The sequence below is a fragment of the Mytilus trossulus genome, chromosome 2 (genome assembly GCF_036588685.1).
Source record: "Mytilus trossulus isolate FHL-02 chromosome 2, PNRI_Mtr1.1.1.hap1, whole genome shotgun sequence".
Classification (NCBI taxonomy): domain Eukaryota; kingdom Metazoa; phylum Mollusca; class Bivalvia; order Mytilida; family Mytilidae; genus Mytilus; species Mytilus trossulus.
The window spans coordinates 12,643,956-12,788,134 of record NC_086374.1 but is presented as its reverse complement, the minus strand read 5'-3'; the positions used below and the strand labels follow the sequence as shown (position 1 = coordinate 12,788,134).

The window sequence follows — 144,179 nt, the reverse complement described above, 5'->3', positions numbered from 1 at the left end:
TCAAACACATCAAAAGAATGTATAACAACTGTCATATTCCTGATTGGAGTCCAGTATTTTTGTGACTTTATTTTTTGTTGAATTTGCGAGTCGCGTTTTCCAGCATAAATATGAGCACCAACTATGTTTCCCTCCTACCGGACCTTTTCTTATTCAAATGAATCAGAGTACCTTCTGATAGTGTAGTCCTGTCATGTCATGTTGTGTTTTAGTGTTTCATTTAACATCCATTAAAGCGCGAGGTTTGGCTAGCCGCAAAATAGGGTTTAACCCACCATATTTTTTTAATGTCCTGTACAAAGTCAGGAAAATGACAGTTATCATCTTATAGTTCGTTTCTCTTTGTCTTGTATTGTGGTTTTGGTTTTATTTTGCACTTTAGTGTTTCTGTTGTTTCGTTAATTTCCTCTTATAGTCGGTGTTTTCTTCAGTTTTAGTTAGAAATCCGGATTTGTTTTCTCTTGATCGTTTTATCACTTTCGAACAGCGGTATACTACTGTTGTCTCTATTTGGTACAGGCATTATTTATGTTGAAAATGGAAGATTAAACCTGTTTTTAAAGTAAGCTAAACCTCTCTCTTGTATGACATTCACATTAATCTATTATACTGACAATGATGTGTGAACAAAACAAACGGACATAATAGGTAAAAATGTCGAAAATAGGAATATAGTCGTCAATATTGTGTTTTTCAATTTTAATCACTATAAAAATAATATGTTTGAAAGAAGCACAAAAAAGCTCAAAGACAAAGCATACTTGCAAAAACGAAGGACAAGTATACAAAAATTTACAATAGCACAATAACACAATAAGAGGAAGTATAAATTCAAAGCCACGTCATATGTATCAAAGAAACGCAAAAATGTATATAGATAAAGCACATTAGCAAGAATGAAAGACAAGAATACAAAAATTGTAATTGTATATATAAATTGTAGTTCTACCTTCAGCGGGATTTGAACTCATGTAATTGACCAATTTGCACATAGAGACTACACCGTCTGTACTGTTTCCAGCGCTCTAGACAACTCGACCACCTAGACTGAATCGGTGGCTTAATATTACCTTTCCTCGTCAGTTGAATCTTGAGTTGTAACACAGTTGAAGCATGAAGATGGAATTGATTGCCAATTATCTGTCGTATAGGATCGAAAGATGCAGTCACAGAAATAATTATATTAAAAGTACGTTTAAACCAGTAACAACTCCATTGGATCACAAGTGAATGTGAAACATGGCGAAAAACACATATTATATTCATAATTATATATGCAAACATGTAATAGTGTTATCATTTGATTTTAATCTGATGAATTGTTGTTCCTCAACAGGATTAGAACTCACGCCTTTGATTTATAAAATTTATAAATACATATAAAACGTCTAGATATCAGGAAACGGTCATTCTTCAGCTGAGACTTTTTTAATAACTATTAATGTACACAATAAATAATTATATTAACGTCTAAAAGGGTAAAAATATCATCAATGATATAAAAAAAAAAAAAAAAAAAAAAAAAGTAAAAGTTAAATGTTGTTTTCTATAAATATTTCAGATAACAGATATCCTTCATCAGAATAATTTCACTTGTAAATATATAGAGAATTTAATATTAAATGAAGTTATGCCTCCTTAGAGGAATTTTAAAAACAAACTTATCAACGATACCAGGCTTATAACTTCAAATTACGTAGAGATATGATTTGAGAATTTTCCCCTAAAAATTATAGATCGCAGTCAATAAATCTGCTAAGACTCTGCACGAAATTGAATAAGGTAATGCCGATACCACCATGATCTGGAAACCGTCATGGAATGTTTCTGTTGCAGATGACAACTGTTATATCAAAATTTTACTAAGTCGCAATTCCCTATTTGGGAAATAATAAATTATGACCACAGTTTTACTGTTTACGAGCAACACGAAGGAAGCCCCTTTTGGAACAAGAATTACTTTCCTTCCAGAGAACATGATTTTCGTTTGTTTTTTCAATTGGCTTTCATTTTTTTTGTCTTTCTTAGACATGTTTATATGTATCGATTGCTCCCTTTTAACAATGTTCTCTTGCTATCAATATTCATATGACAGCGTGGTGAGTAAAATTATTATCATTTACTAGTACGATAGACAAAATCATCAAAAATGCAATGTTTATTATCCACGTGTATCTATACACTATGCATTGTGTTACAAGCTAGATAAAATCATCGAAAATTTGAATAACTTTGAAGAAAGCAATATGTGTACGACCGGTGTTGCAACAATTGCACAGAAGCAAGTCTTCGAATTTAGAACGGGCGGTGTTGACACGATGTCACAGGAGCAAGTCTTTAAATTGCAATGATGGAAGAACACAACTTTATTCACATAAAATCTTGATTAAAGGGCAATAACTCAACTGCCAATTTTGGTAAGATGACTAAATTATAGATCGTGTTTTGCTGACAGATTTTACATTTAGGATTACTTACTGTATTTTATAATATATTAGTTACAAATTCAATAAAATGGATAAAAATCGGCACTTTAAACTGGTGATTTCGAACATTTTGAGTTGATTGCAAATCTCGATCCTTTTTGCCGTTTCTCTCTTTGCAAAATATTATTCAAAATATGAGTCAATAACCAAAAAATAATAAAAGTTAACTTTTTCTCTATTATGATAGTTTTCAAAATTAAAGGCAACATTAAACATGGAAAAACATGGTTGACCGATATTACAGTTATTTTATTTTTTGTAGATCTTTGATATCTTGCTAACAATTTGTTTGAAAGATTGCTCTGCATCTTTGTTTTAAAGATAAAAGGCAAACACAAAAATGGCAAGATATGCCATCTCGAGGCAGGTACTTCCTCAATGAGTCGAGTGATGATTTTAAAATTTGTCTTGATTGTTGTTTTGAAGCTCAAAGTTGAACTCTATCTCCAACAATATTGACAAAAGGGCAACAGGAAGTTGAGGTTTCAGTGAGAAAAAAGTATTTTGTTTTAAGAAGACTAGAAGGTATAGTTAATGAAGAACACGAGGTAGCTATAATAGACAAACTGGTATTTGAACAAACCAATATTAGCAACAGGGGAAAAGACGTAAAAGTGGAATACAAAGAATTGAAATACTAGGGTATTAATCCTGGAATAAGTCTTAAAAAAAAAATTGCGCAATTTACATAAACTTGAATAAATAAGAGTGAAGTTATCAAAAAACGATTGCAAGAAAGCGAAATGCACAGAAAGAGGTAAACAGTTTACACAGTCTATATTAGTAACCACAATAGGAAAACATTTCTTGACGAGGTTTTGGAAGATGTGTTCTGTAACGAGAAAAAAATATATATTTTACAGGTATGGTTAATAAGCTAGAGGTGTCGACCGGATCCCAATATTTCTGTCCACTCTTTGAATATATGAATACAACTGTGTATGAACAGGAGAGTCAGTCGATTAAAACATTCCAATAAATCCAACACAGAGACATTGAGTTGCATTATCCCTATATAAAATGCAATACCCATGTTTACATGGCTTACCAAAAAATGCTTTCTTGGAACCACCAATTTATTTCTCCAGATTTTTAGATAAATATATATAGAATTACAAGTCAATTGCTAAATATATTTCGGAAACGGACCATACTGAAATGGAATGTGATAGTGTCGTGGAGAGAATGATTCATCATGATATACCTATTTACATTCCACATACTTATGTAGAATCCGTAAAGCCCTCTTAACCTTATTATGTAAAATACTTGTAGCGTTATTACTTTGATGACTATATATCACTGAAATGATACCGTTCAAGTCGTTGGGTGATCCAGTCGTTCTAGTTGTCGTCGCGCTGGGTGATCTTTGTGTGTTAAAATACTAATCTCGGTTTCTTGAATGCACCATTTTTAAAGAAATCAAGCACGACGATGAAGCATACAGTAAGCTTCCCGCATATGCTTAAGGATGTACTTCGGTGAGGTTTTGAAATTTCTTAATTCCTTAATTTTTACCGATCCTCACCTAAGTACATCCTTAGGTATCAAATCCATCAGTGAATGACAGGGTGAACAAACTATAAAGTGATCCTATCGCAACAAAAGTTTTCCAATGGCTAGGAATGAAGACACGTTGTACCCAAAGTGTATAGACATATTGTATACAAATTTGTCCCAACACAAAATTAGATGTTATTAATTAAAAATTCAGAGAAAAGGTTGCTCTATTGACACTAATACTATTTACCTGTTATAACATGAGCACCACAAAGGTGCCACATGTGGAGCGGGTCTGGTTACCCATTCCGGAGCACCTGAGAACACCCCTACTTTTTGTTGGGGTTTGTGTTGCTTATTCTTCAGTTTTCTATGTTGTGCCATGTGTACTATTGTTCGTCTGTTTGTCTTTTCCATTTTTAGCCATGACGTTGTCAGTTTGTTTTCGATTTATGCGTTTGACTTTCCCTCTGGTATTTTAGCCTCTCTTTTGAGTAATGTTGATTAACAAAGTTGAACTGATTAAAATATTCCCTTATCTCTATGTAATGTTATTGCTAGTTTTTTACACAAAGAATATAAGACATCTTAATAATGACTTAGTTTGAGTTCCCGATGCTTTACTTTTTATATGATCCACCAGTTCAATTACCAAAACAGTTATAACTCTAGTTTTGCAATCAACAAAACTGAATAAAAAACATACAAGAATGAATTTATGCCCTTTGTAGAAAAGAATAAACAAGAACACAGACACAGACACAATCAGGATGAGGCAAAAAGGGTAAATCATTATGTTGATACAATTAATGCTCTTGAAATACACGTAGGAGTAATGTGTGCAAAGAAAATAGATTGTGAACCTATTATTGAGAGAAACATGTCATATGATAATGATAAGAGTGATAAGGTTATATAATCACATGCAAATGACAAACTTCAATGAATTAAATATACAAATCATACAGATGTTAAGGTTAAGTCATGCATCCTGTTATCTATTTCCAAGCTACATTGTTGATACATGTCTATGTGGTAACCTCAAGCATTTATTTGTCTTGGTTTCATGTTTAAAAATAATTATTAATTAATGATTCTGAAGTATCATCATCTCAGATGTCGTAAACAAACGAAATAAACAACAGATTACAAACCTAAAACACAACCTATACTACACGACTGCCTTCCAGTCACTAATGACTTAAATTTATAGAAATAAATGACACTTATTTGAAAGCTGTAATTTAAGATTAAAAAGATTATAAGGCTTTCGAATAACACCATCGTAAAGAAAAGGTAAGAAAATTAATCTTGTAAATAATAAACAAAATGTGATCCGATTTTCAATTAAAGATTAATTAAACTAAGAACTAGAAAAAGACTTTTGAATTAATAAATACTTGGTGCCCGTTTATTTAGGGTTAGTACTAGTATCATAAGCATCTTCACGTAAATAGCAATTTCGAGACATCTTTGCACATGCATTCACCGAAAATGTTTACATGAAAAAATTAACATCTAATCTACAAGGAAGTCTCTATGGAAAAATAAATAGAAAATGACATTCAAAAAGAAAATCACGACGACATATAAGTGTTAGGTTTATTTACAAAAAATGTAATAACCAGTGTTGTCATTACAGGTTCAAGCTCGTCTAAATCAAGATGCCTCGCTTTTTTTATTCCCTTTTTTTAAATCTTCTCCTGTAAACACTCAATAGAAAGAAATCTAAATTAATATACATCACTCTTTGTTTGTCTCAATATAGCTTCCGGAATGTTTCAATGCAATCTATAAAAAAAAATTTTATTATAATAGTTGTATACTAGTTAATCTCAACTTAATCCCATTTACATATAATTTCATTCTAATTGTTCTATCGTCTAATGTGCACATAGATATAGGAAGATGTGGTGTGAGTGCCAATGAGACAACTCTCCATCCAAATAACAATTTAAAAATTAAACCATTATAGGTTAAAGTACGGCCTTCAACACGGAGCCTAGGCTCACACCGAACAACAAGCTATAAAGGGCCCCAAAATTACTAGTGTAAAACCATTCAAACGGGAAAACCAACGGTCTAATCTATATAAACAAAACGAGAAACGAGAAACACGTATATATTACATAAACAAACGACAACTACTGTACATCAGATTCCTGACTTAGGACAGGTGCAAACATTTGCAGCGGGATTAAACGTTTTAATGGGCCCAAACCTTCTCCCTTTTTCCGAAACAATAGCATAACATCACAACATATAAAAACATACGATAAAATATCAATTAGCAGACTTAACTCAATCAAAAAACGTATGATTACACAAAGAACGAATAAATTTGATCTGCGATATCTGAATACAAATGCACAGTTAATTAAATATTAAAGACAAACAGTCATGACCAAAAGGCTATCAAACAAATTCAAACACACTGAGAAATATTTAACCAATCAATGTTCACTTTAGAAAAAAACCGTTTTTTTATAATCTTGAAGTTTATACAAATGTTGTAAGAATAAGTGAAAAATTGAAGATATTACAAATAATCAAAGCTGGTATACAGCCAAGATCCATATAACCTATTATTATACTTTACGTTGAATTGCCAGATTTTGATTTGTGTATTCGAGGGAGACAATTTACTCTGTCCTATGGCTCAGCGGGAGATAATTCATTTGAATGTCACCCTCTCGATAGGACCATTCAAGAAAAGATAATTCAAAAGACATACATCGCATTTTCATCAATATTTTAAAATTCAATGCTAAAGTTTTATGTGTTTTCATTGATTGTCACTTATAGGACATTCAGTATAATAAATTAAATAACATATAGCTGAGAGGGTGATAGAGCAGATTATTAACCCTCCAAAATCATTGTAAAACCTTGGCTTCGCCGTCGTTGACAATGTTTTCTCTGGGTAAAAATCTGCTCTATCACCCTCTCAGCTATCTGTTATTAATATAATGACGACAGAAAGGTAGTTAAACTATTTTCAAATTCAAATCGTATTACCTCGATTCTCAAAATATATGTTTCATTGCATTTGGACATTAACCTCACCTCTTCAGCAAATATGTCACGCCTATTTCATATCCATCAATTTATTGGTACATGTCAATCATACCGCAATCCAAGGACACAAAAAAAAGAATTTTAAAGGACAAATTACGGCAAGTGCGTATACAACACGTCAAGCTCTAATAATCAGAGTTTAAAATCGTAAACAGTTGTCTCATTGGCACTCATACCACATCTTTTCATATCTACCAACAGAAACTATGGAAGATCTGCCATCAACACAAAATTCCCAAAATGATAACAAAAACTATAAGATATATATATTGTACTAAATGTAGCATTTAAAGACACGTAATAGCGATGTTCCTAAAATGAGACATGAATATGTAGCGGAGACTACTTGTCTGACTATCTAATCCTCCCCTTTTGTGTTGAATTCGTCATAGACCTGAATCTTCATCAGGGTGTTAAGTTTCCAAACTGCAATGTTGAATTGACCACAAGTGTTCCTGCTATTATCTTTGAAACGGTAAAGACTAAATATATATAGTATTTGTCATCTTTTGAAATTTCTGAGTTTAATAAGGAAAATTTTGGTAATGATAGTATGGTCATTACTGGAATCAATTGGCAAGCAAACAACTAATATCAAATTACAATTGAATTATTTGTTACTTGTTCATTGTAACCTGTATATATAGTTTTAGTTAACAGCAAAGAATACTAACAATAACTAGTTTAAAACAAACACTTTCATCGCAGACATTTTCTAAATGGTTGTGCGTCGAGACTAACTATACAAAACAACAACAAAAAATAAAACCACGACCATCATCTGTCCATTACACATAGCCATTGTTTATACAATTTGTGAATGACTTCAAGATGAGTATGGTACATGTATGTAGATAATTGTGTACATTATTCTAGAGAGCTGCAACTTCAACAGCTCATTAGAGTCTCTTATGTATGCCATGTCAGTATACACTCGATCATAAGACACGTGTCGAGATGACATTATACATAACACAACAATCAAAACTGTTTTGAAAAAAAAACTTCCTTCTGCGTTTGCGATGACAAATAACAGAAATGGAATAGTTATGTAAAACGTTTATGAAATGTGTGAGATTGCAAATCAATCAAATTCATAAAGACGTATATTTTGTTGTGGTTAATTTCAAACATTTCCCGACATATATTGTTCGTGTCATTCACATATTTTTTTGTCAAAGTGTTAATATTTTCAGGATTAACAACTAGTACAACTGTAATAGTCCCATACTTACTAGCGCATGTAAGAGGTAAGTCTGTTGATTAAAGGAATGTTGTCGATATAAGGAAATGTGGTACTATTGACAATGATACAACTATTCATATGGATACCAGAGTGGATGTAACCAACAATAGGTTACCGTGTGTTTTTCAACAATGAGCAATACCATACTGTGTAGTCAGGTTGAAAAGGTTCGGACGACGTGACAAAGTGTAAAACAATTTAGACGAGAAAACCCAATGTCCTGATTCACGAAAAAAGTAACAAACGGTTATAATAATGACTGACATTAACCAAAGACAAAAACTGAGTGACTTGGGACAAAGACATACAAAACGCGGTTGGACCAAACATGTTTTGAATCACTCGATCCTACTGGCAAGCGACAACACAACAGCACAACATAGGAACAATATGTAAATATATGAATATGACTTGGCTCACTAGATCGGCCCGAAGAACAAAAACAAAAATTTATCTAGTTTGCATATAGACCTGAAGGTGTCGAGTGATAGACTATACACTGCGAAAAATATTTCACTTCATGTAGTTTATGGTAAGGCAATACTCAATATAGCACGATACTTGCTTTAGGCCAAATTAAATTATTCTTACAAATTATTCTACGTACATATATCTGCCATGGATAAGTTGTGTTTGTTTTTTTCTGTTTAATAGTGAATTTTTCGAGCTACTGACGGATAACAAATTGCTTTGATAGATAGTTGATTACACTCGTATATTAGCTAGTATTTTCAATTACGCATTCAGCCGTTTACAACAAAAATCGAAAAGCGCCGGCACAGTTTTGGTCGTTGCAAGATCTTATTTTTATTCTATCACTGAAGGCCTTTTCATATGCCAAATAATGGTTCTTATCATATATTCACTTTAAGTATTGATTGTTTATTAAGTATATTTTATTTACATGTAGATACTATTATGGTAAACATATTTAGTTTACGTATATCTTTCAGTGCCTTTTTTTGAAAGATACACATACCGAATTGTAGATAATGCACATTTTGATTTTGATTGATTTTTTTTGTTTGTTCAACGTCCAGTGACCAACTTGTCTTGTATATTCACGACAGACTGTATGTATAATAAACAATGATGCGTATTATTTCTACAGTCATAGGTTCTATTTTAGTTAAATAAAACATCATCATAAAATGGTATTGCATAGATTAAAATGCATGCGTAGTAGTAGTCTATAATATAACGAATTTCTAGGTTTCATAAATCGTTAAATAGACTAAAGATTAATTTTGATTTACAGGTTTTCGTACACGCTGGTATTACAAATCAACATGAGGTTATTATGGATAGCCATAAGTATTCAGTTAGTTATTGCAGACCCCGGTAAGATTATTTATTTTTAATATTGACGGACAAAAACGCAGCACACCCTTGTTGATTAGTTTACACCAAATAATCTTAATATAATATATATGCATGCCTACCATTCTTCTTTCTGCTTAAAAAAAGATATGACTTAAAGACAAACAACAGTATAGACAACACAGCACAGAAAGACTGAGTAACACAAACCCCACCAAAAACCGGGGTGCCCCTGAAAGGAAGGAAATTCTGCTGAACATGTTAAACCCAGGAATGCTTTTCTACCATCATTATATATTCGTGAAATGTTTCTATGAATCAATACCCACACTCAAACCGGTAACACAAATCTTGCTTTTCCATATTGTCGAGACTAAGCAATGAATTTATCTGAATGAGGTCATAAGTATATTTTCGAAAAGTATATATTACGTGATCGGTACGTTGCTGTAAAATTTTACCTTTAGAAACTCCTCTTATTGTCCTTACAACAACGGTACAGACATGATGTGTAGGTGACCTCCCATGACCAGCTCAATATGTAGTGACAACCAAAGCCAATTTGGAATGCGCAACGTCATTTGCGAGACACATTTACGTCTGCAACGTAAACTGCTTACCAATTCGTAGAAACATTCATGCCATAAATGATTCCCTTAAACTAATTTGAAACCAAAATGCCTGCAGAAAACATTTAAAAGCCTACAGTTTAAACCGCATACTGTCAAAACAGACTATAATAGGCGAGACAAAGGACAAATAAGAAGCAAAACTCAAAGGCATGCCAAACAGAATTGATTGACTTTTCTGTCAATCATTTACGCGTTAGTAACAGGCAGTCATTGCTCTCGACACAAAAGGAAAACCAGGGTTTCAGGGCAGACAACATAATTTGAACATTAAAGATGAAGTTATTGATTCGATTTTCGAACTGCAAACTCTTTATAGACAAGGAAGTAATGTATGAAGTTTATTTTCATACATTTGTTTTATAGACATTACATATTTCGAAATGAGAAATCATAGGAATAACCCAGTCCATCAGCATACGTATAATTGGCTGTGTTGTACCTTGTCGTAACATTAGTAATCATATTACTAATTAAGGAAATACATTCATTAAATTATTTGTCAAGATATCTTAGGTTATTTCTGTTTTACACATTATGTAAATTATGAAAACATAATAAACATTACACATATATATAATTGAATAATACTTTTTCCTTATATTACCCTTGCATCATATAGACTAGTAACCGCTTTTACTCCGTCCGTTCTTTACACGAAAAATTTACTTACTTAGTGTGATCCGTAACTTTTACAGATTTCCTTCAACATTATTTAAGGTTTGCACAGTGAGTGCGCATATATTAAATATAATTGAGACAGTTTGATATCTTTCATATACTTATATGGATGGGATTTAGTCTTCTGTTTTTGAATGCCCTCTTTTTATTTAATATAGTATATTTTTAACACTATTTGATATTCAAATACGAAAAAAAAGTAAGAAAAAGTTAGTAAAACAAAACCAAAGGAAATTGGTCTCCTTGATATATATATAAGTATAAAAGTAATTTTCTTTTCTGTTTTCAGGAATTAATGGAGCTCCGTCCTATCCATTTACAGATCCATTATTTTGGAAGTATTACTTCATGTTCACAAATACCGATGCCTTTTCTAACAATCCATTACAGGGTTCTGCAGTAACTGGGGAAAGCGGGTTTAATCAGCAAGCTGAATCAATACCAACACAAATCCCTTTGCATAGTTCTGTGACTGAATCAATTCCAGCAAAAATGCCAATGTATAATTCAGTATCTAAATCAATTCCAGCAAAAATGCCGTTGTATAATTCAGTATCGGAATCAATACCAGCGAAACAGTCATTGTACAATTCTGTACCTGAATCGAACATTGATGTAATACAATTATCAGAAATGAATAATGTACCTTTTGATGCAACCACAAATGTTCTTTCAGCCAATAAAAACAGTTTGACACAAAATAAAGGACAGGAAACAAAACAAGAAAGTATAGGTTTTAAAATGCCTAGTCAAATACTAGGACGCGCACCAACTAGAACAAACTTTAATGCATGGTCTCCGTCACCTTCTTTACCATTGCCAAATAAAGGAATTGTTAGTGATTCACCAAAGCAAAAATTCCTTAATAAATTAAAATTACTTCAATCAATTTATGGCAGCACTGAACAAATATCTCGAAGCCCAAAAGCTATGTCATATCTTTTCAATCGCAAGACCTCCACGGGAGGATCTACTATTGGTGACCTACAAACTACTCAAGGTCTTACAGGTGGTATGGAAGGACTGCCTCTAAATCCTCCTTCATTACCAAAGGGGTTGCAGACGGCAGGAAGTGAAAATGGCGCACCTCAGTCAAACTTGCTACCAATACTAGCATTATCAGGTGGGGGCGAGGGTATAATGAACAATCCTTTAGTATTATCTCAACTAATGCAACCTAATCAGAGTCAGGATAAATTGTTGCAGACCCTGGCCATGACAGGTGGATTAGAAGGCATTAATCCTGCATTACTTTATCATATCACACAACAAAATCAACAACAAGGATCGACAACTGATATTCTTCCTTTGTTAGCTTTATCAGGAGGAGAAAACATGAATCCACTCATGTTACAGCATCTATTATCTAAACAACAACTGCCTACATCACAAAGAACCGGAAGTTCACAAAGTGCAACTGATATTCTTCCTTTGTTAGCTTTATCAGGAGGAGAAAACATGAATCCACTCATGTTACAGCATCTCTTATCTAGACAACAACAGCCTACAGCCTCAGGATCCGGAAGTTCACAAAGTTCAACAGATATTCTTCCTTTACTAGCTTTATCGGGGGGAGAAAATACGAATCCGCTTATGTTACAATATCTCTTATCTAAACAACAACAGCCTACATCACCAGGAACAGGAAGTTCACAAAGTTCAACGGATATTATTCCTTTGTTGGCTTTATCAGGAAGCGAAAACATGAATCCACTTATGTTACAATATCTCCTATCTAAACAACAGCAGCCTTCATCACAAGGAACCGAAAGTTCACAAAGTTCAACGGACATTCTCCCGTTGCTAGCTTTATCGGGAGGAGAAAATATGAATCCATTAATGATACAGCATCTTTTATCTAAACAACAACAGAATACAACACCAGGAACTGGAAGTTTACTGGGTTCGTTTTCACGTCCGAATCCTCCCGATATTACAGCATTATTGTCTTCTTCGGGAGGGGAAAATGAGAACCCTAATTTACTTTCCAATATGTTATTAAGGTCGAATCAAAACCATAATCCATCTAACATGCAAAATATGATGACTTTAACTGGCGGTGAGGAATCTCCGTTGATGCAGAATCCAATGTTAATGCGTTACATGAACCGAGGTGCATCAACCGGTGGACTATCACAAGCAAGCAGTCTAATTCCTCTGTTAATGGGGAATGAGGCACTTAGTGAAAATCCGCAAATGATGATGCAAATTTTGAAAGGTGCTTTAGGTGGCGGGTTAAATCGGACATATTAAGTTTATAGTTCAATGAAGACTTTCGTTTTATTTGATATACTTGTTTTAAGCCGTAAACTCTTCCAAAAAGGTGGTATAAATTTACATATGAAATTTGAATTTTGTCTTCAATTTCTGACCAAAAAGTGAATATTAAGTTTGAAATTTTTCTTTCATTTGGGGTTTCAATTCTGTCAATCGATTATTCGAGGACTCAATCCGCTGATCTTTTTTGTATGAAGTTACATAGAAGAAAAAAACCTATGTGTCCGTGAACAGGAATTTGATGAAAACAAATCTACAAATATTGAAAAAAAGTACTATTTCATGCATTCATTATCACTGAACTAGTATATATTTGTTTAGGGGCCAGCTAAAGGACGCCTCCGGGTGCAGAAATGTCTCGCTACATTGAAGACCTGTTGGTGACCTTCTGTTGTTGTCTTTTCTATGGTCGGGTTGTTGTCTCTTTGACACATTCCCCATTTCAATTCTCAATTTTATATTATGATGTTTATGCAAATAGATAAAGGGTATTTACATGTAGCAAAATGGTCCGTCATTAAACATTAAGGATATCATTTCAATGAAAAGTCAGTCATTGAAATCTCAGACGCCAAGACAATCCTTCTAATCTTCATTACAGTCCTTTAACATGTTACTGTATATCAATTATTTACATTGATGAGTAGTATACATATAACCTAATCAGTTGATAATTTGCAACCTTCAACTCTTGCAAGTTTTGCGGTTTTAAAATGCTGTAAAAAGTAAAATCACAAAAATACTGAACTCAGAGGAAAATCAATTTGGAAAGTCCATAATCACATGGCAAAATCAAAAAATAAAACGCATAAAAAACGAATGGACAAGAACTGTCATATTCCTGACTTGGTACAGGCATTTTCAAATGTAGAAAATGGTGGATTAAACCTGGTTCTATAGCGCTAACCCTCTCACTTTAATAACAGTCTCATCAAATTCCGCTACATTTACATGATGCGTTAAATAAACAGTCACAATTAATAAAATAGTCAATTTTATTTATAATGCTTGAAAATTGATTAAAGTGGTATTTATGGATAGTTACAGATAACTCTTTCAAATCAATGAAATGTTAGTTCTAAACAACAATTATGTAAGCAAGTATAATGTTAATTGTATCTACAAAATTGAACAAGAAATTTCCACTTTCAATTGAAAATAAACTCATCACAGATACCAGGACCAAATTTAGCATATACGGCAGACGCGGTTTCGTCTACAAAAGACTCATCAGTGACGCTCGAATCCAAAGAGTTAAAAAGGCCAAATAAAGTACGACGTTGAAGAGCATTGAGGAATTAGCTTCCTCATGGAAACTACCAGATGGGTAATTTTATAATATGTTGTTCCTAGAGTCATTATCTACAAAAGGGTGTCTCAGATTTTGGATAGAATTGATAGATCAAATTTTACAACCAATCAAAGATTATCTTCTTTAATGTGGTAAGGATGTTGCACTAATTACAGATTTATGAGAGAATGGAATATGATAGCGCTAATATGAGAGAGGCTTTTGTATGTCCTGCTGTGTTGATTAAGGTTTCGTTAACATTTCCCATTTAGTTATAGAGATGATAGAGCTAAATTCATTCAAGTGATTTGACCAAGATTTTGCCATTAATTATATTATGATTGCATAACAAACATGCTAATTTAAAATTTTAATCTTTTATCTATCTATATATATACCTCTTTTATTAATTTATAATGCAGTATTAAGAAAGTAATTAAAGGTTGGAGATTGGAAGTAAAACAATCATTGGATTGTGCTTCCTTAATCAGTTAATATTACAAGATAATGTATATTAAAATGCATTCAGTGAGTTTCATTGTTATGTCGATGTCATTTCTCTTAGGTCCGAGACCACAGTTATTTATTTCGTAGTGCATTTCCTTTAGACCATAAATGAAAATAAAAAAAACACACATGCGTTTTCTGAATGATATTGTTACAGTGTTTTGTACTGCATTTGGTACAAATTATAGAAAACTGCATCAGCTGTAACTCAAAATATGGACAAGTTTATGTTAAGGGGGTCTTGAAATCTCTTGATTGCTTCCGAAATGTTAATTTTTAACATTTTTCTAACTAGACCAAATTACAACTTGACTCACAAATTCATAACCCAAACTTTTTTGTGTAATTTCATCTCATACTTGCAAGGCATAAAACATGAAAAAATAAATTTGCAAGTGGTATAAAAAAAAAATGAAAGTAACAACCTGTCCACACTAGGAACTATATACGTCGACAACGACAATCAAAGGACGATAACTGTGTACTCGGATGTATTGTTTGTCGTCTGAACGAATATTTTTAGTTAGTTCTATGCTATATAAGAAATACAGAAGTCCTGCATTTCCTTTTTTATCGTTGTTCATACCTGCAAAAAAGATGTTGTGTAGTATTTATATAATCGAGGAAAAGTTACATTATTCTTTTCCTCAGCGTCACATGTTCAAGGTTATATATTATATTTAGCACAAGTATTTTCTTATTAGTGTAAACACTTTATAGGCAGTACATTTGATCTCAACGGTAAAATAAAAAAAAATTAAACTTACTACTCCAAAAAGAAAGGCAAAGATATCAAAGGGATATGCAAACTCATTAGTCGAAAACACGATGCCAATGTATTGGCAAGAAAGAAAAAAACACAAAGACAAACAACAGTAAAACAAAAACAAACACAATTGACCCCCCCCCCCTTCAACATTGAAAGAAATTAAAACTGAGCAACACGAAGCCCACCAAATTTGATAAACGATGTTGTGAAACTACTGAAGTGAATTGCATTTGTAAAGTTATAGGGGTACTGTATAGAGGTAGAAAAGTATGAATAAGGTAAATAATTAAGATTTAATTGAGAATGGAAATGGGTAATGTGTCAAACATCCCGAACAAAAAGCAGAAAACATAAGACAGAAAACAGTTGAAGAGCCAGAATGTTGACTATGTTGTATTAATCGTCTCTTTATTTATTTACATCTCACAGAATACAAGACTCAGTAGAATAAATGTTAACCACCAAGCGAGATAAGTGCAATCTAGTAATTAACAACAACAGAAATCTAATTTCACAATATGGACAAGCGCCTTATACCCTCGATTTTAAACTAATTCAACAGAGACGACCAAATATCATTAACACAAAGTATCAACAAATAAATATCTAGAAAATGATACAAACTAACGATTGAGTCATACATATATCGTATCAACATATGTTGGGAGGAATTAAAACAATCTTCAATAGGTAATGCAACATTATCAACCAATTGTTCTGTTTACAAGGTTTGTATTCTAGGAAAAACGCTGTTTGTTGTTTTACAGGTTAAACGGAATACAATTTTATTGAACGTTCTCTTGTTGCCATTGAAATGTTGGGTATGCACTATCTGTTTTAAAGTTAGACACATTTGGTCCCACAAGTATGTATAGAGCATGCAGAATGGTATATCTATGTTGAAGGGAAAAACGCTCTGACTACCATTTATGTCCATTTTGTCTACATGAAGCCAGTTCGGATATATTAGTAAAGTTATCGAATGGTTGAAGATGTCAAAATTGTATTATGCTGGGCATATACGCAAACCTTTTTTCATATTTATAAATTTAAATCGTGCAATTGTAATGCTAATTTTCAGTTGATCTTCAAACGTTGCATTTATTAATCTGGTAAAAAAACACTATTAGATCTGGAGTTCGAGGGAGGGGGGACTAATGGCCTTGTGGTCTTGGTATTGCATAGTATCTGTTATGATACAGTGACCAACAAAACTAACGCTACGTTTCCGAACCGCATTTTTGACAAGATCTGTTTGACTCCGATCTTAATTGAATTGGATTGCTTGTTTTCTGGGAAATACTGCCCCTACCACAAATACACACTGGTCGCTTGGTATATTCTGGTATGTTGAAAGTTAATCATTGGATTCATTTTACTCAAAGGACATTTGTCATATGCAACCACATACAAATCAAGATCAACGGAATCACCCATCGATACGCTACGTACTTTACGTCGCTAAGGAATAGTATGCTCTGTCATTCCTATTTTGTACTGAATAGTATTTACCATATTCTTAATGTACCTTATACAATCTTTATTTTAGCAATGAATTGTCTTTCTTTGCATGATTAAATTGTTTGAAATATTCATCTGAAAAATATCAGACAAGACTGTTTCTTTTTTAATTTATTTATTCACCCACAAAAGGTAGGGATATGAGTTGAATTCTGAAAACACGATATCTTTATCTATAATTTATATATAATATATCAAATATATTAACTATTTTAAGAATTGGTATTTTGGTGGTCTTAAAAATAAACTTCTATAATGGTTTACTTTACACGGACTTAGATGTAGTGTTGGAGTACTATTTCCACATCTTAAAATATTTATTCAAACTTATCTATATTTCTAAACTTTTAAACAAATTAGTATTAATATAACTGATACGAAATTGTCCTTTTTATCTTTTTGTTTTGTAAAAACTGGGTTATATCAAGATTATATGGCATTCCTCTCACATTCCCTTAATTCATATCGGAGTTTCGTTCGAAATTAGCTCGTTTAAGAATATATGTGAACCTTAAGAAATATTACATCAGATTGATAACATATCAACGATGACCGCTTATATTTGACCAAATAAAGAAGAAAGGAATAGAATATAGTCGCAAAAACTTAAAATAAATAATAAACGTACCATTAAAACGTTCCAACCTGTTGCCTTAGTGTGCAACTGTTCTTAGTCATAAATCATTAGTTGTCGTTTGGACTTCTGAACATCTTATTCCTGTATGACTTCGTACAGGTGCTCACAAATGCAGCGGGTTTAAAAGTTTTAATATGTATCATGCTCCACCCCTATCTGATATAATAGTGTAACATCTCAACATAGAAAGCCACACTATATAATATATATATTAAAATAGATTGACTCAATCAAAAGACATATAAACCCAAATAGACAAATACTGAATGAATAAATTAGATTTATGATACGAGGTAAATACAAAATCTATAAAATAAGGGGTAAATAAATATAGAAATGGAAATATCTGGTACTAGTACAATAAGACAACTCTAGAACAAGAGACTAAATGACACAGAAATTAACAATTATAGGCCACTGTACGACCTTGAACAATAAGCAATTTCATACTCATATAGGTAGTTTTGAAATAACCTGTAATGACAAATATAAAACATTTCAAACGAGAAATTAAACAACCTGATTTATGCATAATACAATGAACGTTAAACAAATATGTTACACAGAAACAAACGACAACCACTGAATTACAGGCTTCTAACATGGGATAAGAACTTTCAAAGGGTGCCGGGGTTGAACTAGTTTTAAGGCCCAAAAACCCCGCTTACCTGGAACAGCGGTGTTACAGAACACCATAAAATATAACTATCAAAATCAGTTGAAAAGGTTTGACCCATCACAGCATTATATCAAGTAAAAAGTTCACAAATACTTTTTTTCTATAATAAGCAATAGCTTACAAAGTTGTAATATTGCCGAGCGCCCCGAATTTTTTTCAGAATTTGTTTTAAGTAAGGACAATTAATGTCAATATACGTGAGAACATACTGACTTCTTACCTATTTTTTGGTGATGTAGCATGTACAATTAATTTCAATCGATGTTCGAATCGGCCTTGTGATTTGTAATACGAAAATAAAAAAATGTAAATTGCAAATTTATTGTCCATCGTTGTAAATATGCATTTTTTTCTTATTAACGGCGCAGTGACCCTGCCTTCAATTTTGATAAATTTGAAACAGACGTAAACAATGATTACGGCAATACTTCAGGATATTGCGTACCTTTTTTTTTAGCATTTTATTTATTTCAATGACGATCCGTCATTCACAAAATATAATATTAATAATGTATTTTACAACAAGCTGCCTCGGTCATATATTGTTCATAGTAAAAAAAAAAAAAAAAAAAAAAACATTTCCAAAAAATAAAATTACAAAATTACTTTTCAGCTTTTTTGTGAACACATCATATGAAGTTAATTCTTACTATATAGTTCAAGCATTATATTTAAACTTAAATTACAGTCGTTTGTGTCTTCCTCATGAGCCATACATCATTCAATAGAAAAGCAGATGATATGGGGTAGCAATCTATAACACAAAATCAGTAAATGCACACACCAAAAACACATACAAAGAGCCAAGGAACAACAGCATAGGTTGAGTTGAGGTTCATACTGTAAGCATTGTATCAATTTTCAACTTAACGTTAACAATATTTTCTAAAACAATTATTGTCAACAAACATGAAAACATTCTTTCGTGACCTAATTGGGTCGTGTAACTTAAACATAATTTTTTATCGATATGACATTCGTTGGCTTTGTGATTAGTATTGTTTTTGTAAACACTTAAAACAAAGTGTTGCGTTGTAAGTTGTTTTTTTAAAAGGCGACGTAGTGACCCTGCCTTGCATTTTTAGTAATCTGTCAACAGTAGATCCAGATATTGTTTTAAGAAGATAGAATTTGTACCGTATATTATTATTGAACAAAAAAATAGATGTTTGTTGAACCGAAGGGTTCCTACAATTAATGAAAGCTCATAGTTTTATCTAAGTTCAGATTCATCCAAACGATAACATACCAATTACTTAATACATCTTATTAGTAAAATCACAAAAACACTGAAAAACTCCGAGGAAAATTTAAAACGGAATGTCCATAATCTAATGGCAAAATCTAAATATAAAACACATCAAACGAATGGACAACAACTGTCATATTTCTGACTTGGTACAGACATTTTTTTGTGTAGAAAATGGTGGATTGAACCTTGTTTTACAGCGCTAAACCTCTCACGTGTATGACAGTCGTATTAAATACCATTATATTGACAATGATGCGTGAATAGAGCCTGTACAATATTTTTATTTTTAGCAATAAACAAAATGTCATCAGCATATAAAGTATACTAACTTTTTCACCATCAATGTCTAAATAAAGGCAACAGTAGTATACCGCTGTTCAAAACTTATAAATCCATGGACAAAAAACAAAATCGGGGTAACAAACTAAAACCGAGGAAACGCATTAAATCTAAACCAATATCCAGTGCTTTGATAACATCAATTAAACTATAAATAAACAAGAATGTGTCCAAAGTACACGGATGCCCAACTCGCACGATCATTTTCCATGTTCAGTGGACCGTGAAATTGAGTCCGAAACTTTAATTTGGCATACAAATTAGAAAGTTCATATCACAGGGAACATGTTCTCTAATTTCAAGTTGATTGAACTTCAACTTCATCAAAAACTTCCATGACCAAAAACTTCAACCTGAACTTCGCACTATCATTTTCTATGTTCACTGAACCGTGAAATTGGGGGTCAAAATTTAATTTAGCATTAAAATAAGAAATATCATATCATGGGAAACATGTGTTCTAAGTTTAAAGTTGATTGAACTTCAAATTCATCAAAAACTACCTTGACCAAAACCTTTAACCTGAAGCGGGACGAATGGACGCACGAACGAACGGACACACATCTTAGTTTTAAATCTGATTTAACGCTTACCCAATCTGTCATAATGTAATAAAGTTTAATACAACATTCAACATGTGAATATATAGCTTTCAATGAACATAACGCATGTGTAATAATTCTTTAATCAACCATTTTAGTAAACAATAATTTTTCTTCTAACAGTATAATACGCTTTTTAGAAACCTATGAAGGCTGTGAATGTTGATGATTTTTTTTCAGTTTTCTGGTTTCAATATTGAGGTTAATGTACTTAGATGGTCAGAGGTCATTCTACCTTTACGGAAGCCACTTTGCTCATCATGAAAGATATCTCTTTGTTCTGAACAATACCCTTACCAATCATTAAGTGTACTGCGATATAATGTATTTGCACATGATGCTAAACTTATGTAACATATAGGTTTTAGGTATAAATGCTTTTATGATAGGGACGAAAGATACCAGAGGGACATAAATCAAAAATGAATTGACAACACCATGGCTAAAAGAAAGAAAAAAAAAACAAAACAATAGTACAAATTACACAACTTAGAAAACTAAAGAATAATCAACATGAACACCACCAAAAACTAGGGGTGATCACACTGTCAGGTGCTCCGGAAGGGTAAGCAGATCTTGTTACACATGTGGCCCGTCGTGTTGCTCATGTTATAACAAATCCGGTATATACTCTAATTTGGACGGTCACATTCAAAGGGAAAGAGATTGCTTGTACCAAGTCAGGAAGATGGTCATTGTTATATTATTGTTCGTTTCTCTGTATGTTGCATTTTAACGTTGAGTCGTTTGTGTTTTCTCTTATTTTTGAGATATTGAGATAAGACGTGGCACGGTACTTGTCTATCCCAAATTCATGTATTTGGTTTTCATGTTAATTATATTTGTTATTCTCGTGGTGTTTTGTCTGATGATTGGTCAGTTTCTGTGTGTGTTGAGTTTCGGTGTTGTGTCGTTGTTCTCCTCTTATATTTAATGCGTTTCGCTCGGTTTTGGTTTGTTACCCCGATTTTGTTTTTTGTCCATGGATTTATGAGTTTTGAACAGCGGTATACTACTGTTGCCTTTATTGCAGTTACGATGTAAGGAACATATCCAATATCTTTTGTGAAACGGTTATTCCATCACAGTCAACCAACTCGTGATGGCGTCTGTAAAATTTACGAAGGGATAATTTCACCTTCACTATTTAGAACTCTTGGATTAAAGGCTTCCTTGATAATCAATCTCCGTGTTTTACATTTTATATGTGTCTATATTTATACATATACGTGTACATACGGTGAGACATTTGAAAGTATTTGTCTAGTCTTGTCCCAAAGCACTGACATCTGAGATAATCACAACTTTGGGAACTAACAGACCACCAGGAGAAATAAATATTCGAACGCGCAAAACGTTTAAATGTCTTACATGTACTATTGCATACTGCACTATATACACAGAGGGCACGATGCAGCATACACCAACCCGTAGCTTAAATGAAGCGCGACAAATCGTTACTTCTGTCGCATATTGAATTTTGAAAAAATGAAATATCAATAAAAACATTTTTAAGCGTAAAAAATCTTCCCACTTTTATATGCATATATTGGTACCTATTAAACCGTTTAAACCCGCCGCAATTTTTTGCACGTGTAGCTCAATCAGGAACCTGATGTTCAGTAGTTGTCATGTGTTGATGTGGTTCATAAGTGTTTCTTCTTATATATATATTAGACCGTTTGCTTTTTCAGTTTGAATAATTTATACTTTTTCGGGCCCTTTATAGCTTGCTGTTCGATGTGAAGACCGTAATTTTACCTATAAAGGGTTTATTTTATAAATTGTGACTTGGATGGAGAGCTGTGTCATTTGCACTCATACCACATCTTCTCCTATTTATCGTAAGACAATTCTTACTTTATATTTCTAGCACTTTATTTGAAACTTTCAAATACCATCTCATTAGTCATTCCCAGTGGCCATGCATTTAGACATCATTAGTCTAGTTACAGTTTATACTGTAAATATAGAAATAAGAATATCTGGCACTAGTACGTTTGCCAATAAGACAACTCTAAACAAAAGACTATTTAACACAGAAAACTATATGGGTTTTTTTCGAAATACTTAGAATATTTTTATCCTATCCAGAGATTATCTACGCCGTATTTGGCACAACGTTTTGGAATTTGGGTCTCCAATGCTCTTCAACTTTGTACTATCTGAGCGTCACTGGTGAGTCTTATGTAGACGGAAACGCGTGTCTGTCGTATTAAATTTTAAGCCTGATCATTTGATAATAATTATCTCGTCGGAACATCATTGCAAGAATGAACTTCATATTACCAAAATTTCTAAAAAAAAACTTTATGATAAGAAACAAGCAACCACTAATAAAGTAAGGATACTGCGAAGCGCCCCTTATATTGTTTTTAAAGACGTGGACACAAAATGTGAATAAACATGAGATCATTCTGGCTTCTTGGATTTATTTGGTCATGAAGCATTAACAATTAATTTCAATCGATTTGCGATTCGGCCTTGTGATTAGTAATAAAAACAAATTTTTTTTTTGTAAATACTTAAATTTTATTTTGCGTTGTATATAGGATTGTTTTGAATTGACGGCGTAGTGACCCACCTTGGATTTTTGACGAACTCCACAAAGACGTTAACAACGATTATGGAATTACCTCAGGAAATTGCGTTTCTTCTTTAGCATTTTGTTCATTTCAATAACGATCAGTCAATCATCTTAATATTCTTGTCATAATGTATTATACAAGCTGCCTCAGTCATATAATATGCATAGTAGAAATATCAATAATAACCTATTTCAATTATAGGTTTTCAAGATCAACTTTCCGTTTTTTTTTATATACATCAAATCAAGATAATTCTTATAATCTTGTTCTGGTATTATAATTAAAACGTTCAAATAAAGTCGCATTTTTCTTCTCCACGGGACATAAATTATTCAATAGAAAAACAAAGGAGATGGGGTTTCCATCCATTACAAAATTTAGTAAATGCACAACAAAAAACAAAAGAAACAACGTCATAGGTCGAGTTACGTTCATACTGGTAGCATTAGATCAGGTATCACCTTTACATTACCAATATTTTGTAAGACTTTATTTTCAAAAACAAGCACCAGCTGACAAAGTAAGGATACCGTGAACAGCCTTTTATAATTTTTAGAAACGTTTCTAAGCGAGGACAGTTATTGTCAAAAAACATAATAACATACTTTTTTGACTTTAATAGGTCATGTAGGTTGTACAATAAATTTTATCGATGATATTTTCGTTAGCCTAGTATTACGAAAATTGTTTTTGTTTTTACTTAAAAAATTGTTGCGTTGTAAATTGGCCTTTTTCGAATTGGCGGCGTAGTGACCCTGTCTTGAATTTTGACAAACTCTAAAAAGACGTTAAGAATGATTATGGCAATTCCTCAGGAAATTGCGTTTCTTGTTTAGCATTTTATTCATCTATATTATAATCAGTCATTCATCAAAATATTCTTGTCAAAATGTATTATACAACAAATTTGACAGTATCGGTTAATTTTAAATTCAAATAACTGCCTACACAATGTGGTTTTTCTCAACTATTTACAATTACTTATATAATTATGTCAATTGTTTACTTTTTTATGTTTACAAAAAACCAAATGTTAATTAATTATGTATCATTTTATTTATCAATCGACCAGATTTGTTTTAATAATACCTTCTTGACAAATCTTTTGGGTTGTCATTAACATTTATACTACTATCAAAAACCGCAAAGAAACATAACTCTATTTAAATCATCAATACTGGGTTTTAGTCGTTGTATTCTTTCCTCAAACGAATATTTAGAGAATTGCATAAGTCTTACGTCAATGAAACAGATACATGTAAGCTATTTGCATATACAGCGGTCGATTTTAAAGTGTAAGAGGTTGGATTATAATTCAGTAGAGTTAAAACTTTGAGCATACTCGTTGAATATATAACAAAAAGCAATGATGCCAGGTTTTATCTATTGGCAAGGTTTATATTTATGATTGTTTTATTTCTGAATTGATAACAGATTTGTACTCAGGAGGACGTGTATTTTAACAAACAATCAGATTTCTAGTGAAACATAACCATGCCTTCTTTTTTGCGACTTGCTCCTTTATTCTTATGAGCCGACTTCAAAAAACAACGTCTTAGGAAGAATGAACAGAAGTTAGCATTATCCTTCAACTTCACGTTCCGCTGTATAGATGATGTCCTTTCACTAAATTATTTTAGTGACTTTGTTGAAAAAATATATGATATATAATTGGAATAATGATAAACCAAATACAGTAATGTAAGCCTAATATCTTAACTCTAATACAGCTTTTTTAGCTGTTTACAATAAAACTATTGACCTAAGAGTTAAGAGGGGTGACGTTGAAATCTTCCCTCCGAAAATTCTATCCTCTATTCATCGAATATGATCTACAAATTTTGCTAAGTCTTTTCTATGATGTATTTTGTGTACTGTTGTTTGTCTTTTAGTCATTGTCGTTTTTTTACATACAGTCACCTTTTTGTCGAATTATGAGTTTGAATAATCCTTAGGTGTTATCGCCTCTATTTTGCCTGTCTTTTGATTTTATATAACAATACACGTTTTCCGTCCGAAGAGCTTCTTTCCATTGATCTTCACCAGTATCGATTACAGCCAAAGATATCCAAGAACCGAACTATGCAAACTTATCTCTATATCCTATGATGTGCTCTGGGTTTCGATATTAAAATACTTTTTTGTTCAAATATTATGCTGATGAGATAAAATTTGAAATCATACCTATTGTATTGCTTATAAAGAACTATTGTCACTGATATAGAAATGGGAAAAACGTAATACAAAATCTGACTTGATTATTATATATAGATTAATAATTGTTAAATTAACCAGTTTGTTACGAAGTGTTCTTAATGTCAGTTATTAATTACAGTGTTCAATGTTGAAGGCCATACGATGACCTATATAGTTGTCAATGTCAGTGTTATTTGGTCTGTTGTTGGGAGTTGGCTCATTAACAATCACACCATTTTCTCTTAATGTTATATTCAAGAAGGTTATAAGAATCGCAGTGACGACAAATGAAAATAAAAAAGTTCAGAAGTTATGTTTTAAGCCCATGCCATACGTGAACATTATTTTATATGAGTAAACTATTGAACTTGTTAATAAATTTATGCAAACAAGCAAAATAATTTAATATACTAGACTGAGAATTATTAGTTTTGCAACTATATCAGAGATATATTTCTAAAAAGTTGAATCCATGAAATAAGTGCATGTTTTACAAACGGACAGACGTCATAGCAACGGCTCCCTATTGTGTCTTTGTTTTGTTCACACATTGTGTCAATATAATGGAATTTGATGCGTATGTCATAGAAATGAGAGGTTTAGCGCTATAAAACCAAGTCCAATCCACCATTTTCTACACTTGAAAATACCTTTTCCAAGTCAGGAATATGACAGTTGTTGCCCATTCGTTTGATGTGTGCTATCATTTGATTTTGCCATTTGATGAGGGACTTTCCGTTTTGAATTTTCCTCGCAGTTCAGTGTTTTTTTAATTTTAATTTTTACATAACAACATCGATCATTTATAATAACTAGAATTATTGACATTTATATAATCAAAAGAAAACAACGACACGTGGATATAAACTTTAATTGGAAAATAGCAGCGACTTGATGAATGTATACATGAGCTGCTCATATTGTGACATTTGTAACATTTACTGTTTTTATATTTTGTTTACCTTACTCATTTTTTTCATAACATATCTAGATAGATATGCAAAAAATGATGTTTCAACATATCGTAAGTTATCACCGTGTATCATCGTACAGCGGATATAGGTACTAACCAAGCGGGCATGAGCGATTTTGACCTTACACGGTAACGAAAATCGTTACTTTGTTCGCATAATATCAATGTGTACTTCAATCTAAACATGATTGTTGTTTTAAGAAATGATTTGGTCGTAGGTTGATGATTAGGGATGTCTCATTCTTTTCCAAAAACAAGTACGATTACTAAAAACCTGTGCAAATACTTGTCAAAGAAGTATGCGCTCGTCTCATCAGATATAATTCTATATTCATTGCAATTCTTTGTCTGATAGAAGGCTGTTTCAATAATTGGCATTGCAATCTTTAATACATATGTTATTTTTCGATATTTTGATCCGAAAGAAGCGTTGGGTACGGTGTTTAGATGACCACATGAATCCTTATGTACGGTGCATATTTAAGTTGTTAAATACCCAAACCATTAATTTTCACACTCGTTTATTACCAAAAAAAGTTCAAGGAATGGGTAATCACAGGTAGGTTTATGATTGGTAACTATTACTCTTGCCCTGTATTAGCTTTCTTTCCGATATAACATGTAAATGTCACGACAACTGCATCGAAATCGAAGTTTGTGTTGACATTCACAAGTATTTGCCCATGTACAAGTTAATTGTTCTTATAAGAATATCAAAGTTATTTTTTTATCAATGCGATAAATCGATTCGAAAATTATTTGGGAGCAGAAATTTCAGATGTTGAGAAATGTCAATTGAATAATGATAAAGCAGTACAAAGATTTTCGTTATCGTGTAAGGTCAAATAGATCATGCCCGCTTGGTTAGTACCTATTTCTGCTGTACTGATGATCCATGGTGGTTATGGAAGTGACAAAGAACGTCAATATGTAAGTATTTTGTCGTTTCCACGTAAAGAGCTATTTTACTGAACATTTGATCATATGAAATACTTGTTACTCAGTCCATTCCAAATATCTAAAAACAAATATTGGTTTATCCTTTCTGATCTGAAATAAAAATAGAAACTGGTCAATGAGAAAACTAGCGACCTGATTTATGTACAAAATAATAACGAACAGGAAATATGAGATACGCCAAACAAGGGTAAGCACTATATTGCAAGTTACTAACTTGTCACCCACTTTTGAATAATGTGGTGAGTTAAACATGATTTTTTTTCCATGAAACCCTTGTATTAATCTAGTACAGTGGTGTAGCAGAGCAACATAAGAACAAACTATCAAAATCAGTTTGAAAGGAGGGCTCAACTCATTAGATCTATGCAACGCAACAACAACACACAAAAAAAAACCCAATAAAGATCAAAAGAACTTGCACGTACTGAAAGCTAGATCAAAGCAAATTAAAAAAAAATCATGTATCTAAAACTTCATTTTAAACATTATTCAGTACACATTCAACTTCCGATGGATATTGTGTAAAGACGGTATTTAAAGTAGCAATAGCATGACCTTGTGCAATGCCAAAATAAATGTATCAAGCTATTGTAGTACCGTGAATGTATATATTTATAATACAATGCTATCTAATTAGGTTCTAATTAATTGATAACTAAATCATTATTTTTACCGATTTAACAATATTCAAAGATACAATTATAGTGTTGATTTGCTAAACTTTTACAATACTTTTATATGAAGGATGAAGTCGTATCTAAATTCATGGATTTGATTACCATAATGTTTTCATGAGCCGATTTCAAATCTCTCCAGAAATAATCAGACCAAGTGCTAACCTTTAAATCACCAATTTAGAAAGAAGTGTATCAAAGGAAAATGACAAGTTGGTTTGCAATAAAGAGCCAAAGGCTGTGTTGTAATATTTCATTGCTACCAAGAACTTATTGTAAAAATATGTTTTCATGGAAATCAAGACTAAGAATGAGTTTATACACCAGTTGTGGTTGACATATATACCATTAAAAGATGCATGCGCACGGATGTCTCATACAAAAAATGATGTTAAGAGGAGAGACAGTTCTTCAAACATTCTTTCATGATACTGAATCATAAACAGAAGACAAGATTTGCACTCATGAATGAGTACAAGTACACCAGAACTCATGTGTCAAAGTCAATGACGCAGGAAAACACATAAAGAACGGCAGAAATACCAAAATAATATTACGAACAAACTACAAAGAGGAATACAGTAGATGTGACGGCTTAATTTATTCAACAAAATAATTTACAGAAATGGCGGAACATACAACAAAAAAAGACAAATCTGCTCCACCCACGCACTGCTCAAACATTTCATCGGAGTTCACTATTTTTGTAGGTTTTTTTTAGAATTTTCTCGTCAAGAGTTATTCTGACATTTTGAATTCAATAAAAAATAAATAAACATATTATAAAGAAATATTTAGATTAATATTAACAAAACTGATTATTTGCATAGTTAATACGGCAAGCAGGAAATGCATGATAACCAATTTACATGTATATAGCTGTCAGCTGACGTTACGACTTTATTTGAGATCTTTTATTATAGTAGACATCAGTTTGCTGTACACATTATATATGCACATGTACTTGTGTTATCCATTTTTATTAATGCATGCGTATTTATACACGTAATGTAATATCAACTTCCAATTATCAGTTTTTAATTTTGCTAATTTATTGTTTCCATATTATTGCATGTATATGTTTGAAAGCCAATTAATAAATATATTCACCTTTTTTTCTTCAGATAAAACAATCATATACTTCTTCATAACTTTAACATACATGTATTCATGTATTTGGTAACTATCATATTTGACGGATAAACATGTATTTCAGACATGGTTTATGGCCAATATCCTAATTTATTATAATTTATTACGACTCTTCATATGCTTATTTAATTATTTATCAAAAAAGGTATTTTAGAGTCGGACCATGTATTAGGCACATATCATATATGTATATTCATATAAAAGAACATTTGAACCATGCATAGATAATTTTATACCATGTACATGATGAGTTTATGTATTTTGTAAATAGTGTTTACATTTAAAATCTTTCATGTACTTAGTAAAGGATGAGTTACAAATTGAGACGTTGTTTGTTCAATAGATGTTGCATTTTGATGCAATATATGTCGATAATAGATATAAAAAGATGTGGTATGAGTGGCAATGAGACAACTTTCCATTAGTCACAATTTGTAAAAGGAAACCATTTTAGGTCAAAGAACGGCCTTAAACACGGGGCATTGGTTCACACCAAACATCAAGCTATGACGGCCCCCAAAACATGACCAGTGTAAATCCATTCAAATGGAAAAAGCAACAGTCTAATTTTTATAAAAACCGAGGAACGAGAGCCCCTTATTAACCACATTAACAAACGACAACTACTGAACATCAGATTTCTGACCTAGGACAGGTGCAAATAAATGTAGAGGGTTTACTAATTTTTAATATTTACCAACCTTCACCCTTAAACAACAGTGTAACATCACAACATAGAAAGACATACTTAAAATATTAATTGAAATGGCTTAACTCAATCAAAAGACACATTATTAGTAACACTAGTGAACATACACTGAACGAATAAATTTGGTCTATGATACAATGTAAACACAAAGTCCATAAAATAAGGGTTGATTAAAATGGAGAATGGAAATTTATTTTACAAAATAATTAATTTTGTCGTTCACAGTACGAAGAAGAGAAAGTTTATAGTATTATCAAACGGTTATCAAAGCTGACATATAGACGGGTTCTAACCAAGAATGAGGACATTTTAGAAATCAAAAAAGCATAACAAATAGTATCAACAAGCCAAATTAACAACAAGAAAGTACGATTTCAGAATACTCGCAGTTATTGTCAGCTAGTTAAAAGTCACAAACAATAAATAAAAATAATCTTGCATCAGAGACTAAAATCAACTAAAACACTTCACAGGGATTTAGCATTTTAACATCATGGACAGTCATAAAAGATATTACTTGTTCAATGCCACAAATAAATATATACACAGGCAGAAGAATAGGTAGGAGTTATAGACAAATGGATATTGGTGTATCTCTTAACGTCCCGCTTGAAAAAATACAATTTTAGCAAATAAATCAATAATTGTTCCAATGTAAACTATAGTCAAAGATCTAATTACAACATTGGCAAGAAAAACTTTACCAATAAGTTTGTTTATAGGTTCGATGTATTCATAACAATCATAAAGTCACTTCCGCGCTTTTGGTATTATATTGCCGTAAAAGTTTGGTTATGACATACCGTTTTAATAAGTATTCTACAGGAACAGCCAAATTTACTTTTCAAATGTTTGTATCTATGAAAGAATTCAGTAAAATTTTAAGTCAATTATGGTAACGAAATCGCTGAAATAATAATTAACCAGTGATGTTTTGATTACGTGCGTTTACGTTTGTTGAAATCTTTGACATAACTACACACACGGTCATAACGAACGAGTTTGTGATATATAAAGATCGTATGATTGAGCTAAAGGAACACCGCTGTCTAAAATAGGAAAATTAACATAAGGGACCCATGTATCTGGTCATTACATGTTGGTAGGTAACATACCATGTTTTGGTCAATTGATGTTCATAGTAAATCATGAAGTTGGTCAATATTGTTCGTTTTAAATTGAAATTCAGTTTGATCAGGATTTTGATTTGACCATTTTGACTTTATACATTTTATGTGGACAATACACTTGTTCAAAAGAATATGATTCTTTGATATATACATTCCATTTATGAAGATCATGTACATGTTCAATATGTGTTGCCTATTAATATGCATTTGGTTCATAAAATCCCCAGAGGCAATCAGGTATTGGTCAAAATTTGCATCTTCAGCATGTGATGGCTCGGAGAGTCGGTCACATTCAAAATACCGGTAACGATGATGTTTTTGTTTTGTAACTGAGGGTGTTTAATTTCATAAGTCTAAATGTCTAAAAAAAAATCAACGCATGCTGTGGCAAATATATACCCTAACATTAGAAGCATGACATAGGCTTCTTTTTTTCATGTGGTTCAGAAACGAAATAGTCAGTCTTGTTAGAGAATGGAAACGGAGAATATTTAAACAACCCGACCATTTAGCAGACAACATCCGAAGGCCACCGATGGGTCTTCAATGCAGCGAGAAACTCCCGCATCCGGAGAAGGCCTTTAGTTGGCCCCTAAACTATTATGTTTACAAAGACCTATTGGTGACCTTCTGCGGTTGTCTGTTCTATGGTCCGTCGAGTTGTTGTCTCTTTGATACATTCCCCATTTCCATTCTAAATTTAATTCTAGTTCAGTGATAATTGACGTCATACTTAACTCCTTATTATACACAAGGAACTAAAATTATACAAGACTAACAATGGCCAGAGGATCCTGACTTGGGACAGGTGCAAGTTGCTGCGGGGTTAAACATTTTAGGTCTCAACCCTCCTCTAGCAAATGTAGAAAAACAAACCCACAGCCCAGTAGTCAGCACGTCGATGTTCACATGAATATCAAGTATGTTGTCATTTTTAAAAATTTCCTGTTTGTTTACAAAACTTTAAACCTATCGGAAACTAAGGATTTGGCACAACGTTTTTGTAATTTTGGATCCTCAATTCTCTTCAACTTCGTTCTTGTTTGGCTTGATAAATATTTTGATAAGAGCGTCACTGATGAGTTCTATGTAGACGAAACGCGCGTCTGGCGTACTAAATTATAATCCTGGTACCTTTGATTACAGAACTGGGTCGACGCCACTGCTGGTGGACGTTTTGTCCCCCAAGAGTATCACCAGCCCAGTAAGCAGCACTTCGGTGTTGACATGAATATCAAATGTGTGGTCATTTTTATAAATTTCCTGTGTACAAAACTTTGAATTTATCAAAAAAACTAAGGATTTTCTAATCCCAGGAATATATTACCTTAGCCGTATTTGGCACGAATTCTTAGAATTTTGGATCCTGAATGCTCTTCAACTTCGTTCTTGTTTGGTTTGATAAATATTTGGATATAAGCGTCACTGATGAGTCTTATGTAGACGAAACGCGCATCTGGCGTACTAACTTATAATTGTTTATAAGTTCTGTTACCGTATTTTACGAAACCTCATTAACTCCATTCAATTTCAAATATATTAGATCAAAACAATATAGTTAAAGTTCATTGGATGCTACACTTACGAAATTTGGCTGTGTTGTAGATTGAACTGTTACTTTCAGAGAAGTATCCATATTTCTGTCATTCTTTGGCAATGATATCTTTTCTTGACTCCTAAGTTAACGAAAATTAATCAAAGTGTGGCAGCCGACGATCTCAGTAGATGATTGGCTGTGTTTAAATGCCATAGTTTTTATCAGCTATCTAGATGAATCGAAATATGCAAAATGTGTATGGTTTAGAAATCGGAAACGTGAAAAGGAGATTTTCGATTATCAATAATGAAATTATATATTTGCTATTAATGAGGAAAACACTTTCCTACACAATTACTCGTGATATATCAACAGTTAAAGAGTCGAATTTTCTAGACTCTCTTACTATCCTATTGGAAAAAAAACCGATAATCCACAGGTATCAATGTAAGAATATATATATTTTACAAACGGGAATATTCTATGTATACTTAGTTTGTTCTTGTATGAATTTAAAAAATCGCTTAAAAATAGTTAATACGTTTTCTCACTCATCTCCACTGTTATTTTTGTCTGTACTTGCTGTGTCAGATAAACCTTCTTGTAACCTATGACAGGCATTCCTTGACTAATTGTATATGATACAATGTGATGTTTCATTGCAGTGGGAAAAGACCTTATATTTAGTTAAACATTTTGCGGTATATTAAAGATACAAATATTGTATTGTATTGACTGTATTGTAGTGTGTCTGCTACATACTACACGAAACTATCATTTTGCACATATATATATAACGGAATGGTGCTAAAAAGGAGCAATAATTAATATACACGACGAAAACTGTTAATAAAACAAATTTATGTATTTTCGGATTTGGTTTCCGGATTTGTTTTCTCTCACTCTAGCTTTAGGACTTTCGAACACCGGTATACTACTGTTGCCTTTATTTACCCTAGCTGTATTTGAAAAAAGTTTCGTTTTTTGCAGTCCACAATACTCTTTACATTCGTACTATATTAACTTTTTATATTCTATCATCACTAATGATACACAAAAGGCGCAACTGGCTTTAAAATATTTAATCCTGATATATATGATGAATTCATACTTTCGTGTCAGTACAACGAGAAATGTTGTGACACAAAAAAAAAATTCAAGTATTTGAGGTTTACTTGTCTTATAAGAAGGGTTAATGCTCTCGTCCAGTGATTTATAATCGGTTAGTAGAATTCGTAGTATTCACCGAAAATCTCATATATTATGCAAAAGCTTGGAAAATTACAATATTTAATTGATAGATAATGATAGATTACGCTATGTGTAATAAAAAGTGATTTCATTACAGAAAATGTATAAGACATAGAGTTGGCACAATGCCTGTCGACATAACGTATCTTAAGTTTCATATGCATATATGATATCAACTACTATCTAATGATGTATATCGTGTGTTCATCTCCATATAGATTCTAGTTTCCATGATACATACCTAATGTCATATTTATTTGTATTTATTTTCGGGTTTCGGTTTACTTTTGGTCTCATTTGTTTTATCTGCTCTTCAATGTTTGTTTTTGTCTTTCAAATAGGTATATTAAGTAGTTGTTTATGATCGGTAGCGACTAGGAGGCTTCTGGTTGGCAAACGACAGTATCGTTATCTAATACATTAATTAACAAGATACGTTTATTTTCAAAATAATCTATAGATTCTTCACCGCTTTTTTTCTCGTCTTTACATAGTTTGAGTTAACTGTTGTCTTCATTATGGTTGAGTTCACTCGAACTTCACTTGCTCGGGTTTTACAACTCGTAGTTAACTTGGAAATCTCCAGTTAACCCCTTTTATCCTGATTCCAACCCTCACCGAGTAATGGTTAAACTCGAGTAACCCTTGAATGACGTCAAATCAATCAGATTATTATATTGTATTATGCTTCACCCTAGTGTAACCTAAAGTTGTTCAGGAAAGCAGCTTGAATGCATTCAGGTGATACTATTGAATTTGAAGTCGACTCTAGAGTTTCAAGTGAACTCGGCCTATTAGTTGGACAATAGTGTGTGTATCGTCTATTTAAAAATTAAAACCCTTGTGGTCTTGAACAATGTTTATGTTTCCTGTGATAACGTGACCACACTTTATAATATATACTGACCCGTTGTTAACGTGGAAGTGGTGGGGGGTGGGTCAAACTCAGATCGTTCATACCAAAGAGATTCCTCCTCCGTTCAACACGTGGAATAACAAATTAGACCAACAACTAGTCTAAACAGAGAGTAAAAACCATGTGTCCAAGTATAGTGACATATCTTTCTGTAGACCGTTACCTTGTGAGTCATCATCAAATCGTTCATTTTTTAGATTTTTTAATAATACTCTTTGGTTAACTTGATGAGTACCCAAACGGAACATCACTGCATCTGCATACATGCAGCTTTTGTAATACCATCCTGTCGGACACTAAGCGTACGCATACTTATTAAGTAACTGTTTTACTTTATCTAAAAGTTTATATACGAAGTTGACAGGGAAGTCTTCTTACCAAACTAAATGACAGATGAGACGATTTATAAACTATGCTATTATTTCATTTCCTTCATCGTATTGATCCTTTGGTTTCCTCTTGTTGCGGTTAAATGTGTCCGCTGTTCAATATGTTCATGTTTGCAGTCATATATTAAAAAATTGTGAATAATAAATTTGATTAAACTGTTCATGTGTAGAGATATCGTATTAGACTTCGTTTTTTCTAAATAGTTTATATTATATCTTTGCATTATAATCATTAGTTAAAGGTTTGTTTATGATTATCAACCGTTAGTAGATTTGTTTTTTAAATAAGCCGTTACAGCAAAGACACTTGATGGTGTAAAAACTGTATTTAAAATAAAAAATAAAAAGAGCCGATGATGTAACAGAAATGTAACAGTAACATGAATACCTAGCAGATTATGTCAGGGTGAGCTGGTAATAATATGACGGCTTATCATATGATGCCACAAAGAGCAAACAATATACTGAGTCATTAATGTCATTTGACCACATTGAACGAAAAATACCATAGCTACGGAACCGATTATGTCTCTGAGTGCAAACAATAGCATTACTACTAGGCATAGGATACATCCGTTGATTCGACCTTATAGTAGTAAATCCAGTTAATTGTCCCACTTTATGTTGCTTACGTTGGTGTAAGTTGACGCTGCAAGTACAGGAATAAAGAGTTAAAACATTGCTCTTCGGCGTATTTACACAAACCACTAAGCATAACAAACATTGAACATGAAAACAAGTGTCAAACACATCATCAAACCTTAAAGTTTATCATCCTCAAGCTTGGTATCATAATCAAAACTTCAACACCAAATGCAAAATGACGCTTGACATATCATATTATGAAACAAATGGAATATGTGTCCCTATGAAAGAATTAAGAACATTTTACGTTTAAGTCATAATTTTTTTTGAATTTTAATAGATGAGACCTCATATGTCTATCACATGTCACCTACATATATCAAATTAACTATCATCACTGTTAAGAACAAGAAATATATTTTCATCCTATAAATCAGCATTGTTTAATAGTCAAACGTTGATAGATTATTCATCATTAATTAAAAAAAAATAGTGAAAATTTTAATTATATGCAAAATGAGGTTTCATTTCGTGGTAAATTACCGATCTCAACACACCTTGGTATACGTCAGCCTGTTTTTATATATTTAGGAAATGACCTGAAAGATTATAATTTAAAAAGATTGTTTGTTTATTTTCAATTGACACTTGTTGGACTAGATAAAAGTTGGAACTTAAGTAAGTTAGATTTTCTATTAACTTTAGTATTGAATCTTAAGATTGTTATTTCAAAGAACTATTATAGATTAACTAGTATGATAAACAGATTTGCTTACAAACAATATGCTCATATGATTTTTGTTTTTGGCACCATATTTTAATTTTGTTGTATCATATTATATGTGGTAAATTGGGTTTTGCTTCTATGCATATATATGTAAACAGATTCATCATACATCATTGCGTTTGCTAAATAAGTAAAATCTTCGAATTAAAACAACATATATTAGCGTGTTGTACTTGATTTCATAAATATCTGGGTTGTGATCAAGTACCTTTTTTGTGAATTGGAAGCTGATAAAAAAAGTCATCAAACATATTTTAAGATATGATAGAGATATATATATACTGCGCGTGAGGTCTCTAATTACTCCTAGGAACAAATATTGTTTACAATTTTGATTAAGTATATGTTTTGGATTTAAATTAATATAAACATTTATGATTAAATAGTTTGAACATGTATGTCCTATGTTAATATGCATGTTGTTTTTAACCACCACATCACATGTTGGATAGAATGTCAAGTAACTATGACTTGTCTATACTAAGTTGACTGTCAGGAAGTCAGGAATTTCGTCAAACTTGTCTTTATTTGACTCATTCCGTTACAAAACGTGCGATTCCGAATGTTTAAGCTTCAAAATTTACTGTGTTAAATGCCGAGACAAAATTAAAAGTTGAAATAATCGGTTATTGGTCTGATTGAAGAGAGCAACTTTGTAAAAGCATTACATATAATGTTGTCAGGAATAATAATAATATAACATTGGTGATAATTCTTTAATGTTGATAAATATCAAGGACTGGAAACTTGGAAACGCAAGGATATAATCAAGGTAACAGTTCATTTTTATAATTTGTACTACATGAAGCATATCTTCAGTCATACTTTGTTTTGTAATCACCAAGTGTCTCCAGTATGTTAAATAACAAGACGTTTTAAATTCATAGCAAGAAATTTGATGTGTCTGCATTTCAGTTGACAAAATCATTATATAGTTGGGTTAAAAGATCAAACTTAAAATAGATATGTACACACACTCATACGGAGACTAAACGTTTTGTCTTTTTTATTTGATTCATTCCGCTTTAATGTCTATTTGGGGGTTTTTTTCAGCTAAGAGACAGAAATGTTACATCCATGTCTTGCAATCTTTGTGATACTTGTGAGCTTTGATATCCGACATGAGTGCGTTACGTTTGGAAAATTAAGTGGTAAGTAAATCTAAATTCATCTGTTAACTAATAATTGATTAGGGTTTACAGACAAGGAAATTAATCATCTTCTTGTAATCATTTTTATGTGTTTTATTTTGAAAACTGATTCTGCCGTATATGCTTTACCATAAAACATTTGCTATAATTATTTGTACTGATTTTAGTTTTACAGATAAAATTCATTTGATCTCACTGTATACAAAAATTCGTGCAAAATATTTGTAAAAATATGTCCTTCGCCATGCTTGCACAAATTCAGTTTAACTAGAAATATATTTTTCCGATGGAAAGGTTTTCATTAATTTTCAATTTTTATCATAAATTCGGAAACACATTAATTATAAAAAAAAAACTTTGAGGGGGGGGGGGGTGCTGGAGGGGTTCAATTGTGTGGCGTGGTTTTGTATTTTGTAATTTATTTATTTTTTGGCATATTTTTCCGATTTAAACTTTTGGTTTTTAATTTTTAGTTTAAGGTTGTTGTTGGTTTGTTTTGTCTTTTTGTAATGTTTTTGTCTGTTTTTTGTTTACTTTGTGGTAAATAATTTATAAGCCCAGTTCATTCATGTAAAAATACCGTAGCTAAATTTCTTTACAGTTAACAATCATATACTTTTTCGTTTACTGAATTACTATGTAATATGAAAATGAGGGGATGTGGTATGATCGCCAATGAGACAACTATCTACCAAAGTTTTTAAAAACATGTAAGCAACTATAGCCAACCGTACGTCATCAATGATAGGAAAAACAATTACCGTATAGTCGGCTGTAAAAGGCCCCTGCATGAAATATATGAAAGCAATCAATTGAGAATTGGGAAACATAACGGCTTGTTTATACGATATAAACCTATTCGATTGCTTGTTTAATTGGACCGATTTTGCATGGTTAACAATGAAGTGCATGTATTTTGTAAAGTATTGTAAGGATAGAGAGACAGTATACTTTTTTTTAAATGGAAACAGTCAGTTCGGTAAATATGCACACACTTTAAATCTTCAATATTCTTTCAGGACCGGGTCAGTACTTAAGTTTCAAATACGTGCGCAGAATCAATGATGAGGTTCATAAAGGATTATCTCATTCAAGGTTACAAAAATCTACTCCACGAAATTTACAAAACTCTAATCCACGATATTTTCAAATCTCTACAACTCCTCCTACTCCACGAAATTTACAAAGTGTTACTACAATGAATCCTCGAAGAAACTTTCCTGCTCGAAATAATGGAAATACACGAAATTATGGACATGCACGAAATGATGGAAATGCACGAAATCATGACAATGCACGAAATAATGGAAATGTACGAAATCATGACAATGCACGAAATCATGGAAATGCACAAAATCATGGAAATGTACGAAATCATGGAAATACTCGAAATCATGCAAATGCTCGAAATCATGGAAATGCACGAAAAATGTTTGTGTTTCCAGCGAATCCGACATACACAAAAGAAGTAAAATCATATTACAAAGACCTGATTTACCCGCAGCAAACACATCAGTCAAAACTGCTTGGTATTTTTATACGTCAGAAGAGTGCGTCATTGCCTGGTAAACAAAATGGAAGTTCATCTACAGCAGAATTATTCGGAAGAAGATTTTCGTCTCCTATGTTATTTGTAGGAAAAGACCCCTTTACGGCTATATCAAATGGAGTACCTATTTCCAATCTTCCAGTAGACGAATCTCCTCAAAAGACGAATGAAACTGCTCCGACTAGGGAAGAGATTGAACAAATACTAGAATCGTTTGGGCAGTTAGATTTATTACATCAATTTCCAAAGGTTACAAAACATATGTTTAACATCACAACCAAAGGCCAGTTAGATATGATTGGTAGTCTTGCAAGTCATAATAACTTGAAAATTTTAATTGAGCAACCTGCCAGTTTTGTCATCGTTCTAAGAGCTGAAGGTACACCAAGTCAAATATTGACACTAGAGACCTTAATGACAACCAGCTGGATTTCGGAGGTTGCTGAATCACCGGAGGTAATGGAACAAGCGCTCAACGCAAGTAAAAATCCTGTAATTGCGGAATTTATACAGAAACTATCCACAACCGATTTATTGGAAGAATTCGTTGATTATCCTGTTGCTTTCAAAATGATTACCGATACAGTGCTGACTGATTTTCAAAAAGACGCTATTGTTACTTTGGGATTAGGTGATATGCTACAAGATCTTATTGAATCACCACCAATATTTAATCAAGTTTTAGAATACGTTACAAATGGAAATCGGATACAACTTATCGTTGCTCTATCACATTCTGGCGATATTAATCATTTAGTTGCTAGTCCGCACTTAATGACACTCATTCTAACTAATGCTGTACTGCAACCACAAATAGACGTTCTCGTAACATTATCGAGAGTAGACTTGATACAGGACCTTCTTCTTGTACCGGAAGTTTTAGAGCAAATTTTACAATACAGTAATACTACTGCTAATGGGAAGTTTATTGAAACTTTAGCTCAAACTGGGCAACTAGACCGAGTGTTAACTGACCCAACGCTTTTGTCAGTTGTATTGAAACCGTAACAAGCGTTTTCAGTGGGAAAAAAGATTCAAACTATTACTTTTCATTATTTATGTTAAGAGGTGTGATTGCGATATGCATTACAAGGGTTTCACATTTTACAGTCAAATAAACACACCATTTTGCCTGCGTATTCTATTTATTGATACACAATTTTGTCTGTGTTTGTTTTTCAATATTACATTTGAGTGATTACAATTCGCCTTTTCAGAATAAAGAAAAAGGACTATGGGTAGTCTTATTGGTCGAACTCCAAAATGAAAAAAAACTTTACTTCATTGATTAAATTTCCAATATTTAGATTGTTTTTACCAATTACAACATTTGGGTGTACGCTGTTGAAAAGATTACCCAGAATACATTAGATTCTGCAACTGCAAATTGCTTTCTACGGTTTTTTCTTTCTTCGTTTCTCATATTGTTTTTTTTAATTTACACAAAAAATTGTTTGAACAAGAAATTGTTTTGACGATTGTTTTTAACAAACTTAGTACATAGAAGTGGAAAGCCAGTTGAAAAAAATTAACAAATAACCAGACAAAACATTAAAATATATTACATTTTTTTCCAAATATTTAAACATCGAAATAGAGAATTATAATCTCACTATAATAATAGTTGAAGAAAAGCTTTGTTTCGTTTTTTTTATTGTGTTTTTGTTTTTGTTCCATTTTGTTTCTTGTGTCTATTTATCAAAATATTTTGTTTTTAGTTTTACTTTTGATCTTTTTTTTGTCTACAGTGAGGGAAATGATTTTTTAAAATAAACAAATTCCCTTCATATAGAACTATTTTATCTGCATTTCTTAACAGTCAACAATCATATACCTTTTTGTATACTGACTTTATTTGAAATGTTAACATTCTTGATTTATTTAACACTGGACCAATATTTTTTTGGTAATATGGAGTAGAGTTCTTTTGTAACTAGTGAATGGCATGATATAAATTATCATGTTTTACAATAGGACATGGTAGTTTCGTCAAAATTCTCACAATTTAAATCTTCAATATTCTTTCAGGAGAGGGTCAGTTCTTAAGTTTCAAATATGTTCGCAGCATCAATGAAGAGGTTCCTAAAGGATTATCTCATTCAGAGTTACAATATACTACTCCACGAAATTTACAAAATTTTCATCCGCGAAATTTACATAGTTCTACTACACAGAATTCACAAAACTTTCATCCACGAAATTTACAGCGTTCTACTACACGGAATTTACCAAACTTTCATCCACGAAATTTCCAAAGTTCTTCTACACGGAATTTACCAATTTTTTCTGCACGAAATTTCCAAAGTTCTTCACAGAATTCACAAAACTTTCATGCACGAAATCCACAAAGTTTGATTTCACGGAATTTACGAAACTTTCATCCACGAAATATACAAGGTTCTACTTCACGGAATTTACGAAACTTTCATTCTCGAAACATACAAAGTTCTACTTCACGGAATTTACAAAACTTCCATCCCCGAAATATACCAAGTTCTACTTCACGGTTTTTACAAAACTTTCATCCACGAAAAACGGTTGTGATTCCAGCTCCTCTGACATTCACAAAAGAAGTTGTATCGTATTACAATGACTTGATACATTTAAGACAAGTGTCTCTGTCAAAACTGGGTGGTATTTTTATACGTCGGAGGAGTACGTCATTGCGTTGTAATCATGGACATTCATCTACAGCAGAATTATCCAGAAGAAGCTTTTCATCTGCTTTATTTGTTGGAAATGGCGATTGTTTTTCAAACTAAGAACATAGCAGTGTGAATCAAGCATTCGCTACGAATTAGACACAAAATGTAAATATGATTTTTTTTATACTAAACATTTGAAAAACTCGGAATATAGACATAATATTTTGCTATTTATATAAGTCCTTTGTTTCAATTTTGTCGAATAAGGCTTTTTTTAAAACATAGTGTGAATATTTTACTGTCCTGTCAATAACAAAACCTCAATTAGATCCGTATTCATCCAATTTTTGATATGAGCTTCATTGGAGATAGCTTTGCTTTTGTTCAGCACGTGGTTCGTTTATTTAAAGAAAAGACAATACTGAAGAAAAAAACATGAAAAAAAATCAGGAATAACCGTTTCGTTTACTGATCAGACCGAGGGAAAAATATTCTCATTCAAAATGCAAGCAAAGCTTTTTAAATTTGTACATTTATTAAAAATCATAGATAAACTGAGTGTACTCTAGGATTAATATAGTATGAATCCATCCTTATTTTTTCTGTTGATAAAAAGTCTTGCAGTTATTGTATTTTATTACTTATTGTATGTATTGTGCATATGTATTTCTATATACCTTGTCAAAATGCAAAAGACAAATATATACACAGATAAAACGATGATATATTTTGAATCCTCAATGCTCTTCAACTTTGTACTTGTTTGGCTTTATAAATATTTTGATATGAGCGTCACTGATGAGTCTTATGTAGACGAAAGGCGCGTCTGGCGTACTAAATTATAATTCTGGTACCCTTGATAACTTTATACAAATATTTTAATCTATAACATGAACTCAAACAGATCTAGAAAAAGAAGCATTATGTCATTAAATGTGCTTTTTGTCTACATGCATTTATATCTATTTTTATATTGAGATATATGTCCGTAGCCAGTTTTCGGAGGTAATCTCGATGGATAATTAGATAGTGTCTAGTCTAAACATAAACACAGAAAATGCTTACACATTATCATTATAACTAGTCCATACATTGTAAATTGTTTCTTTTTGGACTTTTTGTAATTTGAATATGCGTTTTAGTATAATTTAAAACATATATGAAAATTTGACAGCATATTCCCCATTAAAAGAATATAACGAGGTTAGTGGTGTACAATTGAAACGTGTTCATTTTAAGAATGTATGTGCTACTCTGATATACTCGATACACTCTTCTATTTTTGTTTATAAAATTTATAGTATTGAAATAATTGAATTCATTGTGTTACAATAACATTTGTTAATTGATTTATTTCATACTTTTATGTATATGTATCTACATAACATGCAATTGTACTTTTTTGTTATTACATGTATGTGGTTTCTGTAAAATTTATTTACTGAATAGCATCGTTTGATAATGTAAAGACTTCAGTCGTCAGCATAAGATTTTAATGTTTTATAATAAACTGTGAATTCGGAACATCATGAAAATAAGTCATAAAAGACAAAATATTACTTGTCTGTCCACCTTATATATGTTGGAGTATTTGCCCCTGGAAAAAATAGGCTTAACACTTTATCAAGAAACATATAGCACCTAAATTGAAAGTATTACATCAAGTCAAATATATTCCGGTTTTATCAGATATTAAAACTGATCTATTACACTCTGAACAGCCTTATGGTAGTAAATGTTAAGTCATGATGGGGAGAAGGATCTTTATGATCCTATTAATTGTCAAAAGTCAATACCTTCTAACACGAAGTGACATTCAAATTAAAACATTAATAACCTGTAATAATTGTCATTGTATTCTAAACGAATATTAAAATGTGATATTTATTGTTATTAAAATAACCTTTGTAACTGTTGAAGAACATGATATATTGCAGCAGAGTTAAAGTTCAAATAGGTTTATGCTGAGTTGAAGTACGACGTCAATTTCTCGTCTTTGCAGGTACTCTCAAAAAATAAATAAATAGATACATGTCATTGAAATTAGATTCTTCCATAATATGTTGCGTCTTGTCAGCAAAGGAGAAAAGAACGTTATTGAGAAAGCTAACAATAACACGTGCAAGACAGCCAAACTTGTTCTCAAAAGGTTAGTTCAAAACAAGTGTTGTATATCATAGTTTTTTACGCTTTATTGGATGTAGTCAAATCTTTAGACAGCATTTTGTTCCAAAATTACAAGTAAAACGTGTCATTTATATCAAAGTAATGAATACTGATATTGTATAGTACTGTCAAAAAAAGAATCAATCTTTTAGTGGTTAAAGGAGGAAGGAACTAAATATAGAAACAAAGGAAACATACCGTTAGCTAATTATCCAATGATTAGGTATGATTTAAATAATTTATTTTAGTTGTATTAAGGTCATTTAAATTTTACTAAAACAAATTATAATTACAAGTACTGAAATTAAGTTGGGTTTCATATATCATATTTATGATATATCCATATAATTTAGGGGATTTGGAATTGAATACTCAAACTGGTAAAAGTATAAAAATGCAAATCCGTTAAAATAAATGAAAAAAGATGCAAGTCTGTCGTATAATCACTATAATTTTTACTTTGCCTCAATCACGTGTTTTGAAACTAATACACATTGCATATTTTCTCCAAACACAAATGAAGCTCAAATTTAAGTGGTAATACATTTACTGTTCTTTCCTTAAAAAATAATATACAAATGATTTTTTTTTGTTTCCTCACTATAACTTTACTTTGCCTCAATCACATGGTATGAAACAAATACATAATGCTTATTACCACCAAAGGCAGATCAAATTCGAATATGAGTGGAGTCACTAATACAGTTTATGTGAATCAAGATCGGATTATATTTTTTTTCATACAAGGTGAATTGGTTCTTATGCATGTATATATAATAGTGTTTAATAAGGTCAACATGATATATGATTGACAGGTCGGCAGGTCGGCATGTCGACAAGTCAGTTAGGTCGATTGTTGTTAGAGCCCAACTATCTAATAAATTTAACGGTACCAATTTTCTTGCACCAGATGCGCATTTCGACAATACATGTCTCTTCAGTGATGCTCGTGGCCAAAATATTTGAAATCCAAAGCTTATATAAAAGATGAAGAGCTATAATCCAAAAGGTCCAAAAAGTATAGCCAAATCCGTGAAAGGAATCTAAATTGTACAATCACAGACCAAATAAGTGGATGCGGCTTTTAAAGCTTTTTAGAATGAGATATTTTATCGACCTACTTACCTGTCGATATAAAGACTTGCTGACTTACTTATCCAATCTTGGAAGACCAATTATGTATATTCTTACCTGTCGACCTGATGGCTTGCCGACCAGTCGATGTTTATCAGGTCTTTGTTTATACCCTCTATTTTTTGGAAAACTGTTTTATATTATAGTTCGTTTCTGTGTGTGCTTCATGTCAGTATTGTGTTTCTGTTGTGTCGTAATTCCCTCGGTTTTATATTGTAACCCGAATTTGGTTTTTTTTTCTCAATCGATTATATGAATTTCGAACAGCGGTATACTACTTTTGCCTTTATCTATTAGTGAGGATACTTAACCGACCTGCTGACTTGTGGCAATTCGAGCTTAAACATTGCTCTGGTATTTTTGTGTACTGTCATATTATTAAGCTTCAAACAAACCAAAAACACTTCAATATGAATAAATTCGTATATGGACTCTAGAATGTTTACAAACAGGGACAACTGTATCACACGGACAAATTCCATTTTATACTCCGGTGTCCAGTTTAGGCAATTTTGTTTTTGAATTAGTATTGGTGTACGTGTATTTGCCATCACAAACCTTTAAAAAAGTTTGATCCTCAACACAGCTGATATCATACCAGAATCTTTATTTGATTGCAACGGCAATAATAGGGTTCTTATTATTCAAATGTGTCAAATCAGGTTATCATATGTAAAATATCTAATAGATATAGGAAGATGTGGTATGAGTGCCAATGAGCCAACTCCCTATCCAAGTAATAATTCGTAAAAGTAAACCATTGTACGTCAAAGTACGGTCTGCAACACGGAGCCCTGGCTAACACCGAACAGCAAGCTATAAATGGCTCCAAAGTTTATAAGATCGAAAAGGAAATGAGGGATTATAATGTGTAATCTTATGGCCATTATTGGTTTACGCAATGTCCAATTTCCAACGCTGATACGCATCAATAATGCAATTTCTAAGTAAAAGTTACGGAGATAAAAAAAAAACTTAAGGAATAAGGAGATAATTAAATGTAACTGGTGAAAAACTAAATTTGAGGTAAAATCCATTTAGATTATCCATCATCTATGCACATGTGTAGATAAAGCTTAATAAAATGTAAGATTTGTAAAATTTACACAGCTGATTTCATAACAGCTTCGCCATCTCATTATCATAAAAATGAACGAACTCTTCCAAAGTGATACAAAAAAGTTGTAATCGTGTTCAAATCTTTAGTTGCGTGTTGTGAATCTTGTGATTAAGAAAAAGAAGATGGGGTTGTGACGTTAACAAACAGAACCTTTTCGTGGTCACCTTTGATACGCCATATCTTGACAATCAATCAAGTTTTGGCTTGGCATGTAAACCTTTTCGAAATCAAATTTACAATAAAACCAGCATGAGCGAAACTTCTATTGAACCAACGAGGCAACTGCCTTGCCAAATGTTTGTAATATGTATTATGTAAGCCATGATACTTAGGGGTGTAGAGTCTATAACCTTAATGCAAGCATTCATCATTGTGTGTATTGATCTTCTTTTACAGTTTTTACACACACCGCCGGGCATCTTGGGTATTACGTTTTACCTTTGTCCATCTGTACGCACGTCTGACGTTTCAAAATTAGTTTCCATTGTTTAACGTAAGTTTGCCTCAACCAATTGTTATGAGTCTTATACAAAATGCTTATAACCACCAAACACAAATTAAGCTCGAATTTGAGTGACGTCACATTAACTGCTCCTGTGTTTTGTCCCTTACTAAATGAATAAATGCAATTTTGTCGTTTCCTCACTGCAACTTTACTTTTCACCAACTTCATAGGCTTAAGAATGAACATTAACGGAATCAAATAAAAAGAAACAAAAACAGGCAAAATAGATAACATTTCTTTTTTTACCAGGTTTAATAGCATCTAACTTAAATATATACAAAATAAAATTAAAGTTTTGGTTTACTTATGAGTCTTTTGTAGACGAAACGCGCGTCTCAATTCTGATATCTATGATGGGTTTAATTACAATCACTGGGACGATGCCACTGCTAATAGAGTTTTAATTTCCTGAAGGTACAACTAGCCCAGTTCTCAGCACTTATGTGAATAATTATCATGGCTATGGTCATAATTATAAATGTAATAACTGTTTACAATTTTTTTTAATTTCTGAAATAAAATGGCATTTTTACCTCAGGAATAGATAACCTTAGCTGTATTTTTGGCAAATCGTTAGGAATTTTGGGTCCTCATTGCTCTTCAAATTCGTACTTTACTTTGCCTTTAACTTTTATATTTAGATTCGAGCGTCACTGAAGAGACTTTTGTAGACTAAACGCGCATCTCAATCCTGGCATTTATGATGAGTTTGTTTACCTAAGACTTATGATAAAATTACAGTGTATAATTGTGTTCGTACATTTTTGTATTTCGAAAGCGAAGTAAATTTTTAGTTTCAGTATGTTATAATACAGAGTTTTCAAGAACCAAAACTTCAATTATAACTTTAACTGTTGACGTTATAAGGGAGATCATTTTGAAAATGAATTGACAAAAAATGGCTTTCAAATGAAGAACATTAATATAAGACTGTTCCTTTACCTTTTTAGTTATTGCAATTTGAATGAGAGAAAAAAGTCACTCTAAGCCGTGAATCAATACATCATATTTCTTCTTTTCTAATCATATATTCAGATTTAGCGAATTATAACATGTAATTCGAAGTTTGCTCTCTTTGTTTTATAGCTAATAATGCATTAGCTATGGAAGCATTTAGAACCGTATGTAGAGTTGTTTAACGTATCCAGTGAAACATACATAGTTTATTTCTATTCAAAGGAGAATGAACAAGTAGCCTGTTTTTTTTAATTATGTTGTTTTTGTTTTTATCAAAACTGTCTTCCTAAACAAACAAAAAAGGTTTCGCGAGCTCACACTTTATAACACAATTTCCGTCGGAGATGCTTTGGGGTTTTTTTTAAGTCAGGAATATGGCCGTTCGTTTTCACTTTTTCCGTTGATTGATAGCGTTTGATTTTATGGACTTTTCCTTTTTTCATCCTCGGAACTCCAAAAATGAAAACAAACCCGCTATGACTTGTTATTTTTTTTAACGTGCTAACTATTTTGTACGTTCGGTCATTTTTCTCTTCATTGTTTGATATTCAACAATTGAGAATTTAAGATTAAAGCATTAAGTTTTTCTTTTTATTGATCATAATTTTAAGGAAAGTTTGATTGCATATAAAATGAAAATTGTTTAATAAATTTACAGAACTAGTCTTTTCTTTTTTGCTTTATTTATATTGTTGATCGACTGCCTCATTTACATAATATCATAACTATCTTGGTTACTTATAGATAATGAGAATTGCTTCCAAGATCGCATTATGTAATGGATTAATTTTATCAATTCTTACCCTTTATTTATCGGTGGAAATTCCGCTCCCATTTGAAAATACTAAACCAAAATAAAACAGGCACGAATAGTTCACGGCTTCATTCCCACATTCACACACACACAAACTACAGACTCTTTATCATGTTTTTAAGAAATCATTTGACATTTCGTTTTTCGAAGATGGACTTATATTAAAACCTATTACCCTTACTTAAACAGTTAAAGCATATTTAAAGAGGCTTTTAGTATGTGGACATGCCCTGCATTTATGTTATTCATCATTTTATGAAGGCGTGTCAAATTGTCACTATTTCAGTTTATTTTTCTATCGGCGTACAGTGATGCTTGAAACAATGTTATTTATAAAAGGACATTGTATCAACATTAAAAAAGTAAAAGTATACCTTATTGCCGAAGTTGTGGATTATTAATTCAAAATAATGTTGATTTCGACAAACGAAATTTATACCCTCGGAGAAAACATAATTATGTTACTACTGAAACTAACTGTACAATAACATTTAAGAAGCGGTTATTGTTTTTGTTTTCACCAGATCATTACTCGATTTGAACACCGAAAATATTAATCAACAGTTTTACAAAAATATATCATAAACTCATATAAAAAAAAATTATTATTTTGATTATGATAAAAATTCACAATTTTGATTTTTTTTTGAAAGACAACAACTATATGCCAGTGTGTTTGCAATCAAGTCTTCTCTAAAATGAGAGAGGGAGGGAGGGAAGAAAAACAACAATCCAATTAAAATTCAAAGTTTGAAATCATGTTTCCAATTATAAATACAAGGTAGTTGAAATTTATGTAAGGTATGAAAAAATCGTTTTTGTCAAATAATAATTGATTGAGACCGCAAAAATGTACTTTTTTAATGATCTTGAATGTAAAGTTAATTTATTTCTATCCTGCATACGAATAGAACTGGGATATCGATATATACAGTTATTGTCGTCTAATTACATAATGTCTCCCCTCAGACAAAAGCCAATGCCCCAAAAGGGGTTGCCTGGAGTGTTCGTTTTGTGTTGCTGGATGTAATGGTTCGTACTCTTTGTCAGAACCTTCCTTACTTTAAAATCTAGTCTCAAAAAGGGATTCCGGATGAACAAAATATGTAAGGGGTCCATAGGGAACATGATGCGAAACTATATTTATGATCCTTTCTAACTTGCTTTCATTTGCCTGTTCCAACTGCAGTCGAATTTTTCCTATCATCTACTTACCCTTTAGCACCTATCTATTGGATAATAGTTTTAAAATGTTCTTGTCCTGATGTGTATGAAATATTAGTCACTTGATAAGAGCCAAACAATAATCAGTCAATCAAACCTATATCAATTCGACTTTTTACATTAATATATGTCAAAAACTTTTGTTCGACGCCGATTTGCTATTATTATTAATCTTCCATTACATATCAAAATGATCACCTTATGTTTTTCTGTAACGGTTAATGTCGTCTTTACACTAAATCCATTGGATGTTCAATGTGTAAAGATTGATGTTTTTGCATTCGACAAAATACTGAAAACACCGTTCTTATTCTGTCACTTATTAATTTATTGAGGCGAAGTATACGTCTGGTGTACCAAACTATAAGCCTTGTTTCTTTGGTGATTTGTTTTTATCTAATAAGAAAATGTACATAGGAGAAAAATAGAACATATCTATTAAATTGTGTTTTTGGTCTCAGGCACTGAACAGTTATATCAGAAAACTCTAATTTGTAAATAACTTCTTTATTCTGCATATGAAAATAGAAACAAAAACAAAGCTAAATTATACTCACATTCAACATTTATTAGAATAGCATCTGATGTAAGTATCATTGACTGTCTTCTTCATATACTCATTTGAAAAGTGCGTTTAATAATTTTCATATTATTTCGGTCCTATAGTCACCTCAGGCAGATTAACATCCCATGCCATATCGTCTTTTTCCATTCAAATGTTAATTCTGGATTCCTTACTGTAGATAAACACTGTAATTCTGTTGTATTCTTGATGAACCAATACATTTCATGTTTCTTACTCAAGTTCGGTTTACCTGATTCTATATTCCTTGTTTCTGGCTTTGAACTAGCTTTGAGTTCTTGTGAGTACTCCAACTTCTCTGTGTATGTCTTGTTTTGTTTTTATTGGTAGTTTATGTGCTTTGTATCACTCTGATGAGTTTGGTCTTTTTCAACTGATTGTATACTTTGTTCTCATGTCATACTGTTAAATCAATGTCCAGGGTTTTGCGGAGGGATTGGTGCCAACTACCATATTAAATCCGCCACATTATTTGTACATTCTCTATGTCTTTTCCATACCAGGAGCCTTGCGGTTGTAGTTGAAATTTATCATATTTATTTTTCGTTCATTGTATTTAACATAAATCAAGGCCGTTAGTTTTCTTGTTTGAGTTGATTGACATTTGTCATTTCGGGTCCATGTATAGATTTCTATGCGGTATTGGTTAGGCCGTACGGGGACCTTTGACTTTTATGTCATAGTTTCAATTTACAATTGAATCATGTTGAGGTTTCGACTGACTAGAATGCCTAAAATCGAACACCTCATTAGGCGTGCTAGAAATAAAGTTCAAGATAGGCCACTGCACAGATGATTCTTAAAGCTGGTTAAAAGAAATTTGAAAACATTTTTGATAATTAACTTAGAATAGAAAACTAATAGATTGATGTATAACAAAACAACTAGCAACAAGCATGACATAAGCAACAACAACCTCTGAATTCCAGGCTTCCAACGGGATATACATATACAGTACTAGTAAAAGACGGAACTGAACATTTGTGTGAGCACTCCATCATCGCCATAACTCAAAAACAGTGGTGTAACGGATCAACACTGCGTAAAGTCAGTTGCAAATTACTTGAATAGATTGATACGAAGCAGTAAACATAAACTAAAATAAAACTATCAAGCGATATAAGAGTAGTCCGCAATTAATGATTGTTGTTTTCAAGCTACAACTATAAAATAAATGTAATAGTCAGTACACACCCAACTGATCCAGTGTAAAGGCGTCGCAAACAGTCTTTGAAAAGTTTGACATTGTGCTTTGCCAAAATATAAGTAAACAAGATGTTCGATCGTGAGTATTCAGATATATGTGTGATGTATAGCAATATATTTCAAGTATACTATGAAATATCATAACCAACATCAATGCTATAACGTCCATTATCCCTGAACTTTTCTCGCTGTATTGAAGCCTATTGATGGTCTTCTGCTGTTTTCTAGTCTTTGGTCGGAGTGTTGTCTCTTTGACATATTCCTCATTTCCATTCTCAATTTTACTAGTCTGGCAAAACAATATTTAAAGCAATAACTACATTGTTAAACTGGCAACCTTTAGGAAAAAGTTTTTTAAAACTGACCAGTAACTTAAGTTTACATGGATCGTATTCAATTTAACAGGCGTCATAAACAACATCACTGCAAAAATGAGAAAGGGATATTCTGTTTAGAAAGAGATTTATACCGGTAGAGCAAAAATTATAACCATATTTATATGTATAAAATGTCGGAACGTTTTGATTTATTTGTGGTAGCAAAATCCTTGACTTAATAAATTGACATTAAATTAATTCAATGTTATTTAGACTAACCTTTACAGAGTTTAGCCATACAATGTGATTCCTTACAGTGGCGGATCCAGGGGCAGGGTTCCGGAGATTGGAACCCCTCTTTTTTGGGGGACGATCAATGCATTTGAATGGGGACATGTAGTTAATCCCCCCCTTTTTTTGTCCTGGGTTGGGACCCCCCCCCCTTTTTTTTCAAATGGCTGGATCCGCCACTGCCTTACAATACAGGAGTAATACTGTTAATAAAGGGGTGCAATTGGTGCCAACATGAATGCTAACATCTTGTCGATATACTTTAATGCTAAAACGTACATAGATTTGAAGTTTAGAATATCTCATTACCGTTTACTATACCTATACTATTTTTTTTTTATTACAGAAAAAGGCTATTATATGCAATTGCAGTATTGTAAAAATTCTACAATTAGCTTTTAGTTAATGCAAACCTATTTCTTGAAGTGCGATGGCGGCATGATGACGCTATATCTTGTTGATCGCTACGTCAAAATGCGTTGATGGTAACGTGCGATAGATTATTTATATAATTACTAAACGAAGAATTTAAATAAAGAACAATATTCAACGAGTCGCCAAACAACACTTTAATTCGTGAATGCGCGTAGCGCATGAGTTAATTATCAGTGCTGTTCCGTCACGAGTTGAATATCACACCCAGTCAATAGGTGTATAATATCACTGGTGGTAAGCGGATGGTCGTAACTAAAAGTTACGACCATCTGGAGATGGGAGACAACTCTAGGGATAAGTTTTTCTTTTCCAATTTTCATGCAATAAAAGGTTTATTTGAACCAAACCGCTTGTCTTGTACATACTATTCGGCAGTCCAGTGATATTGAAACCAAATTTGATGCATTAAAACATTCCAATTTTCGTAAAATAGTCATTCAAAAATTCAAGCATGATGGTCGTAACTAAAAAAAACTAAAATATCGAGGATGGTCGTAACGTAAATTTGTGATGGTCGTAACTCTGTTTTAATTAAGAGTTTTAAACGTGTCTTTTATTATATGCATACTAGTAGTTTTTTATTTGATGTATTTCTGAAGATTTTTTTTCCATTCTTTACATACAATTTAAAATAAAGCAATTTCAATGCGTGTAACACTTTAATTAAAAATTTTAAAAAGTTTTTAAATATTAGTTTTGGGGGAATTTTGATTAAAGTTCGATTTAAAATTCCAATTGTTTTAAATGTCTTGGACCGAACCGTTCAGTCAAGAGTTCTAAACGTGTCTTTTGTTATATGAATATATCATATATCATATTATATATTTGTGAAGTTGTTTTCGCCAAAGAATAAAAACTAAATGGAGAGAGGGATACCTGTAAAGAAGAAAATTGGAACGAATCAACGAATCGAACGAAACAATACAAAATGAAATAAACAGTCATATATTCTGAAAATATAATGTATAAAATTAACAAACAGGCAAATATTTGAACTGATGTAAGCGGTTTAATTTATTCACAATGTACATTTCTCAAAAGTGGAGAATTTATTTTAAAACAAGAAACACAGCTCTGGTTATGATAATTCTTAGTTAGAAATAAAAAGCACGAAATGTATCAAATAATTGTTTCAATTACAAAATAAATGAGTTTAAGAAAAGGCATTTTTGACAAATTGGACATCACATGAAATAACAGTATCCTGATTTTTTTATTTGGAACTCGCATCTATTGAAAACATAAACTTTTTGAGGATTTACCTACAGTACTAGTTGGTTTTTTTTTAAATCTTCAATTTAAGAATGATACATTAAGTCGAAAGAGCATTAACAAGGAGCCAAAATAAGCTTAAAATATTGATAGGTTATTTACTAGGTCGTTATCGAGACTAAAGCATATTCGCAGGTCCGTACCTGAGTTAAAGAACATACGCTTCATTTTTAGCCCGGATGCTTAGACGTCATATTGTTGTTTGGTAAAATCAAGCTGATAATCAGGTGCACAGTAATGTCCAATGACGAAGTCCATGAGTAGCTTGTAGCCATTCGTACAATGTAAACATATAACTTACACATGATTTTCAACCTGCATACCGGGATTTGTATGTAATAGTTACCGCAGTACATTTAGTTTGCCCTAAGTCCTTGTAACATTATCCTGGCTACAAGCTGAATCCTGGCTTCAAACAAGTATTTTATTTTACTCTTAAATTCATTGCATGTAGCAGTGTAAAATATTCAAAAAATTTAAAAAATTTACAGATCTAACATTGTTGGGTTGATGTTTAGACGAGTTGTATATGCATTATGTACACAGCCATGTATCACCATCATTGATGGCGATCCGATGGATACATCTGTTGTAGAGTTGTCACTGACTCAGACGTACTTATGTATATAATATCAATGATATACAGCAATATACAATGTTATGAAATCGATAAAAAAATAACGATAACACGTAATAAAATCCTGGGTTGAGTTCAAATTCGTAGCAGCTACGTAGTCGCTATCAATATCTATGTAACAACTAGTCTATAGCTACATGTTCAATAGTCAAAATCTACGTAGCACTACGTAGCTGTTAAGATATTGAACTCAACCCTGACTCCGAAGTGCATTTGTGGATTCTATTTCCTCATAACGACCAAAAGACGAATATTTGAAGGCCAATAGTTTATAAGACAATAATAATTTAAAGCTAAGGAGTAAACAATAACTCAAAGACTCAAAGACTTATAAGAACTGCAATAGATCATTTAAGGATGATTGTTCAGAGTTGTACGTTTAATAATTTCTTCTGCCGACATGATTGCAGATAAAAAAAAGTCGTAAATAAAAGAAACACTAAAAACAATTAAAAACCAATTGTTCAGAGAACAATTGAAGGTCTTTTCATCAAAACAATGTATTTTGATATGAAAAGTTGTGAAACTAAGTTTAAAATGTCATTTCAATCGTCAAATGATAGCTCCTAGTAAGCAGATTCCAAAAATATATTGTTTCCATACATTTTTTTTAAATAAGGGAGATAATTTGTTACTTCCGGTTTGAAAAATGTAACTTCCGATTATATTTGAATATTTACTTGACACTGATTCCAAAAATATCTGGTTCTATATACTTTTATATTAATAAAGTACAAAAAAATAGCTACTTCCGGTTTACAAAAAGTCACTTCCGGTTGTTTTTTTTCAAGGTTAAATGGTTTGATACCTTTTTCTAAAAGTTGTATATCTTTATCATGTGTACATATAGAATAAAAGCAAAGGTCAAAATCTAGAACGTCAAATTAAGCTATGACCTTGAGATCAATTTCAAGGTCATAAACCAAGGATCCAAATCAAAAGACCATAGGTCTTAATTATATTTAGTTAATGAGTTATATCACCAAACGCGTATTTTTAAATACAAGAGGGGAGAAAACTCCCTTTTACATTCAACGTACGCTTGCAATCAAAATTTACATCTTACGACATGTCGCAACTAACAATTTAGTAAAAATAATTTGTTGATATCTTATACAGTCTTTGGATATAAGTGAAAATAAGCCAAATTCAAATATTAGAATATGACCTTGACCTTTGACCTTGACCTAATTTTCATTTTTTGGGACCAAGGATCTCAAATCAAAAGATCCTAGGTCTCTATCACTTATGATTTATAAGATAGAAATTCATATCACTTATATCAGATGCATAAGGGGAAATAACTCTCATATGGAGCGGTCATATCGCTTCGGTCAAAATAGGACAAATCATGCGAAGGATATAACGAGCAATTTTGTAAAATAAATTTGTCATAATCTTTTACGGTTGCGAAGGAGATGCGATAACAAGGAAAACAGTGTTTGGGGAGATAACTCCTACAAAGAAAAGTATTCGTTTACGCAGGGTAAATTTCAAAAGCGCATAAACTGTTCCATATCATATACAAAATATCTAAGCGACATATTGCGAAACAAATGATTATCGCAACAACAAAATTAGGCGGAAGAAAAAAAAAATAATCAGAAGAAAAACAATAAGTGGAAAGACCTAAATACATGTATAAGGGAATACACGTAACATTGAGAATGGAAATGGGGAATGTATCAAGAGACAACAATCCGACCATAAAAAAAACAACAGTAGAAGGTCACTAACAGGTCTTCAATGTAACGAAAAATTCCTTCACCCGAAGGCGTCCTTCAGCTGGCCCCTAAACAATTATATACTAGTTCAGTGATAATGAACGCCATACTAATTTCCAAATTGTACACAAGAAACTAAAATTAAAATAGTACAAGACTAACAAAGACCAGAGGCTGTACACAAGAAACTAAAATTAAAATAATACAAGACTAACAAAGACCAGAGGCATACAATAACTTCATGCCTTAACGTACAGTAAAAAATATATAAATTCTCAACTCTAATATACTTTTTGGCATAATGCGAGTTGATTAGTTTTCACTGTTGCTCCTATATGAGGAGCGTTTGAAATCCATCAGAAATGTGTATGTTTAATAATTATCTAGCTTAATTTTCTGCATATCATTACCAGAGTAACAAATAATACTGTTTGTAGCAAATCATATATCACATCTGATTCTATTACCTTTGCAATTAACATACATTAATAAAAGTTTGTCTAAATACTCGAGTTACGGTCATCTTTCAAAGTTACGACCATCTTGTGCCGGTTACGACCATCATCCAAAATACTATAGTTGAAGTTACGACCATCACACATTTAAAGTTACGACCATCATGCTTGAATTTTTGAATGACTATTTTACGAAAATTGGAATGTTTTAATGCATCAAATTTGGTTTTAATATCACTGGACTGCCGAATAGTATGTACGAGACAAGTGGTTTGGTTCAAATGAACCTATTAGTACACGAACATCAGAAAAGAAAAACTTATCCCTAGAGTTGTCTCCCATCTCCGGATGGTCGTAACTTTTAGTTACGACCATCCGCTTACCACCAGTGAATATGAAATATACTATCTAGACACCGTATAATATTAAAATAAAATGCATGCGAAAATAGATAAAGGAACAAATATTTCTTCATGTAGGTTGGCATTGATTTTTTTTTTTAATTTTATTTTGCGCAATTTTTTTTTACATCTTGTATGAATACGATAATAGGAAGACCTGCAATTTATTCACCAATAACGTACAAAACATTAACTAAACGTTGAGACATACAAAATCGGAAAGACAGGGGAAACCCTTGAAATGAGTTTTGTGCATATAAGCCTTATTTATACCATTGTTTGCTTATTGTGGGATATAATTTCATAGACGATCTAAACCACTAAGCTTCAACGCCTTTATTTATATTACATTAATAAATATTGATAATTATTCTCGTGGAGCGTAAATAACTTGAATATACCTATGAAACAGTGTTTTGAATTTAGAGGATATACTAAAGGAGTTTGAAACTTTTTGTGAAGAAATAGATATAAAGACCGGCATGGTAGATCAGAAGCTCCTAACTATATTACTAAAGGCAGACCTTGAAAACATTTAATGGGATAAATGTTTGTTCACCTGTTTTCTATTGAAAGTCAGGTCGTGTGTCGAAAGGTACAGTAAGTGCGTGGCTTAATAATTATGCATGTAGTGACTACTACTTTCATTGTACTGAATATTTTTACCACTGTCAAGGTTCATCATAAAAAATGGACAAAAATGTCTGTTTGGACCTCAAAACTACTTCAGTAACAGACTAACCTGTGCAGTTGGAAAAGTTTTAAGGCCTGGCATCCACTAGATATATTCAAGTTAATTGCATTTTGTGTTTCAGAAAGATAAAATCTGTTTTGAATTTTGTTGGGCTTTTATTTCCCCTTTCTGTAGAAGATGTAAAAAATAAGCAAACACCTGAATTGCATTTTACTCACCTATAGTTTTGTAAATATATATTGTCTGTCTATTGTTTATGCATGATCAAGGATGACCAATACACTACAATACAATACAATACGGTTGTTACCTGAAAGGGGGCATCTCAAAGTTGTATCCCAGCTTTGTTTTTTTTAAATCTTCTGCAAGATCGGTAATAAAATGCTCATCAAAGTCCAAAAAAATGTTTTTATCTTTCTGAAACACAAAATACAATTAACTTTTATATATTTAGTGGATGTCAGGCCTTAAAACATTTCCAGCTGCACAAGGTAGTGTGTACTCAGGGTAGTTTTTTTTCGGGGCTGAACACGGACATTGTTTGCCATTAGTTATGATGAGCCTTAACTAAAGGTTTTACATCTAGAAAAAATACTTAGTAATTGAAAAGGTTTTTTTACAGAATATCAAAAACAAATTTAATAAACTTCTGTTTTTAAATTATGACCAGTTTGATAAAATTACTACTATATTGAAAGCTCTGTCTGTATCAAATGTCTTGAATTGAGCTCAGTTCATTGTTATGCAAAGTTGCATAAGCATTCTGTATAAATTAAGATTTGAAGAAACCTAATAAATGTATCTACATGTGAACTGAAAGGTAAGATGGTTGAAACATATTGCATCTTCTCATTAGTTATTGTTAGTAGCTGTCAGTACACTATTATTGTAGCATGAAATTGCTGTAAAGTGCATGCAAAAAATGGCGACCAGATGCTAAATCAAATTACTACACATGGTATGGCAATATTATTATGATATATTGTCATATACAATGACAGGAATATCTATTTTGGTTTTTGATGGCACGTTATAGAAGGAGGGTCAAATCTGCTAATTAGATAGACGGAAATTGTTGACGACAAGTGTTTTCCTGGATTAAATACAACATTATTCTTGCAACCTTACTTGGACGCATGTTCATTCACATATCAGACGAAGAAGATCCCTATTTTATTTTAAGTCTTTTAGTAAAATGAAAGTCATAGCTATTGAAAATAGATTTGTACGGAAGCGTTTTAGCGCCACATAACTTTTTTTAATATTTTTTCCTATGTTTGCGTTATAACTTAAACATTTGTGTGATCTTATTACTTATCTAAGAAGCAGCAGTTATATATGGAGGAGGCTGCATATATCAACATCTCTTCCCTCCTCTTAGCAAAGTAAAATCCTTGAATATTAAGAACATATCATTGACTAATAAGGAGTAGGATAATAGATATAAGAAGGTGAAGTAGGAATTTCAATGAGACAACTCTCCATCCAAGTCACAATTTTGATGGAGAGTTTTCTCATTGAAATTCACAATATAACAGAATTTGATGAGACTGTCATCATTGTGAGAGGGTTAGCGCAATAAAACCAGGTTTAATCCAACATTTTCTACATTTGAAAATGCCTGTACCAAGTCTTTTATATATATCTTTATTCTGTCAAACCTTTGCATTTACAATGGTATACAGGCACTACATTACATCAATAATACAGACATAAATACATGATTACACAGAGCAAAATATATACACTATTTACAATTATACTGATAGTATTTAGCCAGGAGGGCACACATGGGAATTTATAAATCTTTTATATTTAAGTTCATAATTTTCTTAAACATAATTATATTTGGACGATATCTTTTATCAATACATTCGTTTCTTTTTACTGACATATCTGTGCACATCATAATATAATGATACTCATCTCCAAGATCTTTAGAGTTACATAATTTACAAATTCGTCTATCTCTCTGAATATTTGTCCATCTCCCTATCTCGATGGGTAATTTATGGTTGATGGTTCTAAATTTGCATAACGTATAAATATCACGAAATTCTAAAATATCAAAATAGTTCTCAAACCCAAAAGTATCATTAAAAATTCGATAATTTAATGTCTTCGAACATGCTAGCACATTTGAAAACCATGTTTGTTGAAACTGATCTTGGAGTGATGTTCTGATTGTATTATTTAGCCAAATGTCACTAATACATGTTTGAGACAACCACACAAAAGATAATCCCCTTTCATTAAAAATACAAATGTAGATGCAACATTATTTAACCATCTTAAATTTACATCATTTTCATTTGACAGCTTATACAGTAGTTTATAAATGGTCGCTGATAATTTATTCGGTTTACCACATACTAATTTCACCCAAAATGATACCATACGGACTTTAATATCTAAATTGATGGGATATCGTCCAAGTTCACCATATATTACGCAATTTGGGGTAGAAGACTTTAGGTGCAGAAGAAGCTTACAGAATTTTAATTAAACTTTCTCCAAAATTCTAAAAGTAAACCATTATAGATCAAAGTACGGTCTTCAACACAGAGCCTTGGCTCACATCGAACAGCAACCTATAAAGGTCCCCCAAAAATTATATACTTAGTATATTATAATACACGTATATATATATAACAAAGAAAATTGAGTAAATTGAAGTTATATTGAAAAAATATATAAAAAATCAACCCTGTTTATACATCTATAACCAAAAAAAAAGTAAGCTTTCGTTTGAGGATTGTGAAAGGTTGGTAAGATCCAAACAAGCCACCTTTTTGCAATAAAATTAAGATGTTTTATTATTATGATCTCTCTATTGAAATTGCTTCCAAAGCATCTTAAAGTTACTTCAATAGATTGAAATGAAAATTCTATTACCTTCTATCAGAGAATCTTTATCATGTTCTAAGATTTAAAAAAAATCTTTATTGATAGTTCATTTTAAATCAGAAATTTTTTGTCTATTTGACTTGAAAGTTTCACAATTGTATGACATTATTTTTGCTTTTTCAATTAAAATATGCCTATACCATATCTATTTTCTTGTTAAATTATATACTTTTCTGATGCACAAACCATTGTTAATTTATGTATAATAATTGTACTTCAAGTATTCCCTTATTTCTATGCATATTTATTACATTGATTTTGCCTTGTATTTATGGTTCTTTTTTATCTACTTGTAAATCACAACCAAAATTGATGACAGACGGACATACATACAAAGCTTAATGAACAATTGAAATAAAAATGTTTGCGTTGTAACGCAAAGGTTTGCATTTTTTCTCAAAGGTTGGCATTATTTCGCAAAGATTTGCGTTATATCGCAAATGGTTGAATTATTTTGCAAACGTTTGCGTTATTTCGCATAGGTTTTAATGTAACGCAAATATAGGAAGAATTAAAAAAATATGTGTTTAGCTAATACGCATTCGTATTCAAAAGATTCATACATTAAAGTAAACAGAACAACTATGCCACCGTGACATTATAAACCTTTGCCCTTAATATCATAGGCCGTCTAGGGTATGTGAGCTTGCTAACTAACCGTTCTGTTATTCATCTGCAAAGGAGCCAAAATATAGTAAGCATATTACAACTACAAAAAAAAAACTACCAGCCATTTTTAAAACCACCTGTACTGGTTTTTGAAGTACTTGAACATGTGTTTGCATGTATCTATTATAAACTCACAAGGATTAAAAATTGTTGTTAATATAGAAATATTGCCCAACTTTTGTCATTATTTGTTAAATCTATTTTAATCTTGAATTGTTATTACAGCACTGTTCTTTTTTATATCATCATTTAAATACTGCATGTTCCTATATTCCATTTGTGTTTAAAAAGTTTAAAATTGTATAGATCATGTTTAAAATTCTGAACGTCTACACACAATCTATCATAATCGACATCTACAAAATTAACGAGTATGTAAACACTGTTTTGATGAAAATAACGTTTATAATGGAGAAAAAACACGTTTATACTGCATAAATCAGGCATTGGGAGTCTAGACAGAAAACATTCAAATGAAAGAAAACAAATTACATAAAAAGAATTTACCTTATGTATGTCTAATATAAAACAGAAGATGTGGTATGATTGCCAATGAGACAACTGTTCACAAGAGACAAAAATGACACAGACATTAAAACAACTATAGGTCGCCGTACGGCCTTCAACAATGAGCAAAACCCATACCGCATAGTCAGCTATAAAAAGTCCCGATAAGACAATGTAAAACAATTCAAACGAGAAAACTAAGCTCACCTAGACAAAAGGGTCATGTGAGGTACTTTCTGAACACATTTTAGTCAACTGTTAAATCGTACTTGCCAACTGAAACCAAATAACTCCCTATATGTACTCTCCATTACAAAATAGAAATAAGAAGATGTAATATGATTGCCACTGTAGAACTCTTCTCTCCCAGAAACTGAATTTAAAAATAACTGCAAGAGTCAAACGTGTATAATAAATGCCTAAATTGCCAAGATCTTCTAATTATAATAGTAATTATTATTTTCGAAATTTCAAAGGTTCATTGACAGTTTGATACAAATAATAGTTTTCTTGCCAATAGATAAAATAAACACATGTATTTTCCTCAGATACTCTCTTACACATTAAAATAAAATCTTACACTACTGATACTAAGTAACTGAAATAAGAAATGACCACCAGGGATCACGTGATTCATATAAGTTGAACATACAAACAGCTTCTGAGAAACATCTCATATGATTTAAACTAAGTTATGCACGTAGAATATTCCTCTAACTACTTGTATGAGGGTTTGTTTAATCTGAAAAAAAAATAAAACCACTTTTTTCTTAAATAGACTTCAATAGTTTTTTAGGTTTTTATAGAGTGATGTTAATATCGATACAAATAGTTTCATTTTCCCAACCAGTCCTGAGCATTATACTAGTAATCAAATATTGAATTATTGAAACTATACTTTTGATCTTTTGTAACTAACCTGAAAGCCAAGTTAACGCTTACTTCAGCTATTCAACACAGTTTAATATAGAATCTGATGAGAAAAACTTCGAAAAGGCTGAGATTACATTTGTTTGATGGAAGTATTATATTTTGAAATATAATACTGATTACTTCAATGATAAACACTTATTAAACAAATACTATCCACACTTATCTGTGTCCACACTTGTAGAATGAAACAATCGCGTTGTTTATTTCCTATATCTTTGTATGGTTTGTTCAACCCAACTTTACACATTCCGTTACATCGCACTTCTTCACTGCCCCTTTCTAAAATGAAAAATAACAAAGTCTCATTTAAATTACATGCACGAATTCAAAGCGCATACAACTTTATTCCATTCACAAACGAATATTATTTCTCTGAATCTTAATACAGTAACTGTTGATAATATTATTTATGTATGCATTTTGTACTTCAAGGACTTTCAATAAATCCAATAATAACTTTGTATAACTGATTTATGTTGTGACACTTCTTCTTTCTGTGTTTGTTTGTGGATCCTCGACTTGCTCTCTCTCTCTCTCTCTAATGCTGACTTTACTAGCAGACAACTAAAATTAATTAATAATAAATTATGAATGCTAATGTTTGTAGATAATATACATTGTACATGTATTGACATGTTTACTAATAGATTAGTCGGTCGTGAATTAATGGTGAAACTGCAATAAAGTTCATACAACGATCGCACAAGAGGCCACAGGAAGTCTGTATCGCTCACCTGGATTTTTTCGTTATTCTATATTAAGTTTCGGTATATATTAGATCAAATTTGAAAATCTGAATCAATTCACTGTGCACATATTTGGCTGCTTATGCAACTTATTTCCCTTTAAACGGAAAAACTAATAATGAGTAGGAAAAGATGAACAATTAAGTAAAACATGGAGTCGGGCTATCTGGACAGTGAAATGGTCATTGATTTTTTAATGTTTTAATATCAAAGGAGTTAGTTGTTCGTGGTTGTTATAGTTTGTTTTGCTGTGTGGTATTTTTATGTTTTTGGTTGTCTGGTCTCTATTGTGATGTTCACAATAATAACAAAATAAAAGCTAAACTTTCATGTTCTCTTTTTGTAAATTTTAAAATCGTACTATTAGATCGATACAGCTTACATTTTTAGATCAAAATGACAAAATTTTAAAAATGCTTGCCTTGTCAGATTTTCTCTTCTGATAAAGTTTTCAAGATATCTTCCGATTATTTTATCGATAGCATCGGGCACATAGAGAAAACGAAATTCTTTGAATAATTTTTGCTCAAGTTGGCGAAGTAGTTTCAGTTGACCATTTTAGTAAAAGTTATAGAATGACAGACGTCAATTTGTGGCATAAGTTCTCACCGAGCCTTTTTGCCAGGTGAGCTGATCATTTGATCTGTTCATGTTCTCTAAATAAAATCTTCAAGTATCTGACAGTCACCTGCACCTTAATTTGAAAAATGATGTCGTTTTTCTTGTTAACAGAATTAATTAAGTAGTCCAGAATAATGAATTTATCTCATTCAATTAAAAGTATGATTTTAATTACCTTATTTTGCTCTTTTGTGGATGAAAATAATATTAAGCAGAGAAATCTGACTCATGACTTGCATAATTTATTAATAAATTTATAAAAAATGCTAATTTATATATAAACAAAATTAATTGTCAAATCTTATGTTGTTGGCATTTAAATGTGTTATTGATCATATTTTTATAAAAATAGAGAGATGTGGTATGATTATCAATTAGTAAGCAATTACCCAGTTAAATATAAATGCCTAACAAATATAACCCCAGACTGATGTGTTTGTAGAAGAATACACTATTGTTTCCTGTACTGTAAGTATACTTTTGTTTATTATTAATATTTATACAGAACAAATAGTTAACCTCATTAAGCTTGACATTTTCAGTCTTAAATACGACCCTAAAATTTTTATTTTTATTTGGCCTCATTTTTTTTTAACTAAAAATGTGCTGATTACATCCCTTACTATATGTTAAGAGATGTATTGCTTTTCAGTGGCCCATCTACACCTTGAATAGCAACTGAAATAAACAGAACAACATAAAGGCATGTGTCGTTGGTATACTATTATTGTACTTTGAGAAGATTGATTTGTGGTTTATTCCTTGTAAACTCCTCACTTTTGGGAGACATTGGAATTGAATGAAATAAACGACATTGTTTTTAAGTCATGCTGTCCTTTGAAGCCAAAAGGAAACATTGTTCCAAAATTTAAACTTTTTTTCCTCTTTTTTCGATTTCTTCACAGCTATATGTATCCTATTTCATAAGTTGTCATGTCTCAGTTATTGAATGGCCAACGTGATAAGGATTACCATATTAATCCCTTCATTTAAGCTTTTATGGATAGTTGTCACATTGGCAATGGTACCACATCTCCTATTTGTTATATAATTTAGGATACAAGCATAGGTTATTCTGCTTTATGATTTAATTAACATCATATAATCTTATATTCTCCTATTATTGGTAACTTGTTATTATCCTAGTTACAATCTTATGGTGCCGCTGACAGATTATAAAAACATACTGTGACATATTTGCGTGTCATAAAAAGTAAAATCACAAAAATACTGAACTTACAGGGAAAATATTTCCGGAAGTCCATAATGACATAGCAAAACTAAAGTACAGAACGCATAAAAAACGAACAGTTTAACTTCGGGATAATCTGAACATGACAGTTCGAAAGGTAGACATGCATGATATCAAAGTTCATGAAAGAATTTTTAAAAGCACAACATTCGAAATTAGAATCCATCTCGACATAATTTTAATGGTCATAGAAAACAAAATATAATGGGTGTTTTTTCCTTGATTGTCCTTTCAATTTAAACGAAAGAGCTATTCTGTTTAATGGCATCGGCTGGCTTCCCGAAAGATGCAATTTGACATGAAGCTATTGGTTTCATTTATATCTTACAGTGAATTCTAGGTTTAGGTTACTAAAGTACTAGTAGTTCCGGCAATTTGGTCCATTGAATTGAAAACTGAAGTTACCAATTCTTCTAAAACTAATCACATTTAAGCATTTGTAAATTTTGAGGAAATCACATAAATCGTTTGGGAAGCACTTAAAAGAAAAGGAAAATATCAAAGTAACTGAGTAAACTTGAAATTATTATTGTTAACACTACTTCTACTTCTACTCCTACTAATACTACTCCTGTGTGTACTAGTATTATGTAAATTATAATAATAAATATAAATGTCATTTGTTCCACGCTTTCTTCTTTAGATCATGGTATAGTGAAAACATCTGACCACCATGTTTAAACAGACGTGCCAATTGTGCCTGGTGTTTCTGTTGTTCGTATGTGTCTATCAGAGTGTGAACGGCGATAGCTATGATAAACAATCGAAAAATCATAAACGCAAAGGTAGGTTATCTTTGTAGAACTAACAAAATGCTCTTTAATATTTTAATATTGCATTTGAAACGATATAAAATAAAGAATCATTATGCACCAGTTGTACAAATTGCAAAATCTCTATATGACCTAAATGAAACACATATGAAAAAAAATTAGATATCCTCATGAAGGAGGTTACTAACTCAGTATGTATATATGTAAGTCAATGGAAAGGTTTTTTATCAATAAAGACTTTGATCTTTACAATTAAATTATTTCTGTGTCATAGATAGATCAAACATATTTCGGGAAAACATATGTTTTAGGTAACAATGCCTTTGCACATGCAAACAAACTCATCATATATACCAGGATTAAATTATGTATTTACGCCAGACACGCGTTTCGTATGATAAAGACTCATCAATGACGCTCGAATTCAAAAAGGATACAATGAAAGGCCTAATAAAGTTCAAAGTTGGAGAGCATTGATAATCAAACTTCCTAGAAGGTTTTGCCAAATACAGGTAAGGTAATCTATTCCTGAGGTAGAGGAAAGCCTTGGTGTTTCAAAAACTCTCATTTCATAAGCACCAGCTTTTCGTGAAGTGAGTGTTAGTTATAGTCTTTTTGATCATCAATGTAAGAGACAATAAAGTGAATCAAAAACCAATATTTTAAAACTTTAACAAAAAAACAGGAAATTTAAGACGACTGCATGGAACATTGAAGGTAAAAATCAAGACTATGAATTTGAAAAAAAACAGAATTAGTTACAGATTTAATTATTAGTTATACATTTTTTTCAGGATCAAATCCAAACTATAGCAATCGATATCGTCTTGATAGGAGACAAAATATTCGTCCCTTTAAGCGGGATTCCTCGACATTTCAGAAAATTGTCCAAACTATTAATGGAGGACCCGGATCACAAATAGACGGAAGAGATGAACAATCAGGCACTTTCAAAATACTGCATAGTCTATTGTCACAACGTGGTGGTGCAGATAATGACCGTACCCGAAAGAGCAAAAAAGCATTAAATATTCTTCAGGGTCTTCTTGAAAATGTTGGAAAATTTAAACGAAATATTGACAAATTGTATAGGTCTAACATTATTCCAAGAAGAACGGCAGGATCAAATGATGGCTCAAATGATGGAGCAAATGATACATCAAATAATCGATCAAATAATCAATCAAATAATCGATCGAATAATCGATCGAACAATCGATCGAATAATCGATCAAACAATCGATCGAATAATCGATCAAATAATGGACCCACTGATCGAGCAACGACAAGACTAAACAGTCAGGCAACTGTAACAGTAAATAATCGAGCAAGAGCAAATAGTCGGGCAAGAGCAAACAGTCGGGCAACAGCAAGAGCAAATGTTCAGGCTACAGCAGGATCAAATGATGGATCAAACGATGGTTCAAATGATGGGTCAAATGATGGACCTACTGATCGAGCAGTGACAAGACTAAATAATCTGGCAACTATAAGAGTAAATAGTCGGGCAAGAGCAATTAGTCGGGCATCGGCAAGAGTAAATGCTCAGGCTGCGGCAGCAGCAAATGCTCGGGCTGTGGCAGTAACAAATGCTCGGGCTGCAGCAGCAGCAAATGCTCGGGCTATGGCAGCAGCAAATGCTCAGGCAACGGCAGCAGCAAATAGACTAGCAAGAATTGCCAGTGTTAATCGTGGTAACGCAGTTAATTTCGCAAATACAAATAGTCAAAGCAGAACATTCAACACACTGAGGGAAACGGGTTGGTTTCAGCAAGTTTCCGAAAATCCATTGATCATGCAACAAATACTAAGAGCAAGTTTAAATGACAGAATTGCTCGATGGATTGAAAGATTAGCCAGATTGAATCTGATGGAAGAATTTATAGACTATCCAGTACCCTTTAGAATTATTACAAATAACGTTTTATCTTCAGCTCAAGAGGAACTCATTCTTGCTTTAGGAGGAAACGATCAAATCCAAGAACTTTTGGAAAATACTCGAGCATTTACTCTGATATTAAACTATTGTCAAACTCGGGACCGAGTACAAATGATCGTTACTATAAGTGAAACTGGAAACATGGAAAACTTAATTTCTGATATAGGTGTGTTAAACAGGTTTCTGTTTAATGCTAGTACTCCCGGCCAAACTGCTGCCATACGGAATCTAGCAGAGAATGGAAATCTGCAACAATTCATTGACAACCAACGAGGGTGAACACATGTACGTGTTTATCATATCAAGTATAATAAAACGTATATAAAAAGGGTCCTAAGTCTTCATCCTTTTATAAAACAGTATTGATTTTCAGGATTAGATATTGACAATGGTAGATAATAAGAAACCTCTGGTAAGTGTTGTTGTTGGGATAACTATAACTATAGTCATCATTTTTTATATCAATAATTCAACCACGAGGTTGCAATAATATTTAAAATATCTATAAAACAACAACTTAATCGAATAGGATGAGCATGAACACAGAGTCATCGAGGCAGAGCACTAAAACCTTCTAGGTTGTCATACCAACTTAATCGTCTAGGATGAAAAAAAAACTAATTCCTCAAGTATAGCACCTAAACCATCTAGGGTGAGCATAAAAATAAATCCTTTAGAGTGAAATCCACAACTTAATCATATAGGATGAGCATAACAACTAATTTGTCTAGAGTGAGCATTCAAACTAAATTCTTTCGGGTGAACATTACAACTCGATCGAATAGGCTGAGCACAACAACTAAATTCTCTAGGTTGATAATAACAAAAACATTCACCTAGCGTGAGCAAAACAACAAAACCCTCTAGGTCAGCATTAACACTGAATTGTAAAGGGTAAGCATCACAACTAAATCGTCAAGTGTGAGCATAACAATTAAATCATTAAGGATAAACACATTGTCTAGGATAAGCATAACAATTTAATCGTCATGGGTAAGCAATACAACTAAATCGTCAAGGGTAAGTATAACAACAAAACTGTCTATGGTAAGCATGACAAATGTAACCTCTAGAGCATAACAACTTTAACATCTAGGGTGAGAATATCAATTAAATCGTCCAGGGTGAGCATAAAAATTAAATTATCTAGGGTGAGCATAAAAACTAAATCCTCTATGGTAAGCATAACAACTAAATCCTCTAGGATGAGCGTAACAACCTAAATCTGTAGGGTGAACATAACAATTAAATCATCAAGATTGACATTAAAATCTAAATCGTCAAGAGTAAGCATAACAACTAAATTGTCTAGGGTAAGCATAACATCTTTACCTACCAGGAAAAGCATAAGCATAACAACTACTAGGGTGAGCTTATTTTTATCATAATGAGTAACAATTTATGACTTAAATTAGCAAAGACCCATCGAAACAACATCTGATACAAAAATTTAATAGTACTTTAAGATACTTGGATGACATATTGCTAATCAATAATGACGACTTCAGTATGTTCACTGAAGCTATATATCCTGATGAAATAAAAAAACTTATTAACAATGAACACAGCCCTTTCCTGGATCTTGATATCTATATAAGTAACGGGAAGCTTAATACAAAGAATTATGATAAAAGAGATAATTTTTCATTTCCTATTGTCAATCATCCTCTTTTAGATGGTAACGTTCCCTTGTAACCATCTTATTGTGTTTATATATCTTGATTTGTACGATTATTTCATGTTTGTAACAACGTATTAAATTTAAGCGGAATAAATCTATATATGCAATACTGAAAATTTATAACACCAGTGTTTTCGATATCACAAACTAGTCAAAACATTTACTAAACTTTGTCATCGGTACATGGACATCATTCGTAAATATTAATCAGTATGCAGACACCTTATACGTTCAAGTATTTCACATCAATTGTTATGGTGATATTCTATACAAAGCACAACAATATCGGCATTCACCTCAAAAGCTAAGATTTATCAAAAAGAGATATAGAAATTAAAGATTGTATATTTTGGATTTAACATTGATTCATTTATAGGGTCTTTGCATCGGAAAAAAACACACTTATTCTATAACCAGTTGTTGGCATGATACATGTAATGTCCTTCTCATATATTTTATGATGGTATGATATATACTTTTTACATTGGTTAGATGTTTAAGGGAGGGTTGATATCTAAACAAAACATGTTTAACCCCGCCGCACTTTGTCCCAAGTCAGAAGCCTGTGGCCTTTGTAAGTCTTGTATAATTATAATGTCTAGTTCATTTATGTATTTCGGAGATCAGTATGACGTCCATTGTCAAAGATTTAGTACACATTTTTGTTTAGGGGGCATCTAAACCACGACTCCGGGGCCGGGAGTTTTTGGCCTTATTAAAGTCCCATTGGTAGCCTACGGCTGTTTTTTGCTCTTTGTTCGAGTTTTTGTCTTTTAGACACATTCCTCATTTGTATACTCAATTTTATATAACAACGTAATTATTAAGGGTGTGCATATCAACTACAAACCCCAGGATGAGAATAACAAATAAATTCTTTAGGGTGAGCATAACAATTTAATTGTCTAGGGTAAGCATACCATCTAAATCCTCTAAAGAAAGCATAACACATCAATCTAGGGTGGACATAACGCCGTCATCGTTTAGGGCAAGCATACCACCTAAATCCTCTAGGGTAAGCATAACAACGAAATCGTCTAGGGTGAGCATAACAACAAATCCATCTGGGGTTGTCGCAAATCCGAATTTTAAGCAAATATACAAAATTTCAACTTCATTTAAATCAAAAAGTAGCACATGAAGGTATATTTTTAATTGCATTTTTGATCTAATCAGGCAAAAAAAAATCAAATCCTCTAGCCTCAGGGCCATTACAACCATCCTTGGCCATTATTTACACCTCGGGCATGTTACAGGGCCAATATGAAAAAGTCCATACATTAATACTATAATCGTTTATGTAGAGCATGACAACGTAATCGTTTATGCAGAGCATAACAACGTAATCGTTTATGTAGAGCATAACAACATAATCGTTTATGTAGAGCATAACAACGTAATCGTTTATGTAGAGCATAACAACGTAATCGTTTATGTAGAGAATAACAACGTAATCGTTTATGTAGAGCATATCAACGTAATCGTTTATGTAGAGCATAACAACGTAATCGTTTATGTAGAGCATAACAACGCAATCGTTTATGTAGAGCATAACAACGTAATCGTTGATGTAGAGCATAACAACGTAATCGTTGATGTAGAGCATAACAACGTTATCGTTGATGTAGAGCATAACAACGTAATCGTTGATGTAGAGCATAACAACGTAATCGTTTGTGTAGAGAATAACAACGTAATCGTTTATGTAGAGCATAACAACGTAATCGTTTATGTAGAGAATAACAACGTAATCGTTATTGTATGTTGAGCATAACAACGTAATCGTTTATGTAGAGAATAACAACGTAATCGTTGATGTAGAGTATAACACCGTAATCGTTGATGTAGAGCATAACAACGTAATCGTTGATTTAAAGCATAACAACGTAATCGTTGATGTAGAGCATAACAACGTAATCGTTGATGTAGAGCATAACAACGTAATCGTTGATGTAGAGCATAACAACGTAATCGTTGATGTAGAGAATAACAACGTAATCGTTGATGTAGAGCATAACAACGTAATCGTTTGTGTAGAGAATAACAACGTAATCGTTTATGTAGAGCATAACAACGTAATCGTTTATGTAGAGAATAACAACGTAATCGTTTATGTATGTTGAGCATAACAACGTAATCGTTTATGTAGAGAATAACAACGTATTATTAACCAACTTACTACAATATGTATAGAAATGCCCATGCTTTATAAAAGGAAAATTTCGACATCTGGTCATTATGAACGGAGAAATTGCTACAGCCAGTCATTAAGAGATCTCAGTCATGCATTATGAAATCATACCCGTGCATTACGAAATCACAGTCATGCATTATGAACAGATGAAACGGGACATCGATTAAATCAAAATGTAGTTTTATTTCTTTAAATAAGTATGACATTTTTTTATTCTTTTTTAAACTAATATCATAAAAACAAGTTTAAGGTTAATGTACCCTTCTGTAGCCATTTTTGTACGAACTTTTCAAACTTCAATTGTATCAAAACTACAGATATAATGAATAATAGAGATAGGCCATTTTGTACATATTTCAAGGGGAAACTTGATGCAAAGCATTATTTTTTACTGTTTCATTGCATTTAATAGAAAAAGAGGACTTTGTGGCAAATAAATCAAGATTTTTATAGAAAATCCACAGCCTTTATCCTTGTACTCTCATATTTGGCAATTTGATGACTATTAGAAATAAGATTATTGCATGCAGTGCTAGCATTGATTTCCTTTAAACAACTTTATAAATGTAGTTATTGGTTAAAACAAATATAAATATGGCCAAAATCAAGTACACCTTTTAGGGTGCGCTCGACTTTAGTGACTCAGCACAAGGTGTTTTGGAATTTACAGGTTGCTTAGAACTTTTTGTAAAAAATAAACACTAGCACATCATAGAAAATCAAGTGAGTAACTTTTGTTTCAAATTTTATAACAAAAATCTTTGTATTAAAGGCTGTGGATTTTCTCTCAGAAGACAGTACTGTACATCGATATGGGATTCGGCATCCCTAATCAGTATGACTGTGGTTGAGTATCTAAACATCTCACTCAACGGAGGCTGTCTAAGCAAAATATCGTACAAAATATCGTACTGCAGAACGGAAAAGTTAAGTAATGCATACGCTTAAGTACTCGAAGTGTGTGACCTTAACATTGAATTGTTATACATGGCTGGTAACAATCACATAAATAACCTGGGTCCTAGAGGTCAGAAAATAAAACCAAGACACATAACTAATATATATAATATATGTGAAATACAAACAACGCATACTGTAATTTATTATTCATACATAGTTTTTTTTACACAACAACAAAATATCTGAATATTATTTGCATGTATATTGTCTTTTCTCTTGTATTTTTTTTTATCTAACTAAGTCATTACAACAAAGGTAAACCAACAAACCTCAAACATATATATATCGAGGAGGAAATTTCCTTTTACATGTACATACAGAGGCTGGTGACCTGGACAACATATTAACATTCTCTCAGAATAGCAGAATAACATAACGTCTTATATAAAATATTTTGTGACAAAATTCATATATTATTCAGCCCCCTTTTTATAGCTTGTATCAAGAAACAACCAGATTTTTTTCTAAATTGTGTCTTCAACTTTGAATGATTTTAATGTTGTTTTTTTCTGTCTGTCAAAATGTTTACGTACTTTAATTTTGAGATTTTGCTAAACATGTTTCAACCCCGCCGGATATTTGCGGCTGTCCCAAGCCAGGAGCCTCTGTTCTTAGTTAGTCTTGTATGTATTTTTAATTTTAGTTCATTTATATGTTTCGGGGCTATACAGTCAGTGTGACGTCCATTTTCATTGAACTGGTGTACATGTATATTAACATATTAGACACTCTATAGACAAAGTTCATAAGCGAAAAGCAAAGACAAGAATACAAAAATCAAAAGCTCAAATATCAGCTTTCTGCCCAATGACTGGTGGTTGTTCATAATTTCTGAGTAGCAGCTACAAGCTCTTGGATACGGGATGAGTACTTACATTAACCTTTGCGTACCTCACTAGAGATTTGGATCCCTGAAAGGTGTTGATATACTGTTTATTTTTTTTAATTCATAAGTAATCACGTGTTTTTGGTGTACATGTATTACTTCATTGGTCCTTAACATTCCAGATTTATGAATTGATCTATATGTTTGAAGAAGTGTGAATATGGCTATAAACATTTCGGACAACGTGTACATAAAATCATTGTTGATTGACAGGTTTACAATAAAGCAATAAAACATAAGTAGTACATGACCTACCTTAATCTACTATTAATGACCACCTACTCGTTCAATTTAGGATTTGACAATAACATAGTGTTTCCAGTGTTTCGTGCAGTGACTGACATGCAATCTAAAATTACACTTATACATGTACATGCTCTGTAGAAAAAAAGACAATTACACATTGTTCGCGAACACTTCCTTAAAGAAATGCACTGTTGAATTGAATTGTAAATTAGTTTCAAGACAACATTTGGTAATACAAAAGTGAACGTACAAACAGTTATTAATTAAACTAATATGATATAATAATTTTCAGACAGCTGCTATTTTTTTAAGGTAACCTTTGTCTCATTTTATGTCTCCTTTCTTACTCCTTTTTGGCAACAAAAAACATTATTCAAGAAGATAATTTATATTTTCTTTTCTCTTAAGTTGTAGGTCTGCAAGTCGTCAGGAAGTATACTTTCAATTGTCATATAAAAAAAGAAGATGTGGTATGATTGCCAATAAGACAACTGTTCTCAAGAGACCAATTTTCTCTTTTAACATGGGAAGGCATTATATTTGTCAAAAACGTAAGAATTTCGATTCTATATCGGTTTCAAATGCATGTGTTAATGAACTTTCCGGTAAAATTGTGTCGGGCAAAAATATTTGACATGTTATGTTCCACCATTTATGTAAAACAAGTTTTTGCATTTAAAACACAATTCGTGTATTTCCTTGATACAATTATTATAAATGGGTTTTCAATTTGTACTTATGTCATCAGCAAAGTGTGTCACCACTCGGAAATTCATCTATATGTTTCACAGTAAAACACATTTTTCAGAGTTTGTCAAAACTTATATAAGGTTAGACTTTGATGAAATTTGTACGGTTAAACACTTTAAAAAAAGCAACGTTAGTATGAGGAAAAAACCATGATTCTTATACCTGAACACTGTTACTTCTATAAGTTTATTTGACACTTATGTATGTAGTATTTTAATGTATGGTTGTGAAGTTTGGGGTGTTCATAGAGCACCAAATGTAGAAAAAGTTCATTTGGACTATTGTAAAACTTTACTAGGTGTCAAGAGATCCACTTCTAATGTAATGGTATATTATGAATTAGGAAGATTTCCATTGTTATATGAGCGAAATTTTAGGATGCTCAAATTATGGACTAAAATTCACGGTAGTGAAAATGGTATTATAAAGTCTTGTTACAAAGAACTAGTAGCAAACAGCAATACATGTAAAAACTGGGCCACTTTTTTATATGATCTTGGAATAATATTGGGACAACCAATGGGTACTTTGTTTGGATAGTTCATTTTTACAATTAACCAAACAACGAATATATGATTAAGCTAAACAAGAGTTGCATTTCACGCTTGAAACATCACCAAAGTGTAGATTATATAAGTTTATTGTGTCAAATGTAGAATTACAATTCTATTTAAAAAATGTATTCCTGTAATAGCTCGTAAATGGATAACGAGAATTCGCCTGTCCTCACATAATCTATGCATTGAAACTGGTCGTTTTTATGGAATAAGTATAAATAGTAGAATGTGTATTTTGTGTGATAAAAATGTAGTAGAGGATGAATTTCATTTTATTTTACAATGTACAAATTATAATGATATACGTAAAAAGTTTATCAAGAAATATTATTGGACTAGACCGTCAATTTATAAATTAGTACAATTGCTTTCTGTTGAAAACACTAAGGAACTCTGTAATTTAGGAAAGTAGATTTCTACTTACTCTATGAATTTAAGTGCAGGAATAATATTTAAGACCTACATGTATGTTTATTGTATGTAGTCTGAAACTCACAAACTGTATAATATGTAACTGATATTTCTGACGTTTGTTATTTATGTGTGTGTTAACGCTATACAACTTGTAAACTGTATATTTATGCATATTATACTGATAAACTGTTTGTTTAAAGTAAATAAAGAATAGAAACTCCTAAATATGAAGATTACCTAATGTCTAAATGGCATGCCTCAGCAAAATATATAAAACATATTGAAATAAAATGTCTTTCTCCTATGGTTCCGTTTTACTTTTTCGTTCAGCACTTAATTTATATTTGTCGTTAAACAGTGATAATTCATTAAAAGTATAAATCATATATAATATATTTTTTATAGTTCTTGCAAGAAATTTAGCCATATCTACGTTTGATGATAAAGGTTTCATTTGATTCGGACAAGTAATAACTCTAGAATATGTTTTTCATTATTAAAATGCGATTTTTTTTTTACTAAAATATGCATAGAAATTTTCAAATAGTGAAACAATTAGGACTTCTGACTGTATGCATAGCAAATCAAAACATGCAGTATCTATCAATATTTGATTGCATTTCACAAATATTTCGTTCTGTCTAAAACACCAACTGGACAATGAATCAACACACAACAATGTTTTATTGTCATTTCCCCCGGCCTTGTCATTGTCATTGATGTATATCTATATATTGGTTTTATTGGTTACTTACCAGAATAACAATGGCATATTAAATGTTAAGGACTGGAATTTTTAATTCTTTTCAGGTACGTAATTTGAATACTTATCTCTTTATAATAATAATTTTTGATTTCATTATGATTTGTAGAAACGAATAATTAAATGATTTATTTCAAATTTGAATTTCTTTGAATGTTTCAATTCAAAGTTCGTGATACAAATGGTTAGCTGTTATGTTGTTCGTCAAACTGACGAGTACCATATGAAACGAAGTTAAATAAATCTTTAGTTAATTCAACGGATAACCATAATCATTTTAGTGTACAGTAAACACGATACTGGCATACCTAAGTATAATCCCATACAAACAAGCTTCATTTAGACTCATCTTTTAACACGCACTATAAAACAAGCAATAAAAAACGAGACATTAAAAAAGAGAAAGATGCAAAATATACATTCAACAATTAGTGTAGTCTAGTGGGACTAAATATTTCAATGTTCTATCGGTATGTGTTTAGAATATTATTATATAGCCTAGTATATGACATTACATAGAGTTTTCAATATTTATTAATACTTTCTGCTGAACAATAATAATTCTAGAATGCTTGTTGAAAGTTTTATACATGTGTATATTAATGAGCCTTTGTATAAGCTTTTGGAAAATCTATTATACTTATAATAACATCATTTCGTTATATCAAATGTTTCACCGCACATGTCACGCGTTTCTAGTTAAAACTTTTTATCACGTGTTCAATACCAAAAGTTATGAAAAGCTCTACACAAATATCTGAAAAATAAATATTTATTTATTTACTTTTTGTTGTTGTTGTGATAGAATGGGATCAACATGTACTGGTTGTTCGTTCACCTGTCTTATTGCTTCAGATTTGCTACTTCTGTTTTATTAGTGGCTATTCGTCATATCTGTAAGCTTAAATACATATTTTATGCTCGTAAAATGTTATACAAACTATATAACTATCTACGAGCAAAATGAAATGGTCGCGGTGGAGACATTTGTTATCTCAGAATTCTCGTTTACATCAATTTTTACTTCAGTTATCGATAATAACTGTTTCTTTACACTTTAATGTCCTTTTGTACTTCGTTTAACCTTGACTTATACACCTAGAACTCTTGAGAATAATGCCAGTATTATTGGATTATTCATATATTTAACATACAGTTTGTGCATGTTCATTTATTTATACACGCGTGAAGACGTATATGTTTCTCGAACTATTTTCATGTGACACACGTCTAAGCGTGATTTGTTTTTGAAGTTTAAACAAAAGCTTGTGCACACACGGTGAACACATATAGCTCAAAGGCTTGTGTCTTTGGACTAGTCAACATAAATGAATCATCAGAAATAAACTGTTTTCCAGTAATAGAATAGCCTTTTGTAAAAGCAAATATTTGTGCGTATCAGGTGATGGAGCATGCTGTATAGAATCCCGAGATATAAGATTTAGTAGATACTATTGTTTACCGGAAGTGACTATTTAAAAATGCAAATGTATTTTTCCCTAGAATCCTGTCACCTATGTGGTCTCGTAGTAGCGTGATCGTCTCGAGTACGGGATGTTGATCGCCTGTTTGATCCTCGTACTACCAGACATTTTGTACTTGCTTCTTGAACAAAGCCTGGTCGACTCGGAGTTCATGTTATGGATCCGAGTGAGGTGACTTCTATATTCTGTTACCGTATGAACTAGCACGTTAAAACTCCGACTTGGTTTGTCGTTCTAGTACCGTGAAAGCAAGATACTTAGTAGTATCACGCTAACATGTGCTAGCCCTGAGATTGCTTGCAATATTTGTCACTTGAAAAAAACCACGGGGTTCAAATCATATTCCTAAACAAAACAGTATATTGTTGCTAGGTACAAATTAAAAAGGGGGGGTATGCTTTCGGTTTGACTAAGGTGACTTTAACCTTTGATTGTTTTTATCTTTATTTATGAATGTCCCATATTAAGGAGTCAAATGGTGACACTAAGTCAGTACGTTTAATAGTGATGGCTACTGCAGCCATTTCGGAACCTACGATCGGGATTATATCGGTCGTAGTTTTTCTGTCAAAACCTTATCGCTGTTGGATGTCACACATATTTTACATCATCTACTTTTCTGTATCACTTATGGTTTCCGACATATTTGTGTCTAAAGTGAAAGGTTTTTATTAAGTTGACTTTTATCGTAATAGTACGACAGCATTGTGAAAATTGTGCACATCCTGCTACAAGCATGGAATTTGGCATAGACCTTCCTCAACTATAACTCTTCTATTTCAGATAGGGAGGCATTTGGAAAAAATGGCTCACTTCCGGTAAAATCCCAAAATGGCGGACATCATACTTAAATCAGCCCAAAATCAGAGGCTAGTGTGTGAAAAGGTGTTTTTATCATGCTGCTATAATAATATTTGGTACAAACCTTTGTTATGTACTACTCTTTGGATATTATATAGATTAGATTCTTCAAAAACCCTGCTATCGGTAAAATCCAACATGGCGGGCATTGTACTAAATGAAGCTTATTTTTAGGGAGGGTAATTGAAATGTGTTTTCACATATTGCTTCTATCATTAAATTGTGCAGGAATTTTCTGTGATATTGCTAATGGATACAATGTACAAGACATATGTCTTTAAAATCCTTCTTTCCGGTATGATTCAAAATGGCAAACATAGAATTTTTTTTGTTTTTTTTTTATATTCAACTTTTTTTCAAAATGTAAAGAAAATGCTGTTTTTTTGTGCTGGTCATGAAACTTCTGGCTTTAAGTTATCCTCTAAACCACTCATTCTATTCTGTAGTTAATGTTTAAATACAAAGTTACCACTTCTGGTAAATAAAACCAATATGGCGTAGATTTGGAAGATGAGTCCTCAGTCCATATCTTCGATGTAGCATTTTCGATAAGATGAAGAGGCCGCGGAAAAGGGTTCTAATGGATCATATTTTTCCCTTCGCTATGCATAAGCGTCTGGACTAGAAAGCATATAAGGAACCAATTTCAAGCTTGTTACTCATCCAAACCCGTCATGGTATATTGCACTTTTTACATGCTATGAAACTAAATCGAGTCGTTCTAAAAGCCTCATAAGCGTCTGGACTAGTTAGCATAGGAAATTATTCCAAGCTTGTTACTCATCCACACCCGCCATGGTATATTGCACGTTTACATGCTGAAAAACACTAGACAGAGTCGTTCAAATAGCATCAAGAAGTCTTTCCTCTTCCAAAAAAACATTCTGGTCTTTGTTAGTCTTGTATTATTTTAATTTTAGTTTCTTGTGTACTATTGGAAATTAGTATGGCGTTCATTATCACTGAACTAGTATATATTTGTCTAGGGGCCAGCTGAAGGACGCCACCGAGTGCGGGAATTTCTCGTTACATTGAAGACTTGTTGGTGACCTTCTGCTGTTGCTTTTTCTATGGTCGGGTTGTTGTCTCTTTGATACAATCCCGATTTCCATTTTCAATTTTATGTTTTCTTGCTTCGTAAACCCCATCTGATAAGTTTGTTCGATCTTACTACAAAACCACTTATAGTTTTATCAATGACATTATCAAATCCATATCTGGTGATGTTGGCTGATCAATCATCATTCTAAATCATAGTCTCATCTTCAAACACCATTCATGTCAACAACGAAGTTTTCTTTGAACTAAACTAAGCTTTTCCCACTTCCAAATGCAACCCAAAGTTCGTCTGCCCCTATGTCACGGAATAACGAAACAGCAATGACAGCAACAACAGTATCGACTGTTCGAGTCATGACTCAGTTAAGTCTGGGTATCACTGCATCACACACATGCATCTTGAATCTATCATAAGCCTCTTCATGTTAACATGGGGCTAAACTTGAAACACCATTATGCGGTGGATAACACTTAACATCCTGAGCATTTGTTGCTACAACTATCTTTTCCTCGAAATCTATTGAGCAAGCTCCTGTGAATAAAAACTAAAAAGTTCTTTCTTAATGTCGACATCTCTCAGAAAACTTTGCCAATTTTGAGACATTTGATTTGACCCTGGATTCATCTATGTATTTCCTTTCCCCTAAATGTAGCTCTTGTAGCAGCCTTTAAACTACCGGTATTGTCGATGTACGCATCCGAGACTACATCCACTGTTGTTACAGTTTCGAGGTGTTTCATAACGAGTATGCTGATAGGGAAGTATGTCCTTACTTTAAAAAAAATCGTGAAACTTTTACAAGAATGGATAAAGTCTCGGATGCATATGGTAGTTGTAGCAACACATGTTCAGGATATTTTATGTTAACCACCACGTAATTTATTTCAAGTTAAGCACCATATTCACATTAAAAGGTTGACACTACAATCATGGTGCATGTGTCTGATGCAGTGAGACATGCACTTAAACGAGTCATTATTCGAACAGTCGTTAATACTGACGATGCTGTCATTACTGTTTTGCTATTCCGTGACATAGGGGTAGACGAACTATGGAATGTGTTTAAAGTGTGTTTTAAAGCTTTGGATACATATCTTTCAATGACTTTTCAAATGCACTAGCGATGAGTGATCACACACACATTTTGTCATCCATGTATTTACCGGTTGTGATTCGGTTTTTGTTTGCTTGAAAAGGGGGGACTGCGTGGTAGACATTGATGGCATTTGAAGATGTGACTTTAACATAAAGACTGATAATTGGTCCGCCTAAATCACCAGTGCTGACTGTTAGATCGCACAAACTTATCACATGGGGTTATCATGGTTAACAAAGCTAGAAATAACTATTTACGCAAAAGGGGAGGCTAACCCTCAATTTAGTCTAGTCTTTTCCAGCATGCAAAACGTACAATACACTAAGACGAGCTTAAAATTGGCTCTTATGGTACCCAGTCAAAGCGTTAATGGATGAAGATGGGACAAGGAGGATCACTTTTGAAAAACTCATTCTAAGGCCTCATCATTTTGTCAGAGGCTTGTACCTTGTGGATGTAAGAAAGATTGCCGCGGTTGTTGTCAATGTGAAAAATCATCTCTACCTTTCCCTGCGTCGTTTGCAGGTGATGGTGACTTGAAATTAACATGGTTTTTTTACCAAATAGTTGTAATTTTTAAAATTTGTTAGTACTTAAAAGTGATTTGTTTTGTTTTGATCAATCTATTCAAAACTCTACACACAGGCACTTGTTTCTGTCAATATGGGGTTTACTATCCATACCAGTACAAAAAAAAACACAAGGTAGCTAACGGGAATTTTCAATGTGTTCGCTTCAACCAATATTTTATTACTTTCCCTTGCCCCTTTCACGAATACACCAGTCTTTCGGTAATTGAATTATCTTTACAATGAAACAACTCTCACGTACCTCGAGAATACCCCTCAAACAGTATAACACACTTGATATGAGAATTATTGACCTTTTTTCAGACCATTGAATTTGGAAGGACTAAACTTCCGGTTTACTTAGGAAGTTAATAAAACACAGCAATCTGATTGGCCGAATTCATCTGGTTACCTGTTTATTTGTTCTAGTTACCAGAAACCAGAAAAATGTGACCAATGGGATTGCTCAGTTTTATTAATAACCTAAATAAACCGGAAGTTTAGTCCTTCCAAATTCAATGGTCTGGAAAAAGGTCAATAATTCTCATCTCAAGTGTGTTATACTGTTTGAGGGGTATTCTCAAGGAACATGAGAGTTGTTTCATTGTAAAGATAATTCAATTACCGAAAGACTGGTGTACTTTTATTCGTGAAAGGGGCAAGGGAAAGTAATAAAATATTGGTTGAAGCGAACACATTGAAAATTCCCGTTAGCTACCTTGTGTTTTTTTTTTGTACTGGTATGGATAGTAAACCCCATATTGACAGAAACAAGTGCCTGTGACTCTACATCGAAGATATGAATTGAGGAGTCATCTTTGACAATTAAGCCATATTGGGTTTTTTTTTTACAGGAAGTGTTGACTTTGTATTTAGATATCAACTACAGAATATGATTAGTGGTTTAGAGGAAAAATAAAAGCCAAAAGTTTAATGACCATCACAACAAATACCACGTTCTTCACATTTAGAAAAGAAGTTGAATATCAAATAAAAAAAATTATATTTCTATGTCCGCCATTTTGAATATTGTCGGAAGAAAGGATTTTTAAGACATATGTCTTATGGAAGTACACCACTAATTAATGGTCCCATTGCTCTCTATGTTAAATTCCTCCGTTTCAAGTAGGCACACCTCTTTTGTTTAAAGTTCAAATAAAGTGGCAATCATTGCATTTCAAAGCAACACTTTATGGTGTCTTGTACTGGTAAATCAGCATACCTTTAATGGCATATAAGAAAGAACTGGTTCCCGAAACTTTGGATGTACAAAAACAGGTACTTCAGATCTGACAAACAGACAAAATCTACCCTCTTTTTAAAATTTGGTGCATTTTTTTTTAATATTCAAAATCAAAAGTCCAAAAGTGTTCTACAATGATCACCAGTCCTTCAGCTTTCATTTGATACCAAAAATACCTAAATATTCTACATATTTTGAAAGTTACAGTCATGCGTAGGAACTATTTTGTGTTAAATATGTACTACTTTCTGGTATGTGCTTTCTGGCCGGGCCCGAATTAGTAGTGTTACACCTTATAGGCCTACATTGTATCCCTTAGAAGCATCAAAGAAAGGTTCTTTCACAATTTATTGATAGTAGCAAAACGTTAAAAAACATTTCAATCACCCTCCCTAAAAAATAAGTACAATGTCCGCTATGTTTGATTTAACCGGATGTAGGCTTTTTTAAAGACATCTTATCTCTATAATATATCCAAAAGTAGTGCATAACAAAGGTGCGTACAAAATATTATTAAAGCAGCGTGATAATAATACCTTTTCACATACAAGCCTTCGATATTGGGCCGATTTAAGTATGATGTCCGTCATTTTCGATTTTACCGGAAGTGAGACATTTTTTTCAACTGCCTCCATATCTGAAATACAAAAGTAATAGTTGAGAAGGTCTATGCCAAATTTCATGCTTTTTAACAGGATGTGCACAATTGGTCTGCAATGTGCTTGTAGCCGCTGGACTATAATCAATATCGCAACCTCCGATGGTGATTTCCATTGTTTGCGTTTTCTTGTTCTATTACGGTTTCTAGGTTCATCTTTTAACGAGGTCTGATTAGGAAAAGTGACGATGTCCTTGATCAATTGAACTTTTATCAAAGTCACACGTCCAGAAATAAGTTGAAGACATTAGATTCTTACAAGTTCCTGAGTTATGGTCCTCAATGATATTTTTAGAACCGTGAATATGTTTTATATTCCTCAGGAAGACTTATATCTTTTCGATCAAAGCATTCTCGAAAAAAGTTGTGCCTTGATGATAGAAATAATTTCCACCAGTTACTGTTTTTGTCTTACTATTACGGCTTATGTGTTCATCCCGTGAAATGGTCTTATGATAAGGAACTGAATAGCTGATCTGCCAGGGACGAATCCTATAGTTTTTATCTGTCAGAAAATAGAAACCGAGGATCATTTTGATTTGACGCAATCTTTTTTTTCTTTTTAATAGATGTTTAAAAAAAAAAGTTCATACGAAATACAGCAAGTCCTTCTCTCTTTCTTGAAACATATTTTTTTGTTTCTATAATGATAATTAGCTCCAAATAGAAACAAACACTGTATAATAACTTTGGTGTCAGGCCATGCATAATTTTCACCATAAACAGTGATTATTTAGATAGAACTGATCTACAATATACATTCTTTGAAACTATTTCTTAATTATTTTTTTATTCATGATGTGGTATACCGGTATCTATATTTTCTATACATGGAACACATTTATATTAATCATGTTCATGATAGTGCTCGATTAGTCAACTTTATATCCTGTCAGTGAATGAAATAATGTGACAAAAGTATAAACGTCATGTCTTCTGTTAGTTTCCTATTGGTAGTTGTACCATCCTCAAATATATCTCTACGTACATGTTTAGAAAATACAAATTCATAGAAAAGTAGAAATACAATTGGTAGGAACACTATGGTACAAAAATGCATGGCACAAATAAACATTTTACAAAACGCTTTGCAAACAAACATCTAGTCTGAGATGCATGACTTTTTTATTAGTTGTTAGTGGCTTTGAACTAGCTGTCAGCAACGACAAGTACTCTCAGATCGGTTTTAGTGTCTTTTTTTACAAACTGTTGTTGGAATATACAAGTACTCGGCGACGTCCGTGTTTTTGTCAGATGTAATTTCATTGATATCCATCTGATGAGTTGAGTTTTTTTCAACTGATTTTTATAGTTCGTTCTTATGTTGTACTGTTACCACCACTGTCTCAGGTTAGGGGGAAGATTTGGACCCCGCTAACATGTTTAACCCCGCCTCATTCTGTGTGTATGTGCCTTTCCAAAGTCAGGAGACTGCAATTCAGTGGTGCCGTTTGTTGATGTGTAACCTATTTGTTTTGCGTTCTTTTTTTTAACATAAATGTGGCCGTTAGTTTTTCTCGTTTGAATTTGTTTTACATTTTTCATTTTAAGGGCTTATAAAGCTGACTAAGCGGTATGGGCTCTGCTTATTGTTGAGGGCTGTACGGTGACCTATAGTTGTTAATGTCTGTGTCATTTGATCTCTTGTGGAGAGTTGCCTCATTGGTAATCATTCGAAATCTTCTTTCTTATATCTATTTAGCGCGGTTCTTCATTGAACCAGACAGGTGGTGGGACGTATCAACAAATTGACTATTATAACGGATAGATAAATAGAACAGGATATAATTGGCTGGACAATCACTTTTCATAATTCAGACGCATTATAAATATTTAAGGGTCATATCTGATATCTGATACTCACCATGGAAGGAATTAATATAAAATGGAAAATAGAAAAGGATACTATAGTTCAGTGGCAATGGATATCACACTAATCTCCAAAACATAAAAAAACAACATAAAAACACACAAAACTCACAAAAGTCAGAGGCTCCATACACGGAACAGGCAGGGTTAATTATATTTCTTTTCGTTTTGAGATTTCTTTCTATTTCCGTTGCGCAATACTGAGCAATTCGGTTTTCGGACTTTAAATACTGTTTTACGCGCCCTTTTCATTTCATCGAGAATTCACACACCAAACTTGTTCGACAACTTTATTGACAATGTGAGTGACGAGGAAGACCAACGCGATGTGACATGTACTAACCGAGATTATGAACCGCCTAATCAAACAGACCCAGATAATCATGTAGGATTTTTTGAAGACGCCTTTTCTTTGTTTTCCTGTCAACTGGATACTGCCAACCGTCTGAACCTTTATTACAGGAACTCCGTTGAAGAAAAAGCTAGTTCTGATCTTTTTCTTCCACCTAGTGCATCATATACAGAAATATCGTCTAGGAGTAGGAGCACGGCTGGTGGAAAAAGCGTTTACACATCAAGCGAGTACTTTGGTGGAAAGAAAGGAGCAACCCTATTTTACTACTGCAACGAGAAAGGCCATTAGGCCTAACCATGTACCAGGAAAGTAAGCAGATATCCCCAAGAGAAGCAGTTGCAGTGATTCAGTTAAGTACCAGTTTTATAATTAAAACGAGCAAGATAATGAATATGAAAATTCACTCATAAGATAGAAACCCATTCTATTATGGTAGCCTTTTCAAAAATTTTCATTTTTGAAAGATATTTTAATTGCAAACAATTTTGTTCTCAATGTTATTCCTAAAGACTATTTAATACCTTTTTATAAAAATAATTCTGCTTTTACGCATTCAGTATTCGTGGAGCGTAACGGGTAATTAGTAAGCTTTTAGAAACGCGGGCAGCTATTGAATGCCAAGATCAGATTCCTTTTATTTGGTTATAAATCATAGGGCATATTGGATATTGTGGATATTTCAGAACACAACTAAATATCTTAAAAATTTCAGCTTTCACATTTAAATTCTCTACAGCAGCACGAGTTTTCAAAAGTTTTACGTCCTGTTGTTAAGCATTTTCGTTTGCAGGGCCTAAAGAATTATGTTATACTTTGACGATGGCTGGGGAGTAGAGTAGAGTATGATGCACAATCTTTTGAATGTTATCTGATATCTTGTTGATATATTTTATATCCGCAGGTTTATTTGTTGTTTTTGTTACCCAAGAGAAAGGCGTTTGGAAGCTTCTCAAAAATTAACTTTGCTTGGTTTTGAATGTGATATGCATAATTCTATTCCGGATCTTCCTTTACACTGTTATATTTTTTATTATTTGTTTAAAACTCAGCATTTATCCGGAAATAGAATGACCTAGACATTAATATGAACATGCCGATATTTACAGTAATTGTTTTTTTACTTTGATGATTGGTTTGTATCCAATTTGTATTTTAATTATTTTGATAAAGTGTGCGGTCCATACACGTGTGACCTGTTTTCAGACAAAATTTAACTGTTAAATTGCACCATCTTTTAAATTAATAAGATCAATTTCACATATACTTACCTGTAAAGTCAAGGCACTTTGCTCGTACCGAAATGGACATCATCAACTGTGTTGCCTTTATTGTGGTCATTTACAATGTAATTGTAATAGGTTTAAATACTTCGTGAAATATTTAATCGAGTACGCCAAACCCAGCAGGTTGTTTCTTAAAGGCTCTGATATTAACTGAATTTCGTTGCTGAGAAATTATCATTTAATATTTCATTCTGAGGTTAGATTTCAGAAGCTGAGGGCAATTATATATTTATTTTCCGGTGATGGGAGTTTATTTTATACATTGTAACTACCCGTGATGGCCGTGATGGTTATTGCGACTTTTAACCTGTTATAGGTGTTTATAATCTAACAGATAATTTCCCGTGATAGGATTTTGTTTATTTCCCCGTGACAGGATTCTATTTATACTTTGTGATGGGATTTGTTTACGTTCATGTGCTGGGATTTTGTTTATTTTCCCGTGATGGAACTCTAATTATCTCCTGTGGTTGGATTTTGTTTATTTTCCCGTGATGGGACTCTATTTATATCCTGTGATGGGATTTTGTTTATGTTCCCTTGATGGGGTTTCAATTTATCTCCTGCGAAAGGATTTGTCAAATGATCTCCAACTCCGTGACGGAGACCCTTGCAAGAATTTATTAAATCTGATAATTGGTACCATATGTCATTTTTTTTTCAAGTCTGAAATTTTACAAAAAGTTTTTTTGAATAATTATGAAGAGATGAATATCATTAAGAATTTAAGAATATGTTGTTTGAAAACTGAATTTCATTGCTGAGAAATTATCATTTAATTTTATCGTTCTGAAGTTAGATTTCTGAAGCTGAGGGCAATTGTATATTAATTTTCCCGTGATGGTATTTTTTTAGACATTGTAATTACCCGTGATGGGAGTTTATTAAGACATTGTAAATACCCGTGATGGGAGTTTATTTAGACATTGTAATTTCCCGTGATGGGAGTTTATTAAGACATTGTAACTACCCGTGATGGGAGTTTATTAAGACATTGTAATTACCCGTGATGGGAGTTTATTTAGACATTGTTATTACCCGTGATGGGAGTTTATTTAGACATTGTAATTACCCGTGATGGGAGTTTATTTAGACATTTTTATTACCCGTGATGGGAGTTTATTTAGACATTGTAATTACCCGTGATGGGAGTTTATTTAGACATTGTAATTGCCCGTGATGGGACATTATTTAGACATAATTTCCCGTGATGGGAGTGTATTTAGACTGTATTTGCCCGTGACGGGAGTTTATTTAAACATTGTAATTACCCGTGATAGATTATTTAGTCATTATAATTTCCCGTGATGGGAGATTACTTAGACATTGTAATTACCCGTGATGGAATTTTATTTAGACAGTGTAATTACCCGTGATAGGAGTTTATTTAGACATTATAATTACCCGTGATGGGAGTTTATTAAGACATTGTAGTTGCCCGTGATGGGAGTTTATTTAGACATTGTAATTACCCGTGATGGGAGATATTTAGATATTGAAATTTCCCGTGATGGGAGTTTATTTAGGCATTATAATTACCCGTGATGGGAGTTTATGAAGACATTGTAATTGCCCGTTATTGGAGTTTATTTATACATTGTAATTACCCGTGATGGGAGATATTTAGATATTGAAATTTCCCGTGATGGGAGTATTTTTAGACATTGTAATTACCCGTGAGGGGTATTGCTACTTTTAAACTATTATAGGGTGTATAATCTAATAGGTAATTTCCGTGATGGGATTTTGTTTACGTTCATGTGACGGGATTTGGTTTATTTTCTCGTGTTAGGACTATGTATCTGCTGTGATGGGATTTTATTTCCGTTCCCGTGATGAGATTTTGTTTATGTTCCCTTGATGGGGTTTCAATTTATCTCCTGCGAAAGGATTTGTCAAATGATCTCAACTCCGTGACGGAGACCCTTGCAAGAATTTATGACTGAGTCTGATAATTGGCACCATATGTCATTTATTAGTTACGTCTGAAATTTCACAAAAAGTTTTCGATAATCATGTAGATTTGAATATCATTAGGAATTTAAAAATATGTTGTTTGATGCTGCAGAGTTTTCATGATTTTAGCGAGCTTGCAAATATTAAAGTATACAATTTATCTTTTTCACAAATCTCATCTAGGTTTTATGATAGAAAGTAGTAAAACTGATGTGTATAGACAGGGCAACACTTTTTGTCTTGCGCTAGAACTAACTCGGACTTGTGTCCAGTGGTATTTATATATCTTTGATCTCCAGCGAATATGTATTCAGAGCAATTAAAAAGTAAAACAATATATACATGTACGTTATGCAAAATCAACAAACCTATTTCATATACCAGAGCAAGAGAGCTATTTTAGATGCTTTGTGTCAAGCTGGTTTCGATAAAAAATAAATTTGAGGAGTGGATGCGCGACTCAGCTCATAATAAAATACAAGATAGAATTTTAAAAGCACACAGTAGATGAAAGTCAGATCTATTAAAAGACGGTTACATAAAAGAAAATTTATATAGCAGGTTATCTTATTTATACAAGTCTACACCGGCATATTTCCTTTGTTTTGTCGAACTGTTTGGTGTGTATCTCCTGCCATATTAGTCTTTGTTGTTTCTTTATATAGCATAAGAAATAATTTATGTTCGGACGAGCAAAGCGAGGTAGAACATAATTATATTTCTTTTCGTTTTGAGATTTCTTTCTATTTCCGTTGCGCAATACTGAGTAATTCGGTTTTCGGACTTTATATACTGTTTTACGCGCCCTTTTCATTTCATCGAGAATTCACACACCAAACTTGTTCGACAAATTTATTACATTAAGATTGAAATATTATGCTTTGTATAAATCCTAATTCTTTGTATTTTCTTTTTGTAGATATTAGTAGAACAGTTGAGATGAATATATAGATAATACAATGACGCATGATGTATGGACTTTAATATTCAATTGCACGGCATACATGTATTTTGAAATGTTATATTAAAACTGTTTGGTGTGTATCTCCTGCCATATTAGTCTTTGTTGTTTCTTTATATAGCATAAGAAATAATTTATGTTCGGACGAGCAAAGCGAGGTAGAACATAAACATGTTTTTTTGAGATCTCAATCCCCTATAAATCTAGTCAATTTAGAATTATCAAAAACACATTAATACGCGCAGTAAAGCTCACTTTCAAAGAAGTTTGGTGTTAGGCTTGTCGTCGATATAGGTATAGATAGCAAGATCCAGGAAAGTTAATGCTCATTGTCAGTTTTAGCTTTTCAGGAGGATAACATTTTTTAGTGTACATACTGAAGTCGTCATTTTTGAGCGCTAATGTTCAAATATCTAAAGAGTTGGATCAGATGTAGTTTCAATGGGTCTATGCTGATTTGGTCATACATTGTAGCTCATACCTTTACAGAAACAAGTCTGCGATAAGTGGTACACAGTTTGTGCCCATTTAAATTTCGATAACCGATGCTAGTTTACAGATGGACTGCATACCAGTTTGGAAAAATATGCATAGGGAAAGTCTGTAATCTCAAAAACAAATATGCCGTTGCTATAAAATATTTTGGAATTAAATTAGTCTTTTTAGTTATTTTGTTGGAGTGCATAATTGTTGAGAGAGACCATTTTGTAATCTTAGGTCAAACGTCACTTTTCCCAAGTTCCCTTATTATATTTTAAATAAAACACATGTTTTTAAACATTGTCAAAACTATTTTAGGTTCGATTTTGATGAAATTTCTAATGTTAGACTCACAAATGTAGACAGTTTTTATTGTTAATGTGAAATATTTTCATAACATGTCATTACTAGGAAATCATTGTTTGTATACAAATATTGAAATTAAATGTCAGTTTTTCCTATATAGCCATATGATTTTGTCTTGCAATAATTTATATTTGTTTTCAAATTGTGATTTCCCTAAAAATATGAATCATAGATATCATAATTATTACAAGACACTACAGACATTTCTGCATTTAATTAAATAAAAAATCATTCAATTTGGACAACAAATATTTTAAGTAGAATTTTTATTCAAATATGTTTTTTATAAGAAATATATAGGGGAATTTCCGATAGGTGAAACACTTTTGACCTGAAGCGCTTCATCTTAAAATTGTGCGTAGTTCAATGCCTTTACGACCTTATAATATTCAAAGGGACACTAGCTACGAGATATACAAAAAATCTAATATATTTTATTTTTTTGGCTCAGTCATTAATGCAATGCAAATAGTGAAATAATAATTCGCTTTTAGCAGCCGGTATAGTTCAATTTTGTCAAAATAACCTTAAAAAAAACCTTGATTATGATTTATTCACTTGCAAATGAATAATTCGACCTCATTGAATTCGTATTCATATGAACTTCAAATTACTCCCTTAGCTTGAGATGAATAACACGTGAATTGTTTGTGTAAAGTTATTTAAAGTAAAATAATGTCAACATTGAAAGTGAAACAAAGGTAAATCATTTAATTGACTGCTTCGATCCACAAAATATCATTCGCATACAGGTAAATACGATGATAAACATTTATTTTTTATCTTTAATATGAAATTAAATAGACGTAGAAAAATCTAACAGCACGAGTTTGCTTACTCTATTTATATTTATATTTATGTTTACATCGCTTAAATGGTAATCGGATGACTTTAGAGGTCAATTCGATAGTTTTAAGTACTATATATACCATGGTTTTTACGAGTTAACATATTTAAACAAACGAATCCGAAGGATGAGTTTGTTTAAATATGTTAATGAGTAAGACACATGGTATATAAAATTTGTAATATAAATAAAATGATTGACAGCTTCAAGACCTTCAACTTATATTGGAAATTGATCACGTTACAGTTTTATCCAATGAAATGGAAGCTCGCGCAAGTCACTTTTGCGCCTCGTGTATGATCTTTTGTGTATTTCATGTAATAGAACCCCTGAATTTGCAAAAAGGAAAGGGAATGTCAGATTTTCCCGATTTTTTTTTAGTTTTGCGCCCCGTGTATGGTTGTTTGCGCAAGTAACTTCATAATGTCATCAGACTGAGGTAAACAAAAATATCGGATTCCAGCGTCGGACAAGGATTAAATAATTATTCTAATGGGGTTTTAATAGTTCGGATAAATGTTTTACATTGTAATAAATCAAATATGAGAATTTGATTAAAATCGGTGAACATGAACTTTACAGCTAGTGCTCCTTTAAAAAAAGAAGCACCAATTTCTTATGATAATATTATTAGCTACTACCCTGAAATAACGAGTTAAATCAACTCAACTGTTTTTTGTTTTTGTTTTCTAAAATATTTGAATGCTTCTTTTATAAATTGTATTGAGGTGTAAAAGCGTTATCGGCACATTTTGATCTGCAAAGCACGATCAACGCAATTACAATCCTATTTTTTCCAAAGCATCATTCCTTATATTTACAATTTTATGCTTCAACCATGAAGTTAAGTTTTACATCAACATTTTTGTTTGTTTTCTGTGCAGTGTTTTAAATTTAACACGGAAGGCACGTGCACTCAAATATCCACTTCATTTGAACGTGGGTAGTTGTTTCATTGGCAATCATGCCACATTTCCATATATAAATATAGCTGTTGTATTCTATACAAAAAAAGAACAATATATTAATGTCACTCAGTTGTGGTCAGGCAATCGAAATTGCGGATTTAAATGAAACATACAGTCATGTAATGTCGTTATAGTGCACTTTTTATTTTGTAATACAAAACACGTGCAATATATGTTGCTTTGTATAAGTTCGACCAATTAAATTTACGCACAAATGCAAAATCTTTGAATTATACAACGATAAAAAAAAAAAAAAAGACATTCTGATAGTCTTGTAAAAATATTATGACTGAATTCTCTATCGCTTTTGTCATTTGAAGAAAAAAAAAACATTTTCTGTCATTGAAGTCTTATACTTTTCTCACAGATCAAATATATTTTTACTGTCTCAACTGTGTATTTCCTACCTTTACCTTTTTCAAGGAAAATTTAATATGTAAAAATTATAGTGTTTTTTTCAAATTTGACCGAGTGCTCCTAAACAGGAGGGAATTACGAAAGACTCGAGAAGTAAGGCAATTTGATGCATACGTCAATCAGGGACCGCAATCAAAACACACAAAAGTCCGAACGACATCGAGTGAATTTAAACATTTGGTTTTCAACATTAAATAAGCAATTATACAAATATCAGGTATATTATATAAATCCCCCATGTATAGAACGAGTATGCATACTTTTAACTGAGACAATCAAAGATACTCATTCAATTTGCTTTTTCACGCAAGAGTATAATTATTACTTTTTTTTGAAAATGTGAAAGGAAGAATACGATATCATTTTTGATCACAAGAAATCATTTCAAATCATTAGCGCACAGTTTTGTTTTTGGTTTTTTGAGACAGAGAAAGTGTATGATGTTGTTGTGACTTGTTATTTATACATCCTAGAGGTTATTTGGCAAGAACAAATGTTTTATATAATGTCTTGTAATACATATCAATTTTTATGGTATGATGTGTTTTAACACAGTAAATGACAGTCCGAATTACGTGAAAAGTGATCATTTATGGACATTAGTATATAATGTACATGTGACAACTTGATATAATTAACAGTTCCAGCGCACAAAAACAATTTTCATTTACACAATTTTGAAGTTATGTAATATGTTTCGTATTGAACTGTAATACGGTATACAGAAAGTAGCAGGGGGAAATTATCATATTGATTGGGAGGAAACATATACTTTGTTTGAGTGAGTAATAATGGATGCACTGTAAAATATAATGTGTTCTTAATGCCACAAAATTATTTATAACATGCATGTCCTAAACAATTCCAAGTATTTTTTTCTTTTTGTAAATACTAATAGGTTTTTTCTTATTTACTTCCTATAAAATAATGACTTCTGTCTTTTAAATTACCAGACGTATTAATTCATAAGATTTATGGTTGAACCACTTCTTTACAGTGGTAAGTCAACAAGGTCATGGTATTATTTATAATTTTGCTTGAATGTGATTAACCAAGAAGTGAAAAAAAATATCTGACAAGTATATATACAAGAAAGAAAATAAGTTAGAGAAGTTTTACCAGGGAAAATGCGTTCATGTTTAATTGTTCATAATTAAATGAGAACCTACAAACACACATTTTCCTTTACATATAAAATTGAGAATGGAAATGGGGAATGTGTCAAAGAGACAACAACCCGACCAAAATAAAAAAACAACAGCAGAAGGTCACCAACAGGTCTTCAATGTAGCGAGAAATTCCCGCACCCGGAGGCGTCCTTCAGCTGGCCCCTAAACAAATATATACTAGTTCAGTGATAATGTAGCTTTTTAATTGTCCTTCTTATCGTTTTCCCCTATCATTAACAAATTGTATCCTTTAACCAAATTTGAAATATTCAGAACTTCTACAATAATTTCAGTCAACGTAACTGACATTTTCTGAATTCCACAAGATATTTATAGAAATTAGAATGATTGTCTTCTCTCTATCTGTTTTCACAGAGACAGTATCGAAACCAAGTAGAATTTGAATATCAAGTTGTCTTACTCAAATACTTTGCATATGTTTACAAATATTATTAATGAAATGTTTTAGAATATACACGCTATTAAAGATAGTTTCGATACAAAATACAGTCGAATTTTACCCGTTGTTCTTTGATAAACTTGTACATTTTCGAAATCAAAATGAATGAATTTGCATGTGAAAGAATATATGTCTTTTCTTCTTAATGGGGTCTCTTTGGTTGAGTGTTCTTTTTTAATCATCTTCCGTGTAAACTAACCTGTTAGGTCTTAAAGGTTTGTGATTTCGTACCACAATCTATTTGTAACGATTTTAAATTTCCTAGCAGGTACCGGTTAGCCTTTGTCTTTATAAGAATAAAAGGACGCGGTATGATTGCTAATTATACAGCTCTCCACAAGAGAACAAATGACACGGAAATTAACAACTATAGGTCACTGTACAGCTTTCAACAACGAGTAAACTCCACACCTTATAGTCAGCTGTAAAAGTCCCCGAAATGAAAAATGTTAAACAATTCAAACGAGAAAACTTCGGCCTGATTTATGTACCAAAATTATGAACGAAAAACAAATATGACAAAACGGAACAAACGACAAAACCATTATATAACAGGCTACTGACTTTGGACAGAATGTTGCGGCGTTACAGTAGTTTGAAGGTGCCAAACCTCCCCTAACCTGTAAAAGTGGTGATACAGTACAACAAGTGAAAACACGATAAAAATAAATTGAAACGGTCTTAACTCATTATCAAGATACTTAAGCAGAAATATATCTAATAAAAAACAACAGAGTTGACGTGACAGGGTACCTTTTTATCTCCACAATAAAAACACACAGATCTGAGAATACTCAAAGTTACTGATAACTTGTTTAAAGTCAATAACAACTAAAAACACAAATATGGACTAAAATAACAACCTGTACAAATCAAACACCCAATGAATTTAGTGTAAAGACGTCATAAACAATCAGTGGAAAAAAATTACCTTGTGCAATGCCAAGATACATGCATGAATCGACAGTTTGTAGAGCTGTACTTTGACCTCAGTTTCAGGTAAAGAAATATATGTGATTTTTTTTCTGAGAAAAGTGCTTTTGACCATCCACAAGAATTTGTGGTCAACCGATGTTCAGTACTTCAGTACTTTGATTAATCTATCAACGGTATTGTCCGTCAAGCATTATAACTTGTAATTACTTATTGCCTTAATAACTTTGTCATATACATGTATATATGGTCTTATCTGAGACAGGATATTGACAAATTTGACATTTATGTCCGAAATTGCGATGCCGACACCAAACTCTTTGAATTCGTTTAAAAGAATATAACTATGAATAAAGAAAAATATCTACTTCCAGATATGAATATATCTACCGTATTTTTTTCAGTTTTGTTCAAGTGTTCGTCTTTAATGTTTAAAGGATAAGCAGTACTAATATTTTTTTCAATAGTCTAGTATTCTTTTAATTTTAGGCTAATCTTATAAAAACAAGTAGTTTTAGTTTTTCCGCCAGCGTTTAAAGATATGAACATTAGGGCAACTATTTGACAAGTGTCATGTTTTAATAAATGGGAGACTTAAATTGAATGTCCACTTCAGTAATGTAAATATGAGGACAACGAGCTTTTCTGAATATATGTACCGTGTTATTACCCACAACAGTATATTATAATATTGTACGAGCTTCAGAGAACAATTGTAGGTCTTTCCACATCAATTTTCTGAATTATTGATTAGAAGCTACTGCCAGTTTACTCGAAGTCACTATTGACTCTCAAGCATATGTTCCTTCATACTAATTCAATAAATATTGTTAAACAAAATTGTAAAGGACCCATCACACACCAGTCATTCAGTACATATTTACATGGTTTAAGTTATATTAGATTTGTGATTGGTTACCCGAATAACTAGGACACTATATTGTTGTTGAATGTTGAATCATCTATATTTGACAGATTTATTGATAAACTGTTCAGAAGCTTTAAGTGTTGGTAAGGTTGATGTTTGAACATTTATGATTTTAGTTGGTGATATTGTTTTGTTATGTTGTTGCACTGATTAAGGTGTATGTATAGCTGCGTCATGCTGTAGTACTTTTTAATACAAGTAAAAATTTCAATTTGTGTAACTAATCATGTGATCTGCTGTTTTGATGGGCTGATCTTGTTTGCACCAATCGTCATTTTAATGAAAAATTCCTGATATGTATCTCATGTATTAATTGTGTTTCAAGTTTGTAACATTTGGTCAAACAAAAGCTTGGTATATCATGATCTTACTAGAGCATTGTACGCAAAGATCTTGCTATAACTCGTACACCTATTGCACACCAATCTATAGTTAGAGAATGACACAGTAAGACTATGGCACACCAATCTATAGTTAGATCTTGACATCGAATGACTTTTACACACAAAGCTATAGTAAGACTTTTGCAAACCAATCTATAGTACGGCTATAGCATACCAAGCTATAGTAAGACTTTTGCATACCAAGCTAAAGTAAAACCATCACATATCAAGCTATAGAAATTTTAGCTTGATGTACAACGGTCTTGCTGTGCCAAAGTCTAACTATCATAGCTTGGTGTGTAAATGTCTTCCTGTGCCGTCTTCCTTTTTTTTAAAGGTGTTTTGTATGACATTATTGTAATGCTTAGTGATATACTGAGAGCACATTTCGTAATAACTAATTTTTGGGCTCTCTGTGTCATTACTTTTGGATGATTTACATTGCTTTAAAGGTTTTATTTTATTTGATAAGGTTAACGCAACGTTTTTTCGTCGACTGAAATACAAAAATTATTTAAAATTTAAATGATTATCAATTTTATATTGTATGTGAATACGTTTTATTTTTCATGTCAAATATGTGAACCTATATTTAGGAGCATCATTAATAAACTATTGACTTAATAATGACTAACAACATTAATTGACATTGTAAACATGTCAATATATATTCATACAACTTCTGTCCAGCAATAGTCAGATAGATATATAATTATTGTTTATGGTTAAAAATAACTCATAAAGATGATTAAGATGTATGCATTTAAACAACATATACACCAAAAAAAGCTATTTATTAGTTCATTTTAACTTTAACTCGCCAACTATTTTAAATCGTTCTTGTCCAAGGCTAAAACCTATTGATCTCTGCATTTTATACTGTTAATGAGTGTTGTATTTTTGTGGGCTTTTTTGGTGGTGTAGATATTATTTATTTATTCTATGTATGAAATAGGGTATTCGGGTGGAATATCTCATTAGGAAAACATTAAAACGACATAAATTTAATCTATGTATATTTGTTTTCTTCAGATCTCTCCTGTGAAAGTGACAATGGAATATATACAACTGCTCATATTAGGATATTTAATAACAGTATGCTCTTCTGCACGTTTGGACACACAAAAACATTCAAATAGATATGAAAATAATGCTTCATTTAGTGCTAGTTCAAATAGACCAAATCAAATATATAGAAGCGAAAGATCAAATGTGCCAAGACAAATTTCTGGGAATGTTGGTTCAAATATGCCAAAAAGAATAGTTATTGGTTCAAAACCGGGAATGAAGAGTTTTTCTTTTAAATCTGCAACTAAAAATGGAGCAAATTTTCAGCCGCAAATGTCACATAAAAACAATATACCATCAACACCAAAAGATGTAAATCAACAACCTCGGCCTAGCAGTATGAATCAAAACCAACAGCCACGGCCCAGACAGACGAACCAACCACAGTCTAACGGTCGGAATCAAAACCAACAGCCACGGTCCAGGCAGACGAACCAACCACAGTCTAACAGTATGAATCAAAATCAAAATCCGAGGCCAAAGCAGGCGGAACTATCTCATACTAACAGTATCAACCAAAATCAAAAACCGGGTCCGTCCCACACGGAACCTTCACATTCTAACAGAATAAACCAAAATCAAAAACCAAAGCCCAAGAAGACGGTACCATCACATTCTTTTAGTATGAACCGAAATCAACAACCAAAACATTCTTACAGTATAAATCAGCGTCAACAGCAACAAAATAGGCCACCATTTTCACAACAAACAAATCGGCAGTTTCAAAGGACATCTTCGAAGCCACAATCTAATGTAAACCAACCACAGATACCTACTAATTCGAAACTTCCACCGCCGCCGTCAAATATGAACCAACCACAACCACATCCAAATTTCAACCAACCACTACCGCCTCCAAATTTGAACCAACCACAACAACCTCAAAATTTGAATTTAAAGCAACCATATTATCAACCAAATGTGAATCAACCAAAACCACCACCTAATGTGTATCAACCACAACCACCCCCAAATATACATCGACCACAGCCCCAACCAAATGTGAACCAAAGACAGCAATATTCCAAACCAAATGTGAATCAAAGACAGCCACCACCAAATGTGAATCAGCAACAACCCCAACAAAATCTGAATCAACGACAGCCACCACCAAATGTGAATCAACAACAGCCCCAACAAAATCTGAATCAACGACAGCCACAGCCCCAACAAAATCTGAATCAACGACAGCCACAGCCCCAACAAAATTTGAATCAACGACAGCCACAGCCTCAACAAAATCTAAATCAACGACAACCACCACCAAATGTGAATCAACCACAGGCCCAACAAAATTTAAATCAACGACAGCCACCACCAAATGGGAATCAACCACTTAATCAAGGTTCTGATTTTCAATATCATACAGTAGTGGCTTCTAACAATCCTAACAATGCGCAAACATTTGTGTTTACTGCTTCATCCTCCCAAGCGTTCCCACAAGGTAATAAGAATGCGCTGCATGCTGATATAGACAAGCGTAACAATATTACTGATACCTCGGTGATGGGAACAAGTAGAATAGATATGCAAAGTAGTATTAACCATACTGGCATGGTCAGTTATAACGGTCTAACCTTTTTCAGATCAAACTCTGTGCACGCGTCAACGCAAGCGCCTAGCAAACATGTTAACATTTCTAATGACACTCATAGGATAAATCCATTGTCTCATATTCGTTCGCCTAACAAAAGAAAAATGAAGCTGTCAAAGATGCACAATTCAAAAAATATTTCTAAAAATCTAGTTTCGACAGCTAATAGTTTCGATAATCCCAATACGATATCAGATGCCACTTCAATCAATGCGCATAGGAAAGTAGTGCTCGAACACCTTAATAAACTGTTTGAAAATATGCCAATATTTAGTTTTAATCATAATGGTAGAAATGATGCACCAAAAGGCAAATATAATCAACAAAAGGATAGTAAAAACAGTAACATAAACCTCATGAATCAGAATGTCAACCGCGTGGATAAAATTCAACATCCATTAATTCATAAATCATTCTCATCTGTTGATTTTGCTACACCGTACAAAAGTGAGACATATGTAGTTAATAGCAAACCGTTCAATACTTACGGTCAACTGACAAACAATGATGTGGTACACGTGCCAATATATCAGCCAATTAAGCACATGGTCAATCTCAACGGTAAAGAACTAACAAAAAAGACCGATTTATTTACAGTTTCTCGGAAAGATCCTTATACTCCCAAGAAAGGGTCATATAATAGTGGCAACAGTAGACAAATGAACGTTCTGTCAATGTTGGAAAATAGTTTGTTACATTTTGAAGGATAAAAAAATAAAACCGATGAATTGAGGATCAAGAATCAACCAAGTTGGTTTGTTTTGTCACCTCCAATGATACATAATAGCACAAACCTTACGTTACAATCGAAAAACCAAACACATTCAGGAAAACAATTGAAACTGAATCCAAAACAGAGCGTTCCATTAAAGCATTTCGATACTGGAAAGGAAAGTTCACTTCTTCATGTTATTGTAGCAAATGTTACTGAAATTCAGAATGTGTTTTTCAACAATAATACAGATGACATTAAATTACGACTTCAAAAGTCAGATAAAATCACTCTCGGTGATAAATTACTAAAGGATGGAGACAAAAAAAATGTTTTAATAACAGGACCAATGTCAAATACAATTGAAAGTTCCGTGAACATTTCCAAATTTGAAAATCAAATACCCCTGTATTTGAACAATATCAAAATAAGTGAGACTGGTAGCGAATCAGCAAGAATAAACACGACTATGTTATCTTCATTAAACCAATCTATAGCCACATCGCAACAACATAATGAGTCTACTACTAGTCACCTGTCAATCTTAAACGATAGCTCATTATTACCGTACTATGCAATGAATGACACTACCAAAGTATCACAGCGAATGAACATTTTGTCAACAGAAGACAAACTTACTACAAATCCGACTGCTCAAAGTGTAACCACAATCACTGACTCCTTTCAACCTCTCACGACAGTGTTTAATAAAATTACTACAGTAACATCAGGAACTAATGGTGTAACAAATGCTCCATCTGCTTATCAGAATATTGGCAATGTCATTCCAAAATTTGATACTTCGAAAGCAATTATATCACATGGAATATCGGATACAGCTACAGTTAAGAATGAAGAAGGAAACGCAAGCATCATTGCAGGCAATAAGAATGAGTTATTAAAGACAAACATTCCAAGTAGATGGAATTCAATTATCGAACAACATAATAGTGCCGGTGAACACGCGATAAATAATAGAAATAGTACAGTTCTATATTTATCAGTTGAAAATATGACAAACTATGAACCTAAATTGAAGGACCACATGAATACTAGTCGTCTAGAAACGAATAAAGAAAATTTACCCAAAACGCTTTTTGAAATAAACCATTCAAAACCAAACTTGCTGAACTCGAGTATTCTCTTCACGAACGAAACGAGAACCGAGAATATAGCAAGTGGTATGAATACATCACAAAGGTTGCAAGTAAAGATTAAAGATATAGATACAACTGCTACAAAAACCAAACCGGTATCTGCAAATATAGCAAATTTGTACAGCAACATTATGGCTAGAATAAAAAGTATTTATTCTAATGCTAAGACAATAGATGCGCATGCTAGTCATGGCGAATGGTATCCACATGACGTTAGCAGATCTTCAAATCCTGTAATAATCATTCCCAATGAAGCGATGTTAACTTACTTGGCTCCGGGTTTTATTAAAAGCTTCAGTACAAAAGACAGCAAGTAAAATAGACACAGTTATTACAAGCTAATTCACAGACGTATCCAGAAATCACTTTATTTGTAATTTAAAAAAAATAAGATAATCGATTTGTTTTTTAATCTATAAAAGAATGAAGGCACATTCAAATGACTTCTGATTTGTACGTTTTGCATATTAAGAAATGATGGATTCAATGTTATCAGACTTATTCTAAACATTGAGGAATATTTTCAGTGGTATTTTCTAAAAACATTCTTCAATGTCATATATACCACATACACAGATAATTAATGTGTGTAGGGTTATCTCTGTCAGCTTTATTTATTTCTGGTGTGTTAAAGTAGTAAACAAGTTATTAATCTTTAAAACAAATCGCACATGGTAACAAGAAATTGATACATTTAGTGAAATAGTTTGAATTCGTTTTCAATTGAATGTTGCGATACATCATTTTCAGTAAACACGTGTATGTCATTAATATGAGAACCATCGTACAATGTATAACTAAATAATATTTTATAATACGACTCGAGTATTGATCGATAGAAAATGTCTCATTTACATAATTCCAATCATTTCGTATTCTTTTTTTATTTCCTTCTTGTGCATTTAAATTAATATTATTTTTATCCTGTCGTGCCAAACTAGCTGTATGAACTAAATAAGTTCTATTGTGTAAGGTGTGGATTATTACATATCATATTTGTAACTTTTGACAATCTGATTTTTTTTTACTTATTTGTATTTGTACGTTTTGACAATCTATGACTATGTTAATATTCATACATTTGTATTTCCGTCATGTAAAATAGATTACAATGCGTTAATGTAACGACTCTATTAATTTTGTCATTACTTTAAAACATGTCTTATTTGAACAAAATATTACTGTATTTTGAACATGTATGTTATATTATTTAATCTTATTTCATTTTCTATTTGAGATTGCATTTTATACATAATTATATTTTTGGTATTAAAGTGTTTATATTTATATATTTATATTTATTAAAATAATTTCTGATATACTGTGTACAACTGACTAGATATTAATACTTCTCGACTTAACATTATTATATTGCTCAAGTCTGTGTAATGCCTTGATGCCAATAGTGCAGCCTTACAAAGGAATCGTCACCCAATGAAATATAAAGGTCAAAAAGCGAGCTAGATTTTATCATGTAAGAATCAATTAAATACAATACAACTGAAACACCTGTTTTTGTTAAAAACATGAAAAAAAGCATAGCTACTTATTTTCTTCTCCTATAATAATATCTCAAACATTTGCTATCATATGAAAGAAATGTTATGATTGAACGTTAACTTCAATCATTTAGAATCATTGTAAAACAATAAGTCAGTATTAATACAAATATTTAGTTAAGGTAGCTCAATACAAAGATTTCACCACCCCTATCAGAGTGCTTTAAAATTATGTCCACACTGAATGAATTTAGCTTCTTTGTTATTCATGGCATACCAAAATAGTTTATATATTCTTGTACAACACAGTGTGACCTTCAAAACTCTGTCTCGCTTTTTTCCTTCTTTATTTCATTCTCTCATAAACCTACAATGAAGTTTGCAACATCAATTCATAAAATCCCTAAATTTAATTAGGTATAAAATTTGTTCTATTGATGCGTTTGGAAATCTGAGACACAGATTTTGAGGTCAAACTGTGCTGTACAAGCATCTATAAAATATTTTGGGATGCTATGAATAACAAAGAAGCTAAATGCATTCAAGTATCGACATCACAATATAGAAACTAATTACATAACAATTAATTATGTAATAATTGTGTCATAATGAAATTATCACAATTTGAAAGATAAATCTTTCTTCTCTCTTTTGGTACCTCATTAAATAATGATGAGAGGAATTCCATCAGTTTAAAGTTGTCTGTTTGGGAGTGAAAAAAATTTTGTATTGTGCTACCTTAAATGATTGAGTGTTAGTTGAATGATTTGAACAAGCTGCATATGTATCTCTATGTTTATTACCTTCTCTGTGTATTACTCTCTCATAGGTATGTTTATATTTATCACCTTCTTCGTGTATTACTATACTTACGTTTATATAGACTGTCCTCTTTGTAATGTTTGTTGCTAAAAGCAATTTGTAATGACGATTGGTCAAATTACAAACTTTTAACCTTTGAAAAATAATTTCAAAATAATGTTCAAAAATATCAATATCTTCCGATTACCAAACTCGCTGATTTTGCTTTACTTTGGTATTTGAGATCAGATTCGCGATCATTGAGTTCTTTATGAGCTGCTTATTAATACTTTTCAACTAACATTATCATCCTAAAACCATCGTTCCCTAAAGATTAACAAAATGTTTTACAAATAATATTCACCATCTACAACTTATAGCTTAGAGTTAGATATTAAGACGATCATGTTTATTCTTTTCTGATGTCTATTCTTTATACAAAAATAATCAAAATTTTCAAGGGACTCTAAGGATATGTTTTCAAATAATGTGTATTCTTATTTTAATTGCATGTATGACCTTGAACTGATTATTTAATTTGAAATAAAAAAATCCGCCTATTTGCATGATAAGAAGATGCCGAGCTCATAAAGTATACTGATTGGGACAATATTCTCAATATAGTTAATAAACTGTTATGATTTCGCGCAGTTACTACTTGGGAACGACGATTTACTACCATGATTCCCTTTAAAACCTTATTTTTAATGTATTGTTTTGTAATTCCAGGTCCACCTCGACATTATCAGTCTCCACCACCTGGACAGTTCCAGGTCCCACCAAAAGCCCCACCTGCAAACCAACAAGTATACCAAAGACCTCCAATACCACCTCACATGATAAATCAGCCGCCAATGGTACCACAAGGACTAGTGACCGGTAATGCTCTTTCAGCAAGTAATCTATCCCAGGGACAGCTTGTTCTTGGTTCTATTCAACAAGTTCCGGTAAACGCAGGACCTCAAATTGTTCAACAACCAGTGCAGGATTTTACTGTTCAAACCTCACTTACTAATAACGTAAATTTGTTACCTCAACTGCAACAGGGCGTTCAACAACAACAAATCTTACTTCAACCACAAGGACAACAAGCACCTGTTCAAATCAACCCAGCGCAACAAGTTGGCCAACCACAACAAACAGTAAACCAATCAGTACAACCTGCTCAGGCAAATCAAATTCAACAAGGCAATCAACCTTTGTCTCCTGTTAATCAACCAATTCAATCCATTACTCAAACACAATTATCTCCAAATAAATCCGTACAAACGATGGTGTCTAGTCAGCAACAACAACTATTTATGCAGCAGCAGCAACAACTAATTCCTATTCAAACACAACCCGTCAATCTGCAGCAACAGCAACCAGGAATGCCTATTCAAAAACAACCGGTCAATCTTCAGCAACAACATCAAGCGATGTCTTCTCAAACACAACCCGTCAATCTGCAGCAACAGCAACCAGGAATGCCTATTCAAAAACAACCGGTCAATCTTCAGCAACAACAACAAGCAATGTCTTCTCAAACACAACCCGTCAATATGCAGCAACAGCAACCAGGAATGCATATTCAAACACAACCCGTCAATATGCAGCAACAGCAACCAGGAATGCATATTCAAACACAACCCGTCAATTTTCAGCAAAATCAACAAGCATTGCCTATTCAAACACTTCCTGTCAATCTTCAGCAACAGCAGCAACATCAAGTGGGATTTTCACCTGTTCCTCAATACCCGCATCAACAACAGAGATATATCTATCAACCTCAATATCATCGTGGTGTCTATCAACCACCAGTCTATCAACCTCCAGTTAAATACACTAGACCTGTTACACCAAGGCCAACTCATCAACCAACTACTACAGCAACTACAACAACAACACCGAAACCTCCTCCACAAACTGAAGCTCCCGAATATGAAGGATTAGAGGTTGAAGGACCAACCCATGCTCCGCCTCAAAGTTATCAACCTGGGTCAACTCAGCATCAGCAACATCCTTACTATCCACCGACTAGAACACCAATGCAGGACTTTTTTATGATGTATCCTTTAATTGACTACTACTTCAAGTAAGGATTTACGCTTGCTCGGCATACCTTAAAAAGTGGTAAGATGAAGGCAATCAAAAAAATATTTATGCTCAATGGGACTTTTATCGATAAGTTGCGTATAACGCAAATATTTCGAATGGTTTGGATCTTTTCGATTATAGAAGAGGTTTATATTTCTTGCGAATACTTTCTACGACGTTGCAGATGGAACTCGTCAGTTCGTTGTTTGTTTTTACAAAATAAACTACATGCAGAAAGTGTAAGGACAAATTTTTTGAGCGTTTTGAAAAAAATACATCTAATATTTGTCAAACTGTGTAATAATTGCATTGTTATAATGTTGGTATTTATTTAATTGTTTCTAAATTGTTTGTGAATAATAAAATATAATTTGATGTTGCATGTTTAAATTGATCTTAAAAAGGTTGAGAAATGTTTTTTTTTATCATTTGCATTCTAAGAGTTGTAATTCTTTTTGAATAGTGGCATAATTGTCTTCGTGATTGAAAATAACTTAATAAATGTTACACTAAAAAGAAAAATCATAAGTAAGATATAAACATTTATGTGTAACTGAAATTCTCTTATGCGTATGGCAAGAGATACAGAAGAGGGCACTTTAGAAACATTGAAATGTGTATAGCTTAAAAAAACTTTTCTCGTAATGTCTCATTCTGGAAAGAGTCTCATGTCTTGCATTGTCGATAAACATCTGGAGATTTACAGAACAGACTTAATAATAAGTCTAACGACACGATTTAGAATTATTGAGGCATCTTAGGTAATACGGTGTTGCGTAATGTATATTTCTATTTTAACAATGCCATAACAGCGCGAGGTTTGGCTTGCCACAAAACCAGGTTCAACCCACCATTATGTCTGAAAATGTCCTGTACCAAGTCAGGAAAATGACAGTTGTTATGTTATAGCTCGTTTCTGATGTGTTGCATTGTCGTTTGGTATTCTGTTATTCTGTGTTTCCCTCAGTTTTTGTTTGTAGCCCGAATTTGTTTTCTTTCAATTGATTTATAACTTTTGAACAGCGATATAATACTGTTGTCTTTATTTATTCAGGACTTTTCAGCAAATACAAGAATTCAATATCATTGAACCGACAGAAGAAAGACAACTCATTATCTCACTTAGACGCCTTATTTTACAAATCTTAGGTCACAGGTGACATGAAATGGTTATTTATTGAATCAAATTTACTTATAATATAAAATAAAAATCATTTCAGCGATTAATGAAATGTAAATTTACAGATTAGCATCTTCCCATGTTGTTCCCATATGGCATCATCCTTTAGTCTATAATGGAGTGTTGTTTCAAAGGCTATGAAACCATGTCTTCTTTTCTAAAACGATTGAACTTTGGATGTCATTAAAGTATGCAGATCTTACAATGAATTATACTTCCAGTCCAAATGAGGTGATATACTGTTTATATCCATCCTTCCATGATTGTTCCGTCCGTCGATACTATTAAATTTTAATAGTAACTAAGAACTACCAATCAGACTCCAAAGATTCCTGAAACTTGACACTTAACGGCGAAATATGAGTACACTCGTTTCTTGACCACCCCGTATTTTTATCAACTCGTTCTTTTACCAATTCGAACCCATTTTTGTACCATTTTTATGAATTATTTAGTCAGGGAAATATTGATAGCCATTTTATATCTGATCTTGTTTAAGAGTCACATGTTTAGTATAGTTTTACATGTCTCTGTTCTACTGTAGCGACGAAAACATTAATGCGTATTAACAAATATGTCTGTTAATAATATATCTTAAACCTCTTTCATTGTGAAGTTACAAACTAGAATGTTGTTGGTAAATACGGACAGATGCCACTTCATCTCCGTTTAAAATCTGCATAGAATTTAAGGGAAATAGTTTTTTAACAAATTTGTATTCGTGTGAATAAAAACAAATAGTTTATGTGTATCTTTGTGGATTTCATCAACTTTTTTATATCACAAAGCTACCATACAAATTAATCAAATCCAAATAAAATAATTTAGATTTGGTGACTGTAACGCTATTGAAAATTATTTTTACAACAAGCTCAAGGATAATCCTCATTAACTAACCTTTATTTTTTGTAAATCTAGACGGAGTATTCTTCAAATATTTCTACTGTTTAAAGCTTTGGTCTGAATTAATATAAGATCATACGACTACACATACATCGCTAGCTCAAATTGATTAGTGTAAATCCATGAAAATGCTTCTGACTAACGGAATTTATAATATGATAATTTTATTCACATCTGCTGCCATGTTTAAAAAGGAACGAAAGATACCAGAGGAACAGTCAAACTCATAGATTGAAAAGATAAAAAAAAACGCCATGGCAAAAAATAAAAAGGCAAACCTGACAAACAATAGTTCCCATGACACAACATAGAAAACTACAGACTCAGCAACACGAACTCCACCAAAAACTGTGGGTGATCTCGGGTGCTTCGGAAGGTTAAGCAGATCCTGTACCACATGTAGCGTCTGTCGTGTTGTAAAAAGGAACATGCAAAGGTATTGATAAATGTTTTGAATCCGCCAAAATAATAACGGCAAAAATAAGTTTTACACACGCGAAATTAACCCGCTATACAGTATGTTGGTTGGAATAAACAGTTGATACATCTTGTATTGGTTTTTTGTTACTTTATCTCGATGTGTCAACTTGCAAGCAACATTGCTCATTCTTCTGAAGTTACAATCTGTATATTTTCTGTTATCTTATCAATACCATCCACTGTATCCATTTTGTACATTTGAAAATGCCTGTTACAAGTCAGGAATATAACAGTTGTTGTCCATTCATTTAATGTGTTTTATCCTTTGATTTTACCATTTGATTAGGGACTTACCGTTTTGAATTTTCTTCGAGGGCAATAGTTTTGTGATTTTACTTTTTTTTGGATATTGTTCTGCAATCGAGTGATACATACATAACAGCATTCCCGGTCGACTCACCTTTTTTTACTGTTTTAAACTTTAAATGAAAATAATTTAAAGCGATGCAATATCCGTGTTTATAGATATCAGAAGATGTGGCATGCGTGACAATGAGACAACTCTCCATCCAAGTAATAATTTGTAAAAGTAAACCATTATAGGTCAAAGTACGGTCTTCAATGGTTCATATAAGATAGGTATGTAGTAGTACCACACTCGAACTTCTATTGATAGTTTAAGACAAGCGTAGTCAATGTTGTTTACTACATTTGAGATTTTATTTACAAGATAGATGACTATCTTTAGGAAATATTTATCTAAAGCTAGTGTGTACTTTCATATCAAATTGACATCTAACAAATTATTAAGTAATCACAGATATACTGTCTGAAGGTCTTTTACATTTTTTTCATAACATCTAATTGTCAACACTTGCATTGAAAAAATTATAAAAAGGGGCGAAAGATACCAGAGGAACAGTCAAACTCATAAATCAACAATAAACTGACAACGCTATAGCTTTAAAAAAAAACAAAACAGATAAATATTAGTGCAAACGAAACAATATAGAAAACTAAAGACTGAGCAACACGAACCCCACCAAAATTGGGGGGGGGGGGGGGGGGGGGGGGTGATCTCAGGTACTCCGGAAGGGTACTCGGATCCTGCTCCATCTGTGGCACCTGTCGTGTTGCTCATGTTATTACAAATCCGGTAAATTGTCTAATACGATAGGTCTTCGTGAAAAGGGAAGGGTTTGTAATTACGACGTAGGAAACATATCCAATATCATCTGTGAAACGGTTATTTCACTACGGTCAAACAACTCGTGATGGCGTCTGCAAAATTTATGTAGGGATGATTTCAACTTCACCATTTTGAACTCTTGGTTTAATAGCTTCCTTGTGAGCAGCAACCCTATATCAAGGAAATCATGATAGGAAATACAAGCGCGGGAATTTTGTATCAATTAGGAGATATATACTCCGTATCTAGGAGTTGCTGGAATGTTGCTACATAGAAATGGAATGATCAGAATTAGGAAGCTGAAATCATCTCGTTTGTCGCAACGTTTTGTTTTCAACCGACCCTCATTGTCAATTTCTAGATGTAAGTCAAGATATGAGGCAGACCTAACAGTTTCTGTTGTATCCTTTATCACTTGCTATATGTTTGGACCCTTAATCGTTCTGATGTTATCAAAAAGTGAACAGATTCGACAAAATCGACCTAATATTTGTGATTCAAACAATAAATTAATCTAAAAGAAGAAATTGCAATGAGCACTGACCATCACTAACAATAAGACTAATTTATCTACTAGACCGACACGCTTGTCACACCCTTATCCAAGAAGTGTCGTTATCCCGAAAATTTACCGTATTCCGCTGGCCGTAACAAATAAAGCAAACAGTTTAATTCAAATCTGTTTAGTAAGGTTACGTATGTGATATGATAACACTTTTTGTCCTCAATGCTCTGTAACGTTGAACTTGTTTTGGCTTTTGAACATTTTTGATCTAGCGTCAATGATTAGTCTTGTGTAAACGAAAAGCGCGTCTGGCGTATTAAATCATAAACCTGGTACCTTTTGACAGCTGTTATTTGTGTGTTTCTCTGTCCTAAATGGTCTCCCATTTATTTGTATTATAGTGCTGTCATATAATGTTGTCATTTTAATTTTATGTTTAACATTGCCATAAAAGTGGGATGTTTGGCTAGCCATAACACCAGGTTCAACCCACCATTATCAATGCTTCGGTACTAGCGTGATTTAAAACATTTTTTTCGTAAATTATTGGTCGATGAATTAAAAAATTATAGTGTTGTCAATCAGTTAACCGTCGGAAGGACCGAACTAAGTTTACTTGTCTTTCAGCTCGGAGCACGATCTTAAGAAAAATTATCAGTATATATATCCGATTTAATTTTACGATTTACTTCATTGTTGTAGTTTTGATCAAATATTACGTAGACCTACATCTGCATGTTCAACCTCCACTTAAAAATAAATGCCAACTCAAAAATAGTGAAATGCAAATCAATGTGGATGTAATTAATGTTTACTTTATGGTACGAGTAACAGGCTTAATCATTTCAAATTGAAACACTCCGTATTATTTTCTGAGAAAAAAAATCAAAGTATCATTGGTTTCAGACATTTTCAATACGACAATATCAAGAAGTTTTGTTTTCAATCTGAAGTTATTACAAGCGCCAAAGTAGATAAGATGTATTGGATTATTAAAAGTCAGACTTAGCCGCCAGGGATCCTCACATACAAGCATTATAATGTCAAAGGACAAACTTAAAGTCATCATTATAAAAACGTACATGTGTAGGCTGTTAAAGATACGGTTAACCGGTTAATTAGTCGAACGATTATCCGAGTAACCGGTCAGTCAAAACTGTACGATTTGACACCACTTATAAATTCTTTTGAAACCTTATCTCTCAGGAAAAATTGCTCTAGATGAATTTTTGTTATCTGCTATGTACCTTTCAGTCTTTAAGCTCTGATATCGTTTTGGTCTCATTAATCCATTGCTTTCACAGCTTTGGGTTTTGGCTTTCTAATGAAGGTAAAATACAGAAAAGTGTTTCAGACGCACCAACGTAATCAAGTGTTATTTTCATTTTCAAACTTAATTAAATGCAAAAATATCCCTTTCGGGTAATCTATGCTTTTTAGAACGAATAATAATCAATAATATTAGGTATTTGAAGTCTTTATGCTTTATTATTTACTCGACCAATAGTTTTTTTTTGTCAACGTTTTCATTTTGAACGCGTTCTTTTTATGCAGAACACTTTTTGTTTTTCTCAAAGATAAACCGACGCTAAGTTTTCAAAGGACTGTTCGATGCTAATATTTAGACGTTTTGTTTATTACAATCTGAAAACATACAATTATAGAGACAAATAAATATTGTTCACTTATTGTTACAAACTGAATTATTGTTTAGATGAAATGAATGTCTTAAACATAGCCATTTATACCAAAGAAATGGAGAAATAATTGTAAATACCACACATGCCAAATGTTAACATAGAATACCAATTTTCTGTAAAACAATCTTCGTGTTCCATAGGCTATTATATGTAGTAATATTTTTTGTCAACATTAGCACTGAAATGTGTTATTTTTCACAATAAAGATAAATAAACATGGATGAACAAGTGTAATTTATAAAAGGAAATAACTTCATATGAATTTGAAAAATGAAATTAAGGTAAGTTAAAAAATATCATTTGTTTTGTAATTCATTTTAAGAGATAAGAAAATATGAAGTTTAATTAATTTTATTACAATTGAATATCAACTGTATGGTTAAATTGATATACTTTTTTTTCATTTGCAGTGTCGTTCTGATCGCTTTTTTTTTAATTTTTAAAATTCCTTTGTTTTCATCAGTTGCTTGTTACATTGTCTTCAACAAGTCCAAGCTCCTTGTGAAGAATACATATAAATTTCAATTCTATTATATATTAATAAATAAAACATCAATCTAATAAATGTTTCTTAACATTAACTAAAAAATTATCTTCTTTTAACTTCTTTGAATAATACATTCCTTTTGTAAATTCTCTAATGAATAGACAAAAAACATCAAGTCTTTTCATTTTCTGATCGCTTTTTCGTTTCTTTTAAAAGCAAAACATACATAACGCTTATATTTTCCTATAATGTATATCAATATGGTTAAAGTGCTGTAAATAAAGGCAACAGTAGTATACCAATGTTCAAAACTCATAAATCGAAAGAAAAAAACAAATCCGGGTACCGAATCAAAACGGGGGGAAACGCATTGAAAAGAAGAGGAGAATGACGACACAGCATTAAAATGTAACACACACAGAAACGGACTAAGCATCAGACAAAATCCGATGAGAACTACAAATATAACCTCAAAACTAAATACATGTGAATTTGGGATAGAAAAGTACCGTGACACGTCTTATTATAATGTGAATTCACACTCAAATGTAAAATGTTTCTAACATTAAAAAAAGTAGAATATCGAATTCTATGCACAGGTCTGGTGCTTCTAGAATAATCTACATCAGGAAAATTTAAGACCTAAAGCTTAGTGCAATATATCAAACGTTGGGGAGCTTTAAACGCCAAAATGGCACATCAAATAAAACTAATAAAAAAATAAATGAAGTAATGAAAAATAAAACAATTAAACAAAACATATATGGTATTACTGCCAATGACACACTCATTCACTGAAGTCCAACCACGAAGGTACAATGATGTGCATAACTACAGGTCGCCATAAATGCTTCAATAATGAATAATGAGCCAACGCTTATTCCATATACAGAAGGCGATAAAAGGCCCCAGGATATCAAAATTTTAAACAATTCTGAAAATAGAAAAAAAATGTGTTTTTGAAATAATCTTATTTAGGGTAAAACTAAAATGACAGACAAACAGAAAAAAATATTTATAGATATATCACAGAGAATATATTTGATAACAATATAATAATTTTATGATAGATATGTGTGTTTGCAGATAATACTGTATATAACCATGGTAGCAGTACTGATTATCTGTATTCTAATGTTTGGTTTGAATGAGGTTTGGTCTTTTCATGACGCTGTGGTAACATCAAATAACAGAACAAGTGAAGATATCCATCCATCCGATAAAGCAAAACTTCTTTCGAATTTTCCTTCACACGATAGAAAAGACAACATCATCACCGAGTTACACAGTGAACCAGAAAATACACTATCATCCATTACACAGTTACTTTTGCAAAATCCTGGAGCTATTCCAGGCGGAGCAATCGAGTTAGAAGCTAACGCCATCAACAATATCATCCATCCAAAGATTTCTCTAAAAACTAATAATAAAACCGCAACCGCAAAAGGATATGTGATAAATTCGCCTCGGAAGACGGCATCGCCTTCAGTTAACAATGCCTTATCTTTAAATATTGTAGATGAAGGCATCGATTTAGAACAAGGACATGACAATACTATGAGGAAAACACAGCGATTAGATGGGTCCGTTAATCATTTACGAAGTGACCCAACAAACAACATGATAGCAACAGAGAGGAACGATTTTTATATCGATGATGCAAAAGAAACTGAAACGCGATTCCATAATTTATTAAAAACTGGTAAAACTGACAAACCTTTTATATCAACACATCGTGTATTAGCGGATGACAAAATACAATTTAAGGTAGGAACAGAAAAAATAACGCCTATACCTCATCAAGTTCAATTAATGACATCACAAAAACAGTATGAAATAACGACTAAATCTACACAGAACAACAACAGTGAAATTGATGGGATTGTAAAACATGCGATCACAAATTCATTCCACAGGACTGATATTGGGGATAAAGATGATACAATTTCTGAAAAATCTGTAATTGATACCCATCATTCAAATATAGATGACTTATTGAAATACCGAAAATTAACAAGTGCTGTACCGCTGAATGTTGCACGCTTAGAGAGATTAACAAGAGTTGATTCGCGGAATTTAACGCAAAATATTAAACTAACCAGTAGCATTCCAGTAATTAGTACAGCTACGAAAACTGTTCCACGACGGGAAATTAAACAGGAGCAAAGTTATTCAGATGGTCACAAATATAGTAAAAACAACGTAGGCACAACGAAGGAAACCCGAGATAATTATAATGTGACGGGAAAAGAAAAAAATGATAATAGTTATTCAGATGGTCACAAACATAATAAAAACAACGTTAGCACACTGAAGGAAACCCGAGATAATGCTAATGTGACAGGAAAAGAAAAAAATGATAATAGTTATTCAGTTGGTCACAAACATAATAAAAACAACATTAGCACACTGAAGGAAACCCGAGATAATGTTAATGTAACAGGAAAAGACAGAAATAATCATAGTTATTCAGATGGTCACAAACATAATAGATACAACGTAAGGACACTAAAGAAAACACGAGATAATTATAATGTGACAGGAAAAACAAAAAATGATCATAGTTATTCAGATGGTCACAAACATAATAAAAACAACGTTAGCACACTGAAGGGAACCCGAGATAATTCTAATGTGACAGGAAAAGACAGAAATAATCATAGTTATCCAGATGGCCACAAACATCATAAATACAACGTGAGGACACTGAAGAAAACCCGAGATAATTACAATGTGACAGGAAAAGAAAAAAATGATCATAGTTATTCAGATGATCACAAACATAATAAAAACAACGTAAGGACACTGAAGAAAACTCGAGAAAATTATAATGTGACAGGAAAAGAAAAAAATTATCATAGTTATTCAGATGGTCACAAGCATAATAAAAACAACGTAAGCACACTGAAGGAAACCCGAGATAATTATAATGTGACAGGAAAAGAAACCAATTATCATATTTATTCAGATGGCCACAAACATAATAAAAACAACATTAGCAAACTAAAGGAAACCCGAGATAATTCTAATGTGACAGGAAAAGAAAGAAATGATCATAATTATTCAGATGGTCACAAACATAATAAAAACAACGTACGCACAGTGAAGGAAACCCGAGATAATTCTAATGTAACAGGAAAAGAAAAAAATTATTCTTCCAAATTTTCATCACGTAAACATAAAAATCATACGAAAGTCAGCCACATTCAAAACAAGATAATGAAAAGAAAAATCATAAAAGATAGTCGTATGAATAAGACAAGTATGTTACCTCAAGGATCAGACAGCAAAAACAGCATTTTGGAAAAAATGGAAAGTAAAGTATCTAAAATACAAAGATTATCCCCGTCAGTTAAAACGGAAAAAAGTAACACACACAAAGCCTTATCGGATACAAGTGTTGTCACCTCAAAAAGGAGAAAACGTAGGAGAAGAAAATATAAAAATGAATCACGACAAAGCTCCTTCAAAAATTATACCATAGCTTATGAGGCAAACAACAAAACTGTCCATTTGGTAAAGGAAAATACAACGTCAGAGCATAATTTGACAAGTGAAACAATTATCAAACACATTAGCAAACCCATATTATTAAGTAGTGATCATAGTAATCAAAATTTAACTAGAATGTTTGAATTGGAAAAGAAACCAATACAACGACAAAATGTAAATATTTCAAGAGGAAGAGAAATCGATAAAGAAAATGTTACGAGAAAACCCGGACCGGTTTCTAAGAGAATCGGAAAAATTGTTTCATTGCATTTCAATAAGTCTAAACTAGAAATAACAAGTCAAAATTCCAACAACAAGACTATAGTTATCAGTACAACTCAACAACCCATAATCATTGGGTCAACCAATAAACAAACATTTATGGCCAATAAGACAGAACAAGCAAAGGTTCAAAAGCATGACTTGAAAATCAAAGACGTGAACGGAAATGAAAACAAAGACATGAACGGAAATAAAAACATAGACATGAACAAATATGGAAACAAAGACGTGAACAGAAATGAAAACAAAGACGTGAACAGAAATGAAAACAAAGACATGAAAAGAAATAAAAACAAAGAAGTGAACAGAAATGAAAACAAAGAAGAGAACAGAAATGAAAACAAAGACGTGAACAGAAATGAAAACAAAGAAGTGAACAGAAATGCTATTCGCATTAATCAGTCTAAACTAGAAATAACTAGTCAAAATTCCGATAACAAGACTATAATTATCAGTACAACTCAACAACCCATGAGCATTCAGTCAACCCATAAACAAACAGATATGGCCAATGAAAGTTTATATGAAAAGACAGAACAAGCAATGGTTCAGAAGCATGACTTGAACGTCAACGAGAACAAAGACATGAACGGAAATAAAAACATAGACATGAATGGAAATAAAAACATAGACACGAACGGAAATAAAAACAAAGACATGTACGAAAATAAAAACAAAGTCATGTACGGAAATAGAAACAAAGACTTGCACGGAAATGCATCAGCTATTCGCATTACTAAACGCAATATGAATGACACACAAGGAAACAATAACAATGTTACAGCTAATGATTTTAATAAGACACACATACTTGTTAAACTTTCCAAAGTTCAAGTAACTGGTATTCCAATTCCTTTCAGGAGATACTCAAAGTTAACTACGTCAAGTTATAGGACGACAACAGTATTCAACGCTAAAGAAACCAATAAGGAACCTGTTTCGATGAGTAAATCATTTTATTCGACATCAATTCCAGCTACCAAAATGAGTAATTCCGATATAAATGGGCGTAATAAAACTGCACATTTAGAAAATATTAAAATTCATGAAAATGAAAATGACCATATGACGACAGGAGATCAGCGTGACCGAAACAACATTACAGACAATGCCTTTAATCGCCCTGAACTATTATCTACCATCACAACAGTTAAAACTCATACAAAAAATATTCCCAAGAGCAATGGTCCAAAATCAACTCATTCAAATAATTCATCTCAAATTATTGATAAGGAAAGTCTTTTTGTAGACAACACTGGTCAAGGTAATCCATGGGACCAATGGTTGGGTTCTTTGTCGACAAATGATAAATATCCACTTCAAATAGAACCCAGATTTGAAAATAAAACAAAAATAGTTGTTCCAGTTCAAAACTCTGCAATCATTCATAACAAATGGGAATCCAATTTGACTTCTACCTCGAGTACTCTAGACTTCCCAAATTCACCACAAATGCATAGTGATGTGTCAAACAAATATGAGACAACAACAGCAGAAAATATAGATACTTTTAACAACTTGGATTATCACACATTTGTTGGTAAGTCAGAGGTTGTTACCGATAAACAGGCTACAAACGTTTCGAAGATATCTGATTCAACCTCAAAATCACAAGCAGATTTACTCACCAAGTGGAATACATTATTACAGCAGTTTAGAAAAGATAATGCCAGGAAAAAGTCCAAGCTAGTCCAACTTCTACAAAACAAATCAAAAAGTAAAACTTTGAAAGAAAGACACGATGTCCGTTTCCAAAAGAAACCGACATCTAAAAATAAAAATGTAAAACCTACAGTTGAATGGCTTGGAATATATAAGGATCTGATTAAAGAGCAAGATAAAAATGTGATTCCTGTATCGAACAAACACCTTCACCATTCAAGCCACTCATCACTTCATGACGGAAATGTGCATTCACAGTTTGTTGGAGAGCAACTAAAGACTAGTTGTAAAGAAGATCAAAGTTATAAATTAGCATTGAACGTATTACAAACAATACTGATGAACATGAACAATATAAAACTACCTGTACCCAAGAAAGCACATAAACGTAGGTATTTATTGATTCCTCTTGGACCGGAAAAACCCGAACCTACACAAAGTTGGACTGACAATGAATATAATAATCATCATCCAAATACTCTGATGGAAGAGCGAAATATTTATCCTTCAGATGGACGGATTCCCTATCGTATACGTCCACAAAATCCATCTGTTCATATGTCTGTACATTCATCGTTTTGATTTTAGTGTAGAAATTATTATTTTATTGATAGTAAAACGTATTTTTTATAAAACTGCTACAATTTTTAAGGCCGTTAGTTTTCTCGTTTTAATTGTTTTACATTGTTATATCGGGGCCTTTTATAACTGACTATGCGGCATGGGCTTTGCTCATTGTTGAAGGCCATACGGTGACCTATAGCTGTTAATGTCTGTCATTTTTGTCTTTTGTGGACAGTTCATTTGCCATCATACCACATCTTCTCTTTATATTAAACATAAAAAAGACAACCCTAAATTTCAGGCTTCTGGCTTGAAACAGACATAGAAAGAATGTGGCATGTTTTAATATGATTGTGAGCGCTCAGCTCCCCTTCTAACTTCATGAACCTGTGACAGCGGTTTAACAGCACAAACTAAGACCAAAAAGGCTTAAAAGAGGGACGAAAGATACCAAAGGGACAGTCAAACTCATAAATCTAAAACAAACTGACAACGCCAGGGCTAAAAATGAAAAAGACAAACAGACAAACATTAGTACACATGACACAACATAGCAAACCAAGGAATAAACAACACGAACTCAACCAAAAACTTGGGGTGATCTCAGGTGCTCCGGAAGGGTAAGCAGATCCTGCTCCATAGGAGGCACCCGTCGTGTTGCTTATGTGATATCAATTCCGGTAAATAGTCTAATTCGGTAGGTCACATTCATGAAAGGGAAGTGGATTGTAGTTACGACATAAGACATATCCGATATCATTTGTGAAACGGTTATTCCATAACGGTCAACCAAATCGTGATGGCGTCCGTAAAATTTACGGAGGGATGATTTCAACTTCACCAGTTGAAACTCTTGGTTTAATAGCTTCCTTGTGAGCAGCAACCCTCTATCAAGAAAATCAGATCTGATCAGATCGATACCAAGCATAAAACATTAAACAAGATCGGAAGTGGCAGGTTATGCATCCCTTATCCCTAACAAAAAACTAAGTATGAGAGAGTATTTGTACTTACTAACAGCTAGTTTAAAGTTAATAACAACTTAGACTTAAATATCCGTCAGTACATATAAATCATTCAATTGAATCATATAAATACTTTATTAACAGTCACAGAAAAAAACATGATCTTGCGCATTGACAGATGAAAGTACCGTGAAATTGCAAGTGTGTTCACCAATAATATTCAGTATAATTTACTGATACAAAATCAATATTTATACCAATAAATCAATATTCAAAGATAAATTACAGTTTGGTATTGGTAAGTATTTAGAATACGTGTATTTAAAGGATTGATAAGTTTGCCCTGATTGTATCTTAATTTCCAGCCTCGGTAAACAACATTATCGTAAAATTCAAAGAAATCATCATTTAGATTTTCCAAATTATTTGGTTGCGCCATTCCAGAGTAATGGTTTATAAATTTTGGAAATATATAATTTGTCGTTCCACAGTTATGGGACTTTGACTGTCAGATTGATAAAAGACATTGCACTAGATCTTGCATTATTGATCAATTTACTACACACTTTACTATATTGTTGGTATAGAAAATAGATTTGCTTTGTATTTTAAAAATAAAGGGTTTATCATGCAAAAGAGCTATTGGAGTTTTGACAGTTGTGTCTGGCTCTTTTTTTCTGACTGTTAATGACGTCTGTTTATAAATCCATGAGATGTTGGATGTTAGGTGATTGATATTTTAGTCTTATTATCTGTTAATGTCATTGAACTAGCTGTCAGTAACTGTGAGTACTATCAAATGCGTGTATATAATTTCTGTATTAATTGTTATGAGGGATGTATAAATTTCCTGCCATTTCAAGACCTGTGTGTTTTTGTAAGATGATATTATTCTGCTTTGTTTCTATCTGATATTTTAGGACGACTCTCGACATGGATTTGTCTCATTGTTGAAGGCTGTACGATTGTCTATGTTGCGTACATCCACTTCACTCGCACTTCGTTGCATCATTGGCAATCATTTCAAATTTCCTTATTTCTATATTCTCTCAATTTCAATGTTCCATTTACGTTTGTGAGAATGGAAAATATTCATAGAAGGATTACGATATACTATAAAACATCCCATCCAAGACAGGCGTGTAATACCAAAAGCAAGAGTATATACACAAAGGAGATGACGAATACTGTTCTCATACACTTCATCATACTTATAATTATGATACAGCGAAGTACTTCAAAGTTACCACTTGTAAAATTATTACAATTCAATCAATAACGGACATTTTGTAAACTTGCAACTATAAACTCTCCACGTTACACAGACATTGTTAAATACAATTAATATATAATCAAACCACTGTTTTCGAACACAATCTTCTTTTGTTTTGTATTGAAAGGGCATTATCACGCTCATCATTTAGAAAGGAAGGACATCCGAAACTTCATCTAAATCGAATACCATTTGCACAAAGTTAAATTTCTTATGTAGATTTGAATTTTGTTTGTAGTGAAAAGCTTTATTTTCATCATTCAAGTTTTTTCCTTCGTCCTTACGTTTTTGTCTGGGCCATTTTTTCGTGAAAATTTGGGCCTTCTTTTCTTTAACATATTGTTCTGTAAGCTTCTTTCTAACATACCACTTGTTTCATTTTTATGTTTCATTTTGTTTGATATGTAACTTTTACAAACTGTTCAAACTGGAAAGTTTATTATGTTAGGTTTTATTGATGTGGTATAATTATACTGAGAAATATTCTGTTTCAAATCTCTTGTTAAGGAGAAAATATTTCCAATCTTTAAATTAGAAATAACCTCGGTAAATTGAAATTGAATTCCTTTTTTTAAATCATCAAATCTTTTCTTCATTTGGAAAACCCTCCTAGGTCATATATTAGTTGATTTTTTCCTCATATTTTCTTTTTCTTGATGAAAACTTGATGTAGATCCCCACCTAAAAACCATTGCAATTTTTACTGCTTTGTTATGGAATGTAATTTCGGTTTTATTATTCTTTAAATGATTCTATTTCTGAATTACTGAATTATAAGTTGACAATTGCTCAAATAGAGTGCCCATGGATCTATAAGATTATTCCCATCTGGTCCAGAATTGAAATTGTTCTTGTATATCTAGATTGCGTTAAAATTTACCTTTGATATTTCGATTCACTAGGCTTGGATTGGTTTAAAACACTATGTATAATTTGGAAATGTAGTTTTTCCTTTTATCACCGAAATACATTGTTTTCCTTGAAGGAAGTAAACGTTTGTTTTATTTGGATATAACAAAACAAATATGTTGTTAATAAGCAAGACCTTGTTACGATCATTATGGTTTATTTATAATAATCATTGTGATTCCTACGACATTTATTTTTGTTTTACAGAAATCTGGCATTTGAATTATCCCTTCTGATAAGGAAAACGTGGTTGGAAGATTTATAATACTTTTAATACATTGGATATTCTTCAGATTCGTGTTAGTTAGATAGCTAGCTAAATAGTTATTGCAAGATTTGACATGTTTTTGTAATTTGTTGAAGTGTAACTCAAAATGACAATAAAACAAAAAACAACTGCTGAAGAATCACTGATGGTTGTAAGGACACGACGTGTTCACCCCCTAAACTCCCAAAGAAGTATATATCCATCGAATTCCATTTGAAAACAAAAACGATTGCCATCAAAGCCAGAAGAACTATAAAAATTTGGGGAAAAAATAGAATAATCAGCTTTGTAATTTAGAAACACTCAAAACAAAACAAAATACAAGCCATTGGATTTTACTGTACATTAGGAAAACCTATTTTGTGACCTATCTAATAAGATTTTACACCTGTTGTTTACTTACATGAACAACACCACGGGTGCAACATGCGGAGAAGGATCTGTGTACCCTTCTTAAGAAAAAGGTTTATGATTGGGTTCAGGTAAGTCAGTCTTTAGTTTTCTATGTTGTGTTTTTTACTGTTATGTGTGTTTTGATCGTTTTTCTTCTCTTTTCTTGTCATGGCATTTTCAGTAGTATGTTTCCGACTTGTGCGTTAAAAACATCCATTTAACTCGCGTCTAAACATAACTGACATTACAGACACGACCCTGGCTTTATGGAGCAACAGTAGTTCGAAAGGGAAATGTAGAAAGAAGTTTTTTTTAATTAGAACTCCAAACTATGTCCGTATAGATGAAAGTTTATCAAAACTACTGTTAACCACAAAATGGCCTAAGCCAATATCCTGTTTTGTCAAGTAGAAATCCCTGTATTTCAGGAGCTCGTATTTCAGTTTGCATGTATCTAATGAACATTGTTCAATCACAAAATAACAATAAAATAATATAATAAAACCAGTAGTATGTTAATATAACAAACGCCATCATTTAATCTTTTACAATAAACTTATAAAATGAAAGGACACGTCTTAAAAATAACAATGGTATCTACTATTATACACTAATATTCTAATATATTAAGAAAACTCGTGTTTAAATTAAATACACCAAACATTATGCGACGACGAAAAAATATATATAAATTTATGTAATATATACATGTGCTGTATGTTTGCGCCTATACATTCTGGCTCAAAAATAAATTATTTATTCTGGCTCTAAAATAAATTATTTCCTAAAATACTATGGACTAAATGTATAGATCGGGAAGTCCCTGTCATTCTCCCTTTTCAATACTATGAAAAGGACACTATTCAGACAAGGAGTGTTATATTTTACACAGCTTTGTTTGTCATACTACATGATATATACAAATTGTGCACGATTTGTTCACAAGATGTTGTTATTGCTACAAACTGGTATTATATTTAATATTCGAAATTCTAAACAACGAAAAAAATAGCGATAACTTCTATATTTATGACAAATAATATTTTTTTTTATGTTGTTTTGTTTAAAGAAATGATAACGTCCAATTAAATTGATCATTTATCAATGATACGATTCCGTTGATATCGATAAAGGTCGTCTACAACATCCTCTTCATTTTTGCTTAAAGTCATTAAAAAATTGTTATGTATGTACATTGATTGCATCTACGTATTCTATTGAAAGCGTCAATCACTCGTTTTGAAAATCGAGACCAATTCTTGTAAACATTTCGATTTTCCCTAGCATGAAATATACATTTTCTTCAAAGATGAAATTTGATGAAACTTGATTATAATAAGATAGCATGGAAACTGTGTAATCGCACAACGTCATGACAAGCATACAAAATCAGTAACACTTTATATACAAAATATGATATAACGCTAAATATGTACATTCAATCTTTAGGATAACGTTCTTTGCATAATATTACTTTTCTGGATTGTATCAAGATTTGCTTGATTTAAATCTCAACCCTTCTGTAATATTTCCTATAGTTTGGCATAAATTATAACGACGCAACATGGTGTTATCAACCAATGGTTATACAACTATTCTAAAACAGCTTTGGAGATTGCAACGTTTTTCACAGAGTTCTCCGAAAATTGACCAATTCACCACTAATTGTTTTGCCACCGGTGTTGAAGACAGTAATATCTGAACACTCAATATAACGTAATGAAACGTTTATATACTTTATGTCATATGAATACGGAGTATATGTCTATTACGCCAACCGATTTTTTTCCAAGAAATAATAAAAGTCCTTTTTTGTAGAAAGACACAATCCCACAACTTTTTGGCTTAGAATTCGAATAATGGTGAAAACATTGGAGTCTGTCCAGTGAGTGCTGAAGCAGCATATCCAGTTCTTAGCATTGTCTCAAAGGATTGTGCCATCGAAAAGAACGGATCTGGTGTAGGCACAGCAGGTGTTGGTGCCGTTGTTCTTGCAAATCCATGATTATTTAATCCAAATAAATCCATGAACGGATTGATAGTAGTTGGCGGTTTTGTTACTCCAAATACTTTGTTAAATGAATTTTTAATTTTGGTCTGTTGTGTGCCTGCTAGTTTAGGTGCAACAGATATGGGCGTACTAAACATATCTTTAATTGCTTGTTTATCAGGGATCAATTGATTTTGCTGGCTAGGTTGTTGAAATTCCCGTCGTATAGGTTTGACAACGACATTTTGTTGTTGGATTGATTGTTGTTGTGCCGTTAATGCGGTATATGGGGGGTTAGAAGGTTTAATATTATTCATTTGAGCTTGTAGTTTCTGTATTGCCTGAACATATTGGTTCATCAAATTTGCATTTAAAGGAACTTGTCTTTGCACCGCTGCCTGCTGTGTAGTAATCGGCACCTGTTGTGCTTGTTGTATGGGTGTTAATTGTTGTCTTTGTTGTTCAACTGCATTTGGTACATATGTGTTTTGTTGTACTTGTCCTTGTTGGTTTAGGGGTTGCACTGAATTTGCTAGAATTGGCCCTTGCACTGGTTGGTTTTTGATATTTTGCATTGTTGGGAGCTGAGTCTGAATTGGCTGAGTTTGCTGTTGATAAACATTGATGGGTGCTTGCGGACCATTGCCCCATCCTTGTTGTCTTGTCAAACTTGCAGGTGATATTTTGCCAGTCAAAGAAAGTTCAGGTTTTTTGTTAGTTGCCGCATGACCCCAGTCCTGTACATTATTATGAAACACGTGCTGGTTATTCGGTAACACCTGCTGTCGTGGTTTGTTCGGTGGAGGCTTGTTCGGTGGAGGCGTAGGAATACTGTTTGGTCGATGCTGGTTACGTTGCATGCTTGGTTGTTGATTATAATAATGTTGTTGATTTTGTTGTCTTTGTTGTTGATTTTGTCCTGCTTGATATCCATGAAGATACTTTTGTTGATATTGTTGATAACTCATTGTAGTTTGCTGATATTGGTTGTGGTTCTGCTTTTGCTGATTACTCAATGCATTTGGATTGTATCCTGTGTGTTGATCATACGGCTGTTGATTGGATGCTTGTTGATTATGTGGCTGTTGATTGGATGCTTGTTGATTATGTGGCTGTTGATTGGTTGCTTGTTGATTATGTGGCTGTTGATTATGTGACTGCTGGTAATGTGGCTGTTGATTATTTGCTTGTTTATAATATGGATGTTGGATTTGTTGATTAGGTGGCTGTTGGTGTTGTTGATGATATGGATGTTGGCTTTGTTGTTTGGTATGTGTTTGCTGATTGTAAGGCTGTTGTTGTCGTCCATGTTGATAAGTATGTGGATAATTACCACCTTGCGGGTTATGATAATTATATGGATAACTGCCACCTTGGACGTGCTGTGCATTATACGGCGGTTGTCGATAATGCTGATTGTAATTATACGGTGGATATTGATAATAAGGATGAGGTGCTTTTTTAGTTGTCGTTTTAACAGTCGGTTTAGCTGTCGTTGTTGTTGTCGATGAAACGCCTTCCATTTCAGGGGGCTCATACTCCCCTGCAGCTGTTGTGGTTGTTGTGGAAGTTGTTGTTGGTTTGGGTTTTGGTGTTGATGGTCGTGGTGGCATATTATATGGATAACGCCTATAATAGCTCCCTGATAAATGGTTCGCAGAGCATTGCAATAATACTGATAAAGTTACTATACATAAAAACAAAATTGTATCCATACTGGCGACCTGAAAAGAGAAAACAAGAAATGTTAATAATGGTGTGTGTTGATACATGTACATTGTACTTGCATATATAGATATTATGTTATAAGGTGATACAGTGCAAATAAATGTTAGTTTATATTCAGCCTAATTTCTTTGTTTGTATCATGAAAATACTTTCTTATGTTTTACTTTTCTGTTGTTCACAATAAATTATCCATATTCGGTCTATGTCCACCCAATGGTCACTGACCTGATTTTAAGGAAACATGTGAACACAAGAAGATTTTATAAATAGTAAATTTATGCAAACGTAGTAAATCAAAAAACAAAAGACCACTGAGAAATGATACACTGACTATCTAAATGTCATTGTTAAGACCGTAAAGTTTAACACTTACTAAGGAAACAAGTCATTCAAAAAGGTTTGATCTAGGTAAATGACTAGAAAGATGAACTAATATAATCAAAACTGTACTGAGCAATGGACTCACTGCAAGTTTCCCATAAAAGCCAATGAATAAAAGTTTATAAAACACAGATCAACTTTGGCATGTTTCACTTTACTGAAGGTGCTTATTATTTGATGATTTTACTGAAGGTGCTTATTATTTGATGATTTTACTGAAGGTGCTTATTATATTCGATGGTTTTAAATAGCTATGAACTATACATCTGTCGTAAAATATGAGAAAATACATTTATTTAAGCAACTATAGAATGTAACTAGATGAACAGAGCTGTTGACCCGTGAACCTGAGTTCATCTCAGCCTTGGTGCTAAATCTGTTGTTTTCTGTGTAATATGTTTTTAATTATTCACTACTGTTCACAACAGCTAGCACCAAGGCTGAGATGAACTCAGGTTGTTCTCTGTTGGTTTACTGTCATTATTGTAATTGTATATTATGTTATTTTGCTATAGCATTATGTTTGCTTCTGCAATAAAATATATTCATTCATTCATTCATTCGTGGGGCCTGTATAGCTAAACTTTTCGGTTTAAGTCAAGATTCCATGTTGAAGACCGTACTTTGACCTGTTAGGGTTTTTATTTTACAAATTGTGACTTGGGTAGAGAGTAAATCTCATTGAAAACCATTTGAACAGTTAAAACTTGTATTCGATTTATATAAATGATAAATAGTAAATAAAGTGAGTGGCAATGTTACATGAATAATTGTCATCCAAATATTGTGATGTTTTGACGCATTTATTTGTTTCGCATAAAAAAACGACAGAATTATGCCATAAAATGTAGTATGAAACAATTTATGAATAAATATTAATTATTTATGAAAAATTAATACAATAATTACCCTATTTATTCTATATATTATGATAATGTATTTCATTAATAACTTATAAAAGAATAAAGCCGTTCTTTTGGCAGTTTCAGAAGTCTAAGTTAACTCAGTGTACCCAAACTTATATGATTAAAATATGATTTTATTTGTTACCATATTTAACATCAGAACAAATTAAATGAAATGACGATGCGCATGACATACTAGTAATTCTTTTGATTTTATTTCTCCTTTAAAATGAGGTATATGTGTTTTGAAACGACATAAATCACGGTGGGTATGGTTGTCCTGCGAGAGAACGTACTGTGCTGGTGATTCGGTCCTGACGGGTGCTGGTGATCAATGAAAAAATGTAAACAAAGACGAAAATGATGATTTTTGACGTTTTCACTCATAAAAAATGGAAGAAAAAAGTTGAGATTTTTCAATTTCGTTTCTTATGGGTTCATATATAAACCATTAAAAAATTGACCCTCTAAACTGTTTCAGTAAGCGTAACACAAAAATGCTCATTTTCAGAAAATCTCGAACTGAAAAAATAAAACAAAAATGCTCATTGAGTCCGCTTTCTATACCGCAATCCACACGGCAAAACAATTTTGTGAAAAAACATTGCAATTTATTAAAATTTAGCCTTTTCTCAATTTATTCATGTCCTGATACTGTGCTGGTGGGTCCTGTCATTGTGCTGGTGGGTCCTGATACGGTGCTGGTGATTTTGGATAAGAAGCTGGTCATATTTGAAACAAATGTTACAAAATCAATAAAGTTAGCCAGATAATTGTTGCCAACAGGATCTATAACTCCTATTTTAGGTCTTGTGCATCCATTTGGCTGTTTAATGTGTGTTTTCAAATGATCTGAACTTGTATTACATAATAACATAAAAGGGCAACATCTTTCGTCCAATATCAGATAACAATATATAGTATCTAAAATAAGTTAAAAATTCCACAATACTGTATAATTCATTTTATGTGTCGATTTGTTCGAAAAAAGTCGAAAAGAAGAGACTTTTTTAATGTCATGATTATCTGTCGCTTTCTAGATATATGCTTAGCATTCATTGCAGATGACATGGACTCCTCACCCTGATGACCCTGCTGCCTTTCATAACTTTATCCGTATACATATATTAATAGATAAACAAAAGGCTGCAACACGTATTTTTGTATTTAAAATGATTCGTTGTAACGAGAATATTTGTGGTGAATGGAAACTGTGAGGGTCACAATCTTAAATTGCTTATAAATGTTGCTGGACCCAGTTTCGTTATCTGATCTGCATTTTCTAAAATGTGCAAAGTAGATAGACATTTTGATTTTTTTTACTCGGTAATGAACCATTGTGTTGATCCCATGCTAAACATGACAAAAATCTCTGTACAAAGGTCTGTGAATTCTCTACAAAAATAGTGATTTTATTTTCACTAAATTCTCTTTTTCTACTAAATACAATAATGAACCATAAATATATATAATAATGCTTTGCAAGAAGTTTCCCCTCGATATATGTACAAAATTATATCTCTATTATTCATTGTCTGTGCTGTTTTGATACTATTGCAGTTTGCACATTTCGGAATTAACAGGCCACAGGAGGGGTCATAAACCGTACACGAAAAGATAAAATATTGATATAAGAACTTAATTTGCATCTTTGAACCCCCACTCCGGCTTGTTTTTTTAGAAGCCTGTGGTGTCTAAAAATGGTTGATTACAGACAGCCGAGTACGCATTTTCCAGGCGTGTTATTGTTGATTGTTAAAGTCCTGAAAACGGATAGATGGGAACAAAAATGTTTGATATATCTGGCTTTAGATTCAGTTTTTTTTTTAAATATAAATTAAGGCTACATTATAATATAATAATTCTATGAATTCACAATATAAAAAAATGCAGAAAAAAAATGAATGAAGTGAAATATCTTAGTAAGGAGTCATTACTACAGAGATGGTGTGTTTGACACACAAAACTTAAAAGCTTAGTGATATTTCCAATATTAAAATAAAAGTGTATTTTAGTTTGGTATTTTTTCCATTTACTCATTTTCAATTATAATCAAGGCACATTTTATTTTTATTCATGAAAAATATTTAAATATAGAAAAGAAGGACACATTGTTCACTTCCTCCCCCGTAATTTTTTATCAAAAATATTTATTTTGAAATGAAAAAGCTAAGACATCTTAATTTTGTTAGTGTTCTCTAGGTTATCTCGTGACGTCTTCATTCTCTGACATATTCTAGCCTGCCCTTTAAAAAATAGTGATTTTTTTAGTGTTCTATCGAACTTTCGAAAAAAAAAATACCTGATAACCTTTTAGACAAAAAAAATATGTTGGAAAAATCTAACAGCAAGTGATTCTTAACAGCTATAAGATACATTTTTCTTTTACAATACAACTTTTAAATCTTACGGGAAACTATTACAAGCTTTCACTGTAACCTCGCTCTAACTTATCCCCATCCCCCCACCCCCCCCCCCCCCCCCCCCCCCAAAAAACCAAACAAACAAACCCGCAATACTATTGTCATTCTTAAAGTCAGCACTCAATTGTTCACAAACAAATGGGTTTTAAGCTGCTAAAGACATGATTCAAACGCCCAGAAAGTCCTTTGTTCTATATTTTTTCTCTCCATTTTTAGGTAAAACCTTTTACATTTTTATTTTATGGGTTATTGTTGAAGGTCGTACGATGACGTATGGTTGTTAACACATACTTCCTTTGGTTTCTTATGGAAATTTGTCCATTGACAACAAAGATACCACATCATCTACTTTATATAAGTATTGTAAAAACTACAACGTATTTTGGTGATCTTGCAAAATGATCGTAATCCCGTAAATCGTAAACATATTTTCTTATCTTAAAAGGGGGCAAGAAGGGTTCCATTAACAGGCCAATAAATAAGATTACAGTTAATTAAAAAAAAAAAATAAAAAAAAATAGGGGTATTTTTTCTCTCATAATAACAGTAAACAGATTCACAACAATGTCAATTTCAAGAAAGAAGACAACAGCTAATTAGTCAATAACAGTACAGCATCGATGATCTTGAATATATGCCACTTTTAACTAAAATATAAAAGCACATAACCAGGACATAGGAGCACAGAACCAGGACCATTTTTCTTATCACCAGCACAGCGTCAGGACAATTCCGTTTAACGAACTTGCATGACTTTTGCAATATAATATTGTTGTAATATACTTTGCATGGTAATTATGACACATCAGAGAAAAATTTAGCAACAAAACAGTCGTTTTATTGCCGTTTTGATACAATGTAAACAAACCCACCAGCACAGAATCAGGACCCACCAGCACCCGTCAGGACCAAATCACCAGCACAGTACGTTCTCTCGCAGGACAACCATACCCACCGTGTAAATAATGTATACAATTATGTGTATATAATAATGAGAGTATTACGATCATATATTCATAGTAATAAATTATTTTTTTGCCGTACTCTTCAAACTTACTCATAACTTAAAATTCTGTAATTATATAATTAAAAAAACGAGGTTCACATTCAAAGATAATAGCTATTGTTGAAGACGATTTATACAATGAGATACGATATGTAGCATTGAATACTGCATTATGCTTACTTTGATAATAATCACATTAACACCACGTTACTGTATGTATCGTCTATCACACTACGTGTATATATATGTTACCAATAACTATTCTCGTATAAAAAGATAAACGAAATTCAAAAGTATAAAGTAATTGACTTGGAACAGGTACGAATAGTTCAACCTGTAACCACTGCTTCGAGTGCGATACGATATATTTCCTCTAAATACAAATAAACACCAGAGAGCAGAGAAAAAAAGTCACCATAGAAAAATATCCACAAAAATGTTAGTAAATCATGAAAAGTTTGTCATTGGTTATATAAATTAGAAAAAAAACAAGGAAAATATGTTTCTGTCACATATCTATGCGGGTAATTGATGCTCGTCTATTTTGTCCAGTACAAGATACATGTCTTATAGTTACTGTATCTGTACTTTATACATGGTGGTACAATCTTTTAGTATGAAATCTGTGATAGGTTTCGTCATCACAATATTAACGACAAAATAACACCACGGTTACGGCGTGATCATACCTTTTATGTTGACAGTAAATGCGTAATAAAACTGATGAAGTATTTGGAAGTATGGTACATCAAATGTCATTTAAAGATAGGATAGGTATTTTTTTATAGTTACTATTAAAACCAAGAAGATAGACATGTATTACGCAATTACCTTAAGAATGAATATGTTCAGAGATTCTTTGAAAATAAAACACCATCTTAGGTCAAAACCTTACTATATATCCTGCTTGTTCATGGTAAAATAATTAATCTTATGGTTACGAAAATAAGGAAAATCACAAAAAAACTGAAATTCCGAGGAAAATTCAAAACGGAGAGTCCCTAATCAAATGGCAAAATCCAATGATAAAACACACCAAACAAATTGACAACAACTGTATAAGCCACTCAATCAAGTAGAAGTTAAAGCTCAGCATATCTTGTTTTTGGCATTTCAACTGTTCCAGTAACAATAAGAAAAAAATGACGACGAGTTCATTAGGAAAAAAAGTTGATATTTCAAATATTTTACATAATGAATTTGTGTACAAATTATAAGGAACGTTTATAAGTCATGGAATAACATCGTCAGTCAGAAAATTTAACTTTATCACTTCAAATGGAACATGAAACAACACCTCATGAATCTCGATATTAATTATAACATAATGAAAATAATGCAGCAAAATAATCCAAATGCATGTTAACTTTGACATACTATTTCTGTTATCAACAACAGTTATGTTTTTATTAAGTTATTTAAAATTTGAAAAGTTTGCCTTGACATGCAAATAAAATTCTAACCACGTGTAAATAAAAAGCTGCCAGCTATGTGGCGGGACAACAACTGTATGGGTTATAAATGTTGTTAAGATTATTTTTTTTTATCGACAATGCAACATCTTTATGCTTTGTAATAAATGGATGAAAGCTGAACATTTCATCTAATATATAAACAGAACTAATACTGTCGATTAAACAAAGAAAAAAACCGTAATCATAGTGGGATTTTTTATTGAAGGAAGTATAAATCTACGAAATACTCAATAACTGTTCGTCCGATTAAGTAGTAACAGGACATTTTATTTGATAGTTACCAATCCAATGGCAAAAAAATTAACAAAAACACAAGAATGACAAATACCAAAGCTGTATGTTTATACGTTGTCATCAAATCAGTTATTTGTTTACTTACAAAAGAAACACACAAAACGACAAACTAGACATTATGGAGTCGACATATCATTGTGTGATATGAAGAATTTGAACAATCAATCCTTATCTTTTAAATGAGAATTTTATTGGAGCGTTATAGTTAATCAATAATGTTCGTTTACAACTATTTTGTAATGATACATTTGAGGTATCCTCCTCTTTTCATTATTACCACACAATAAGGAATACAATATTTTCAAAAAGATATCACATTGGAATTACTCGACATGAAGGTAGTTCATAGTAAGAGGACGAAAATCTAGATTTCTGGGGGGTCTTGTAGATTTGGGAGATGAATATCCTGGCTTGATTAGAACTGAAGAATATCGTCTATGTAAGAACATGTAAATGAAATGTGCCACAAACAAAATCCAGGAAACGTGTGTGTCCAAAACAGGAACTAGATGTGCTGACTTAGCCAGATCCAATCTGCAAACACCCCTAACAGTTCAAATGAACTCATTGTTTATCGGTTATATGTTCAAACCGTCTTATGAACTTCAATTAAATTAAGATGTGTTATGATTGCCAAGGACACAATTAGCAGAGTCTAAACGAAGAGCAAATATAAGCAACTGTAGATCATCGTTTGGACTTCAACAATGACCAAAACCCATACCATATAGCCAGTCATAAAAGTCCCCGGCATGTTAATGTGAAACAATCCAAATGAGAAAAAAAAACTGATTAAAAAAAAAATAAACGAAAAAACAATTATTATAGACGATTAATCACTGAATTACATGCTCCTGACTTGAGAAATCGATGCGATTATGTATGCATTACCAAAAGGCAAAACACTCTTTATACGAAATCCCCAACATCAACTTCAATTGTAACATGACTTTGCAAATCTAGAAAACACAAATTGCTGTATTACCGCTGAGCAACGATCACTGTTAAATGTTACATATACTGATGGTACCGTAACATTAAGTGAATTTACGATTAATTTCTCATTATTAAAATGTTGTATGATATAACTGTTATTTTGAGATAAAAACAAGTTTCAGTTTCTGACCAAACCACGTCATCATTCTACTTTAGAAAGATTTTCATTAACATGTTTTGAGTTTGGATTATTTTCGTTTACTGACATGTTGGGATGCAAAATTCGTAAATCCCTTCGTAAATAGTTCAATAAATCGTTGTCAAAGCCTATCCCAGCACCCCAACTCCATAGATCATAAGGTGTTTCGAACATCTATTTAGACCAATTAGAATTAACTAATTGACCATGGCCATGTCCATCGTCAGGAGCCCAAGCCATTGCATAGTGACACTTATTATAAAAATACTGTAATTTTTATTAGGGGCTCGACACCTCATGATCTGTCTGACTTATATTTTTCTATAATCTACTTAACCTTGTTTATCAATTTAACGAACAAAGTTTAGAATCTATTTTCATAATCTGCAACATATCAATTACCCAGAGTTGCTGATGTTACTGTGTCATTCAAGTTTTTATGCATTTGGAAAGCAAATAGAGGTTTTTTATCAAATAAAATAAAAGTTTTGCCTCTTCGTCATCTTTTAATGTATCCCAGTGATTTACGAAATTGTTCTTAATGTGTGATTTCTGTCTCGAAAACACTGTGGAGAATACCAAGGGAGGCGACTGTAATACAGATTTGGCCTTTACCATTAATGTGTCTTTTCTTTGTTTTGCAGTTACTTCCTGCATAACCAGTTCATATCCAGATTTTGTTAAAAAGGGATGACGTTTAAAAATATCACCCTTGTCAAAATGATATTTACATAGATGTTTTCTTGCAAATTCATTGAAATCTAATACAATACTAGATTTTGCAAATTTGGTCGAGGGAGACGGTAGATATTTTAATCCTTTACTGAGTAACAAAGTCTCATCGTCTTTTATTTTTTCAGTGGTGAATATTTTAGCATATTCACGTGCTTTTTCAATTGATTGTTTTCCTCTTGAGAGAGCGAATCTATATCTTTCTATTTTTCTGATAGAAGGCCTTTTTCATGATAGCCTTTTTTGTTTTTTTCGCTCTCTTAAAGTGTCTGTTAGCCATGCTTACAGATCGGAGGAAATCGCCAGAAGGCCCTAATAAAAATTACAGTATTTTTATAAATAAGTGTCACTATGCAATGGCTTGGGCTCCTGACGATGGACATGGCCATGGTCAATTAGTTAATTCTAATTGGTCTAAATAGATGTTCGAAACACCTTACGAACTATGGAGTTGGGGTACTGGGATAGGCTTTGACAACGATTTATTGAAATATTTCTATACAATTTTCGTTTGCAGACCTTCTTGGACAATATATTTAAGTTTATTGGTAAGTTATGTAAGAAGGTGAATAAACCATATTTAGTCCTCTAGCATATCCATCAAGAACAATAACTCAAATTCAAATTACATTAATTACACAAATTTAAACTATCTATATCATCATAATGACGAGGGTTTTTTTATTTTTTTTTATTTGTTGTTTTTTATCAAAATGGCAATTGCTATTCGATTGTACTTGGGAACAGTATATGTTCCTTATTTTTACTTTTCTCTTTTTGCACCACTAGATTTTTGTTTGACACAAAATAGCACAAACATTTACATTTTTTAGATTTCCTCATAATCTTTGACCTAAATGAACAGTATCTTCGTTTGCTTCAAATGTCAAAAGTGTCAACAAATGTCAGTAAATTAAGTTGTTAAAGACGTTTACGGATATTTTTTTGACAGAAACAATAAATAACTAAAAACGAAAATAAACCACACAGATAAATTGTATTGTCTCTATTTCTAACTTTTCCCGTGTTATATTATAAGTATGTTTTGTGTATTTAGTTGTATACATACTCGAGTTCCCATATAAACAGCGTCAAAACTGAAGCAATTTGCCTGTTTGAACAGAATTTCATCAATTCGATTGTTAAACTTTAAAATGTTACCCATTTTTTGTCATTTTTTGTTTTTGAATTATGAAATTTGAAAAAAATATCTCGTTTTGTTTATATAGATTAGACCGTTGGTTTTCCCGTTTGAATGGTTTTACACTAGTAATTTTGGGGCCCTTTATAGCTTGTTGTTCGGTGTGAGCCAAGGCTCCGTGTTGAAGGCCGTACTTTAACCTATAATGGTTTAATTTTTAAATTGTTATTTGGATGGAGAGTTGTCTCATTGGCACTCACACCACATCTTCCTATATCTATTTCCTAAGAATAACATGTCTCACTGAGTTATAGTTATTATATTACAGCGACACTGGATTTTAAAAGCTTATTTTCGATATATTAATTGCCCGGTCTTAGCGTGAAACAGATTCAGGTGGATTAATGCCATATTTTCATCGTTCCGAGATACAGTTATTATTTCAATGTACATGTGTTTGTGCTTTCTAAAGACCCATCCGTACTCTTAAACCCTACATATACCCAATTGATGGAAAAATCGTTTTAAAAATAAATCATCATTAATTTACACGTAAGTATTGATGACAATATACTTTTCCTTATAAAAATATTTAAAAACAAATCTCCCCTCGTAATTATATCTTATTGGTATCTTTATTGTTAAGTTATGCCGTCTTTTCTGCTGTATAAACTGTTAACAATAAAGGACAATATTATTCAATCATTCAATGAGACAAAACACCTGCTATTTATCTTGGGCCAAAAACAATACATATTGTATAATGAATGAACATTCAGGGAAATGTAAAATACCATCAACAATTAATTGTCTACCGTGAAACACAACGTATTTTTCATTGTTTTATACATTTTTTTACATAACTAATTTAATTTTCTTTATCTAAATCATCTAGATGAATGTGGAAACCCTTTTCTCTTGTAATTAATATGTATCTTTATCTTAGTAATTAATGCGTATTACTTTGAAAGTATGACTTTGTTCATTCAGGTGACAGAAAAAGGGATAACTTTTCAAAGAATTTTTATTGATTCTATCAGAAATTTGAAATTGGTCAGTTACAAAAAGAACTCATACAACGCACTGGAAGAGTCTATGTTTGACTTAGGAGAAGAAGCGGATACAAATGTCTAATGTGGAATACACTTACAACGAAATCCAACATAAACCACACAATATCAAGGGGTACGATGAGCTAAGCTAACATAAAAATTCCCTGCCCCTACATACATAAATGACAGAGGCTTGATGTGCTTAATGTGTTATGCAATATAATAATCCAGGTATAACAAAGGTCATGTCATGTCAACAACGAATGCCAACTGCCTAGCTATATTGATGCAGATCGCATGTTGACCACACAAGTTATTTTGTTATTAGTGTTTCTGTCTCCTTGATTTATACCACGACATGGCATCACATGGATTTCGTGTGTTTCTATGATTGATTCTGTTTTGATAATATATATATATCAGTCGGTTTATGTTCTGGGTTGATTGTATATATGATAACTTAAGATAAATATGTTTTATATATTTGTACACTTACTATCTCCTTTTATTTACAGAAAAAATATTGTACAACATCATTGCCCTTTTTGAGGAAACGTCATTGCTTTTTTGTTGGGAGGGGTAACATCATTGCATTTTTGTGGTAACTTAATTGCCCGTTAGTGTAGAAAGAACCATCCAGACAAATATTCGATCATAGCTGTAATTTATTCTATTAAACGAAATTAAGAGATTTATAATAATTGTTTTTTGCAGATATCATTGAGTCTCGACTATTTACAGTACATAACATTATTTGTGACTTGAAGATCCGAACTATTCACATATAAATAAGAGAAGGTAGAAGATGTGCCGGTATGGATGTATGCATGGATATGACTTATTTTATGGAAACAAGAAACCGTTTCAATCAATAATTGTGTATGATGTAGTTATGTCGATTTTGATAATTCAGTTATACAATAGTAAGGAGGTCATTCAAATCCAAAACTACAAATTTCACTTATAGGCACAATTGGTATAAACGTGAACTAAAGCATACAGTTCATATTGTTTTAAAGGTTTTTAATATTTGGGTTTTTTTGCAGTTTTTAGAGATTTTATGTAGAAGTTGAGTATTCAACACCAAAAACTCAAAAACGTTTTGTTAATGCAATCCATTATTGAAAGTTACATTTCCATTACGGGGTCATGGTTCAATACCTCTATTGTCGCAAAGCAGTCTTTGGGATTGCCTACTTTATTCATTAAGGGGTTGTTGTTTTTTTGCCAATGGAACAATTACCAAACAGATTCCACGTACCGTGAATTGAGCAAATAAGCATCACCGTAAAGCCTTCAAATATGACTAATCACACCAAAGCATTGGCCTAATCTATGACAAAACAATGGAATAAAACCACAGATATTATAGAGAACATCAACTACAACCATTGAATATATAATCCTGAATTCATCCAGATTGAGGCGCCCACCCTTTAACCTGGTACAAGGGTGAACAGCCGGTCCGACATAAGAACAAACCGTAAAAAATGAGACAATTATCCACCAGAGTTCAAATAAAGTGGATGTAAATATAATTATACGCATCTGTACGGCCTTAAACTATGAGAAAACCCCACACAGTATAGTCGGCTGTAAAAGGCCCCGATATAATAAATATGAAACAATTCAATGGACAAAACTAACGGCTCAATTTATAACAAAACAATATAAGAAAAACATATATATGACAGACAGACATGGACCAACGATAACTACATAAAAATGTAGTCTTTATTTGCAATACAGACTTGATTATGCATATGAATTATTCAGGCTGCCACTTTTGAAGTATATGGAAGCCATAGTGACATATTACCTTTCTCGTATATTTCGTTGCTACATATAAATGTCCTATACATTTGGCTACGACTTTCCATTGATAACATTTTTTCTTTATAAACCTCAATTCTTTAATTCTGTATTACAGACTTCTTTTCATCGTTAATTTACTGTTACATTTATTTTTCGTCAAAAAACAAATATTTGAAGTTCAAAAGATAAAAAAAATCTTAAATAACCAGGAAATTAATATCTAGAAGGATAACTGTCTTATTTAAAAACTTTTAAAGCATCCCTCTGTCAACTGAAAATTTCTTTTAAGATTCGTTTGCAACGTATAGTTTTTAAGTACAATATTTTTTGCGATCGAGCTGATGTTAAACTTGGTAAAGTGTAGTCCACCAGCAGTGGTCAAGTTTAGCTGCAAAAACCCACTTAGTACTAATACAAATGTATGATATACATTTTGTAACATAGAAATGTATGCCATTTGAGTTGTGTAAACTATTGCGACACTAGCTTATAAATGAAAAATGTCTACATATTTTTTTTTAATATTCTGCTACTCCGGTATCATACCAGTGACCAGTTGCTTCATTCCTCTACAGAAGAACAACTGTTCATGAAAATACAAAAACATGTCTTCATCTTTAGCAGTTTGGTTTCGGTTAATTCATGTGTTTGACAAAAAGTGAAATGCCAGTGTAGAAATAAAAATAATCATCTGAGGATAAATAAACAAAATGTATACTAAATATTGGCATCGTATAGTGATACGCTTTAAAATATTAGAATACAGGTAGGAAATTGATGAAAATATTGTCATTATGTTCCATACTGAAATCGACTTATACGTTGAATTTAATAACTATGCTCTGCATTTGTAATACAAGTGAGAAGTTCAGCTAGCTATAAAACTATCTTGAACCCACCATTTTCTCGAAAATGTCTGTACCAAGTCAGGAATATGACATTTCTATCCATTCGTTTGATGTCTTTGAGCTTTTGAATTTTGCCATTTGAGTAAGGACTTTCCGTTTTGACTTTTCCTCGGAGTTTAGTGGTTTTACTTTTTTGTACGATACTAAGATCGGTTATTTTCATAATAATATTCACGAGGATCTGTACGTGGTTTTAAGAATAAAAAATAATGCACCAATGTTACAGAAAAATTGGTAAGAAGATAGATTAAAAAATGCCAGAAAATAAAGAATTATAACAATGGGATGTTGAAATCTAAGAATTTAGAAAAAATGGAAAAACAATAAAAAATAAAAAATATAAAAAAAAAAAAGGCTTCAATTTATAAGAATACAGAATCCATACCGTCCACAGCCGTCTCATTAATCACATATTCAGTCCAGTTTTGTCCATTTTTTAGAGACAATTAGTGCATGTACTTTATGTAATAATATGGGGATAAAAACAACAAAAACATGCATCTATGTCATAAGATTAATTAAACAGGTTGTAATGGAATGTAATGTTTTACTTTATCACATGCTTCATGTAATGGAATCACGTACATTTTACATCATTTCATAGTGGGAGTGAAAATCAACTATGCATACAAAATACATTGTGTATTTCAAATCAAAAGGAAACACAATACCGCTGGTAAATAAAACAAATAATCCTTCGAAATTCAAGCGATTTCGATGTATGTTGACGACTATGTACGTCTTAAAGCAAATTTTTAACAAATTGTAATCCAAATTATTTTCCCTTGTGGATCTATTCAGTCCAATATTCTAAAAATTACGACGTTCTAAAAATAAACCAAACAAGATCAATTGAGTAAACAAATTAATGTTACTCGCACTTAGTTTTACCCTTTATTGTCCTCGTGACAAATCTAAATTCGTCAATAAATATATTTGTTTTCTTTATACTTTTAAGGAGGTAGAAGCAGTAATTGTCTTTTGTGGTTATCGAACAACGACTGAATGTGGTCTTTGGTTCGGTGCATATCACATTAGTGCCAAATAAGCGAACATTTATTCAGTACAGTGCGCAATTTTGAAATCCATTTGCGCATTTATTGCACAGGTAAATAAATAGATCTTAATAGATAAGTCAATAAGTTTTTAATTTGAACAAAGAAGAAACTGTGCTTCATATATTTTTTTTATATAAGTCATAAATCCGGATTATTTTGGCAATTATTTGAAGTAAATAAATCCTTAAAAATCACGTTAACGCTTCAATACAATTGCATGCAAAAAGTTTTTGTTTCATTAAAATACTAATAAGTAATCGCCCTAATAAACTATAGTTTTGCGAGCCAGCTTTAAAATTAAATTAAAGTAAATCATGGGAGAAAAGTTCTATCAAAGTTTTAGAAAATTCTTTAAACTGGTCTAAATCAGTTGAGGATACAAACTTTGAACGGATAGACGAACGGACTCCTTCATTATAATATATTAACGCCCGCTTTAGAAAGGATGTGGGTTCATAAGTTATGCCACATCGGAAACTTGTCAAAAACAAACACAAGCAGTTATACGCAGAAATAAGAAAGAACTAAGCTAAATTTAAATGGACATTGTGATCTGTATCAGCCATCCCCGTATATGGTAGTCTATAGTTATCTTCCGTTGAAAACCCACAGATACTACGCGGCTTCAAAATTTTGATTTTTTATTTGATTGCATGTTTTCAATAGTTTAGAACGTAAAGAGGTCAATGGTTTAATAGATTTATCTATCTGGGTAAATACACAGAAAATATACTTACAATTTTTGCCATTTTACACACAAAAACTTTTTACATCCGTTATCCAACTTAGCTGAAAATTGGAAATTATGACATTTTTCAAATATCATAAAACAGTATCTATCTGATAATGGCCTCCTGCTTCTCCATATTAATATTACAGGTAATATAATAGCCTGCGTTAACTGTTCAGGTGTACTCGGTATATAAGTAATAAAAAAGATGTTAATTTGTCATATTTTACCTGGACATTCTAACAAATTGTACGAGATGTATTTTGATGATATGAATTTGGCATTTTGTATTATTAATACATAGATAAAGATGTTTTAGGATAGTACCTTCATCTATTATGAGATAATATGTCAGATAAGATAATGCACCTGTATCATAAACAGATAATTTATTAATCATTATAGTATGATTATTTGAATGTGTGTAGCAATCTTGATTATGATGACTTAATATATAAGACGTTGGAGTAGAACTAGTTTCTTATTGGTTGCTTATAACTTTGATCTCGGTTTATTGTTTTGTTAAATGTATCAACACTGATTTGTATAGCATCCTTGTCTAATGGATTATACTTTCCTTTTACAAAACTAAAAAACTTTAAGTATACAAACTGATTGTTTGATACTAAAAGACAGAAATTCCGTTTTAAAATTGACCTTTCTAATAGACTATTACATGTTATAAAATTATTACTTCTGGTGGATACGTATATGAACTTATCAATAATATACATGTTACCTTCAATTTAGAAACCCTCATAGATACCAAACTAAAATAAACTATCGAACAATGAAAGAAAGAAAGTATGTTAAGTGCATTGTCGCATGAACTTTTGCTCCATATCCTTTGATTTTGACTTTTACAAAGTCTCTTTTGTTTCACAAGCCACTGTGAGGCGAGATAAATAGGCTGACAAATGCACACCCCGAATATTTTGCCAGATTGATTATGTTGCCAAATATTTAGAGTTAATAATTAACTACACTACTTCTAGGGGGTGTTTAACGACATTGACTAACCACGAGGTTCTCACACAATCGGTTTAACCAGTCTACACCAATGTTTTATATTTCACAATCATATATAAAAATAAGAAGTGTTCTGATTGCCAATGAGACAACTCTCCACAAGAGACCAAATAACTCAGAAATTAACATTTGAGAAATAATACAATTTCTGGTCTTCCTCGATTATGGCATCACCGAATGAGATTTATAACTGAATGCTCCGCTATCCCTACGGGCTGTATGGCCAGTCAATGTCGTTAAAAACTTCAATTTGTCGTACCGCTACGGATGCTAATTTTGGAGCTTGGCCTGTTTACTCTTCTGGTGCACCTGTATTCACCCCGGTTCTGTTGACTCCAGGTTGGTCATGTTATCGTTATTTGTGCAATGGGTTTACTTACAATCTTTGTTAATCTTTTCGTCGTTTTTTTTTCTGACATTGTTTTTCATCGACTTGATTTTTTATTATCTCTTTGTTATGGGTCATAGTTCCTTTAGAGATTTTTCAAAAAAGAAAATCAAAGATCATTTAATTTCACATTCAAATATATTGACGATGACCTTCCCATTAACAATCCAAACTTTTCTGTGTTTAGGTTCCATTATATATATTCCAAATTAAAGAAGCAACAGAGACGGCTTCCCATGCCTCATTTTAAAACTTATACCTCTTAGTTGACATCAGTGGTCATCACACAACCAGAATCTATGACAAGAAGCCAGACGCATTTAATTTTGAAGTTATCCACTTTCCTCAAATGGCGGGAATGGTGCAAAACAAGGTTGTCCTTTGTCACCTATGTTATTTAATCAATAATGAATAAAATGTTGAATTAATATATCAATGATGATATACATGTATGTTGTCTTTACAATTAATTTCGATACAAAATATTAGGGAAATATCAGAAATATTAGGTCAATATCAGAAATATTAGGTCTATATCAGAAATATTAGGTCAATATCAGAAATATGATCTTTTTGTATGAGGCGTATAAAATGAAGGTGGACGAATGATATAAATAAAATTGACATGTACATTGAAATATCACTAAATATTATTGTATGTATAGGAATATATGTTCTATTTAAGTCACATTTCGCTTTGTACTAATTGTATATGACAAACGTGTTGATTTTCATTTAAACAAGCGAAACATATGGTGGTACAAGGAAGTTTAATAAAATCAAATCTTATCAGATTAGATGACAAGATATGAACTATTTTAGTTGAAAAGTGACCAGAGATCGGTAAAAATTGTTGCCTTTTCGTGATTTATAAGTATATTATGCATTGTTAATCTTTTTCTGAAGATGTTCTATTTGCTAGATCTTAGAAAAGTATAAAAAGTCATATACAATTCCTTCACGCCCTAGATGCATGTAAATTTTATTGAAAAATATGCAAGATCGCCATTTAATTAATTTCCAATACATAGAGAATAATACATGGCAAAATCCGTATCATATGTCGTATCATCCCGAGACATCAATATCAGCCCAAGGGCCGTTAGGCCCGAGGGATGATATTGGTCGAGGGTGATACGGCATGTGATACGGATTTTGCCATGTATTATACGCTTTATCATATATTTCAACAGAAGAGTTTTATATTATATGAACTGTTTTCTGATCCATAGCAATGGGTTACCTTTAGTTCTGCTTTTGTCTTGTTTCAAAGCTTTGAAATAACTGCTCAATTATTTATACGAAGCACCTAGGTTACCTTACAATCTGTTGTTTTGAAAATATTTTGTTTATTTTTGTATATATTTGAGTGTTTTGTATTTTTTATAGTTGCATTTAGTGTGCCAAAAAATTTGTTGTAAAAACTTGATGTTCGTGACGTCACATACAATATGAAAACTTGATGTTCGTGACGTTACATACCAAATATGACGTCATTCAAAAAATTGACCTATTTTTAGAAAAAAAATTCTTAAGCAAAAAAAAAAAAAAAAAACTGACTTTAGTTTAAAAAAAAAAAAAAAAAAAAAGGTATGCGATACGGATTTTACCATGCGATACGGGGTATGCGATACGGGTTTAGCCATGCGATACGGGGTATGCGATACAGGGTAGGTGATACAGACTGAAAAAAAGAACCTTTATTTGATATACAAAATAGCTGTATTTTGTACTAAATATATGATAAAAAGTTTTATTAACCACAGACAAATGCATTATACGCATATCAAATATCAATCTCTGCT

General features: G+C 32.3%; 6 protein-coding genes across 12 annotated transcripts; 5 read left to right on the top strand and 1 right to left on the bottom strand.

Moving 5' to 3' along the window:
• The first annotated feature begins 8,213 nt into the window (after positions 1–8,213).
• Positions 8,214–13,362, top strand: LOC134704908 (uncharacterized). The gene is made up of 3 exons (XM_063563693.1): positions 8,214–8,314; positions 9,569–9,651; positions 11,230–13,362. The coding sequence occupies exons 2-3, from the start codon at positions 9,600–9,602 to the stop codon at positions 13,191–13,193; spliced, it is 2,016 nt and encodes a 671-aa protein (XP_063419763.1). The 5' UTR covers positions 8,214–8,314; positions 9,569–9,599; the 3' UTR covers positions 13,194–13,362.
• A 23,137-nt stretch (positions 13,363–36,499) lies between these two features.
• On the top strand, positions 36,500–41,084 carry LOC134706523 (uncharacterized). 2 transcript variants are annotated; one of them, XM_063565540.1, is made up of 3 exons: positions 36,500–36,552; positions 37,715–37,812; positions 38,832–41,084. In XM_063565540.1, exons 2-3 carry the CDS (start codon positions 37,728–37,730, stop codon positions 40,367–40,369), a joined length of 1,623 nt encoding a protein of 540 aa, XP_063421610.1. In that variant the 5' UTR covers positions 36,500–36,552; positions 37,715–37,727; the 3' UTR covers positions 40,370–41,084. The 2 variants fall into 2 exon arrangements, with proteins under 2 accessions (XP_063421610.1, XP_063421609.1); XM_063565539.1 differs by lacking the exon at positions 36,500–36,552 and adding an exon at positions 37,106–37,433.
• A 2,126-nt stretch (positions 41,085–43,210) lies between these two features.
• On the top strand, positions 43,211–68,613 carry LOC134704907 (mytilin-2-like). 2 transcript variants are annotated; one of them, XM_063563691.1, is made up of 3 exons: positions 43,211–44,155; positions 66,220–66,361; positions 67,144–68,613. In XM_063563691.1, the coding sequence occupies exons 2-3, from the start codon at positions 66,250–66,252 to the stop codon at positions 68,565–68,567; spliced, it is 1,536 nt and encodes a 511-aa protein (XP_063419761.1). In that variant the 5' UTR covers positions 43,211–44,155; positions 66,220–66,249; the 3' UTR covers positions 68,568–68,613. The 2 variants fall into 2 exon arrangements, with proteins under 2 accessions (XP_063419761.1, XP_063419762.1); XM_063563692.1 differs by lacking the exon at positions 43,211–44,155 and adding an exon at positions 64,732–64,792.
• An 8,040-nt stretch (positions 68,614–76,653) lies between these two features.
• On the top strand, positions 76,654–106,371 carry LOC134706522 (putative mediator of RNA polymerase II transcription subunit 26). Of its 3 annotated transcripts, none has more exons than XM_063565538.1 (3): positions 76,654–76,786; positions 98,118–99,498; positions 104,646–106,371. In XM_063565538.1, exons 1-3 carry the CDS (start codon positions 76,754–76,756, stop codon positions 105,992–105,994), a joined length of 2,763 nt encoding a protein of 920 aa, XP_063421608.1. In that variant the 5' UTR covers positions 76,654–76,753; the 3' UTR covers positions 105,995–106,371. The 3 variants fall into 3 exon arrangements, with proteins under 3 accessions (XP_063421608.1, XP_063421605.1, XP_063421606.1); XM_063565535.1 differs by having other exon boundaries at positions 98,118–99,597; XM_063565536.1 differs by lacking the exon at positions 76,654–76,786 and adding an exon at positions 93,883–93,993 and having other exon boundaries at positions 98,118–99,597.
• Positions 106,372–112,067: 5,696 nt separating this feature from the next.
• Positions 112,068–118,420, top strand: LOC134706521 (probable cyclin-dependent serine/threonine-protein kinase DDB_G0292550). Of its 2 annotated transcripts, none has more exons than XM_063565534.1 (2): positions 112,068–112,170; positions 113,463–118,420. In XM_063565534.1, exons 1-2 carry the CDS (start codon positions 112,147–112,149, stop codon positions 118,392–118,394), a joined length of 4,956 nt encoding a protein of 1,651 aa, XP_063421604.1. In that variant the 5' UTR covers positions 112,068–112,146; the 3' UTR covers positions 118,395–118,420. The 2 variants fall into 2 exon arrangements, with proteins under 2 accessions (XP_063421604.1, XP_063421603.1); XM_063565533.1 differs by having other exon boundaries at positions 112,099–112,170; positions 113,447–118,420.
• A 4,849-nt stretch (positions 118,421–123,269) lies between these two features.
• Positions 123,270–141,209, bottom strand: LOC134706519 (putative mediator of RNA polymerase II transcription subunit 26). 2 transcript variants are annotated; one of them, XM_063565532.1, is made up of 2 exons: positions 141,188–141,209; positions 123,270–125,898 (listed from the first exon to the last, which is right to left on the bottom strand). In XM_063565532.1, the coding sequence occupies exon 2, from the start codon at positions 125,887–125,889 to the stop codon at positions 124,030–124,032; it is 1,860 nt and encodes a 619-aa protein (XP_063421602.1). In that variant the 5' UTR covers positions 125,890–125,898; positions 141,188–141,209; the 3' UTR covers positions 123,270–124,029. The 2 variants fall into 2 exon arrangements, with proteins under 2 accessions (XP_063421602.1, XP_063421601.1); XM_063565531.1 differs by lacking the exon at positions 141,188–141,209 and adding an exon at positions 140,965–141,173.
• Positions 141,210–144,179: the final 2,970 nt, after the last annotated feature.

Bases quoted from the DNA above. Each gene is read 5' to 3' on its own strand.
- LOC134704908 (XM_063563693.1), top strand. From the start codon at position 9,600: ATGAGGTTATTATGGATAGCCATAAGTATTCAGTTAGTTATTGCAGAC. The intron at 9,652-11,229 runs GTAAGATTATTT...TTCTGTTTTCAG, and splicing joins GTTAGTTATTGCAGACCCCG to GAATTAATGGAGCTCCGTCC.
- LOC134706523 (XM_063565540.1), top strand. From the start codon at position 37,728: ATGTTACATCCATGTCTTGCAATCTTTGTGATACTTGTGAGCTTTGAT. The intron at 37,813-38,831 runs GTAAGTAAATCT...ATATTCTTTCAG, and splicing joins TACGTTTGGAAAATTAAGTG to GACCGGGTCAGTACTTAAGT.
- LOC134704907 (XM_063563691.1), top strand. From the start codon at position 66,250: ATGTTTAAACAGACGTGCCAATTGTGCCTGGTGTTTCTGTTGTTCGTA. The intron at 66,362-67,143 runs GTAGGTTATCTT...CATTTTTTTCAG, and splicing joins GAAAAATCATAAACGCAAAG to GATCAAATCCAAACTATAGC.
- LOC134706522 (XM_063565535.1), top strand. From the start codon at position 76,754: ATGTTAAGGACTGGAATTTTTAATTCTTTTCAG. The intron at 76,787-98,117 runs GTACGTAATTTG...TGTTTTCTTCAG, and splicing joins GAATTTTTAATTCTTTTCAG to ATCTCTCCTGTGAAAGTGAC. The intron at 99,598-104,645 runs GTAATAAGAATG...TTGTAATTCCAG, and splicing joins CTCCCAAGCGTTCCCACAAG to GTCCACCTCGACATTATCAG.